Here is a 144,179-nt window from a genome sequence, read left to right on the forward strand (position 1 = left end):
GACAATGAGTCATTTGACTATAGACTCTCCTACAATCTGTACTGGCTGACTGTTTCCTCATGGAGTCATTTGATTTGTTCTGCAAACTCGTGTATTTCCTGTACATGAACTTAGGTTCAATTTTACGGTCAAGAATCCTTTATTCAAGGTGCTGTGTACTTCTTTTGGCATCACATTATGTGGTACATAATGGCTTATTGTTCCACTTTTAGAAAGGCCAAGACTGATCATTATGGGCCAGATTGTCAGACTGATCCCTCCATTATGAAGTTTCCCACCAACATTTCATCTAATGGTTTTGGCCTCTGTCAACAAAGAACCATTTTGTACTCAGATTACAAGGATAAGCAGGGCCAGCGTTTTCAGCACAGAGCTGTGTCAGGTAGTGTACAGATGGCTGTAGGAATACTCTTTGCTTGGGTGTAGGAAAAATCTCTTTCTCCATGGCCTCTCTGTTCCCTCACCCCTTTGCCTGCCTCTGGATGGGTATACTTGTCAAAAAAGGCACCTGCCTGTTAGAGTAGCAACAGCATTATTCTAACGTAAATCCTCACCAGGGGTTTCGTAGGAATCCATATGGGAAACTAGGATTTTAGTGCTGGAAATTAAGGACAGTAGGGTGGTGTGTGTGTGTGTGTGCGTGTGTGTGTGTGTGCAGGTAAAATTGGAAAGACTATCTTTTAGCCTGCAATATTTCTTCTACTGTTTTGAGGGTTAAATTGTCCTTTACTTGATGAAATTATGTTTACTGTATTTGATAATTGGCCAAATACAAAGTTGGCAAATTTGTTTTCCTGATCTTTGAAATCAGAAAGTCTCAGATATCAGATTAAGATGATCCTCAACCTAGGAGGTATATGAGAACCTTGGGGTGTCATGAGCTTTTATATTTTTCCAACGGGCCATAGGTTAGGAAAAAAAAAAAAGATTGAGAAATGCTAGTCTAAAAGACGATGGAATCAGCACAGAGAACATAAACTCTACCAGATGACAAAGGTGATCATAATCGGCAAAGTCTCTTTTCTTTTTACTTGCTTTGGTCTGCTTATTTTTAACAACCCATTAAAAATAGTCACAATGTCGCACCCACTAGGATGGCTACAATGAAAAAGAAATAATAACAAGTGGTGGCAATGATGTGGAGAAATGGGAACACTCAACCACTGGTGGTAAGAATGTAAAATGGTACAGACTTTGGAAAATAGTCTTGCAGTTCCTTAAAGGTTATAAACATAGAATTGCCATATCACCCAGTATTCCATTCTTAAGTATATACCTAAGAAAACTGAAAACATATGTGAACACAAAAACTTGTACACAAATGTTCACAGCAGCGTTATAATAATAGCCCAAAAGATTTAACAACCCAGTGTCCATCAACTGATGAATGAATTAATAAGATGAGATATAGCCATACAATGGAATATTATTCAATAGTAAAAAGTAATGAAGTACTGACACATGCTACAACATGGATGAACCTTAAAAACATTATGCTCAGTGAAAGAAGCCAGTCACAAAGGATCACATATAGTATGGCTTCATTTATATGAAATGCCCAGAATAGGTAAATCCATAGCTGTATAAAGTAAGTTGGTAGTTGTCTAGAGCTGGGCAGGGGGCCAGTGGGACGGTTCTGGGAGACGAGGCCAGGAGATGGGAACTGACTGTTAATATACATGGGGATTCTTTTGTGGTGAGGAAAAGTTCTTAACGTATTTAGAGATGGTTGTACAACTCTGTGCATATATTAAAAACCACTACATTATACACTTTAAGTGGGTGAATTATGTGGTATGTGAAATACATCTTGATAACGCTATTGTAAAAAACAAATAACAACCAGCTTTTGAATAAGCATTGCTTTAAAGACACGAAACGTTCCACTCGTCCACTCTACAGAATCTTAGGGATTAGAGAATTTCAAGGTTAGACTGGATTTTTTAGTCAACTGGTCTTTTTATCTCTTTATTGTCCTTCACATCTTCTTTCTCCACTTTCTAAAGTTTAATTAAATTAACAAGACTCCCCATGTATTAACTAACAGTGAAACATAAGTCTAATGTGATGGTGTGAATAAACCCACTCAGAAGATCAAATTAGATTAGAAGTTTGTTTAATAAATAAAGGTTTGGAGTAAATGGTGTTTAATCAACCCATTTCCTGAATTAAGAATAGGGAACACAAAATCTCCTAGGGCATATATAAAATAGTGAGCAATATTTTAAATTTTATGACCAGTTTTTAAAAAGGAGGCAGAGGAAGAGAATGAGAGCTGTACACATAGGAGATAGGGAGATAGAGGGAAGAGGAGGGTTGTCGGAATCTTGGAATCCCAGTGTTCATCAGACCTGAAAACACCCCTTAATATACAATCAAGTCAGGGCAGAAGGAACATGAATCTGTGAAAAGCAGCTCTCAAATTTCTTGTCAGAGATAGTATATAAAGAAAGCAGACTGTCCTACTAAGTAACTCAACCTAGTGATTGATAGCGTAAGACCATAAACTAGTTTAAACTACAGAAAGTGAGAATTTGAAGTGCAGGATAGCAAATCCCAAGACCTATGTCATGAATTCAGGATGCAGAAGGACTGCATGAACAAAAATAGATCTGAGGTCATTATTCAAAATACCAGAAGATTCAGAGGCAGAAGGCAGAAGGTTCCATGGAGACCCTTTCTGATTTAAGCGGAGCTGTTGCTCATATGACTCTTGACTATCATGAGGGGAGGCCGGGCGTCACCAAGAGACACAAAGGCACTCTATGGACAGAATGGAAGTCCCCCCAAAAGTGAGCCAGAAGCAAACACCAGAGGATGTGGGCTCTTAGCCTGTTTTGAATGGCTCATCACAGAGAGAGTTCATGCCCTCTTGACCTAGGATTAGGAGACAAAATTTGCTCAGAAAATGGGGATTCCTGAAAGATGGTTGGAACTCCAGCTATTTCAAGAAGCAATTTCAAACGCTGTGATTTCCATTAGAGAAACAGAAGGGGAAAAAAAGAGTGATAGAGAAAGACATTCATGATTCCTAATTTGTTCAACCGTCCTAATTTGTGATCCTTTCGCATAGTGTTCAAAAGATTTTAAAGCCAAGTTGTGCTTTCATAAGTAAAGGCATAGGGTGCCTTTACACTTGTCCTAAAGGGTTAAATGAAGTTAAATTTAAGGCCAAAAATTCCCATCGCTTTTTTATGGACTCCATGAATTAATTTTTTCAAATCCCTTCTCCTGTTTTGGCTGAAGGCATGTGTTGCAGGCTCTGTCCATCTCTTCTGCAAGCTGGTCGGAGATCATTTTGAGCTGCGTCTGAAAGGCTCAGTCAAGTCGCCAGAGACTACATTTCCATTGAACATGCTGCAATAAATTCTCCCAAAGACCGCCTGACAGTTTAAGCGGTGTTATGTAAGAAGATGGAGCCCAGTTTGGTGTGGTATCAATTTGCAGTTGAGTTAGCATATTTTCACATGAGCTATAAATCTTGTGGATTCACCAGCTTTCAGCTTGATTTATAAGCTTCAGTTGCCAGGCACACGCCACACTACACCAGTCCCCCTTCTCCAGTGTCCCAACAGCTTTCATGAGATCCTCAGGTCAGAACTTGACAAGATGTCAGGGAAGAACGGTAGTAAAGTTCCGGAGAGGGAGGAGCCTGAGAACCAGCCTATTTATAACTTTGCCCTTTTTATTTGTCATGTTCTGTACTATGAACATGGCCTTAACCTAAGTTATTGATCTAGATAACCCAGTTCTGAAGTGAGAGTCTTCTAATATTTAGAGTTATACAAGCAGACCTTGGAGATACGGCAGGTTTAGTTCCAGACCATCACAATAAAGCCAATATGGCAATAAAGTGAGGCCCACAAATTTTTTGGCTTTCCAGTGCATATAAAAGTTATGTTTACACTATACTGTAGTCTATCAGGTGTGCAATAGCATTATGTCTAAAAAAACAATGTACAGGGGACTTCCCTGGTGGTCCAGTGGGTAAGGCTCCATTCTCCCAGTGCAGGGGGCCCGGGTTCTATCCCTGGTGGGGGAACTAGATCCTACATGCATGCCACAACTAAGACCCAGCACAGCCAAAATAAATTAATTAATTTTTTTAAAGTGTGCATATTTTAATTTAAAAATACTTTATTGCTTATAAACGCTCACCATCATCTGAGCCTTCAGCAAGTCGTAATTTTTTGCTGGTGGAGGGTCTTGCCTTGATGTTGATGGCTGCTGGCTGGTCAGGGTGGTGGTTGCTGAACGCTGGGGTAACTGTGACAATTTCTTAAAATAAGACAACAATGAAGTTTGTCCCATTGATTGACTCTTCCTTTCACTTGAACACTTAGAGGCTATAGTAGGGTTATTAATTGGCCTAATTTCAATAGTGTTGTGTCTCAGGGAATAGGGAGGCCCAAAGAGAGGGAGAAAAATGGGGGAACGGCCAGTTAGTGGAGCAGTCAGAACACACACAATATTTATCAATTAAGTTTGCTGTCTTATATGGGTTCGGTTCATAGGACCCCAAAACAATTATATAGTACCATCAAAGAGGACTGATCACAGATCACCATCACACCTATAACAATAATGAAAAAGTTTGAAATATTGGGAGAATTACCAAAATGTGAGACAGAGACACAAAGTGAGCAAATGCTGTTGGAAGAATGGCGCCCATAGGCTTGCTTAACAGAGGGTTGCCATGAAACTTCAAAAATGTAAAACTTGTAAAAAATGCAATATCTCCAAAGTGCAATCAAATGAGGTCTGCCTGTAATTTGTAATAAACCATTAATACTTTAAAACCCAAATACAAAAAGTTGTATAGCTTTATTGCGATATGATTCACATATCATACAATCCATCCATTTAAAGTCTACAATGCAATGTTTTTTTTTGTACCTTCACCAGATTGGGCAACCATCACCACCATCAGATTTTCGAATATTTTCGCCCCTTCTAAAAGGAACCTTGTACCGATTAGATGTCATTCTCCACTCCCTCCACTCCCCCATCTGCCGCCCCCATACTCAAGCCCCAAGCAACCATGAATCTACTTTCTGTCTGTACAGATTTGCCTATTCTGGACATTTCACAGAAATGGAACCATACAGTATGTGGTCTTTTGTGACTGGCTTCTTTCCCTGAGCATAATGTTTTCAAGGTTCATCCATGTTGTAGCCTGTGTCAGCATTTCATTTATTTTTATTGCCAAAATAATAACATTCTGTTTTGTGGGTACACACATTTTATTTCTACATTCATCAGCTAGTGGACAGTCAATAAAAAAATTCATATAAGAAAAATAGTGGCGCATATGTAATCATGAAATTTATCTTGGTTGTCTGTTGCACATGTTCTGCAAGAATTTCTAAATCCTAGTTGAAGTGTAACTTACCTGGAAGGCTGGTTATGAATTAGGATACAGAAAATGAGTTGTAGAATGTGTGGCATTCTATTCAGGCATTTCTGAATTAGTAGAGTCCTTCCTCTGACATTTGCACACCTCACTTTCAACAGTCTCTGGTTCTAGTTTACAAAACGGGGTGATCGTGTTCTAAAGAGTACTGACATGGGTTTGACAAGCCTGTCAGTAATGCTTCAGCTAAGTCCATGCAATTTTTACCTGGTGATGCTTCATCAGGGATGTTCTAAGTAGCCAGGAACTTCCAGACTCTCCAAAACTAAACCCATTCTCTAGATTCAAGCCTTTCAAATGGCTGCCCTGCTCTGACTCTGGTGAGGGAAGATTTGCGTGGAATCTAAGGCTGCAGAGAGATGCAGGGTCTGAATGGGGCCCTTCCAGAAGTGATGACTCACTGTCTATAAAGGGCACTTTGGGGCTCATTTGCAAACATAACCTCAAACAATTTTTGCAGAGAGGTGTAGCCTACCTGCCAATAATCATTTTCACAAATGATGCTACTTCATTGCCTGAAGATTAGTACTTATGGCACTGGCTGTAGCGACAACAGCAGCAGATGAATAGCCATCATTACAATCCCCAAGTGAATGGCATCACCTGCTGTATGAACGAAATGACACCCTCAAAGCAGTTAGAGGCTGCTTGGATTAATTTGAAAGGCTTATGAATAAAATATTGTAGCCCAGGCTATAGAGGCAAGCACAGGGGGCTGCCCAGCAGCTCTCAGGCAATGAATGCCCTAGACACTCGAGTGCTATGCTTTCATGCTTGTTCTGTTAATGACATGGTGACACCAAGCTGTCGTGTCTGTTTACTCCACTGTACGCTCAGATGGTGTACTGATTGTCAGAACGGTGAACTGAAATGATATACATAAAAGTGCCTGAAATCTGGCAAGCGCTCTATAACCCATTAAGTGAATCGGAGAAGAGCTACCTGATTCCAATTTGGCTCATGCAAAGACCAATATAGCAATCTCTGTTTTACAAAATAATTTCTAAGTCCTGATTATTGCAACAGTTTCCAGCAAAACAATTTCTACACAACACATCACATCATTTAGAGACACCCATGAATTTCACTAGAAGTTGATTAGTATAGAACATTCAGTTCAATCCAGTATGGAACCAAGGATACATAGTAAACAAAGCAGACAAAACCCCTATTCTCAAGAAGCTTATAGTCTCATAGAAAGTCAAGGTTATTCCTACTATGTGCACATTCTGGGCAAATACATTCCTCCAAGCTCCTTGTCTATATAAACAATTTGATTTTAAAAATGTATTAGAAAATTTATGGACCCATATGAGCTACAGTGATTTATTTTTTATTTCAGTGTACTATCTTTTTTTTTTTAACATCTTTATTGGAGTATAATTGCTTTACAATGGTGTGTTAGTTTCTGCTTTGTAACAAAGTAAATCAGTTATACATATACATATGTTCCCATATCTCTTCCCTCTTGCATCTCCCTCCCTCCCGCCCTCCCTATCCCACACCTCTAGGTGGTCACAAAGCACGGAGCTGATCTCCCTGTGCTATGCGGCTGCTTCCCACTAGCCATCTATTTTACATTTGGTAGTGTATGTATGTCCCTGCCACTCTCTCTCTTTGTCACATCTTACCCTTCCCCCTCCCCATATCCTCAAGTCCATTCTCTAGTAGGTCTGTGTCTTTATTCCCGTCTTGCCACTATACAGTGACTTATTAATGAAGATTTAGAATAACAGTTGGAGGAGAGATATTAAAGTATTTGCTTAATGTCCAATCAGAGCACATAAAAATTCTTCTTAGTATCCAAGCACCATCTCTTTCTGTTCACGTCCAGGAATCATCTTTTGTGTTCTTCATTGTCAGATGCCCCCTTCCTGACTACGTTCACGTCTCTCATCGTGAGAAAAAGGTAGCAGCACTGTTCGCATTCACAATGCACGGCTCTTCAGAACCCGGATGTACTGAAACAGCATAGATCTTCAGTCTCTGCCCTTCCGCACAGTGAACGCTGGTTACGTCCTTATTCATGAGGCTGCATAATCCACTGGGCTTCCAATGACAACCTTAAAGGTTGTCACTGTGCTTCATTGATGATGACCACAAATGCAAGTCTGATCCGGAATTTGCAGGAAAATGTAAACAGTGATGTGTTCTCTGGCCAGGTCGGCTTTTCTATTTGGAAAGTTACAGCTTAAACGTGGAGCAACTCATGATCCGAACAGGTCTTCTCTTTCACTCCTTACACTGTAATCCCTGCATTGTTAGAATGTGATCTCTTTGAATGTCGTCTGCACCCCTACCTTCCAGACACTGCCACCAGCAGGGAGGGGCCATGGGCAGGAAGAGAAGAGCGGACCAGTTCGTGCCGGGAATGTCAGTCCTTTATCTGGCAAAACCGGCAGGGCGTGGATTGCAGGCACGAGAGGACATTGATCGGAAGGGTCGTTGTGCTGGAGGGGCCCTTTGGCATCACGGAGTCGTAGTCTTGAAAGCCCGTGGAGAAGATTGGGCACAAGAACTCTGGAGGACTGCCTGACACGTGGAGCCTATGGAGGAGACAGGGTGACTGCCCTGGGTGACAGCAGAAGTTTACACAGGGTAAAGGATGCCTGCCACCAACCCCATGGCCCTCCGGTGCTATTGATGGGAGGTGGCACACATTGGGAAATGGGCAAGCAAAAGCCACTGCTGCCTTCCTGACTTCGTACCTTGGCTTCATATGATATGTGGTCTTTCACTTAGGGTGTGGGGTTTATGCTCCGCTGTTGCCACCTTGAAATTTTTGATAATTGCATCTTGGAACTTGTGTTTTGCGAGGAAGTCCTATGGGACAATGGAATACGCGTGTCAGCAGCAGAGATATGCCGGGGGCCAGGCACTGAGCAACTAGCCTCGTGGCCAAGCACACATATGTATGCCTTCTGGATAGTTGGGCTCCGTGGGGTCCTAAGGTGGCCAGGCCAAGACCTGGCCCTGATCGGTGGTGATTAACAGTTGTAGCAGAAGCAGTGGCGGCAGTGGTGGCAGCTGCAGCCATGGGGAAAAAATAGTGGCTCTGTATGCAGGCAGTGCCAGTACCATGGGGTGGGAAGCAGTAAGGTTTGTCAGCAAATTATTACAAAAGGAAATCATATACACGGGAACTGCAGCAAAGCATATCAGGAAGTTATTAGAATTCTCAGAGTTTAGGATCTCCAGTTTTTAAAACTGCTGGAACATTGCAAAGCAAAGCAAACATCCACAGGCTTGGAAATTAAATTTAAAGGTCATTGCATTCAACGGAAAAGAACACTGCTTTCATTAAGAAGCTTCAAGGAAACCAATGATCAATAAGGGAGAAATTCTTAAAATTAAATTTTCATTGTAATTGAAGATATAATTATAGAATGCATAAATAAGTGCTTTAAGTTATATAAGAATCATGAAGGCAATTTCAAAAACCTCCACAAGTTAGAGGAAATACCAGGGAAAACCTTAAAATGCCAGTGGGAAATTTAAAATTTAATAGAATTCAGACTTACACAAAATTGATTTTGTATTGAGTAAAATCTTTTTTAGAAAAATTATCCTGTGAAAATAATCTCTAGATGTGCTAAACTTTAAATTTCAAAATAATGTATCATAAATTTATCATGTTACAGACTGCAAATTCTCTTAACAGCTCCGGAAATAGTTTCTTCTTTCTCAAAATAAAAAATCATCAAAAATTATTAGTGATCTTGCATCTGGTAGTAGTGACTGATGTTGCTTTCAATTATATTGATTGAAAATGAAATTGCTAAAAGTATAGTTTTTGATGATCTAATCAATGAATTTACAGAAAAGCAAACCAGAAAAATCTTAAGTCAAGGTATCACATTTTTAAAGTATCATTATTTACCATACTATATAAAATTATGACAGACAATGGAATATTACTCAGTGCTAAAAAGAAATGAGCTATTAAGCCATGAGAAGACATGGAGGAAACTTAAATGTATATTTACCAAGTGAACGAAGCCAGTCTGAAAGGGCTACATACATACTGTGAATCTAAAACTGCTCTAAAAAATAAAGTCTATTTAAAAGGGGGGAAAGTGGGAAAAAGATCTGAACTCCTCACCAAAGAAGACGACATACAGATGGCAAATAAGCATATGAAAAGATACTCAACATCATATGGCATTAGGGAATTGCAAATTAAAACGGCATTAGAGACCACCACACATCTATTAGAATGGTAAAAATCCAAAACACTGATGACACCAACTATTTTTTTTTAATTTATGGCTGTGTTGGGTCTTAGTTCCTGTGCGAGGGCTTTCTCCAGTTGCGGCAAGCGGGGGCCACTCTTCATCGCGGTGCGCGGGCCTCTCACTATCGCGGCCTCTCTTGTTGCGGAGCACAGGCTCCAGACGCGCAGGCTCAGTAGTTGTGGCTCACGGGCCCAGTTGCTCCGCGGCGTGTGGGATCTTCCCAGACCAGGGCTCGAACCCGTGTCCCCTGCGTTAGCAGGCAGATTCTCAACCACTGCGCCACCAGGGAAGCCTCAACACCAACTATTGATGAAGGTGTGGAGCCACAGGATCTCTCATTCATTGCTGGTGGGAATGCAAAATGGTCCAGAAACTTTGGAAGACAGTTTGGCAGTTTCTTAGAAAGCTAAACATACTCTTAACATATGATACTCAACATACGATCATGTTCCTTGGTATTAACTCAAAGGATTTGAAAATTTATGTTCACGCACAAATCTGCATATGGATGTTTATGCAGTTTTATTCATAATTGCCCAAACTTGGAAGCAACCAAGATGTCCTTCAGTAAGTGAGTGGATAAATAAATTGTGGTACATCCAGACAATGGGATATTATTTAGTGCAAAAAAGAAATGAGCTATCAAGCCGTGAAAAGACATAAAGGAATCTTAAATGTATATTACTAAGTGAAAGAAGCTAATCTGAAATACTACATACAGCATGATTCTAACTATATGACATTCTGGAAAAAGCAAAACCATAAAAGTTTAACATAAAACAATAAAGGAATCAGTGGTTGCCAGGGGTTGTAGGGAGGGAGGGATTATTAGAGGATCTTCAGAGTAGGACGCTATAATGGTGGATACATATCATTATACATTTGGCAAAACCCATAGAATGTACAACACCAAGAGTGAACACTAATGCAAACCATGGGTTTTGGGTGATACTGGTGTGTCAGTGTAGGTTCCTCAGTTATAACAAATGCACCACTCCGGTGGGGCATGCTGATAGTGGGGAAAGCTGTGTATGTATCGGGGGGGCTGGGGGTATGTGGGAACTCTCTTTACTTCTGTAAATCTAAAACTTCTCTTTAAAAAAAATAGCCTATTTTGGGGACTTCCCTGGTGGCGCAGTGGATAAGACTCCGCGCTCCCAATGTAGGGGGCCCGGGTTCAATCCCTGGTCAGGGAACTAGATCCCATGTGCATGCCGCAACTAAGAGTTCTCATGCCACAACTAAGGAGCTGGCGAGCTGCAACTAAGATGCGGTGCAACCAAATAAGTAAAATTTTAAAAAATTTAAAAAATTTAAAAAAGCTGGTTAACAGCTACAAACTATGAGATACACAAAAAAGCAAGAAGAAGCAATCTGTTAAGAGGTAAAGTTATCAGAAAAACCAGATCCAGATATAGCCCTGAGGTTGGAATTGTCAAACAGGTCTTTAAAATAATTATGATTAATATGTTAAAGGAAAGGAACTAGAGGAAAATGTGGACAGCATGCATAAACAAATGGGAAATTTTTGCAGAGAGATAGAAACTATAGAAAAGAGTAAAATGGGGGACTTCCCTTGTGGTGCAGTGGTTAAGAATCCGCCTGCCAATGCAGTGGACTCGGGTTCGAGCCCTGGTCCAGGAAGATCCCACATGCCACAGAGCAACTAAGCCCATGCGCCACAACTACTGAGCCTGTGCTCTAGAGCCCGCGAGCCACGACTACTGAAGCCCACGCACCTAGAGCCCGTGCTCTGCAACAAGAGAAGCCACCTCAATGAGAAGCCCGCGCACCACAATGAAGAATAGCTCCTGCTCGCCTCAACTAGAGAAAGCCTGTATGCAGCAACGAAGACCCAACGCAGCCAAAAATAATTAAATAAAATGAATAAAATTTTAAAAAAGAGTAAGATGGAAATTCGAGAAATAAAAAAACCATGATATTAGAGATGAAGAATTCCTATAATGGACTTATCAGCAGATTGGGAAGAGCTGAGGAAAGGATCAAGAAAAGTGAAGAGAGTTTCACAAAAATTATCCAAACTGAAAATAAAGAGAAAACTATTTTTTTTAAGCCTAGAGCAACAAGAGCTGTTGGACAATATCAAACAACTTAATACAGGTGAGGTTGGAGTCCCAGAAGGAAAAGAAAGAGAATAACAACAACAACAAAAAACACACTTGAAGTAATAATTGTTGAGAATTTTTCAAAATTAAGGCAAGACAACAAATCTCAGATTCAAGAAACTCAGAGAACTCCAAGCTGGAGAAAGAAAAAAAGATCACCCAGGCACTTCCTGGTCAAAAACCAGGAGAAAGATAAAATCTTGAAGGTGGCTGGAGGAAAAAAAAACCCAAACCATTTTGTTATTGTTTTAATTTGCATTTCCCTGATGACACATGATGTGAAGCAATTTTTTTATATGCTTATTTGCCATCTGTATATCTTCTTTGGTGAGGTGTCTGTTAAGGTCTTTGGCCCATTTTAATCAGTGTTTTTGTATTCTTATTGTATTCTTATTGTTGATTTTTAAAAATATTTTGTGTATTTCAGAAACAGTCATTTATAAAATGTGTCTTTTGCAAATATTTTCTCCCAGAATGTGGCTTGTCTTCTCATTCTCTTGATACTATCTTACACATAGCAGAAGTTTTAAATTTTATTTTATTTTAATGAAAACCAGCTTATCATTTCTTTCATGGATGGTGCCTTTGATGTTGTATCTAAAAAGTCACAGCCATACCCAAGGTCATCTAGGTTTTCTCTTATGTTATCATCTAGAAGTTTATAGTTTTTCATTTTACATTTCGGTCTATGAACCATTTTCAGTTTTCGTGAAGGGTATGAAGTCTGTGTCTAGATTCATTTTTTTGCATGTGGATATCCAATTGTTCCAGCACCGTTTGTTGAAAAGACTGTATTCTGACAAATTTTTAACAGTTTTCTCATTGCTTTTATAGAGGAAATAATTTTCAGAGGTCTTACTTTATTTTTCTGATGTCAACCCCCAATAAGGAAGCACTGGTTTAGATATCAACACATTCACCCCCATCTCATGTTCATGTCAATAAATTTAACATTTTGCATTATGATAGCTCTGTTTTCCTGAAGGTTCTGATGAGACCTATACCATGTACCATGGGCAATGCAACCCAACACATTTGCCACATACATTTCTGAGCAAGCTGTTCGGATTTCTTATTTATTTATTTTGCCATGCCACGCAGCATGCGGGATCTTAGTTCCCCTACCAGGGATCGAACCTGTGCCCCCTGCAGTGGAAGCTCGGAGTCCTAATCACCGGACTGCCAGGGAAGTTCCTCAGATTTCTTTTTGCATTGTAGTTCTCACTGTTGTAAAGCATCTTGGGACAGTCTGTCCTCAGGGGACCAAAACAAGTAAATAAAAAAAAAAAAAGATCTCTTAGTAGCTTTAATTAATTTTGTTTCATTAGTTCTGCACTTTTCATGCTCCTGTCACATAATTATTTGTAAATTATATTCATAACAGTTTCTTAATTTGCAGTAATTTTATCACTCAGAGAATAATTGTTAATTATCTCCCTCTATGATTATCACAGAAGAAAAGCAAGAGTTTCAAAAACTGTGAAATTAAATTGGAAGGGAATTTCAAGCAGTCACATTCCCCCTTGTTCTGACATCCCAGATGGTGTCTACGGTTTGTATTCATAGTTATGCAAAATGACAGATGTCAGAAGCAAATATTTTCAGCATATTAATAAGAGCAATGCACTGGCCCTTTCTGTAATAGCAGGGATGGCACTGATAAAAAATGCTGAGAACTCTCTCAGATAGAGCAAGAGAAAAAAGGCTCATGCACTGCCTTCAGTTAGTTCAGTGTCTGGATCAGTAAATGGAAAATCAAAAAATTGAAGCAATACCCCCTACTCCACCAGAGACTTATGATGTGACCTCATAATCCTCAGCCATGTTCCTCCTGAAGTGAGATAGGGCTATGGACCAATACATAGACTAATAAGCAGGTACTAACAGCTCATGCAGTCAGCATCACAATCAGGCTATGATTTCCCGAATATTTGAAGCTTATTTCTGTAAGCTCTGAAACGTTAATTTTATCAGTTTGAAGGAAATTTCTCTAAAACATCACATAGGTAACTGCTTTTATTGATTTATTCTGAGGTATAGTTGATCTGTAATGTTGTGTTAGCTTCAGGTGCACAGCAGCAAAGTGATTCAGATATATAGATATAGATATATATAGACATATATTCTTATTCAGATTTTCCAGAGAAACAGAACCAAGAAGATGTGGATATATAGAGAAAGAGATAAGAGATTTATTATGAGGAGTTGGCTCGCAAGATTATGAAGACTGGCAGGTCCATATCTGGAGTGTGGACCAGTAGCCTGGAGACCCAGGTGAGCGACAGTGCAGATGAAATCCAAAGACAGTCTACCTGCTAATTCTCTCTCACTGGGAGAGGGTTGGTCCTTTGATCTCTCCAGCCCTTCAACTGGTTGGGTGAGGCCCATCCTACATTATGGAGGATGACCTGCTTTACTCTGTGGATTAAGATGTTAATCTCACCCAAAAGTACCCTCCCAGAAACCTTCCCAGAATAATATTTGATGAAATACCTGGGCACCCTGCAGCCCAGTCAAATTGGCACATAAAATTAACCATCACAAAAATATACGAATTGGTGGGACAGATAGAAAGGTAGATTTAAACCCAAATATGTCAGTCATTACATTATACTTAAATAAACTATATGTTATAGTTAAAGGACTTCTGTGGTCCGGAACTCTTTTCCCAACTTGACCACTATATCCTTTGGAGGTGACCTAGCCTGCTACAGAGGCCTCTGGGCCTAACTTCTCTCCCACGTGGGTGAGGTTTAGTGTGTGCATTCGCAGGTCTAGAGGTCAGAGTACTTCCCTCAGGTCCCCTCTGGAAGGTATTGCTGGATGAGTTAGGCTTTCTCAACACAGGAAAGCAATACTTCAACTCTAGCACCTTATTTTGACTACCACACCTCCCCTACTCCCTGTTCAAACCTCATTTCTAGTGGAATGGAAAACTGACATGACTGGTTTTGAAATATTCTGTGCTTGCAAGCATTGGATGATAGCAGCAATCTCAATTCGTTAATTTTAGCTCCCTCTGCTGTTTCAGCAACATAGATCATTTAGGGAAAAAACAAAAACAAAAACAAAACCCCCAAACCAAAAAAACCACACCATGCACACACAGACACACACACCAAGTAACACTTAAGGGGAGGAAAAAACCAGAAACTAATTGGAGATTGCCATGGTCTGAACACGTCCCCCCAAATTCATGTGTTTAAATCCTAACAAAGGTGATGGTATTGGAGGTGGGGCCTCTGGGCGTGATTAATTCGGAGGGCAGAGCCCTCATGAATGGGATTAGTGGTTATAAAAGAGACCTAGGGGCTTCCCTGGTAGCGCAGTGGTTGAGAATCCGCCTGCCAATGCAGGGGACACGGGTTCGAGCCCTGGTCTGGGAAGATCCCACATGCCGCGGAGCAACTAGGCCCGTGAGCCACAACTACTGAGCCTGCGCGTCTGGAGCCTGTGCTCCGCAACAAGAGAGGCCGCGATAGTGAGAGGCCCGCGCACCGCGATGAAGCGTGGCCCCCGCTTGCCGCAACTGGAGAAAGCCCTCGCACAGAAACGAAGACCCAACACAGCCATAAATAAATAAATAAATAAATAAATTTATTAAAAAAAAAAAAAAGAGACCTAAGCAAGACCCCTCACCTCTTCCACGTTAATACACAGTGAGAAGGTGCCACGGATGAGGAAGCGGGTTCTCACCAGACGCCAAATCTGCAGGCACCATGAGCTTGCACTTCCAGCCTGCAGAACTGCGAGGAATAAATTCCTGTTGTTTATAAGCCAGGCAGTCTACGGCGTCTGTTACAGCAGCCCGAACGGGCTAAGACAGGCTCGGTGAGGAATACCGCTTAGATTTAGATTTTTTAAAGAAGTAATCTTCGTATGAAAACCTAAACAAGAAGTTATGGAAGGTACTTTTGAAAAATGGCTACTTTTCTCTTTCACGACTTCTCCCTTCTCATCACGACTAAAAAGTATGTCAGCACCAATAAACATTACCAAGCAGATCATGATAATTTATGGCTTGGAGTTACTCATTTACTCTTCAGCAAGTATCTGTGGAATGCCCGCTTTGCACATGGTGCTGGGTGCTGAGGATACAGTGGTGAGGGAGAGAGTTAGTTTTAAATAATGCTCTTTTACCTTATAAACCTGCAAGGCTTTCTCCCTAACGCTTCTCTTGATCATACCGCTTTCCTGGGTAATAGATTAAATCATGAATGAAGATTAATGCAATTTACTGTGGATTTATTTTTTAAAATAAGACCTTCTAAAAGCCTTGTCTCTGTCTGATCTTCCAACTCATCATTACAGGCAGGAGTGTGTAGCTTAAGAGCACGGACTTGGGCAAGTATCGAAAGTCACCAATATCCCCAAAGTCCTATAAGAAGTTTTCACGGACCTTCTCCTTCTTGGAGACGTTTGTCCCCTGACCTGTTCCTTGCAGCCTCTCTGACACCGTGCTTCCGAGTTCCCTAATCTCTTTGACCTTTTATTCCTGTCTCCTTTGCCCTTTCTTTTGTCCCAAGAACAAAGGTCCTTCAAAGTTCTGTACTCACCTAATTTTCCTTCTTCCTTCTCTATGGCCTCCTTGGCAGATACCCATTTTCACGGGGTCAAGCATCACCCCTGGGAGAGGGGGCATAGCGTAGAAGCTGAGACACCAACAACCCATTCTCCAGACACCAACTGGATGTCCAGCAGTTCCATCCTGACACTACTTGGAGTTAGCATCAGATTCCGCGGATTTGAGGACTCAGCCCCACAAGACTACTCTCACTTCAGACGCTAGTCGGAAGTCCTACCCACCTGTACTTCTGACTGACCAGCTATAAGTCAGGGGTTCCTATGACCCTCTCTTCAGGTTTAAGAATTTGCTAGAACAGCAGAACCCAGGGGAACACTTTCCTTAGGTTTACTGGTTTATTATAAAGGATACAACTCAGAAACAGCCTGATGGAAGAGATACACAGGGCAAGGTGTTGAGATGGGGGGTCCAGAGCGCCCTTGCCCTCCCTGGTGTGTCACCCTTCCAGTGCCTCAGTATCTTTACCAACTGGAAAACTCACCAAATCTTGTTATTCCAGAGTTTGTATTGAGCTTGACCTCCAGCCACCATTCCCCTTCCCAGAGGTTGGTGGGTGGGATGAAAGTTCCAACCTTCTAATAACTTGGTCTTTCTGGTGACCAGCCCCATCCTGAGGCTATGTAGGGGCTCCACCCTATATCACCTCAGTAACATAAACTTAGATAAGGTGGCAGAGGGTTCATTATGAATAACAAAAGACATTCCTACCATTCAGGAAATTCCAAGGGACAGACACCAAATGTATTTCTTATTAGACCACAGTCTCCAAGCCAGCCTGCCTGAGTTTGAATCCAGGCACCACGATTTACGAACTGCGTGACTTCGGTGCATTAAGTCATTTCCATGTACCCAGGTTTCCAACATCTGTTAAATGGTGGTAATAATAATAGAACCAACCTAAAAGATTTGTTGTGAGGTTTAAATGAGTTAACAAAAGCACTTAGAACAGTGCCTGCTGCACAGGAAGCAATCTGAAAGTGCTGAATTGCTATTCACACTCCCTGGCTCACCCCAGGGTAAGATAAAATTCTAACCCCTCTGTTGCCTACAGATTAAATTCCAAAGGGCTTTTGTAAAAGCCTCAATTTCATATTATTCACAGCAAGTAGTTTAATAAGTGTTAGATAGAGGTGAGTTTGGTTAGCGTGTCCTTTCTTCTAAATGGGGAAATTGCATAGCGTAGGGTGTGTGTGTGTGTGTGCATGTGTGTGTGTGTTTGTGCAAGTGCGTGAGTGACATTTAGAGAACTGCACCCTCCATTATGCAAATATTTAGAAAGAGTATATCTAGGCTTTCAGTTATTACTATCAGTACAGTAATATGTACAGATAAGTTCCAAATCCTTGCTTTCGATAAGCATGAAGAAAAAATATCTTTCCAAATCAGAAATTGATGAATGATTTTTGGCCAAGATATTTAAGTGAATTATGTTCCTGGTTGCTGGCAGAATGTCAGTATTTCCATTAGAAGATGTTATCAAATCCAGATGACATAGGGTAGAGATCACTGTGTTCCATTAATGCCTTTGAATTCAAGGGTGCATGTACCTTGATTTCTCCCAGGGTGTGACACAATTCTCATTGAAACAGGGATAAAATCGGTTGATTCATTAAACTCATGATGATATTGTAACCGAAAGTGGGTTCTGGCTGCTCGCCACTCAAAAGCCAATAAAGAGGCCAGTTTGGTGGAAAGGAAAGTTTGCTTTATTTTGGATACCAGCTACGGGGTGGGGCGGGGGGTGATGGAGGGCAGACGCCTGTCCAAAGGCCAACTCTCTCCCCCCGACCCCTGACAATCAGGGGGCAGGAGCTTTTATACACAGAGGGAGGGGCTACATGCAGAAACAGCACAGTCAGCTCTGACAGTCATCTTGAAATTGGTCATTGGTGGTCCGACCAGCATCATCTCTATCGTTTTAGGTACAGTCAATCTTCAGTTCCAGGGTCGGTTTGTTTCCATTTCTTTGAGGCCGATTCTTGGAATTGTGGCAGCTGAGGTCATGGCTACAGCCTGGTCATCATGTAGTTAACTTCTTCCACCTGGTGTGGGTTTCAGTATCTACAAGACAGCTCACAGGACACGGCCCAGAATATGATCTATAGCCCTTGAGGAGGAACTAGAGGTCCTTGACTTTGCTTAATGACTAAACTATTATTATTTGGTTTCCTTTGACTGTGTTCCTCTGTTTCTGCATTTTCTCACTTCTCTGATTAAACTTTGGCTAAAGCTTTTCCACAGACAAAAGGCGGGCTGAGGACACGGAGAGGCAAGGACCACAGGGGTCCTGCGCCGTTTCAATATGACAGCACGCAATAAATTCAAAGACAAACCCATGCAGGAAAGTCAGGTTGTAAAAACGAAGATGTCTTGCACGCCCACGTGTCTTTCCTGTGAAGCTATTTTTGGGTCTGTACAGCAGTTTAATTTATGAGGACTCAGAGAAGCTTTTTAAGGATCTGCGTGGAATTCCATCCTTCAGGCATCCTATGCTTCCTCTAAGGAAGTTCAAGTCACACTTATCAAGAATCTTCTGGGACTTCCCTGTTGGCGCAGTGGTTAAGCATCCGCCTGCCAATGCAGGAGACACGGGTTCGAGCCCTGGTCCGGGAAGATCCCACATGCCACAGAGCAACTAAGCCCGTACGCCACAACTACTGAGCCTGTGCTCTAGAGCCCGCGAGCCACAACTACTGAAGCCCGCATGCCTAGTGCCTGTGCTCTGCAACAAGAGAAGCCACCGCAATGAGAAGCCCGCGCACCACAACGAAGAGTAGCCCCGCTCGCCGCAACTAGAGAAAGCCCGCGCGCAGCAACAAAGACCCAACACAGCCAAAAATAAATAAATAAATTTTTTTAAAAAAAAAATCTTCTTCAACAACCTAATTTAGCCCTAGCCCACTGTTCCCACAGGCTCATCATCATAATCACCAAATGAGTTTGGGAGGAAAAAAAATCCCAGGCCATACTTGTTGAGACTCCCATAAGGAGATTTTGGGGTGGAGCCCAGTCATTCATAATTTTTAAAGTTTCTTAGGGGATTATGATCAGGCAGAATTAGAAGTCACTGGTCTTTCTCCGTGATCTGTTACTTGACAGAAGTGTAGTAGGTGAGGCCTGGGAATATCCAGCCCTCCTGAGACCCCCTTTACTGAGGACTCTTCCCTTATCCACAAGGGGTGGGTCTTGACTAGTACAGTTTCAGTACTGTACTTTCTTCTAGGCCATGGTGATTTGACCAAGAGAAGGACTGTGGCATAACCTGGGCCAGATTTTCTTCTCTCATTTTATTTAAATCGAGTCACGGAGACTGAAAGAGCTGGAGAAGCAGACACAGAGGAGCACCATCCCGAAGGTCCACATGCCTGCTGCAGGGTCCCTGCTGAGGGGACCCTGGTTCCCACCTTTCCTGACGCCCGTTCTGTTCAACCTTTCCTTGCATTCTGCAAAACACTCTGCATTAGTTTCCTACCAACTGAGCAGCTTAAAACAATAGAAATGTATTGTCACACAGCTCTGGAGGCCAGAAGCCTGAAATCAGGGTGTTGGCAGGATTGGTTCTTTCCGGAGCTTCCGAGCAAGAAACCCTTCCCTGTGTCTCTCCCAGCTCCTGGTGGCTGCCAGCAATCCTTGGCGCTCCTTGGCATGTAGATGCAGCTTCCCGATCTTTGCTTCCATCTGTACATTACCTTCTTCTCTGTGCCTAACCTCTTCTTATTCGGACACCAGTCCCTGGATTTAGGGCCTCCCTAAATCTGGTGATGGTTAATTTTATGTGTCAACTTGGCTAGACCACGGTATCCAGATATTTGTTCAAACGTGAGTCTAAATATTGCTGTGAAGGTATTTTTTATATAAGATTAACATTTAACTCAGTAGATTTTGAGTAGAGAACATTAACCTCCATAACTTGGGTGGGCCTCATCCAATCAGTTGAAGGCTTTAAGAGTCAACAGAATGTGGTCCCCTGAAGAAGAAGGAATTCTGCCAGCAGACTGCCTCTGGACTTGAGCTGCAACATTAACTCTTCCCTGGGCCTTCAGTCTGCTGGCCTGCCCTGCAGACTTTGGACTTGCCAGGCTTCACAATGGTGTGAACCAATTCTTTGAAATAAATTTGTCCCTCTATACCCATCTGTATCTGGTTGGTTCTATTTCTCTGGAGAAACCGACTAATATGGGAGGGGTTGGGTGGCCCCGTTTCCTACAGCACATATGTGCACGCACTCTTCTGGCTGCCATGTGACACCTGCATGTCCCCCACCCTCCTCTCATGGGTGCCTTTGTTTCCCCGGCCACCACCGGTGTATGGGGTCTGCTATATCTTCTCCACCTCAGTGAGGGCTGGTCCTGTGCGTACACAGGTCATTCTCACGTGTGCTGTCACTCTCTCACGTCTCTCTGTCCCCTGCTCCCATACGTTCTGCCACCTGGACAATGCCCCTTGTCCTAAACACCATCCAGCAGTGCTGACCTGCGCTTTGTCTTTCAGGGCCGTTAGCATCAGTCTTATCTCCTCTCCCCGGGCTTTGGAACACATTTCTAAGGGAAGCCATTGTTTCTAATCACCTTCAGAGTTATCATAAAGACCACCTTTTGGAAAAAATCAGTACATTTTTATGTTCAAATAAATTCTCTTTCTAAGGCACAGATATAAAGACTTCATAGTGTGAATTTTCCTCCTCAAGTTATTTCCTGAACTCTTGTACAGACTTTCAGTCATGTGCGTTAGTTTTAATTTTTGATATTCTAATCTTGATGTCAAGTTGACCATCATTTGGAAATTTTAACATCGGACCCACTATTAGCATCCCAGGGATGTTCACATTTAATTAAAAACAACCGGAGAAGACATTTATTTAATAATGTATTAGTCTATTATTAACCATTTGAGCATATAGTAGCCTTTAGGATGAAATGACTTGTATCTTCCCTCTTTTCTGAAAAATCCACAAATTAGCTCTTCTTGGTATTTGAACTACTTTCCTTCTGGGGGTAACACTCCATTATTTTACTACACGACTTCAAAATGTGCTCTTGACCATGACCCAAGAGACTAGGGGGAAACGCAGAGTGACCTTCCTTTTTGAAGATGACACAGTCAGTATTTGTCTTTACCTCCTCTATCTCTTAAAATCCAGCCAAAATGGTAACACAATATATTTCTTAAATGAATATATCCATAACAGAGCTGGGAAAGATGAAAGGCTGTCATCCATGAAGCAGAATTTGGAGAGGGGTGGGTTCCTGGAATATTACAAGCAAATAGCATCAGATTTACAAAGGAACCAAGGCAGAGAGATAAACCCCTCAATACAAGCAGGTGGGAGGAACATTAGCGGCAGAAGCCATTCTCCCAAAGGGAGCCCCAGAGAAACTCCAAGCTCAGGATCTACAGTAGCAGACATGGACCCTAGGTAAAAGAGTGTTTGCAGAGTAGAAAGACTGTAGATTGCCCTGCTCCTCTGCCACTTAGCATATAAAAACCTCTTGCATATCAATAGGAAAAGGGTAAACAGTCAAAAGAAATATTTGTAACAGATACTAACAATCAAAAGAAATACACAAATGGCCTTAGGTACATGAAATTCACTAGAAGTCAGATAAATGCAAATGAGAATGACAACAACACACCCTATTTTACACTCTTCTGCTTATGGAAATACGGGGGTGGAAAGGCTCTGAACTCTCTTGGTAGGAACTTAATGGCACAATCCTGAGACAGCAACTTGTCAGCACCTAATAAAATGTTACATGTACATAGTCTTTGATACAGCAATTCTTCTAGGACTTGCCTGCAGAAATGCTGACACATGCAGGAAGTACAAGAATAACCCGTGCTGGACTTCCCTGGTGGCGCAGTGGTTAAGAATCCGCCTGCCAATGCAGGGGACACGGGTTTGAGACCTGGTCTGGGAAGATCCCACATGCCGCAGAGCAACTAAGCCCGTGTGCTACGACTACTGAGCTCTGTGCTGTAGAGCCCGCGAGCCACAACTACTGAGCCCGCGCGCCTACAGCCCGTGCTCCGCAGCAAGAGAAGCCACTGCAATGAGAAGCCCGCGCACCGCAACGAAGAGTAGCCCCCGCTCACCGCAACTAGAGAAAGCCCGCGCACAGCAATGAAGACCCAATGCAGCCACAAATAAATAAATTAAATACAAATAAATTAAAGAATAACCCATGCAACATTGTTTGCACTGGCTAATAATTAGAAACAATCAATGGGAAAATGGATAAATAAATTGTGGTTTATTCATACTCTGACATACTATGTTTAAAAGAACTGACATGGAAAGATCCTTAAGATATACTATTAAGCTAACACAACATTGTAAAGCAACTATACTCCAATAAAAATTAATTTAAAAAATTAAAAATAAATATATTAATTAAAAAATGATATACTATTAAGTAAAAAAATAGAAAGCAATACACAGAAGGATTGGCAGTTTGGGATTAACAGATGCAAACTATTATATATAGGATGGATAAACAACAAGGTCCTACTGTATAACACAGGGAGCTATATTGAATATTCTGTGATAAACCATAATGGAAAAGAGTATATATGTATAACTGAATCACTTTGCTGTACAGCAGAAATTAACACAACATTGTAAATCAACTATACTTCAATAAATTTTTTTTAAAAAGGAAGCAATATGCAGAACAATTTGGATAGTATGATCCATTTATATTTTTAAAATCCACTAGCCATACATACAACCATACATACAAACATACATGTATAGACATGTAAACGCAGGGAGGTGGTGTATTAGTTAGGAATGCTTCGGCTGCAAATAACTGGAAACTTGGCTACAGTGGCTTAAACAAAGAAGGGCTTATACTCCTCAGATGACAAGGAGCACAGAGGGGGACAGTCCAGAGCTGGCACAGCAGATGAGTGTGGCCAGCAGGCACCCAGGCTTTTCCTTCAGGGGCCCAGATTCTACTCTGCCATCCTAAGAGTGCTGGCTTTTATGACTCATCATCACGAGATAAGGGCTACACTGCCAACCTCATTTCCACCTTTTATGAAGGAAGAAAGGTAAGGGTAACAGTTCGAGGTGTCACCTGTATCAAGAAAACAAAAGCTTTTCCACAAAGCCTCAGGTTACATCTCATTGCCCAGAATTGAGGCCCAAGCCCAGGCCCTGCCGCAAAGGAACCCTGGCTGCACGCAGGTCTCCACTCTAAACTCAACCAGGGTTCTCTTGGAAAGGAAGAGAAGGAAACAAATATGGGGGTACACAAACATGCCTCCTGCGGAAAGGAAGTGGAAGTGTGTGACCAGGGAGAGGGCTTTCCCTGGGGAGGGGTGTAGATTTCCCTTTTATTTGACACACTTCTTTTGTTGCTGATTTTAAAATAATGTCAAACATACAGAAAAGTTTCAAGAATAGAAGAAACTTTCCTGAACCACTTGAGAGTAAGATGCTGATACGATACCCCATCACCCCTGAATTCTTTAGTTTGTAATTCCTACAAAGACATTCTCCTACCTAACCGAAATGACCACCATCAAAACCAGGAAATTAACAGTGAAATCTTCATACCATCTAATCCACGGATCTCATTCAAGTGCATTCTTTTCTCTATGATTCATATACTGAATTTTCATTGATGGTTTTCCTTGATGTCAGCTACTTGGGGGAAAATATAGATTATTTTTATTAAAAATGTGTCCTTCACGTTGTCCTTGAGCAAACAAGGTGAGAGTTTTTCGGAACAAGTGGGAATGTATGGGTAAATGTGGAGCAGATGCACGGTCTGTGATCTCAGCGCTCTGTGGAGGGATGCTTGGGCTGGGACCCCAGAAGAAGGACTCAAGTCTCCCACCCCCACTCAGTTGCGTTCCCTTTTTATAGAGCAAGCGTGGGAGTGGCCTTGCCAACTGGGATGCAGTGTCTGCCTGGGCATCGGGCAGTCTGAAGTTAGATGGCAGCTGTTCAGGAAGTTAGTTGTCTGTAGCGCCTGCTGCCAGCACCTGTTGACCTGTGGGAAGTTGCCTTTGGGCACAGCCCCTCCTGCTGGGGGATGGGGAGGCTCTGGACCCATTCAGACTGTTGCCAGGCAACCTGAGTCTTCAGGGTCAGACAATCCTGTTTGTCTTTCCGCAAAGTATATAGACAATTTGTAAAGAAAGCCTATCTTAAATAAAGTTTAGATTGTTGAGGGAACATTAAATAAGACTTTTTTTTGCCTCTCTCCCTTCCGTTACTGCTCCCAGAGGTTACAGATTTGAAAGAACTTTTAGATGATCTGCACACACAGTCACTTCAAGAGAGACCACAGCGGGTGGGGTGATGTGCATATAAGCTACACTGCTGACTGCCTCATATCATGGTCTTTGGCCCTTGTGTTATTTTTGATTCCTAATAGTTCATGTTTTAATTTTAGTGTGTTTATAGTTTTTGAAGCTATACTAGAACATGTAAAACTGTTATGGGAAACAGTCTTACCTAAATGCAAAAGGAGGAATTAAACCAGACCTTTATCATTGTTTGAAATTCCAAAAAAAAAAGGACCCCCCCCCCCCCCCGAGCTCATGCTGTGCTGATATGGTCCCAAATTAGGAGTAGCCTCAGTGGAGCACGGTGATTTTACTATCTACTATTTATAGGATGCATAAATAGAACTACTCAAGTGGTTTGACTTGAATAACTTTGCAAAATTAACTATTTAATCATTTAGGGCCGCGTTTCATCATTCTGTCTGGAACATGTTTAAATCCATCCTCTATCAATACCATAGGAAACCTTCCCTCTAGACCTGTGTGTCCAATATGGTAGCCACTAGCCACATACGGTTCTATACATTAAAGTTACAATGAACTAATTTAAATTAAGAATTTAGTTTCTCAGTCACACGAGCCACATTTCAAGTGCTCGATAGTCACATGTCTCTAGTGGCCACCTCACTGGGTAATGTGGCTATAGAACATTTCCATCATCAGAAAGTTACGTTAAATAGTGCTGCTGACCTTTGCCAGGAAACAAAATCTTGAATTGTCCAATGTCCAAATCTTATCGAAAGCCTGTTTAGAGAAGCAATATTTACAGAAGGTTGGTGAAAGAGGGTCCATTCCTATGGTTTCTTTGAGCTTTAGCCTTGAATCAAGCAAGACCAGCAGCAGCGTTTTTGGATCCCAGCGTCTTGGCTCTCTACAGAGCTGCTTGCATTGAGCCACGTTTTGGGATTTTGTCCAAGAACTCATTAAGCTATAACCGTGTGTATTGCTGTGCCAGAAAGTGAAGAATCACTCAAGTATGATGAGGACCTGTCAAAAGGGTACAAGTGCCAGTTTGATGGGGCATTCGCCAGTCAAATCCGGGAGAAACTGAGCAGTAAAATAAATAGGAGAAAATGGATTAGAGAATAAATCCAGCACGGAAATGAGTCCACACTGACGTGTGGAGGTAAATGCTGCACCATAAAACGCCAACAAATAAATGCAGAAGGAATGATGGAATTAGAACATCACCACTTGACACTCTCCATGGTCACAGCTGTTTCAAGCAAGAATCAGCAATAAAAACTAGAGGGGGAAAGTTGGAACAAAATATTTGCTTAATATCAAAGTATCTATTTACAAAATATTTCTCAATTATACAGGTAAGAAATAGTGACTTCAGGGACTTCCCTGGTGGTCCAGTGTTTAAGACTCTGTGCTTCCACTGCAGGGGGCACGGGTTCGATCCCTGGTCGGGGAACTAAGATCCCACAGGCCACACGGTGCGGCCAAAAAAAAAAAAAAAAAAGGAAAGAAAAGAAATAGTGACTTCACAGTGGGGAAACCTGGCAGATGCTACCTTAAGCAAGTGTTCAGATTTGCCATCATCCGGATGAGAAGAGTAGGTGTGCTGTGCCTCCTGACGGGTCACACTGAGAACGCGATACTACCAGGACACTCGTGCCGAAACATGACCTGAACATAATCATGAAGAAACACTGGACAAACCAAAATCGAGGGCCATTTTACAAATATCTGGCCCGTACTGTTCAAAAATGTCAAGGTCTTGCAAGATAAAGACAGACTACGGAAGTGTTCCAGATTAAATAGCAAAGAGACATGATAACGAAGTGCAAGTTTGATCCTAGATTGGTCCTGGAACAGAAAATTTTGTTCTTTTGCTATAAAGGACATTTGAGAAAAATGAGGAAATCTGAAACGATCTGTGTATTAGATGATAGTATTGTATCAATGTTCATTTCCTGATTTTGATCAGAGCACTGTGGTTATGTAAGAGAACATCCTTGTCCTTGAAAATAGACACTGAAGTATTTAGGAGTAAAGGGGCATAATGTCTCCAATGGTTTAGAAGTATGCATATTTGTATATATGTATGCATATATAGAGAGAAATAGAGATATTGGGGTGAGGAGGGAGGGAGGAGTGTGGAGAGAGAGAGAGAAAGAATGATAAAGTATATATGGTAAAATATAACAAATGCAACATTTGGAGAGTCTGGGTGAAAGTGTAAAGGACTTTGTACTGTTTTTGCCATTTCTCTCTAGGTCTGAAATTACGTCAAAGTGGAAATAAACAAAAAAATGATCTCATGAAATCCATTACTATATTTGTTGTGGGAGGTTTAAGCTTCTCTGCATCCCTGCTGTGAAACTTAATATGAGAAAATTCTTCTAGAGTTAAAAGCTAGAAAATCTTTGCGTCCCCCCAAAGTCTTTTTCGTTTCTCTTTTTGCCTATTAAAAGTGTACCTGTTTTCCTTTTCACTTTGAGTTGTAGAAAGCTCAGAGCTAAATTTCTGGCTAACTGTAGCCACCATATAGGACCCTATAGGAAATTCTCTGTGTTCTATTTATCCCCATTGGTGCTGTGCTTTTTATATTTCCCTCATCTTGATGTCTTTTTGGTTGTCTGTGTGTTTATTCATCTGCCACGAATCCTCTGTGGACCGAAGCAGCAGGTACATAACAACTCCAATTTCAGCATCACTAGATTCTAGGCCCTGCTCTCCGTACTGTCCACCCTCTGTCTTATTTAATGTACACACAACCCCACCAGGTGGTCGCTCATACTTCTCTCCCCATTTTGCAGATGGGGAGACTGAAGCCCGGAGGTATTAAGGAGGACACAGGTTCACGAGTTTAGGAAGCGGGGGGGATCGCGGGTTGAACCTAGGCAGTTGGTCCCCACGGTTGCAACTGTTAACAAAGTGGAACTGTACTGCTTCTTGAAAGGTGAGAATCAGACAGAGGGCGGGAAGTCATTTCACTTATGCACAAAGATCCTCTCCGCACAGAGTTTGTTCTCAGGCAAGAGTTAAACCATCTGGGAAATAAATATAAAATTAGCATGTGGAAATACATCATAAGAAAGAGGGAACTTTAGCAAAATAAAGAGTATTTTCCCTGAAATTTTTATATAAATAGTTCAAACCAATTACATTCATGGATTATGCACTCATGTATCATATTGGAGAAGAACTGGGTCAGGCTAGAAAAAATTTTTAGGGAGTCACAAATGCTGTAAAGATGTCAAAGTGGTAGAATGAGTGGTGATTTTTTTCCCCCCTCGTTGTCCTTTGGGGAAAAAAGACTGATACAAACTGCAAACTTAAAGCCAAGAGACTGAGTAGAGAAATGTGGTTTTGGGGTCAACCGTTGGAACCTACCATTGATAATCGAAACAGCCGATGCGTTTACTAGTTCATCAGCTCTGGATGTCTCACCCAGCACCCAGGCTGGCACATCTGGAGTCCCAGGGACCCACAGAAGAGGCTGCCTTCCCAGTGTAAAGATGGATAATCCAAGGGCTGGGAAAAGCACCTATTTCTCTCTTCCTGGAGTGCACTTACCCTGCCACCTCGCCATCGCCTAACAAGAGCAGGACCTTCCGGTCAATCTAGCTCATAAAACCCTGATTCTTCCTCTAAAATTTACTGTAAGTTATAATTATGAGCAAAAGCACGTCTATTCATTTCCAGCATAAAAGCTTGTGCAGATATAAACTAAGCTATGCTCAGCACCAAAGAAATTAACACCAGGAACAGAGGCTGGCCACAGCTGTACATAGGGTAACCAGTTTGTGAATTTTCCAGTTGTATCACTGAAAGTCCTGTGTCCCAAAGTAGCTTTACTATTCTGTTGTTTATCTTTGCTGCAGGATCACTGCTGGTACATACAGGCACCTTTGTGCAAATTAGGAAAAGAGGATCCCTCCTTTTGGCAGACCGACCAGAAAAGCGTTTTCCTTCTCCCGCGCTGGTGGAAGGCAGTCTCAAGCCTGGGCATGCAGCTTGGAGATTAGTGTGTGACATGGATTTTAACCCCACTTGAGGCCCTGTGAAAAGCACAAACACACATGATGGCTCTGCTTTGCTGGGATCACAAACTCATGGCCCAGGCCCTAACCCATGGCTAGGTTTATTTGGCCTGTTTTAAATATATTTTACTTATAACGTTCGAAATTCAGGAGACCCTATGTAAAAATACAGACTTTTGCTTTTCTTTAAAGATCTAGTAATACTCCACCTTCCTTCTCCTATGGCAAAAACAGGCTGGAGTCAAGCCGTGCTGCTAACGTGTTGCTCTGCAGACCTCCATGCTCCCCATCAGCCCAGTTGTCGAGGACTCAAAGGCCAAGTAGAAAGCGTCTTTCCTTAATGCTTTGTATTGTTTTCCCTAAACCCAACCAGCTTCATTCATACTGTGACTGCCTAGCCCCTGTAGGCTTTTAAGCATCCCGTCCGTGTTACAATCTGTCTCTCTGATCACAAGGTGACACACAGCAGCAAGTTCGAACCTTACAGGCTCTTGGTTTTAAGCTAAAAAGCAAGAGCATCTCTCTGAGTCCCGCCATATCTCGCTGCATGCTATTGGCTCTTAGTAGGGCCAGACCAAACCTTACAACAGCACGTGAATGTCTTGAATGTTGCATTTCTGTACTTCCATTTGTTTGCAATCTCACATTTTTCATATCTTTAAGGTATGGTGGCTTAAAGGAAGTATAATGGATTTACACTGTGTTTAGATTTCAGGGAGAGTAAAGTTTCTAGGAGGGCATTGTTCTTGAGCTATATTCAGGGGAAGGTGAAGGAACCTAGGAGCTGGATGACTATTTCAGACCGAGGGGCTGGGACAAGGAAGAACAAACTGTATTCAGGGTGAGGAAGGAGAACAAGCGCCCGGCACTCCTGAAGACTTTCCTGGCTATGTCTTTCTCCCTCCCTCTACAGAGACTGATGCTATTGGTGATGCACATCTTCTGTAAGCCTCAGCCAGAAATATTTGCCGAAATAAAGGCCATCTGTCCTGATGGCTGAATGCCAAGTTGTAGGGATCTCCCGAGGAATACGAAACAAGAAAATGAATTTATTCTAGAGAAGGAAGACCTGACTTTGATCCCCTATGGGCTTTAACACTCCCTGGCCTTCAGTGGATATCCAGAAGCCAGTGAGGTCAGGCTCCCCAGTATTCCAGCGCTCTCAGTAGAGCCACTGTGTATGCGAATGTGTCTCTTTTTGAATCAAAGAAGATGCTTGCTGGTCAGCATGGTGCAGTGGGCACCCAGTGAAATGGCCCAAGGGAAGGATCTGGTAGATAGCCACTGATGACGTAGCAAGAAAGGGGTGACAGCAAAGTCCTGGAGACTGTTAGAGGCAACAGGATTTAGAACCCAAGTGGGGAGGTGGGCCTTGGCTAGAACGGAGGTCTTTTACTCAGTGAACATAGGTGAACCTGAGTATACTCGCAGCCCAGGGGGTAGTGTGATGGTGGGAAGTTGAGTTACTTTAAGCAAGTGGTTTTCCCCCAAACTGAGGAGTGGCATTTAATCAGAGGCGTTAATGTGAGTTTTCATGGGGAATGTTGACACGGAACTTAGGATATGGGCAGGTATGAGGAGGGGGACGGGAAGTGGGAACTTTGGGGTTTCCCAGTAGCATGTGGGCGCTGTCTATGGAACAGAGGAGGGAGACAGGGAAGGGGGACCCCGGGGGGAAGTACAGTTCTCTCTCTGTGGTTTTACTCGGGCTGCCTACGCTAGTGCTGAGCTAATGAATATTCGCCAGAATCTTTGACCTAAGCGCCCACAGACTGCCTCTTCCTAATCTAAATTGTAAATCCTTGCAGAAACCAAATTCTACTGAGTTAATCAATGCAGGTCAAGAAAGTATAGTCCCCTGGGGGAGAGAAGTTAAGGCAAGTGCTGGGGAACATGCCTCAGCCCGATGGCCCAAGGAGGAGGGACCAGAGTCCATGTCACCAGGTATTGACACAGATTCAAGCGCTTCCTTTGCAGACAGGCCTGGGACAGCTGTCTGAGTGGAGATGCCCGACAGGCCTTTCCTCCTAAAACACTGTCACTCAGCATTCCTTTCACTAATCAATAAAACCAGCGAGTATGGAAAAAGCACACTGTTGAAGGGTGAGATTTAGGAAGACGGAGAAAGAAATGTTAAACTGCTTCTCAGATTGCTTCGGAACGACATTCTCCTTTTGCTTGCAGAATCACAATGCGGGTGGCAAAACGGAGTATATTTTTGTTTCTTAATCACTGACTCAACCCAGTAGTAAAGTAACGGTCCTGCCATAAAGCATGATGTGGTTAGAATGACTCAGAGGGACAGCTCAGGTGGGAAACAGTGGGACACTAGCTAATTCTGCAGCGTATTAAGGACACAGGAAGCTTAAATAAAATGCATGATTCTGCTATAAATTTGAAGGAAACTAAAAATTTAAAGCAAGGATCCATTTGCTGACAATGAAAGTGGTAGGATGTTTCTTGCGATCTCTTAACCTGAACTCTCAGGACTCTGTTAGATGGACCGGTGTCAGAATAAAGCACCCCGGCCACGCTCCGGGCAGCTGGTTTGTTAGAATTCACTCCGGCAGACTTTCTGCCATCTTTGGTCCCAACTAAGCAGCGTTCTGGTTAAACACAGGATTATCTGATCCAATTCCATTGAAATCCTCACAGGCGTTTAAGGCAAGCAGCAATTTAGGATTTAGAAAAGTGGTTTTCAATTTTTAGAAAATAGAACTCACAGTACATCTTCCACCGCAGCCCAGAATATAAACACACACTGGTTCTAAAACAAGCTGGAAATGTTTCACAGAACTTTATCTACTCTTAGAATGTATATTGTGTTCTGATCTATTCTATTCTACTCTATTCTGTTCATTTAAAAAAAACTTGCTGTTGGAAGCCCACAATTGAATTTATACCCACTCATGCGTTGGGTTGTGAACCAGTTAGGAAAACACAGGTTTGGAAAATGTATTTGTCAAACTAAACCAAACCAAACACACAGATATTGAGATCAGAGTAGTGATTACCAGAGGGGCAGGGGCCAGGGTGGGGAGGGCAAAATGGGTAAAGGGGGTCTACTGTACGGTGATGGATGGAAACTACATTTTTGGTGGTGAGCAGGCTGTAGGGTATACAGAAGTAGAAATTTAATGTTGGACGCATGAAACATAAACTAATGTCACCCCAATAAAAAATAAATTTAAAAAATGCATTTTTCTCTATTTCATTTATCTATATAGGGGAATGATAGATAGCCAAGATTATAAACTAGAAAACATTTGATATTGATCTTCAAGGACATCTGATTTGAAGAACCAAGTTGACAAAGTATTTGTTTTTAAAATAATAACTTCCATTTATTGCTTACTCTGTACCCATTACGATTTTAGGCTCTTTACAAATGTTTTCTCTAATCTTCATAACAACTTTTCAATTCAAGGTACTATTTATTATTCCTGTCAAGGGAAGAACCCCAGCCTCATAGAGGATGGCAAGAAGTAACGAGGCTCCAAAGGAGGTGACAAAGCAAGCAAGCCGATCGACTGGCCATAACGCCATAGTTTTGGGAAGTAAACAAGACTCCATGGACCAGAGTGAGGTAGTTTATTACTCTCAGCACAGCAAGTGACAGCAGCTCAGCGTGATGGAACCAGTGTCCCTGACCCTACATCCCATGGGATGGGCCCGACGGCAGCTGTGGGTTGTGCTGGAGCTGAGGTCCCGGGCCAAGGGCTCAGCACCCTTTACAGCAAGAGTGGACAAGCCAGTTCCACGACCAGCGGGGCGAGCAGGGTGCACTGCAGTCACAGTGGTTGCCCGTGTGACTCGGCTACACAAAGGGCTCGGGACGGAGGATGGGAAGGCCTTGTAGGTTGGCATCTCAGCAAAGACACGTGGGGTCCTCGGGCCTCATGGTGGTCTGCTTCCCCCAGTAAGTCCCCATCTTACAGTTGAAGTACTTGAGGCTGAGAGACATCATTTACTTAAATTCACACGAATAATGCGGAAGGGCATACCTTTAATACATCTGCTTGATTCTGATGCAAATGCCCTTTTCACTCTACCACTGAGTTTACCTTAAATTTATAGGATAATTTAAGGAGAATTAATATCTCTAACAATTGATTTTTTGCAGTTGCTAATGTCAAAAGCTTAAGAGTCACTCTACCACATTGGATCTGATCCCAAATCCAATCTGGTGCCTTTCATCCAGGATATACCTAAAGATACTGATACTGATTGTGGACGAGTAATAGTAAAGGATATTATCCATGCACACGGATCATTTCACACATAGACAAGCATAGAAGTGGGAACAATTCCTAGAAGTGGAATTTCTGGACCAACGGTATTTGTGATTTTGACAGGCATTGCTGAATTGTCTTTCATAAAGGTTGTATAATTTACACTAAAAAAACTTTGTAGGAGAAAGCCTGTTTCCTCACACCTTCCAAAATGGTATTACCAAACTTTTCAGTCTTTGCCAATCTCATAGGAGAAAAATGGAATCTCACTGCAGATTTCATTTCTCTTATTATGAGAGTGAACATCTTTTTCTTTAAGTCATTTACATTTCCTTTTCTAAAACTGTCACATTCTTTGCTCGTTTTTCTATCGATAATTTCTTCTCTTGATAATTTCTAAGAGCTTTTACTATGTATATATATTGAAAGTAATTTTTCTTTCAAAAATTAAATTTTTTTTCAAAAAGAAAAATAAAGTTTGTTGTTTGTCTTATTTATGGAAATTATTTCTATGCAGAACTTTTTCATTTTTACATCATCCAACTTAGCATTTTCTTTATGGTTTCAGGGTTTTGTGTCCAATATAAGGAAGGTCGTCTCATTCTGAAATTATATACTTAAGAATCATTTTTTTTTTCCTTGATCTATGGAAATTACTATGATGTAAATAGTGAGATAGGAATGCCGTTCCTTTCCTCTCCCCAGGTGGCTATCCAGTTGTTCTAATACCAGTTATTGAAGAAATTGTATTTTCTACAGAGATATCATGAATTACTGTATATATTTTGGTCCATTTCTGGATTCTATTTTATTTCATTGAACAGAGAAGGTGCCAGAACCTTATCACTTTAATTCCTGTTGCTTGAAGTATGTTTTACTAATGGGTAGAACTAATCTTGCTTTATTACTCTTCTTTTTCAATATTTTTTTTCTGGCTGTTTCAGTGTGCTTGATTTTCCTTAAGAACTTCAGAATAAGCTTTTTTTTTTTTCTTTTAAAAGTCAAGTTGCAAAAAAAAAAAAAAAAATCAAGTTGCGAGTTCACTGAGATTACCTTAAATTTGTAGGATAATTTAGGGAGAATTAATGTCTCTGACAAGACTGACTTTTATTTATTTATTTTTTTAAAAGATGTTTTCTGGCTTTATTTATTTATTTATTTTTGGCGTGTTGGGTCTTCATTTCTGTGCGAGGGCTTTCTCTAGTTGCGGCAAGCGGGGGCCACTCTTCATCGCGGTGCGCAGGCCTCTCACTGTCGCGGCCTCTCTTTTTGCGGAGCACAGGCTCCAGACATGCAGGCTCAGTAGTTGTGACTCACAGGCCCAGTTGCTCCGCGGCATGTGGGATCTTCCCAGACCAGGGCTCGAACCCGTGTCCCCTGCATTAGCAGGCAGATTCTCAACCACTGCGCCACCAGAGATGCCCAAGACTGACTTTTTGCAATTGCTCAGGTCAAAAGCTTAGGAGTCATTATTATATGATTTTTGGCTGGCACCACACGGCTTGTGGGATCTTAGTTCCCCGACCGGGCCCTCAGCAGTGAAAGCGCAGACTCCGAACCACTGGACCGCCAGGGAATTCCCTAGGAATCATTATTGATACGCGTCTATTTATTTCTCCCACATCCTTCATCTGATCTGTTAGCAAATCCTGTGAGCAGTTCTCTCAACACACATCCAGAAGCTGATCACCGCTCACCCACCTCCACCTCCCATCCTAGTTCAAGCTATCGTTATTTTCACCCGCATTTCTGCAACAGCTTCCCCACTGGTCTCTCCCTGCCTTCCCTTCTGCTTCAGTCCATCCCCAACACAGAAGCCACAATAAACTGTCGAAACAGATCGCCTCACTCCTGTGCTCAAAGCCCTCTATAGGATGGAATATTATTCAATCATGAGAAAGAGGAAATCCTGCCATTTGTGACAACATGGATGGAGCTTGAGGGCCTTGTGCTAAGTGAAATAAGCCAGACAGAGGAAGACAAACACTGTATGATCTGTATGTGGAATCCGAAAAAAGCTGAACGCGTAGAAACAAGGTAGATGGTGGCTGCCAGGGGCTGGAGGGTTGGGAGATGCTGGTCAAAGGGTACAAACTTCCAGCTATAACATGAATAAGTTCTGGGGATCTAACGTCCAGCATGGTGACCACAGTTAACAATACTGTATTTTATACTTAGCAAGGCAAATAGATCCTAATTGTTCTCACCACATGCAAAAATAATTATATGAACAGATGGAGGTGTTAAATAATCATAGTGTGATAAGTGTATCAAATCATCACGTTGTACTTACACAATGTTATATGTCAATTACAGCTCAATAAAGCTGGGGAAAAAACCCCTCTAGAGGCTGTCCACCTTACTCAGAGTAAAAAAAAAAGACTTGGAGAAAAAGAAACTAAGGGAAAAATTTAACAGATGGCATTTGTCAGCATGTAGTGGGAGTGAAGTTTTTCTTTTAGCAGATGGATGGCCATTCTTGTAACCACTCCATGATTTCTCCGTTATCATCAGAATTTTAAATAAATAGCATCCACCAATTAAAAATTTTATCTTTGAGCAGTCCCTGGAAGGCGAGGAATATTTAGTGTATTCCGCATTTATCGAATGAAATGGCCAACTGACAAATCCGAGATGTAGTAATCTTCAGAAAAATAGGACAGAAAAAGGAGGAAAAGTTTTCACTTTTAATTTTTCACATTTGTGTTAAAAAAAAATCATACTATTGGGTAGAATTTGAAAAAGGTGTGATTTTAAGAATTCAAAACAGACAGTGAAAAGAATGTAGGAATTAATAAAGTGTTTGCATCCACTGAAACCTCAGAGGGATTCAGATTTTCCGAGGATACAAGGGTCCAAGTCTCAGTCTGTTCCTTCACAAATGAGGTGGTAGTGATTCAGAACACCTACTGCCCTCTGTAAAAACACACATGCTGTGTCACCCTGCCGTAGCCGCAGAGTGAAGCTCTGGAGCACGTAAGGGCAAAGGATTCTTCAGTCTATACACAGTGAGGCTGCTGAGGCTCGTCCTCTGTAATTCCATACATGAAAGCCTTTCTTATCTCCTTCTGCATTCTAAACACTGTCATAGATTAAAACTTTCAAGGTTAATTTCTAACCACTTAATTATGAAGCAAAATGATTTCATCTGCATCCTCCTCCTGCCCCCTCCCCCCAACCCTGGGGACAGTTTCCTCCTTTTATAATTTGCATTCTCTTTTATGAATGAAATAAGAAAGAAGTGATCATAGAGATGGTTTGTTGTTTCAAGCATCAAGAAGAGTGTCCCAACAGGCCAAATCTTTGTGGGAGCCACAGAAAAAGACCTCTTATAGCACCAGAAGGCTGCGGAGAAACGTGCAAGGTCACTTCGAACTTCCCAGCTGCCAGCAGTAACACATACGGGAAAATGGGCAGGGATGGGAGTGCTTCCTGTCTATTTTATCACCACCATCAGCAGGTTATAATTTATTTTGGAAACTGGATTGATACAGGAAACCCAGGAAGAAAATGATCATACCTCTAGAAATGGTGGGAAAATTGAACGAATTTTCTTATTTTCGGTTCTTATCAGTATGAAATTAAAGCTATTAAAGTTATTTATTTATTTACTCAGGTATTAGCTCTTAGGTGTTCTCTTCAGTTCTTCATATAAGCAAAAACTGTAAATGTGTAATAATGAAGATTCTTGCAGGACAAAGTCATTAAAAAAATCCTACTCCAAATCAAACGTTCTGCTCCTTTCCCATTACACTATGCAATGTGGCTTTACTCAACTGGTCTTCAGTAATAATGCAACATTAACGACCAATGTTATTAGCACTCTGAAAGGCATATTTTGTCTTTTTTAAAATTAACGGTTTTCATATAAAATTTGTTCCATCTTCTGTACACTTTCATCAGCGTCTTTCAAACTTTTTTCACCATTACTCACTTTAAGAAATAAATTTTACATAACACTTACACATACACACCCCCAAATACCCTTACAACATGCAGTGTATACTGGTATTTTTTGTTTAATCCTATTCTAGTCCATTCCATTAGAAAAATTGCTGGTAAAGACACTCAATTTCTTCACTAATGGATCACAAACTGCAGTTTGAAAAAACTTTAGACCATATATCACTTCCTTATTTGTCAAATAATCAAAAACAGTGAAATTCTGAATCATAGATTACCAGGTAATTCCTACCAGATAACACCTCTTGTTCTGTTTTCATTCCGTGGGGCTTCTTTGGAGGTCTGGACTGAAGGTGGGTTCAACATTTCAGAGTGGATTTGTGCTCATTTCTATCAGTTGAACAGAGGTTCTACCCACCTGGTACCACCCTGGCTTGAGGGTTTTTTTGAGATTGCCCACATGGTGGAGGAATTTGGGCTGAAACCCAAGTATGAGATAACTTGTTGTGAGTGCAGGAGAGTACATGTATGTATACTGACATTTTCTACTACACCCAGAAGTTCAAGACAAGTTCAAGACAAGAACTCTTCCTCAGGGCCCCCATGGGGGACAGGTCTCAGCCTCATGCATGCTGTGTGTGTGTACATGTGTTACGTCTCCCTACCCTGGGTTGATCCTGGACTTCATCTCCTGTCTTCTGGGCCCCCTGAGGCTGTGAAAACTGAAGCTTCCAACTCTCATTTAATTTTTTAGACTCTGGGTATATCTTACCCTCTCATCAGTTCATTTAAAAAACCTTTTTTAGTCCAACATTTGGAACAGTTTCTAGCTGGATGGTACATCTTGTACCGTAGTCTGTGCAGTTATAGAACCAACAATTCTCTCTCAAGTGATGTGAAATAAAACATGTAGAAACATCACTGGGTGTAATTCAGATTTTATTGCTTATTATGTCATTCCATACAACTTTAGGTAAACACGTTGAGAAAATATACTGGGAGTATTAAACAGATGATGGCAATATTGATGAAAATGTTCAAGTGTTTTACATAAGGTAGTAAGAGGCACCGCTGCCACCATCACCCCCCCCCCCGAAATTTGTACATTTCGTATAAAAAGAGTAAAAATAGCTCATTGGCATTTAACTAGCATTATTCTTTGTAATCTATGAACCACGATATGCCTGAATAATTTCAGAATCTTCAGAGCAAAACAAAAGCATTTTCTTCCACTAGCAGACATAGCAGTTTCAGTTTCTTTAAAAAACAAGCAAACAAATCAGCACAACAAAAACTATACACACAACCCCAAAACAAAAAAGTTGGCATATTCCAGTGGTCCGGAATTTTGACGTTTCTATCGTATTAATTCAAGAAATAAAACGTGATTCAGCATTTAAAAATGAGACAAGCTTCTTCACCATAGTTATACTTACTTTATAATTGAAACGATTTAACTGAAGCCAATGTTAACCCAGCGAAAACCATGGATATAACTCAAACTGCTCTTTTGATAAAGAAACGTCTTTAAAAGTTAACTATTCTTTAAAAACTCAGACCCGAGCTGCACAGGTGTAACTGAGGAACCAACAACTGACTCTTCCAGAAACCACAGCAGTCAGTGTTTTTGAAGCTGGGGAGTATATACAGAATCACTGTAAATCGCACATACACATCAGTAACCTCTTGCTAAAACAGCATTTGAAAGACTTCTATGTCTATTTTTACAAAGATGAGTGGGCTGAGACATACATTTGGATACTTGAAAAGAAACAAAGCTTGAAATGTGGTTTTATGTGAAACCACTTAGAAGAACTCAGTTATCAAACAACTAAAAATACACAACAACAGATAAATAGCAATTTATGAAAACCATTGTCTCTAACAATATAAAAATTAAATATTAAGGCATCTTTTACTCCCATTTTGGTATATGCAGCAAAGAGAACGGTTTTAAATAGGAACCAGCACTTCTAGTCAAATGCTTTCTAATGTATTTGGCAGATTTGGTTTTTTTTTTTTTCTTTCTCCTATTCCACATACCATTGAAAGCTCTCATGATCAAACATCATAACCCACACCAGGAGGAAAGTATAAACATATTCATTTATTAAAAAGCAGTTCACCCTTGAAAAATAAAAAGGAACTACAAAGAATATTATGTATAAAGTTCAAATACTAGTATTTAAATTTCTCTGAAGGAATTTACGCTTCAGTAATTAAGAGAAGGAAGGGATGAGGACGTACAGACGAGAAGCCTATTCATATGGATGACGCTGTGAACGCGCTGTTCACTCAGTCTTCTGCTCCATTGGGATGAGAATTTGAAAAGGGCTTTCATGGTCCTTTAAAAAAATCACATCCACCAGAATAAGATCACATAACTTAACACTGATGATTTGTAATTCCCCATATTTGTCCATTTACAAAGGCCAATTGGCTTCATAAAGTATACTAAACAGTAACATTTTCACCTTTTATTAAGGCAAGTTTGTGAAAGTAATTTAATACAACCAGATCTCTTCATGAACTTTCAGCTTAAAACATTTTTTTTACGTAAGAAACATACAAAAAAATGGTTTTATAAAAAGCCACCTCAATACCAGAAAAGAGTAATGAAAGATTTTGAACCCAGTTTACTTTTTAAAGGATGCTCTTCCTCCCTCGTCTCCAATTCCAAGTGCTATTCATCATCTTTAGAGCCAGTTTTGCTTAACTATAAAGAAAGGTGAAAGAAATATTCAACAAATTTAAGCTATCATATTATTTGAGTTCACTATTTCCACATCATATCAGAAGTCAACATTTACAGTTAATAGAACAGGCAACAAGGTTCAAGTAACTTGCACCATCTACAGCTTCTACCATATGGAAATACTTTTCAACTTTAGCCTCAGCTACTTTAAACAGGATTCTTTGAAAACATAACCTCAACAGAAGAAGAGCGGTAAAAAAATCCCTTGAAGCTTTCCAAGAAATAAATTGGAACCAAGAGTATACAAAAGGTACCATTTATAAAATGAATGATATTCTTCTATTTTTGTTTTTTTACAAACAATAAATTCTAAAATTTTAAAATTATATAAAACACTTAAGATTTATCATCTTAACTAGATAATTCTTACAGTTTTGAAAATGTGATACAAGTCTTAAACTGCGCTTCTCAAACATTTTGGCTCCAGGACCTCTTCCCACTCTTAAAAACTGAGGATCCTAAAGAGGTTTTTTGTTTTTTAAAATGTACATTATACCCACCTGCATGTAAAAAACGAGAAATTTAATTCATGTAAAAATAACAGGGGCTTCCTGGTGGTGCAGTGGTTAAGAATCCGCCTGCCAATGTAGGGGACATGGGTTCAAGCCCTGGTCCTGGAAGATCCCACATGCCACAGAGCAACTAAGCCCATGCGCCACAACTACTGAGCCCATGTGCCACAACTACTGAAACCCGCATGCCTAGAGCCCGTGCTCCACAACAAGAGAAGCCACCGCAATGAGAAGCCCGCGCACCGCAACGAAGAGTAGCCCCCACTCGCCACAACTAGAGAAAGCCCGCGCGCAGCAACGAAGACCCAACGCAGGCAAAAAAAAAAAAAAGTAAATAAATAAAATAAATTTAAAATAAATAAAAATAACAATAACGACAACCCAGTCACATTTTAAAAATGAAAAACTGCATTTTCTAAAACAAAAAACCAAAACTTAAAGTGAAGAGTAGTGTTGTTTTACATTTTTGCAAATCTCTTTATTATCGAGCTCAACAGAAGATAGCTGGGTTCTCACAAATCTGCTCCTACAGTAAGACAGATATAATGGAAAATGGCCAACAAAAACATAGTCCAAGTACTAGGAACAAACGGAGTGAACACAGAAATGAACGTACTTAGATCCTAAACCTACTTACTATCTTAGAAAATTCTGGAAAACGCAAGAATATAAAAGCACACATTCCATTAGTGCTCTAATAGGAGAACGTAGTGATGGCATCATCACACTTCATGCAGCCTCTCGTAAATGCCACTGTACATGTGCGAGAGGAAGTGTAAAAAAGGCAAAAACATCTTACTATTTTGATGCAAATAGTTTGAACCTGACAGTCCCTCCGAGAGGGCCTCCAAAGACCACATGTGGAAACCACTGGCTTAGAGTAATGGATTCTGAGTCCAAACCGTGTCTAGGAGGTAAGCTCCTTCTTAAAAATCTCTCTCCCATCTCCCAAGATTACTGGATTATTTGAATTTTACTTTCTCTTTTGGCTTAAAATTCTAATTTATATTAAGAAGGTCTCTCTTAAAAACAAACTGGGGACTTCCCTGGCGGTCCAGTGGTTAAGACTTCGCCTTCCAACGCAGGGGGTGTGGGCTCGATCCCTGGTTGGGGAGCTAAAATCCCACATGCCTCATGGCCAAAAAACCAAAACATAAAAAACAAAAGCAATATTGTAACAAATTCAATAAGACTTTACAAAATGGTCCACATCAAAAACAAAAACAAAAAAACTGAAAACGACACTTCTGGCTCTCGGGAAAAAGGAGGATGATCACTTGAGATGACCCAGATTATTCTCCTTTTCATGCTTGGCTGGGATGGGCCACACCGAAAAGATGGATCCTTACTCTGATTTGGGAGACAGCTCCTTCTGGAGCAGGCAGCATTTTAAGGGGAGAGCAGACTTAGCTGGTGAGATAAATACAGGTACACCTGGGACAATGGTAAGTATCCATCAAAGATCAGTGGCGGGGGCCCAAGTCAATGAGAGAGCGCCAGAGAAGCTTCACCCACACAGATGGCTTGTATAGGGTCAGCCTCTTCCCAGGAAGGCAAGAAGTAGTAAAGGCCGACCTCAAAATTTTGCGGGTTGGGTTCCAGACGACCGCAATAAAGCAAACATCATAATAAAGCGAGACACACGAATTTTTTGGTTTCCCAGTGCACATAAATGTTTACACTATAGTGTACTTTATTAAGTGTGCAATAGCGTGATGCCTAAAAAAACGATGCACATACCTTAATCAAAAAATACTGTATTGCTAAAAAATGCAAACCACTGTCTGACAATGCAGGATTGCCACACACCTTCAATTTGTTCAAAACAGTATCTACGAAGCAAGATAAAGTGAACTGAAATAAAACAAGGTCTGCGTGTACTGTGTTTCTTTATTCCCGTTGTGGCTCATGGCTCCCTACTCTCAGGTAATATTTTTGTACTAGATTTTACAAGCACAAAAATTACTTCAAACAGGTTCTATAGAAAAGGCATCCTATGGCCCAAACAGCTGGCTTCAAAATAAACTTTAAGAATACACTGCTTTTAAATTACCCATACTTGTGGGTCCTCATTAATCCTAATCTTGGATCATATTAATTACTCCACACAGCAGTAGTGACACTAATTGGAATGAAAACTCATTTCAGGAAGTCCTAGACAGGGCATTAACTTACTGTATTAAGGATCAGTTGACGAGTAAGGCAAAAAAAAAAACAGAGAGAAGGGGACAAAAAGTTCCAAGTGGAAAGTAAACAATTTTCAACAACAAAAACAGAGAATCTTTCTTGATGATGGTGGGAAATTACATTTAGGGTCTGCCGTAAAAAAATACTTAACTTCTACTAAGAAATCAAAGCACTCCTTTTCATGACTTGTTTCAAATTCCATATTATCTATAATTTAGGGTCATATTTTAGTACGTCTATTCTTAAGAGGTACTTACATAAACAGGCACACTTTACTGTAGTTATAACTCATTTCTACAGATTTTCCATTATTAAAAAAAGAAAACCTAAAACTGAGGGTGTAAGGAAGAGAAAAATGTGAAAGATATTTCAAAAATACTTACATGCTGAACGTGAAAAAGGAAACAGACATCCCAGTAAAATCCAAAGGTTGAAGGGGAGAAAATGGAAGATATAAATTTCATTACTTGATGGCAATAACTGTAACAATTTTTTGAAGACTGGAATATAAATATTACATACCTTCACCACATCAACCCAGTTCCAACCTCGAGGAAGTTCTCCTTTGTGATCTAAAGGATGAACACACTAACTTCATATCTAAGACCAATCAGTAATATTTAAATTTAAATAAGATTTTATATACTACTCTACACAACAAATGTATTAACAATTTAAATAATAAAAGGTCCTTGCTTACTGAAGTGAGAAGTTGTGTCAGTTTGCTCTGTTGTGAGTGAGTGCTCATACCAGGAAGCAGGCTCAAGACAAGAGGCCTTCTCAACACGTCTGCCTGCAAACCTAAGAGGAGGCCGGGCCAACTTATTTACTAACTGCTGTGCTCTGATAAAATATCCATTATTTAATCTGACATTCTTTAATCAGGGCTTTAATCTGTTGGGAGCGCTTAAAAGCAAGCTCAACCCTTTTATAAGAATTTATAGTTTATGAAGTAATTTCACTCTTTTAATAGAATATTCAAATTTGAAAAATAGTTTAATAAATGCAGTCTAAAAATTTTCAATTTAAAATGTCTTGATTTCCTCTTTGCTTGATGTATCTATATATGCCTCATTTTATGAAACCTTCAAAATCTGCATTCAAATCAAGGACACTATTGTATAGTAAGAGAAACAGAAACTAACCCTGTGATTCTTATAGGAGAAAAGCTATAATATCACTGGAGCTCAATTTTAGATGCTAATGGCTCTTTTCTCCTTCATGCCAATAAGAATCTTATCTCACTGGTTACTGGTTATAAGGGGGCACGGGGACAGATCACCAATTCTGGTAACCAAAACTTACCCACAATGCCACGACTGTCCCATTAAAGTTTTATTTAGAATGCAAGTTTCAAGTCACAAGCTCCTGCACCATACTTATAGGAAGATAAGGACTTTTAGGTGGGCATCACCAAGGAGAGGGAGGTAGGGAGATAGTAATGAAAGGGAACAACTGTAGATCATTATGTGTGAAAGCAACAGTAACAAACTAACTGACATACATGCTAAAACATTCTGAAAAGAGATGAACCAAAATTCTAAAAAACAGATTGTAATGTCTAACAATTTACTGCTTCAGTTGTTTATACTTTAATGCTGCTTTGACAGTAGGTATAATGGAGTCCCAGATTTTCTATTTCATAAACCAATACGATCTCAAAAAATGTATTTTGAGGGCCAACACGGTTGCTTTCTTTTTATTTTGCCACAAATGACATTAAACAAAACATAAACAACCAAAAACTACCATCACTTTATAAAAGAAAGGGTATTATTTTAAACCTCTTCACCAAAGTAAAAGGGTCACTTCTTTTAATAAAGGGCAGCTTGTAACCATACAGCAATAACACACACATACAGACCTAAGTATACGTACACACTTGTGTATGTGGATAGAAATATCTATACGCACACATGGTAATGTCCTCATTTTCCTTAACTGGGAAAAAAGTTTACAGATTGATGTCAATTTGCAAAGTTTTAGGTTAAATAAAGAAAAAGGACCAAATATATATTCTTAAATCTTGTTGTATAAGTAAGTCAACTACAGACGAAAACATTAAATTATTTACTGTGTTAAGATCTGATGGTATACCAGACTTCATTTCAAATAAAAGCTATATTTCAAAAAAATTTCAAAAATACACTTATCTGTCATACAGGTAAACAAACAGGAAAATTCCAAACATGTCAGAGAGGGTACCAGTAGGACACACATCTGTACACTATTCTAATGGTCTACAATCTTCAGACTCATTTATAGTTACTTTGCCACTTTACCTTCTTCTCAAATGTTTATCTCTTGTGGTAAAGTAGTAGTAAATATTTTCAATATACGTCTGTGACCTAAAACAGTCTCTGATCCAAATGTTCCAAGAATGAAGAGTATAGAGAACTAATCTTGTAAATCTAAATATACTTATTAAGCATCCATATCATACCAAAAAGCAACCCAGTTATGTGTGTTATAAAAGAGAAAAAAATAACACAAACCTGTTTTATCTGCCAGCTTACGTTTCTGGGCTTTTGAAAGTTGTTCTTTTTTGTCTTTTTTCTTACTTGATGGGGCTGTGTTAGGAGTTTCAACTGAGATGATATTGCTTATGGACGTCTAGAAAAAAAGAACAAATTCTTAGACTCAAGCCTTAAAACTTACGGAATTACACTAAATATGGCTACATCCTGAAATGAGTTGACAATTTTTAGGTTTGTGAAGTAAAAGAATCCTTTATTATTATATTCATTTATTAGATCAGGAACCTTAGCACATTATTGGTTTCACTCTCCTAAAAGTTCACATTGAAGGCCATAGTATTAGTTATACTGTTATAACCAGGTCCCTGAGAAACAAGATCTGATACCAGGATTATGCTGAAGCTCTGAAGTGCCAAGGTAATTTTACAATTCAGTTAATGTGCCGTTATTTGAAAGTTAAATATGTCCTTAGAAAAATCACATATGCCTATTTAGAACCTCCTGGTTCCCAGAGGAAATGAAGGAAATTTTTTAAATATCTGGGGTCATGTAGACAGATAGACAAAACTTAAAATGCTTACTACCTGCCAAGCATTGTCATAAATGTTGTACAGCTATCACTCATTTGATCCTTAGTACAATCTCACGAGGTAGATACTATTATAATCCCCATTTTAAAAATGAAAAAACTGAGCACAGAGAGATTAAGAAACTGCCCAAAGTCACACAGCAAAGGAGTGCATGCTCAGGGCCATGCGGTCTGGCCCCCGGTCCAGGAGCTACCGCCCTCCGCTGCTTCTCCAGCTGCCTCTCAGTGTCCACTTGTGTTCATGGGGAACACGGAAGCCAGAACTGCTCGTGGCCTTTGGTTTACAAGACAAAACTCAACTGATACTGACCACTGAAAGTCTTGGAGTGCATGACTTCGTGCAAAGGGGTCTAACACATACTTGCTTAAGGTCATAAAAGATGATTATTCCCTAAAACAATTCTAGAAATAAAATAATTTTTTCCTATTTAATGAAGTCTCCTTAAGCTGCAACACTTTCCAATTGAACTGTGGCAGGACTACTTACAACTAAATAAGCCTCATGGAGAAAGTACATAATTTCATATGTATTTCAGCACTATGTAAGAAATCTTCTATCTGAGCTTTAGGAAGATGTTAAATAAACTTGAAAAAGTATTTGGTTCTACACGGCTCAGTTTTGGCACACCCATGAAGTATTCTAGGCTTATGTGAAGGGTAAAATCTAGAGAATATAATTTCATTTTTAAAGATAAGTAGACACTAAGAAATCTAAAATTCATTGTTCTTATTTAACTCAGATGTAACTATCATTTTAAATCTAACACAAAGTTTCCCTCCAATTTTTAAAAAATAATAAAATAGTAAAAATGAATTACTAGCAGAGTAAAACCAGAACAAACAAAATATGGTGAAAGTGAATCCCCTGCTCACAGTAGAACAGACAGGACGGTGGTTCTCCATGAGCCGCTCTTTATTGTCCTTGGCATATTCAAACAACGTGTAGGTCATGGCCGTCCCGAGATTCACTTCCACCGCCTCCTGTAACTTGGCTAATATGCTCTGCTTTACAGCTGACGATCTGCAATGCACAAGAAATACATTGCTAAGAGAAAAGTAAAAGAGACAGTTACCCTGCCCCCGCCCCCCAACAAAAAAAACCTCACGAGAACGGAACACTACTCACATGGTGTTGTTAAAAAAGGCGTTCATAGATATGATTGGAGGTGTCTGCGGATAGGTCTCTGTCCAGGAAATCTCTATTAGGAAGGCTTTGGGATCACCGTTTTCACCTATCTGAAGAAAAGGGAAATCTTAGGCTTGTAAAAAGTGCTACAAAGGCAGAATATTAAATGATGATCTTTAAAATGATGACTTCTTTCCAATGCTCGTGATCAGATCAGTCATGTCATATTTTGAAAAGCTCCGGGGTATGGCCTGAGACCCAGCAGAGGGTGAGGGCTCGGTCTTTTATTAGCCTGTCTTTTAACTCACTCCTAGGCTGTTTTAACAGCTTTAGCTGATGTCCATGGCCTGTCTCTCTCATCAGCCCTCCAATCTTTTCCAGCCCCAAGATTATGTCTGATACATGTATTTTTTTGTTTCATCAAAGCTTTCTGAGGACAAAGATAAGACATCAACTATGGGAACAAGAAGAGAATGGACAAAAATGAAAATCCACAAACTTGAAACACCTCATTTTTGTCTTAAGTTTTCCAATTGCTAAATCATAAGAGGCTTTAAGAACAGGTAAATTGATATGCATTAGCACAATCCCAAGAAAGTAGAAAATGAAATGTAAAATTTATAGAAAAAAGGAAAGGGTAGAGAGATAAGGGAAAGGAGTGCCTTAGGCTGGACAGCAACTCCTGAAAAAGTTTTAAAAATTTTTAGGGACTTCCCTGGTGGTGCAGTGGTTAAGAATCCGCCTGCTAATGCAGGGGACACGGGTTCGATCCCTGGTCCCGGAAGATCCCACATTCCTCAGAGCAACTAAGACCATGTGCCACAACTACTGAGCCTGCGCTCTAGAGCCCGCGAGCCACAACTACTGGAGCCCACAGGCCTAGAGCCCGTGCTCCGCAACAAGAGAAGCCACCGCAGTGAGAAGCCTGCGCACTGCAACGAAGAGTAGCCCCTGCTCGCCGCAACTAGAGAAAGTCGGCGTGCAGCAACAAAGACCCAATGCAGCCAAAAATAAATAAATAAATTTATTAAAAAAAAATTTTTTTTTAATTGAGGTATAACTGACATACATTATATTACTTTCAGGTATACAACATGATTCAATATTTGCATATATTGCAAAATGGTCACCACAGTGAATCTAGTTAACATCCATGACCACACACGGTTACAATTTTCTTTTTCTTGTGATGAGAACTTTTAAGATCTACTCTCTTAGCAACTTTCAAAGTACACAATAGGGTATTATCAACTGCAGTCGCCATGCTGTACATTACATCCCCACGCCTTATTTACTTTATAGTTGGAAGTTTGTATCTTTTGATCACCTATTTGACCTGAATTTAAGATGTCTTTTCTATTTCTTTTGCTCTTTCCAGCTTTTTATTTTGAAAACTTTTACAGAAAAACTAGAATAGAACAATGAACACTCACTGACACGTATCTTATTCACCACATACCTATTATTCCACCTGCCTTCTCTTTCTTCCACTACAGGACCAACTCCCTTTCCCCAATGTATGTGATTTTTTTCCTTTGGCATTTGTTGAACCATTTGAAAGTGAACTGCAGACATCATGAAATGTCCTTAAACTAAAGTATCCTAAGAATAAGAACCTTCTCCTTTATAACCACAAAACCATTATCACACCCAAGAAATTCAACATGGATACAAAAATATTATCTAATTATAACTTATATTAAAAGTCACCAATCATATCTAAAGTGTCCTTTAACAAAGCACTCCCTCAACACCCAAATCCATAATCCGTCGAGGATCGTGGATTACATCTGGTTGTCAGATCTCTTTATTCTGGTTTAATTTAGAACAGTCCCCAGTACCCAACCCACCTCCTAAATGTCTTTCATGACAAAAAGAACCTAGGCCAGTTTTCTTGTATAAGTCCCCAGATCAGGACTGACTGTTTCCTCTGTTCAGATTCAGACTAAACGGCTTTGGTAAATGGCTTTGATAAAGATACTGGGTAGGCGATGTGGTGTACTCCCCCAGCACCAAATAATGAGGCACATTAAGATCTTCCGGAATCATTAGTGGTGATACCAAGTTTGATCACTTGGTTAGGGTGATATTCTCCAGACCTCTTCAATGGAAAGGTATCTTTTTCATTTTGTAATTACGAAGCAATCTGTGGGTGATACTACAAAACCATGTGCATAGCTTGTTTCTCAACAACTTTTCACCCAAAGGTTTCAGTATCCATTAAGGATCCTTGCCTGAAACAATCATCACATTGGTTGTTGCAGAATGATGATTTTCAAATAAAACTATGGAATGATTCATGAATCAGCATCTCATTCTTGCACAGGGCAATGCTAGTCTCTTCTGCAGTATTTTTAGTACATGTGCTGCTTTGTGGGTTTTTAAATACTTAATATTAAACATCAGTCAAAAGACTTAAAAAATTTTCACCCCAAATTGTTACTTGACTCACTTTTATTTTCTGACCACTAATGTTTTTATTCACATCTCCTTACCCTCAACCATACCCCACATCAATATAAGGTGAGGCTTAGAAATTATGTCAACTAAACTTCGGGATCTGTTGCTATACTTACCTAAGTTGATTACCTGCATAATGGACGTCATCGGTTTATGCTTGTGTTTTAAGTAGAGATAATTAAAAAGTAATAAAAGTGGGGGGTGTGATGAATTGGGAGATTGGGATTGACATATACACACTAACAGGTATAAAACAGATAACTAATAAGAAGCTGCTGTATAGCACAGGGAACTCCACTGTACAGTAGGAAAAAAAAAAGTAATAAAAGTTACTTGCTTTATGCAATCACTAAATCCTTACTCAAAGTGTATGTAGAAACAAACTGCCACACGCCTCACACTGTGCGTTACCCAAGAGACAAGACCACTGCTGTCTTCAAGGGAGACAGACCTTCAGACAACTCACTAAACTGCAGCACTATGAAAAGTTCCAAAGGCACAGAACATAGCATGAGGAAATGGGGACTATCGATTCTACTCTGAAATCAGGGGACAGAGAGGAGACACGGCCCACGTACGTCACAGAGGAGGCTTGGGGCAAGCATTAACGGAGGAGCGGGATGGATGATGGATGCGAGGTGAGGGCAAGAGCAAACAATGTGTCCCAAGACAGAGTATCAACGACAATGCAGGGAAACATTTAACAAGGTATCACGTCTAACAGATGCCAGCGCTAGGAAAGTCTGGAGACACAGTCGGAAGCAAACAGAAGGCACTGGGTGTCAAGCTGAGGAGTTTCGTCCTCATTCTACAGGAATGGAGAAACCTTTTTAAACAAAGGAGTGGGATAACTCATTCTGTATTTCAGAGAGCCAGCTAGTAGTAGTGGGAGGCCTAGCGGTGAAGCGGCACCAGGGAAGCTGCAGTAAGAACAGAAAGGGGAGAGTCACTGAGAAGGCTGCTAACCTTGTCTGTGCAGGAACCCAGGGTGTGACCAGCACTCAGCCAGAACCGAACCCCAGGTCCTGTGACTCAGCTCACTGTGCCCAAACGTCACACTCCATCGCCCATAAATCCATCCTACAGGCCGCATCAGTGTGTCCACCCGACAGGACACACACACGCCCTACGGCATCCTGGAGGCTGTGTGCTCAGTGAGTAGCGGCTGGTGTCAGCACGGACATCTGGGGAAGCACAGGGGACTCTCCCATTTGCTCGGGGACAGGGGCCGTGGCTGGGGAAGCCTGCGGGGACGGCTGGATTCAAACAGAAGGGCCCAAGACTTAACTCCACTGTTACCTCCGGCCATTAAAAGGCTCTGCCGTATATACGCGGAGTGGTGTAAGGACTGTGGAGCTTGAAAGGGAACTGAGCAGCACTGAGCAGAGAGGGGAGTTTCTAAAAAAAAATAACTATAAGGGATTTACTTCCTATGAAGTCGATAACAATCATGTATAAGGACCATTTCTCAAACAATTTATTTTAAATGGTGACAATGTTAACAACCATAAATCCTGCATAAGTCTTTTATAAAAAAAGTTTTCCATACCACCCACTACTACTTAAAATCATTCAGATAAACGGTTTATGTTATTTATTTATAAAATAAAGTACTGGTACTGTTGCACATTGAAAAAGAGTTATAAGCAAACTTTATTTTAAAGAAAAATTGACATTTCACATACTCATAAAATATTCACGCACATTGCTAATACAGAATTAAGAAAATATCAACTTTTCTTGACTAAATTATAGGGTAGTAAAAAGAATGCTAGACTTGGACTAGAGACCTGGATTTTAACCCTAACATTTATCAATATAAGCTGTGGGAGCTTGGGAAGTTAGGACTGAGAAGTTATCTTTAAGATTAGAAGGTAAAACCACATAATTTCTAATGTTTCTTCTGTTTCTAACATTTTAAAATTCCCTTACAATAAAAACGTTTATCTTAGTTTTTAAAAGTTTCTGAATTAAGTTTTCAAAAGTTGAAAATAACTCATGTCATGGTGATGTGTTTTCATTTAAATTCTTCAACAAATCCAAAGACATAATAAATGTAAACCACTAAATTAAAAAAAACAAAAAAAAAAGCCCCCCAGCATTTTAAAAAGCAACTTTCGTCTTTTCCAACAAAGTAGTAAGTGCTTCTATTCATGCCAGGTCTTACCCTATATTGAAATGAAACCGGACTTAATTCCCGGAAACTTTCATCTCCTTCATAAATAGAACGCAATGCCTCCAGTTCCATCTGAAAGAAATAAATCACATGAGCGTTGTTTACTCATATAAACGGATTAGAAATAGAGGATCTTTTGTTTCTGGTTCAAGTCCACTCAACAGCGTAAAACTTGGCTGACTTACATGGCCTTCGACGTTTATGACCCAGGTGCGTATACTAACACATCACAATCCTAACCCTTTCTTTAACGCTATGCGCCAGGCACCGCTAAGCATTTTGCGGTGGATTATCTCACTTAATTCTCACATCAATCCTATGAAGATCTTACTGTTTTCTCCTTCCTACTAGGGAGGAAAATAAGATTCAGTTTAAAGCAACTCCAGAGCCTGTGCTTTCTCACTCTGCTAAAGGCTAGCCTGGGGTAGAAACAGCATTAAAGTTGCGGACGAGAAGTATGAAACACACTCATTCCCCATGATTTACACATACTATTTATATTTGTAATCCCTACCACAGAAGGATACAAAACTTGAAAAAACGCTTACGGACAATAAAAAGAACTTTTAAAAAATGGTAGTTAGAAAGAGGTTGACAAGTATCTATCCAAGATGGGGAAAAGAACTGCAAGAGAAAATGTAACTAGCAATCCTTGGCTGGAAATACTTTTTTTTTTTTTTTTAATTTATTTATTAATTTATTTTTGGCTGTGTCGGGTCTTCGTTTCTGTGCGAGGGCTTTCTCTAGTTGTGGCAAGCGGGGGCCACTCTTCATCGCGGTGCGCGGACCTCTCACTATCGCAGCCTCTCTTGTTGCGGAGCACAGGCTCCAGACGCGCAGGCTCAGTAGTTGTGGCTCACAGGCCTAGTTGCTCCGCGGCATGTGGGATCTTCCCAGACCAGGGCTCGAACCCGTGTCCCTTGCATTGGCAGGCAGATTCTCAACCACTGCTCCACCAGGGAAGCCCTGGAAATACTGCTTATAACGCTGTGGGCTTACAAATGAGAAGACCCCATCACTGTTGTGATTACTGACAAAGACCTCAGAAGAGGTAAAGAAAAGAAAGACTGCACTTCCGCAGATATTTTAGTTTTCAAAAAGATGCATGTTGAGAATTCTACAAACTACAGGATGGTGAGTTTGACCTCCATGGACAACATTTTAAGACAGATCATTAAAGAAAGAGTTTGCGAGGACCCAGCAGAGTTAAGGAGTAGCCCCTACGACTTGGCAAGAATATGAAAAACAAGATATATGTTCACAACCCTTCTTAGGGAGGGTGACTGGACTGGTACATTAGGGAAAGAGACAAAACAGTCTACCTGGACTTCAGCAAGGCCCCATGGGTTTCTCTTGCTGCCTTCACAGAAAAAAAAAGGTAAGAATTCAAACTGGATCAAGGAATAACTGAGATGAGATTAGAAAAACAACATTACTCAAAATGTAGTGCTACTCCTTCTGTCCTTAATTCTTTCCCATATTTCAATTAAATGACTTGGACAGGAACAAAAATTGGAGGCAGGCTTATCAAATTTGTGGATGACAATTTGATGGGATAGCGAATCATGCTGGCAGCAGAAGAAGAAATTTAAAAGCCCTTTAAAAACAATCTAACAAGATGAAACTTTACAGGGTAAGTAGAAGAACTTGTCCTTAGGTACCTAAACATACAGAGCAGAAGATGAAAGACAAACTGCTCTGCATAAAAGCACTTTCAGGGTTTTTGTTAACAGTAAATCTAACTGCAGAAAACTGCAATGCCCCAATTTTAAAAAAAGAACATAAATAAACTTATAATGTGTCCACAGATACACAATTCCAGAAGAGTGAAGGAACTAAAAAGAATGAACAAATGGAGAAGAGCTAAAAGGAACCAGTTGGTATGAGAGGAGGAGGTCTGAAAAACTGGACAGGAAAATGGTCTTCAAACATCTGGAGAACAGTCCTGTGGAAGAAGATGCTGTCTTACTGTTAAATGGAGATGGCTGGTTCTCACCGCAGGAATTTCAATTCAGTAAATCTGAGCTAGAGTGCAGGTAACTGTTTTTCTAACAACCACCCAAACGGTTCTAGGCGGTGGTCCATGGGCCAAACTTTGAGAAACCTTACACTATATGCTCCATGCTACACAGTAAGAACTATTCACGCCTTCTTAGAAACTCACCTGGCAAGAATATTTTAGGGGCTTCCCTGGTGGCGCAGTGGTTGCGAATCCGCCTGCCAATGCAGGGGACACGGGTTCGAGCCCTGGTCTGGGAAGATCCCACATGCCGCGGAGCGGCTGGGCCCCATAAGCCGTAACTACTGAGCCTGCGCATATGGAGCCTGTGCTCCGCAACAAGAGAGGCCGCGATAGTGAGAGGCCCGCGCACCGCGATGAAGACTGGCCCCCACTTGCCGCAACTAGAGAAAGCCCTCACACAGAAACGAAGACCCAACACAGCCATAAATAAATAAATAAATAAATAAAAATTAAAAAAAAAAAAGAATATTTTATAAGGATTCAGACATCATAGCTTGTTGAATTTTGGGTCTTCTTTAAAGATAACTTCCAATCCCGAGATTCCATGACATGTGTCATGTAAAAGTACTATCAAGCAGTATACACTAAATGAAAAGTGAACTCCTACTTACAACTCTAATATCATATGATTCAATGTTAAAGTGGCATTTCACGAGAAAATATCGGAGTGTAAACCATACAATTCCGGTAGTACATGGATGGTCAAAACAGACTTCGTATCCACTGGACAACTGTCAGATGGATACATTAAATGATTCCTTCCATCAAGCAACATGGCCAGAAGACACTAGTGCCATTATTTCCCTGCACAAGAAATTTAACTAACTCAATTAACTTTCTCTACCAGCCAACAGATTTTAAAATGTAAAGGTGATTAGATTCCCAAAGAGCCTAACTCAGAACACAGGCGCTGAACAACACACGGGATTTAAGGCGAGCCAAGTGCACCGGGTCGCCGGCCAAGGACACTCGCCCTCGTTATCAGGAGACCTGGGGGGAACCCCAGGGTTTGCAAAACTCAAAACTGCAGTGCGGGGGAGGAAGGGCAGAGGTGGTCCCCTACCCAGGTAGGCGCGCCGGGCCTCCCCGCGCAAGACACCCGCAAACTTAGGGCACCTCAGCCAGGCTGTCGCCGTAGAGGCGAGGGCACGTGCGGGGCCGGGGAGGGGCATCGCGCCTGCGCGGGAAAGGAGCGTCCACCCGGACTCACCTCCTGGTCCTCGTTGGCACTCATCGCGCCGGTCACGGGGCGTCTCCCGGGCGGACGGCGTTCGCGACAACGAAAATAAAGGGAGGGCAGTGGCCCCAAGGCCGGGGCGTCCCTCTTCCGCGCCTTGGGCTGCTGAGGCACACCCTTAGCACCGCAGACGAGAGTCTCGCGGGTTCCCGGTCCCCGGGCCGCGCGAAGCCGTCTGCGGAGGGCTGCAAGCGGGGAGCCAACTACCTCCGCAACAGGCGAGCCAGGGAGTCGCAGAAAAGGCAGAAAGGCGGTAACGGCAGAGACCCCGCCCCCTCCTTCTCGCTTCTCCTATTGGCTCCTTCTCTCCCCGCCCCCAGCTCCTGCTCCTCTAGGAAGCGGAGCGTCTTCCTTACGTTTCGTGGATCAGCGTAGAGTTCCGGGACGGCGATTGGCGTAGAGCGCTGTCAGTCAAGCCCAGAAAGTGCTTCCTGTGCCTGCGCGGGTGGGCACTGGGAAGTCTCGCTTGTGGTCACCGGCTCAGGGGCGGTGGCGGTAGGGACGGCCCCCGGCGTTTTGTGACCGCCCCGCTCCACCCTGCCTGCTTCCCCTAGTTCTCTCCCGGCTGGCGGCGACCGGCCACAGCTGCAGCGGGCTCGTGGCGTGCGGCCTGGGTGAGTCCGGGTCGGGAGACCAGTGGGGCCGGGCGAGACCGCCGAGGGAGATTGCTACCGCTTAACGATGCTGGTTTGGGGGGCCTGTGATTTCGTACAGCATCAGCGAGTGCATTTCTCTTTTAGCTTCTAAAGAAAAGACGCACCTATTTCTAGGACTCCAGGTTTAGGGGGGGTAGGGGAGGAGAGGAGGAAGATAGCGTCTGCCTTTAGAAGCTGCAGCGTTTCTTCATTGGAGCTACCGGAGCAGGATTCTGCGACCCTGGGGCGGTATCCTTTCCTAAGTTGGGCTGTTGCTTTACATCCTCAACATCAGCTTTTGTTTCACCATCCCGGCCCCAAACTGTTCTTCCTCTTTTGATTGTTTTGTAGTTGGACATCTTTGAATCCCATCCTTACTGGCCTTGTGTCCTGCATCCCGAACCTCCGTTAATTAAAAAATAGTGACTGCATTATTTTTTTTAACCTGCCACTTTGATTAGGTCACCTTTCTTTGCAGTCCGTCATTCTTTCTAAGAGTCTTCCTTATAATTTTATGACCACGCCAGCTTCCAGACGACTTCCATTGCACTACACGATCTCCCATCCAGAGTGTTTGCTTCCTACTTCTGCACCTCCTTCCAGGTCATAGTTTGGTTAGTTGCTTCGTTGGTTTCTTCCAGGAGATCTGGAAATTTCTCCTATAGGCTGTCATCGAGATCCATACAACCTCTGCACTTGTCCTTTGCTGATATTCTTCCCATTTTTTGCCACCGAATAGGCACAGCCATTTCAAATGCCAAAGCTTTTAAGGTACAATGTGGCAAGAATTTCTGATACAATCTTCGTACAGTTATTTTGGGACAGAGTTACCGTAATTTAGAGCTGTACTGTTTGGTATAGTAGCCAGTCGCCATAGGTAGCTATTGAGCATTTGAAATAGGCTAGATGTGCTCCGAGTGTACAATACACACCAGACTTTGGAGACATAGTATTAAAAAACGTAAAACATCTCACTAATAACTTTTATAGTAACGTTGAATTGATAATATTTTGGACATTGGTTAAGTAGAATATTATTAAAGTTAATTTCATCCCTTTCTTTACTTTTTTAATGTGACTACTAGAAAATTTTAAATTACTTATGTAGTTTATATTATATTTCTCTTGGACAGGATTGTGATTTTAAGTGATTTAAATGTCATTTCTGTTTCCCCTTATTTCCACTCCATATTCAAAGGACACAGCTAATTCTCTTGAGCCTCTGGGGTTATTAAAGGAAGTGGGTATTTAGGGCTCTAATCTAGACTCTTTGGGATCAAGCGGTGGTACCTAAATTGTGTTTTGACCATCTCTTTTTTATTTTCACCCCAAATTCACTAGAACTAGAATCTGTTTCTGAACATGCAGTCCTTTGCCCTCGTACCTTAATCCTGTCCTCAGAATATCTGTTTAAGCAATTCTAAAACTTGTCTATTGTGGACATTTGTCGTTTCTGATAGGCTTTCCAAACCAATTATCTAGTACCCATTGTTCCTTCAGTACTTAAGTGTGCGAAGCCTAATAGTCTTTCCTAAATTAACTTTTCAGTTAAAAATACTGTTTTGCTGCTCAAGTGGTGGCCTAAGTGCTCGTAACTTCTCACAGAAATTGTATTTGAGTCCTGTATGATATACTGGTGGAGATCACCTTTTAAACCAACCATATGATACATGTTTTTGAAAATGAGAAATTATTCTTAAAATATAATAATTTTGTTCACAATGAACACTTTTATATAATTGCTTTTCAAAATGTAGTGCATCTTGTATTGATATAGACTGCTTCTCAGCTAAAGGGCACAGTAGAAACATGTCCTCCTGGAGGTTTCCATTCATTATTAGCTTTTTCCCTTGTAGATTTTCCTTTAAGTAGTGCATTTGTATTAATTGTGGAGAAATGAGAAAACATAGCTATTTAGATAATTAGCATATTATTTTAATGATATCTCAGGAAATCAGAAATTAGATGTTAGCAATTACAGAGATATTAGAGATAGTGCACTTTATTGTATACGTAAGTCAATCATTGTTTTTCTTTATAACTGAAATCAGTACTTTGATCACCCTCCTGCTTTCCTGATCTGCTTATTCCAAAGTTTTGTGTGGTTTTGAGATGTTACTGGAAATAGTGATTTGTCTTAAAGTTGACTGCAACCCTTGTATATGAAAGATTTTTAAAAATATTATACCAATAGTTATTAAATTTTAATAGGTCCAATTCAAGAATTAAAGTTTGCCCTTTTGCTCTCTTCTTTTGGATTTGCTTGACAGTTTGTAGACACTCAAAGACTTTCGCCTTTTTGTAATGTTTTTCAAATGGTGGAGGTTCATATGTTAGATGTGGATGTGGGCTTTTAAGAAATTAATTATTAATATATTAACATTTGTATTTCAGAATTTTCCTGACTCCTTGAACATGAGCCCCACACAATGGGACTTCCCTGTGGAATTATGTTGTCGGCCTATGGCTTTTGTTACTCTCACGGGCCTGGATGTGGTTTATAATGCTGTCCATCGAGCTGTCTGGGATGCTTTCTGTGCCAATCGGAGGGCTGATCGGGTACCGATTTCTTTCAAGGTGCTCCCAGGTGACCATGAGTATCCCAAATGTAGACCCAAGGTAATGACATTATGATTGCAAGGGGACTCTCCTTCTCCCTCTGTCTCTTTCTTTGTGTGTGTGTATCTTTTTTGTTTGTATATCTGTGCAGGAAAACCCCTGAGTTTATCAAGGATATGGTTACAGTGGTGCATGAAGAAAACTCCAGATGTTTTCTTGTATGTAATATACTACAGGTGTATCTAATAATCCCTTTTTTGTTTATCCCAGAAGAATAATTACTTTATAATTATTAAGCTTTCTATTCTATGAGCCTAGGTTTTCCATTTTTTATTTGTTGTTAAAAAGAGACCCCAAGGCTCCATAATTTTAACAAAGGCCTCTCTAAAAGGAAGGTCTCACATTCCCCACTCACCATTGCCAGTATCATTATAAAATCCATAGTCTCTGCAGTTTGGTTTGATTTCACAAACATATTTTGAGCACTTGCTTTGGTTTAGAGTACCTGGAACTATGCAACAGGCTGGTGATAGAAATTTAAATAATACATGCTCTCTGTCCTTGATGAGTTCTACATAAACTAAAACAGTTTATTCAGTGTGGAATAGGAGGGGTATTAAGTTCAAAACTGACTTCTAGAATGAACATCATGGTAGAGACTCTGATTTACTTAGAAAAAAAATACTTAGAATGGTGATAGTATGAATTAATAATAGCAACTCATACACGTATATTGTTTATTATGTCAGTTTGCTTTTTTTTTTTTAATTTTTTATGTTATGTGTATTTTTTTCACAATTTTTATTTATTTATTTATTTTTATTTATGGTTGTGTTGGGTCTTCGCTTCTGTGCGAGGGCTTTCTCTAGTTGTGGCAAGTGGGGGCCACTCTTCATCGCGGTGCACGGGCCTCTCACTATCGCGGCCTCTCTTGTTGCGGAGCACAGGCTCCAGACGCGCAGGCTCAGTAATTGTGGCTCACGGGCCCAGCTGCTCCGCGGCATGTGGGATCTTCCCAGACCAGGGCGCGAACCCGTGTCCCCTGCATTGGCAGGCAAATTCTCAACCACTGCGCCACCAGGGAAGCCCCAAGTTTGCTTTTTAAGAAAGTATGTACATTGACTGATTTGTCATTTATTGTAATCTTTTCAGGTTGGTCTGAAAGTCAGTTAATAAGACACATTGATCAAAATAAACTGCCTACTTTTTTTCCCCCCTAGAGCAATGTTTCTGACAGACTGGTCTTTGGACCAAGTATATCATCACCTGGGGTGTTTATTAAGCATGTAATACTGGCTGTCCTCAGTTAAACTCGGGGGAGGGTAGGACCTGTAGATTTGGTCACCTGCTGATTCTTTTGCATGTGTTTGAGACTCACACAGCAGAGACACAGTTTCATATATCCAGCCCTAGGAACTGTGAGCTTTCTCTGAAACTGTGGGAGCAATAGCACCCCTGGGTCTTACACACTGTTTTTAATGTGGTGTTTGTGTCAAGGAAGACCAGTGGCCCGGCACGACTCACCCCTTTCCTCCTGGATTCATTCTTCAGAATTCTCATTTTCCTCCTCCTGGTTCTTTCTTGAGTTCCCAAGGTGTTTTGTGTCAGATTTCCTTCCTGTCCTCTCTTTCCTCACGTGGAATAACCATTGGACCAGAGTGAACTGGAGTAGTCTGGCCAGTGCAGGTGCTTTGGGTGTAATTTGAGATTTCACCCGGGTTCTTCAGGGCATCCCCTCCCCACGACGTGGCACTTAGCGCTGACCCCCAGTGACTGCCCTTATGCTTCTGTATTTAAGAATTGTCCTTCATTTTTTTCTTTCACCCGCAAGTGAGGTGTAATGCCATCCTGGTGACATGACTTTGAAGCAGATGAAGCCATATTGGGTTTTAGAGAATATTTGAGCAGTTTTTACAAGAACAGAACCTGGGATGGTGAGGAATATAAATAAGTAGAATTTATTGGGAAAAGGGCTGTTTATTTCCAGGGTATTTGAAAGCCTTGACATCATTAGAAATGCTTTGACTTTGGTCAGTCTTTGAATGGAAATGGTACTGGCTTCAGGGTTGAGATTCCACCTCCAGTACTTGCTAGCTCTTACCTGATCTCTGTAAGCCTGAATGTCCTCATCTTAAAAATGCGGCGTGTGTATATTGAATGAGATAAATACAGAGGAAGTGCCTGCACTCCATAACAGGTGATTGCTGCTGCTCTTGTTGTCAAAATACCTCTTTTCAACTTTGGCTAATGTTTGCAGAGAACTTCGTATGAATGGTACATTCCCAAAGGGATCCTGAAGACAGGCTGGATGAATAAGCATCTGAATCTGGTGCCAGCCCTGGTGGTCGTGTTCTACGAACTGGACTGGGATGAGCCCCAGTGGAAAGAAAAGCAGTCTGAGTGCGCGACCAGAGTGGAAATAGTTAGGTATGGTCCCGTTGGTCAGGCTGACTGTGTTGCGTCAAACTCACATCTGGGGTTTACTGACATTTATCGAAGGCAGCTGAGTGCCGTTAAGACTGCAGTAGTCATTTGGGGATCACTGGCCTCCAGTGAAACCTGTTCACTTCCAACAGGTAACCTTAATATTAACTTAAGGAATGGTAAGCAATGTGAAGAAATTTCTAAGACAAATTGACCTGAATTTCCAGATGCTTTTTCTTGCATTTATAATTTTTTTGGGGGGGAGATACAGTGATTTGCTATTTAGTCTCATAAAACACTTTTTGCTTTATCACCATTTATTTCAAAGTAAGTCTTTTGGATGACTACTCTAATATATCACTATAAAGAAATAAGTTGTAGTGTAACTTTTACATTGAAGTATATGTTAAACTTTTGCCTTTAAAGCAGATTTTTGTAAGGAACAGAAGCTTGATCTGAGATTATACTTTTAGAATTTAAATCATTGTGGCATGTATGTTTCTTTGTATGTAGCAAAAGAGTTCCCCCAATCTTGGGGTTTTTAAGTTGCAATTTGTCTTTCTTTGAATTGTCAAGCTTGTATTTTATGTAGTCTTGAATACATGTTTTAAGTTAAAACAGTTTAATTACTTAACTAATTTTATTGTTATTTTTCCACTGCAGGCAGAGTTTACAAGGGAGAAACACAAAAGTTGCAGTGGTTCTGATTCAGAAGAAAACCCCTTTGCCCCCAGGTAGCAAAAGGTTAATTAATAACTAATGGATTGGTTTATCCCTCCAATTCTTATTACCAGGAGGCATAGTTGTTTTTTTTTTTTTTTTGTATTTAATATATCTTATTATATTTAATGGTGGCATTTTTAAAGGAGACGTAGTTTTGTGAACTTGCTGGAAATATTTTTATATAATATGATACGAAAATTCATAACAGATTTTTTTCTACCAATTGTTTCAGTGACCAAGAATCTATTTGTGTCTCTCTTTATTTACTGTGATATATTTCCTACAGGGAAAGTGAAATTCAATGTAATGAGATTACCTTGGACTTCTTAGTTACTCAACATTTTTTGAGTCCTTCCACACTTCCAGGCATCTTTGTTTGAATATCAGTGAAGTCTGGGTCTCATTTGCCTATCTTCCTTAGAAATTGTCTTTTTGTCACAGTCTTAAAATATAATTATTAATCACTTTATTTCATGCTAATGGGATAGAAACTCTTGGTGTAACAAAGGTGGTACCTTCTAATAAATCTTTAATAAAACTGATAGAAACTAATCTGTTAGCAAAGGTAGATTTAAAGTACAGCCAGACACTTTTCTGGTATCGTCCTGGATAAATATCTTACCAAGCTTTTCTCTTTCCAATCTTTGTCCCTTTTTCTAATCTAAACATATAATTTTAAAAAAGCCTTTATAGTCAGTGAAGGCAGACACATTAGCTATCCCTTTTGTCCAGCAAATAATCTGTGTCTTTTAACAACTTTCTTGCAGGTCAATACCTTTCCCTAGAATTTGCTTAGTCCAGCAATAAATCTAACTGAATATTTCCCCACAGAAGCATATTAAATTAATATTTTAACACTGTATAAACTTATAAAATAATGTAAACCATATAAATGAATAAGTGCAATTTTGACATTATTTTCTGACACATGTTTAAGTAATCAAGTTGATCAAAAGAAAATGTAAGATGAAACGTACATAAAAATGTCTATAAATATCAATAAAATATACACTTTCTGATTGTGAGGTTATGACATTCAACAACAGATTATGGTCTAAGCCAAACATAACGGAAAAAAAAGACTATTTTCAGGGAAAATGTACATATACATTATTAAATGCTAAAACTTTATAAATCCTCCCGATCCAGAATTGCTAGCAGATGCTGGGTTTTGAATTCAGAATGATAAAAGTCTCATCCAGATTGATCATGATTGTAGTCTTAATTTAAAATTTTAACATGTAAGATTATACTTGAATTATTATTGCCTCTTTTCTTTTTTTTTTTTAACATCCAAATCTGATTTATTTGATCAAAAATTTGTCCAAATGGAAGATTCCAGATTATCCTAAATACTGCTTAGTATTATTACTGCCATACATGTTCTTATTACCAGGAGGCAGTTTTTAATGTTGAAATCTTTCATGCATTCAGTTATGGGAAATATGGTGTGTTAACTTTAAAAAATACCAATAATGCATGAGTAAATGCTTATCGTAAAAATTAAAAACATTAAAGAGTGCAAATCTTCTCAGGTCCTGCTCCCTAGTTCCCCTTACCTCCAGGGAGGCACGTGTCAATTGACAAAAGAGTTATTCACTTGATTTTTAAAAAAGAAGGTTTTTTGCTTATCTGAGATCTATTTGAAATTATATTCCTTATGTAATATTTTTTTCTTAATTTGCAATAGAGCAAAGAAAAATGCTGTAGGATTTCTAGTTTCCTGTAAGAAAATGTCCTGGTTTCAAGTGCGTATTTATTCTACCGTCTCAGACTTTAGAAGCCAAAATACTTTTTTTGTTTCTATCTTGAAACTTGAAGCATCTTAAATAGTTTTGGAAACAACTTTCATGAACTATTGCTTCCATTTTTAGTTACGGTTTTGAAACAATTAAGCGGTATATCTGTTGGCATTACTTGGCCTATCTTGGCCTAGTAGAAAATTCCACAGTGTTCTCCTAACAGATACGTACTGTGTAACTTCTAAGCACCCCACAGAGCTCTCAAGGATTCCAGGGGTCTTATAGACGTGGTGAAAAGTGGTTTGGGTTTTTTTTCTTAATTATATTGTACTGATTTGGGGAAATATCCATTTAGAAAAAATGCATTAATTATTTTCTCTCTTTATGGCACTTGTTGTCAACAGGAGAAGATGTCATTGCTTCAGAAAGGGCTGCAGCCTTGTGCAATGCGTGTGAACTCTCGGGGAAGTCTTTGTTTGTACTGCCCCATACGGACCACCTTGTGGGTTATATTATAAGGTAAATAACCTAGAATATATACTGAATTTTTAAAGTTTTGACTATTCCATTTTATTTCATTTTTTTACATATTTTTCTTAGATGTATTTCAACCCTTTGCAGCTTCAGAACTCTGTTCTATTCTGAGGAGGAAGAACCTTGAAGTTCAATCCTTATCTGACTTTGAATTCAGCTTTCTTTCATGCCCTAAGAAGATACTTCTGATATGTACTTATTTTCACAAACAGAACTTTGAGTTGTTTATCCATCTCTGGGCAAATTTGCTTGGTTCCCCTGTAATCTCATAGTTATAGAATGAAGCAGGATTTAATTTATACAAATGTTATTTCCACCTCATTTGCCAGTTCTCATTTTTGGTCCTTTTCCCATTATTTTCCTTAATCTTTAAACCCTAAATGTCACAGTCACAAAAGATAATCGAATCTAATTGAGTATTAGATATCTGTTTTTTTCGTACTTATAAAATTGTAAAATAATAGGAGATTATTAGTGATTACCTAATTTTTACAAATTACAAGAAAGTTATTTTTATCAGTTATTTCTTAGATTGTAAAATTTTAAATGGCTTTTGGTGGGTCTTCTTTTTAGATTTTTTTATCTAAAAATTTAGCTTATATTTTGCTTTACTTTTTATCTTAATCATGAAGTAAAGCAGACATTATCTCTGTCAGGATTTTACTTTCAGGTCTTATGATTCTTGAAAACACTTTGGTTTAAAATAACGTCAGTGTTTGAATGTTGGTCTTTTTTAACAGATTAGAAAACGCCTTTTATGAACATGCACAGACTTATTACTACACTGAAATTAGAAGAGTGAAATCTCATAAAGAATTTTTGAATAAAACAACACACCAGGTATGTGTCTTTTCCTAAAGAAGGAAATAATAGCAGCATTCTAGAGTAGATTATTCATCATTGATTATTTCTGAGGAGATGATTTAATGTCTTTAATACTTCGATGTTTTTTAAATGGCTTCTGTGATTTTGAAGGTTTTTTTTAAAGCTTTTAAAAGCTATTTTGTCTTTTGTCATCTTTGCCTTTAAAGCTCTTGAAGATAGATTTTGGTAGCCTTCTTAACTACACTTGTTTACTGGAATAATTCTTGAACTTTAATTTTGGATATTTTCCTTCATACTTTTAGGTCTCCTCTTAAACATTATTGTAATTTTTACATTTTTAAGAGAATATGTGTAATAATGATATTTTTTTTCCATTCTTCTTTTCAGCTTTTATTTGTTAGACATCAGTTCAAAATAGCTTTCTTCAGTGAGTTGAAACAAGATACACAAAATGCTCTGAAGTAAGTTTCTAACAGTTGTCAAATTTAATTTTTCTTTACGTTAACAATAACATAGTAGTGGCAATTTCTGAATCTCAACCAAACTTTAATTTTAAAATGTTTATGTTGGTTAGAGTCAGGTCTGTAATATTCACTTTAATTTTTCTAGTTAAATGGAATATATTTGAGTTTTTTAAAAAATATATCCATTTTATTATCAGAAGTAAATTTTATAGTGTCAGAAAGCTTTCTGGTGTAATTTAATTAAATTTCATGATCTAAAGAAACATATTAAAATTTTTCCCATTGTGTTACCTACTTCTTATTTGTATACTCAGTAAAATCCTTGTGTTAAGACTGATTTTCAAAGTTTAATGTGTATTAAACATTATCTGAATCAGACTGAATTTCTTAAGGTGTATAGTACATTTTTTCAATTCAACTATGATTTTATTTTAATTAATTTTTTTTTAGTTTATAATACCTGCCAGTTGCATCATTTTTCATTCTTTTTAAATTTTATTTATTTATTTATTTTTTGGCTGCATTGGGTCTTCGTTGCTGCACACAGACTTTTCTCTAGTCGCGGTGAGCGGGGGCTGCTCTTCGTTGCAGTGCGCGGGCTTCTCATTGCAGTGGCTCCTCTTGTTGCGGAGCACGGGCTCTAGGCATGCAGGCTTCAGTAGTTGCGGCACGCGGGCTCAATAGTTGTGGTGCACGGGCTTAGTTGCTCCGCAGCATGTGGGATCTTCCCTGACCAGGGCTCAAACCTGTGTCCCCTGCATTGGCAGGCAGATTCTTAACCACTGCGCCACCAGGGAAGTCCCATTTTTCATTCTAAGGCTCTGCTTAGAGCTTTGAAGAGTAGTTGCAGATGTGTTGGCAGTGGTTAGGCATTTTATCCCTTTGCTTTTATTTTACTAAACACAATTTAATAAAACATCTCTTTCTAGCTTTAACTCAGTTTTTTAAGATTAACAGTGCCAGTGTAGCAAAAGGATAAAAACCAGCTATATATCCTAAAATTGGGGAGAGGCTAAATATACATGGGAGGGTGGAACAGAGAAATAAATAAGTCTGTCATTCAGAGGAACATTGCAGAAAACTTCTCTCTTTTGTTGCTAATGAGGTGCTAAGCACCAAATTGTGTTCTGTAAATCTCAACAACTTCATATAGTTTTAGTTGGTTTTAATGTAGTTCATTTTCTATCCGTGGTATTAGTGAAACACCCTCAATTCCAATTCTGTTCAAACACAGTTCTGGAAAGAAAAATGTTACATGGAGAAGTTAGGAGCAAACACTTTTCTTTGGAGAAGACTGAGATTTTCTCATTACCTTCCATCTTCTATCAGACTTTCCTTTCTCACACTATTCTCTCCTTCAGCGCTAGCTGCCCTGAGGGCATCCCCACTGCAGCCCATACCCGAGACCAGTGATACCCATTTCAGTTGTGGAGATACTTGGGTTTAAAGCTGTTGACCCATCTCTGTCTTGATAGCACCTTCTTTGCTAATACAATTTCTGTTTGTTTGAGAAGCTCAACATGGTACTTTTAAAAAATACTAATTTTTTTTAACAGAATGTTAATTTTGTCATGTAACTCTGGACACTTTTCCACTTTACTTTCATTTTGCAACTGAATTCCTATCAGTTATAGGCAGATGTTAATGACAGCAGTGTACAGTGGTTCTGTTCTTGGTGAAAAGTCATTGATTCCTCCCACACATAATGAACCAATATATCATTTTACAGGACATCAGAGATTGTTATGTATATGTTATTATTGAGCTGTTGAGTGCTAAGAAATGTTGAGTAAATATTGTTTCTGTTATTTCTAATAATTTTGCTCTTAGGAATCTTTACTTAAAATTAATTTATATCATAATTAACTACCTTCCCCATGTTTATATTAGGAATTACAGGACCGCCTATAATCTTGTACATGAATTGAGAGCCCATGAAACTAATATTCTGGAAATTAAGACCATGGCAGGATTTATAAACTACAAGGTAATAATTCTACTTCCAAATAAACAAAATTTGGCTTTAAATATTGGAGTATCTTTTTAAAGTTTGGAAATCCAGATGACTCACTTGCTCTGAAAAGTGAGTATTTGATGAATTATGCTATGCTGTTTTATGTCCTTTATCTCAAGGAGCACCCTGGTTCTTAGCAGCCTAATTGTAATGCTTGGTTTTGAGCTATGGTCCCAGAGTTCTCATTTAGAGGAGTTTTATCTTTGTAAAACTCCTTGAGGAGGGTCTTTTGTTTGTTTTTAAGTGGGTGCAGGAGGGAGTGAGAAGAAAGCTGCCTACAGTATTGAATTTTAGAAGCTGCAACTTAATTAGAACTGGGTAAGCCTTCCTTGGTTTAATGGCCAGCCATAGAAAAGGTGTACCTATTCCTCTTAGAGAAAACTTTTATATCTGTTATGTGAGCATTTTAAGGTTGTATATGGTAGAAATAGACACCCGCAGAAGGTAGATGAGGCTTTTTGTTTTGCTTTTAATCTTTCCACACTCATCTTTTAAAGAGGCTGGCACTGGGTTAGTGATGTAAGGGCAGAGGGACACTTTGTTCACTGCTTGTGTAAGTGTAAATTAGTACAACTTCTATAGAGGCTATTTTTGCAATGACAGTGCAGATTTAAAGTAGATATTCCTTTTGACCTAGCAATTCCATTTTGGGAAATTTATCCCACGTATGTGCTAAGACTTGCAAATCACATATGTAAGGATATTTATTGCCTCTTGTAATAGGAAAAGGTTGGAAACAACCCCACAATAACTGACTGGTCAATATAAATTATAACTCCAAACAACGAAATATTATACAACTATCAAGAATGAAGCAGCTCCATGCATTGAAATGGAATGATATCCAAGATATATTGTTAGGTGAAAAAAGTAAGGCACAAAGCAGCATATTTAGTGTGATGCTATTTGTATAAAAATAATAGTTTATTTGTAAATGCACATACACACTTGTCTGTGCACAGAATGTATCACCAAATGTATGCTGGGAGCTGGTTGCCTCTAGAGAGGGAAATTGGATGGCTGAGGGACAGGGATGGATGAGAGATTTAACTTTTCATGTATTCCCTTATACCTAAAAAAATAAAATTAAAAGTGGTAATAAGCATGTGGAAATAAATTTAGGCTTTGTTTCTTCTTTCTTTTTCATTTACCCTACATACATATAGATTATTACTTTGAAATAACATCCCAGATAATTTTTCAAGAATTTCTGTAATCCTTGTTTGATATGGAAGCTACTGTGCTCTAATTGTTCTACAAAAAATCTTTAGCTTTCTGACAGTTCTAAAACTGAAAGTTAATCTGTCCTTTCTCAGTTACCTGTTGGAAATATTTCATTTTTGCCCGTCTTTATGCTCTTCATTGGGTTTAATATTTCTTTATTCTATACTTTAAAAAACTTTGTAACGTATAGAATAGATTCATTACAAATAGTGAACAATTTTATTTCATTAATCAAAGGGACATAACCTCTGTTTTTAGCATAACCTTTCTAATAGAGAAAATCAGTTCTGTTGCACTTCAATTCTATTGAACTTCAGAGAAGGAAATTCCATACTCTTTAAAGTTAGTCTCAATTTTTATATATTTTTAAATGAATACGCCTTTTGACTTTGGTTTTCTTCTTTACTTTGGGGTTGATTTTACACCTTCCAGATCTGTAGGCTGTGTTTTCAGCACAACACCCCACTGGATGCAATTGCTCAGTTCCGAAAGCACATCGACTTGTGTAAGAAAAAAATCGGAAGTGCAGAGTTGTCTTTTGAGCATGCTGCATGGATGTCTAAACAGTATGTTTTAAGTTGTATTTTCAGAATGTTTTTTAAACAAATACTTGGGGTTTGGAGGAATGGAGTTAGCATGGACTTTGGTTCTAAATCGAACTAAGATTTTTGTCAGTAAGTAGGTTTTTAATGATCCACCATAAGTATGTTCCCAGTAATGGTAGATACTGATTCATACAGTTTCTTAATGGAAATTAGCTAGTTCCTGGGACCGTCTCTTTCATTCAATATATATATATCAAGTTTCCACCATGTGTCTAGATACCGAGAATATAGCAGTGAATATACAGTATCCCTACTGACATGGAACTTGCTCTCTGAGACTGATGACTAAGAATTGCTAAAATGAAAATTTTCCCAGAAACATGGATGTATTTGAGTGGTGGGAACTATGTTGACATCTGGCCTGATGGTATATTTGTAAAGACCTGCTAACACAGAAGAGTTGACTTAAAGAATTTTTCTGTAACCTACGATTAGTGTGTGTTAGTGTTTACAAAGAAATCCCCACAATTAATAGTTCAGCAGTAGCATTATTTTGATACAGTCTGCTGAGGTTATGGTTCCAGGATGAATAACTACTAGAAGTAAGCTGCTTTTTCTTTCCTTTTTCTTTTTAATTCCATTTTTTTATTTCTTGATTTTTTTTTTTTTCTTTAAGATTCCAGGCCTTTGGAGATTTATTTGATGAAGCTATCAAGTTGGGGTTGACAGCTATTCAAACTCAGAATCCTGGTTTCTATTACCAGCAGGCAGCATACTATGCCCAGGAGCGGAAACAGCTTACGAAAACCCTCTGTAACCACGAAGTAAGTCACTGACTCCTGTATTATCTGGCATTTAGGAAATCTATTAACCTTCTCTTGAAAGAAGATAATACTGATTGGTGTTGATAATTTTTTCCAAGCCTTTGCATGTAACAAGTTTTTATCTTTTATATTTTCAGGAATTACGATTATTTTCAGTTTTAGCCTGAGTACTCTATTTTCACCTGTGAATTAAGCAGAAGTTTTTCTTTGAAGAACTGATTTATGATTAGCAATAAGTCAGTGATTTAGAGGAGAGAAAGTTACTTTAAAATAAAAGCCACAGTTTAGTCCATGCCATACTGTAAATCCATTGTTTTGTTTCTGTGATCACTGCTAGAGTTTGAAGGACACTGAGAAATGTGCTTTATTTTGACCCACTGGAGAGCATAACGTTGGCCTTCTTTCTCTTCCTGGGGTTCTCCTCTATGGAAAACTCTAAAGAATCTATTTGAGGATGTTAACTGCATATTTTCTTAAACCTGACATTTCATTTTGCCTTTCTCTTGGATGATTATATTTAAATACGAGTTTCCCGTAAGCACCTTTAAAATAAGAACATAGTGTGTGTATATAGATAGAGATATTTACATTCACATAGTTATATCAGTTTATTTTCACTTGAAACCTCAGATTTCTTCTCTGAAGATAGGTGAATTTTAGGAGCCGGTAAGGGAATCCTGGAAACAGGAAGTCACGGCTGCCGTTGCTTCCCGCCTCGTGGTGTCTCAGAGTTCTCTGTGAAGAGTGTGGCTCACGTCACCTATCAAGCAAACCCCAAACCTCCTCAGTGCGACACCGTTCCCCCCACCTTCCTTGCTCAGAGTCACAGTGAAGCGGCGCCTGGCTCCAGAGGCCTGGCCAGGTTGGGGAATGGAGCTCTGGCCCAAAGGCTGTGCAGGGGTGCGATGTCTTGAACCTTAAGGTAGTTTATTCTGATTTCTGCCTGAAGGCTCTTTCATCGGCCACCTGCCAAAGGAGTAGTGCACAAAGGAGACTGTCTCAGAGCCCCATGGAAAAGGCTATACCAGGCTCTGCTTCAAATAGGACACACCTACTGCTTCATAGGGAATATGAGGATGTTTCCCTAGCAATACCTGAAGATTCTTCTGTGTAGAAACAAGAGACCTGAAGTGATCTCAAAATACATGAGAAATACATCTACACGTGGAACTGCTCCTACAGAACACCCACTGAACGCTGGCAGAAGACGTCAGACCTCCCAAAAGGGAACAGACGCCCTCAGGGGACCTACATGCAGAGGCGGGTCCAAATCCAAAGCTGAACCCCGGGAGCTGTAGGAACAAAGAAGAGAAAGGGAAATCTCTCCCAGCAGCCTCAGAAGCAGCGGATTAAAGCTCCACAAACAACTTGATGTGCCTGCATCTGTTGAATACCTGAATAGACAACGAATCATCCCAAATTTAGGAGATGGACTTTGGGAGCAGGATATATTAACTTTTCCCCTTTTCCTTTTTTTTGTGAGTGTAGATGTGTATGCTTCTGGGTGAGATTTTGTCTGTATAGCTTTGCTCTCACCGTTAGTCCTAGGGTTAGGTCCGTCCGTTTTTTTTGTTTGTTTGTTTTTTTTTTTTTTTTTTGGCTTAAAAATTTTTTTTTTCCCTAATAAATGTTTTCTTAATAATTTTTTCCTTATTTTCTATTTTTAAAAAAAATTTTTAATAAGTTTTTTCATATTTTTTATTTTAAAAAATTAAAAAATTTTTTTTCTTAATAAATTTCTTCTAAATAATTTTTTTCTTATTTTTAGTATAAAAAATTAATAAATCTATTTTTAAAAATTAAAAAAAATTTTTTTTCTTAATAAATTTACTCTTAATAATTTTTTTCTTATTTTTTATTATAATTGCTTTATTTTATTTTATTTTATCCTCTTTTTTTCTTTCTTTCCATTTTTTCTCCCTTTTATTCTGAGCCGTGTGGATGAAAGGCTCTTGGTGCTCCAGCCAGGCATCAGGGCTGTGCCTCTGAGGTGGGAGAGCCAACTTCAGGACACTGGTCCACAAGAGACCTCCCAGCTCCACGTAATACCAAACGGCGAAAATCTCTCACAGATCTCCATCTCAACATCAAGACCCAGCTTCACTCAACGACCAGCAAGCTACAGTGCTGGACACCCTATGCCAAACAACTAGCAAGAGAGGAACACAGCCCCATCCATTAACAGAGAGGCTGCCTAAAATCATAATAAGGCCACAGACACCCCAAAACACACCACCAGACGTGGACGAACCCACCAGAAAGACAACATCCAGCCTCATCCACCAGAACACAGGCACTAGTTCCCTCCACCAGGAAACCTACACAACCCACTGAACCAACCTTAGCCACTGGGGACAGATACCAAAAACAACGGGAACTACGAACCTGCAGCCTGTGAAAAGGAGACCCCAAGCACAGTAAGATAAGCAAAATGAGAAGACAGAAAAACACACAGCAGATGAAGGAGCAGGGTCAAAACACACCAGACCTAACAAATGAAGAGGAAATAGGTAGTCTACCTGAAAAAGAATTCAGAATAATGATAGTAAGGATGATCCAAAGTCTTGGAAATAGAATAGACAAAATGCAAGAAACATTTAACAAGGACGTAGAAGAACTAAAGAGGAACCAAGAAACGATGACAAGCACAATAAATGAAATTAAAAATACTCTAGAAGGGATCAATAGCAGAATAACTGAGGCAGAAGAACGGATAAGTGACCTGGAAGATAAAATGGTGGAAATAACTACTGCAGACCAGAATAAAGAAAAAAGAATGAAAAGAACTGAGGACAGTCTCAGAGACCTCTGGGACAACATTAAACGCACCAACATTCGAATTATAGGGGTCCCAGAAGAAGAAGAGAAAAAGAAAGGGACTGAGAAAATATTTGAAGAGATTATAGTTGAAAACTTCCCTAATATGGGAAAGGAAATAGTTAATCAAGTCCTGGAAGCACAGAGAGTCCCATACAGGATAAATCCAAGGAGAAACACACCAAGACACATATTAATCAAACTATCAAAAATTAAATATAAAGAAAACATATTAAAAGCAGCAAGGGAAAAACAACAGATAACACACAAGGGCATCCCCATAAGGTTAACAGCTGATCTTTCAGCAGAAACGCTGCAAGCCAGAAGGGAGTGGCAGGATATACTTAAAGTGATGAAGGAGAAAAACCTACAACCAAGATTACTCTACCCAGCAAGGATCTCATTCAGATTTGATGGAGAAATTAAAACCTTTACAGACAAGCAAAAGCTGAGAGAGTTCAGCACCACCAAACCAGCTTTACAACAAATGCTAAAGGAACTTCTCTAGGCAAGAAACACAAGAGAAGGAAAACACCTACAATAACAAACCCAAAACATTTAAGAAAATGGGAATAGGAACATACATATCGATAATTACCTTAAATGTAAATGGATTAAATGCTCCCACCAAAAGACACAGACTGGCTGAATGGATACAAAAACAAGACCCATATATATGCTGTCTACAAGAGACCCACTTCAGACCTAGAGACACATACAGACTGAAAGTGAGGGGATGGAAAAAGATATTCCATGCAAATGGAAATCAAAAGAAAGCTGGAGTAGCAATTCTCATATCAGACAAAATAGACTTTAAAATAAAGACAATTACAAGAGACAAAGACGGACACTATATAATGATCAAGGGATCGATCCAAGAGGAAGGTATAACAATTGTAAATATTTATGCACCCAACATAGGAGCACCTCAATACATAAGGCAAATACTAACAGCCATAAAAGGGGAAATCGACAGTAACACAATCATAGTAGGGGACTTTAACACCCCACTTTCACCAATGGACAGATCATCCAAAATGAAAATAAATAAGGAAACACAAGCTTTAAATGATACATTAAACAAGATGGACTTAATTGATATTTATAGGACATTCCACCCAAAAACAACAGAATACACATTTTTCTCAAGTGCTCATGGAACATTCTCCAGGATAGATCATATCTTGGGTCACAAATCAAGCCTTGGTAAATTTAAAAAAATTGAAATCGTATCAAGTATCATTTCCGACCACAACGCTATGAGACTAGATATCAATTACAGGAAAAGATCTGTAAAAAATACAAACACATGGAGGCTACACAATACACTACTTAATAACGAAGTGATCACTGAAGAAATCAAAGGGGAAATCAAAAAATACCTAGAAACAAATGACAATGGAGACACGACGATCCAAAACCTATGGGATGCAGCAAAAGCAGTTCTAAGAGGGAAGTTTATAGCAATACAAGCCTACATCAAGAAACAGGAAACATCTCGAATAAACAACCTAACCTTGCACCTAAAGCAATTAGAGAAAGAAGAACAAAAAAACCCCAAAGCTAGCAGAAGGAAAGAAATCATAAAGATCAGATCAGAAATAAATGAAAAAGAAATGAAGGAAACAATAGCAAAAATCAGTGAAACTAAAAGCTGGTTCTTTGAGAAGATAAACAAAATTGATAAACCATTAGCCAGACTCATCAAGAGAAAAAAGGAGAAGACTCAAATTAATAGAATTAGAAATGAAAAAGGAGAAGTAACCACTGACACTGCAGAAATACAAACGATCATAAGAGATTACTACAAGCAACTCTATGCTAATAAAATGGACAACCTGGAAGAAATGGACAGATTCTTAGAAATGCACAACCTGCCGAGACTGAACCAGGAAGAAATAGAAAATATGAACAGACCAATCACAAGCACTGAAATTGAAACTGTGATTAAAAATCTTCCAACACACAAAAGCCCAGGACCAGATGGCTTCACAGGCGAATTCTATCAAACATTTAGAGAAGAGCTAACACCTATCCTTCTCAAACTCTTCCAAAATATTGCAGAGGGAGGAACACTCCCCAACTCATTCTACGAGGCCACCATCACCCTGATACCAAAACCAGGCAAAGATGTCACAAAGAAAGAAAACTACAGGCCAATATCACTGATGAACATAGATGCAAAAATCCTCAACAAAATACTAGCAAACGGAATCCAACAGCACATTAAAAGGATCATACACCATGATCAAGTGGGGTTTATTCCAGGAATGCAAGGATTCTTCAATATACGCAAATCAATCAACGTGATACATCATATTAACAAATTGAAGGAGAAAAACCATATGATCATCTCAATAGATGCAGAGAAAGCTTTCGACAAAATTCAACACCCATTTATGATAAAAGTCCTGCAGAAAGTAGGCATAGAGGGAACTTTCCTCAACATAATAAAGGCCGTATATGACAAACCCACAGCCAACATTGTCCTCAATGGTGAAAAACTGAAACCATTTCCACTAAGATCAGGAACAAGACAAGGTTGCCCACTCTCACCACTATTATTCAACATAGTTTTGGAAGTGTTAGCCACAGCAATCAGAGACGAAAAAGAAATAAAAGGAATCCAAATCGGAAAAGAAGAAGTAAAGCTGTCACTGTTTGCAGATGACATGATACTATACATAGAGAATCCAAAAGATGCTACCAGAAAACTACTAGAGCTAATCAATGAATTTGGTAAAGTAGCAGGATACAAAATTAATGCACAGAAATCTCTTGCATTCCTGTATACTAATGATGAAAAATCTGAAAGTGAAATTAAGAAAACACTCCCGTTTACCATTGCAACAAAAAGAATAAAATACCTAGGAATAAACCTACCTAAGGAGACAAAAGACCTGTATGCAGAAAATTATAGGACACTGATGAAAGAAATTAAAGATGATACAAATAGATGGAGAGATATACCATGTTCTTGGATTGGAAGAATAAACATTGCGAAAATGACTCTGCTACCCAAAGCAATCTACAGATTCAATGCAATCCCTATCAAACTACCACTGGCATTTTTCACAGAACTAGAACAAAAAATTTCACAATTTGTATGGAAACACAAAAGACCCCGAATAGCCAAAGCAATCTTGAGAACGAAAAATGGAGCTGGAGGAATCAGGCTCCCTGACTTCAGACTATATTACAAAGCTACAGTAATCAAGACAGTTTGGTACTGGCACAAAAACAGAAATATAGATCAATGGAACAGGATAGAAAGCCCAGAGATAAGCCCACGCACATATGGTCACCTTATCTTTGATAAAGGAGGCAAGCATATACAGTGGAGAAAAGACAGCCTCTTCAATAAGTGGTGCTGGGAAAATTGGACAGGTACATGTAAAAGTATGAAATTAGAACACTCCCTAACACCATACACAAAAATAAACTCAAAATGGATTAAAGACCTAAGTGTAAGGCCAGACACTATCAAACTCTTAGAGGAAAACATAGGCAGAACACTGTATGACATAAGTCACAGCAAGATCCTTTTTGACCCAGGTCCTAGAAAAATGGAAATAAAAACACAAATAAACAAATGGGACCTAATGAAACTTAAAAGCTTTTGCACAGCAAAGGAAACCATAAACAAGACCAAAAGACAACCCTCAGAATGGGAGAAAATATTTGCAAATGAAGCAACGGACAAAGGATTAATCTCCAAGATTTACAAGCAGCTCATGCAGCTCAATAACAAAAAAACAAACAACCCAATCCAAAAATGGGCAGAAGACCTAAATAGACATTTCTCCAAAGAAGAGATACAGATTGCCAACAGACACATGAAAGAATGCTCAACATCATTAATCATTAGAGAAATGCAAATCAAAACTACAATGAGGTATCATCTCACACCGGTCAGAATGGCCATCATCAAAAAATCTAGAAACAATAAATGCTGGAGAGGGTGTGGAGAAAAGGGAACACTCTTGCACTGTTGGTGGGAATGTAAATTGATACAGCCACTATGGAGAACAGTATGGAGGTGCCTTAAAAAACTAAAAATAGAACTACCATATGACCCAGCAATCCCACTACTGGGCATATACCCTGAGAAAACCATAATTCAGAAAGAGTCATGTACCAAAATATTCATTGCAGCTCTGTTTACAATAGCCAGGACATGGAAGCAACCTAGGTGTCCATCATCGGATGAATGGATAAAGAAGATGTGGCACATATATACAATGGAATATTACTCAGCCATAAAAAGAAATGAAATGGAGGTGTTTGTAATGAGGTGGATGGAGTTAGAGTCTGTCATACAGAGTGAAGTAAGTCAGAAAGAGAAAAACAAATACAGTATGCTAACACATATATATGGAATCTAAGGGAAAAAAAAAAAAAAAAAAAGAGGTCATGAAGAACCTAGTGGCAAGATGGGAATAAAGACACAGACCTACTAGAGAATGGACTTGAGGATATGGGGAGGGGGAGGGGTGAGATGTGACAGGGTGAGAGAGTGTCATGGACATATATACACTACCAAATGTAAAATAGATAACTAGTGGGAAGCAGCCGCATAGCACAGGGAGATCAGCTCGGTGCTTTGTGACCACCTAGAGGGGTGGGATAGGGAGGGTGGGAGGGAGGGAGATGCAAGAGGGAAGAGATATGGCAACATATGTATATGTGTAACTGATTCACTTTGTTGTAAAGCAGAAGCTAGCACACCATTGTAAAGCAATTATACTTCAATAAAGATGTTTAAAAAAAAAAAAAAAAAGTGAATTTTAGCAACAGTGCTACTTAAAAAACTGTTCAAAAAAACAGAGTTTGCATATTAGTACTTTAAATGCTTGGATTTTTTCCCCTTAAATCATGATATACCTAGACTGGTTTCTACCATGTTATTTGTATATGATATATAATTTCATTGCATGTATTATATTTTAAAAGTTTGGCATATTTGAGCACAGTATTTTAAAAGGTGATTAAAACTTGGTCTTGTATGGATATGAGGAAATGGGCATTAGCAAATGTTGGCTGGAATGTAAAATAATATTTCTGTCGAGTAATAATTTAAGAAGCCTCAAAATCATGCCTGTCTTTTGACCCAGAATTTCATATTCGGAAAGCCTAAGGCAGATAAGAGATCCTAAGAGATAAGTATTAAAATTTATTTGTAGAGTTGTTCTGACAGATTTACTAATTGTAATGTAAAATAAAAATAACAATGTGAACAGCTATAGGGAATCTGTTACAATGTGGAACAGCAGGCAGCCATGAAAAATAACGTTTTGGAAGAATCTTTAATGATATGGTGAGATATACAGAATGTATTTAAAAGAAAAAAGCAGGTTGAAAAATTATTTCAGCTGATGACGAATAAACGTTTGCATACAAAATCTGGAAGAATAATGTATATACACTGTTAACAGTGGTAGTAGGTGTATAGGTAATTTAAATTTTTATCCTCTTCCTTTTGGACATTTTCTGCATTTTTTAACAATTATTTGTGTTACATTTTGGTTTTAGAGGGAAAAGTTATAAAAAAGAAAAGCGGTATAAATTTGTAAATTCTGCTGCCAAAAACATCCTTCCCCCATCAATACCAAGACTTAATACACATGCAATAAAAAAGGAAAATAGTGTTTTCTTTTCAAAACTCCTATAGCATTATTTTTATTTGCACAAAAAACACTTATACATGTGGAATAACCATCAAATTTAATTTGTAATGTATTTTTACTGGTTTATAAATTAAAAGAAAATGTAGAGCAGTTAGTTACTATGAAATAATTTGTCAGAATCAGGTTGATTTATTCCATTTAATTTTTATAAGACTACCTAATATTAAATGAAACATTTCTTGTTTAATTTTATGAAAATTTAATTTATGTTAAAATATTCACAACTTTGATATTTGAATGTGTTATTCGTATTTATGAAAGCTTTTTTATTCTAACAAAGATCGAGGAAGAGTTGGTTTTGATGGGTTGTGTTTTAACTTACAGGCTTCTATAACGTACCCCAGTCCTGATCCCTTAGAAACGCAAACAGGACTTCTTGACTTCTACGGACAACGATCCTGGCGACAAGGAATACTAAGTAAATAATTTTTCCTCTTTCCCCTTCTCTCAACCTCAAAAGCAGAAGGTTGCTATCTTAATTTTTCCATGGCTGCACTAGTATAACAAATTATGTTGAGGTAAAAATACGTGCTTTTTAAACACTTCTTAAGATTTACTTTAAGAATGTGTTGTTTTTATCACTACGTCTCAGAATGACTTATAATTAAAGATGTGGATGTGACTAAAACATTTGGACATCTGTTGTCTTAAATGACACAATTAATAAGCCACTCTGGTCTATTTAAATATTTTATTTTATTATTTTATTTATTTATTTATTTTTATTTATTTTTTTAATCAGTTTAAATTTAAATTTAAACAGTTTAAAATATTTAAATATTTTAATTCCAGTTAAGTTTAACGATTTTTTATGTTTGACATTTTAGAACATCATTACTTGAACCACCTTAAAAATAGTTTCTCTATCTTTTTTGTTTTATACACACTTAATTTGAGCAATTTCTGTGGCCATTAAACTTTTTCTTAAGAAATTATTTACTTTGATCTACAGGAAATGTATTTTGTCTAGAAAATGATATTGGTATTACTTTTGAGGTGGTTGATTCCACTGGGCAAAAGAGTACAGAGCTCAGTAACGTACCCTTCGGAACAGAGACCACAGAGAAGATTCCATGCTAATAAAGCTGTCTCTTAGAATCTTTAGTATTCTAGAATGTTTAAGAATCTTAAGTACATTGTATACGAAGGATTCAAGGAGTGTACACATCCAGTGTTCGTGTGAAGGATTTGTGTTAAATGAGCTATCTAAAATGGGTTGTGTCCTATCTTATACAGGTTTTGATCTTTCTGATCCCGAAAAAGAGAAGGTGGGGATTCTTGCCATTCAGCTGAAGGAGAGAAGTGTTGTTCACTCTGTAAGTCTTTTTTCCAGTATAAACTATTTTTTACAGTATTCCAGGAAAACATGAGACTATTTTTATTGGAATGTTTCACATTTTATCTTTTCTAACAGGAAATAATAATAACTCTTCTGAGCAATGCTGTTGCGCAATTTAAGAAATATAAGTGTCCAAGAATGAAAAGTCATCTGAGTAGGTATCCATAACATGCCACAACTTTGTGCAACTTTGAGTAATTTTAAATTATGTTCATACAGTCTTTTTTCCTTTATAGTGGTTCAAATGGGAGAGGAATATTATTATGCAAAGGATTATACCAAAGCTTTGAAGTGAGTTCTGTTCACTATTTATTTTTACAAGTATTCTGATTCCCTTGCAGCAGAATTAGCATGGAAATCTGTATTGAAGGATTTATTATTTCCATATTTATTCCTACTTCTATTAAACACCATTTCCGTGATATTTATTCAAGTGTTGTCTGCTGGTACAGTCATTATCAGAGTCTTAGGAAACCTCACATTTACCTAATGTGAAAATACCTGTTAAACTATTTCAGTAAGATTTTCTGAAGTTTATATAAAATGAGTAAAGCAGTTTATTTTAGTTGCTCCATGAACTCTTCAAACCCTTTCTCGTGAAGCTGTCTCAGCCTGTCTGACATTTTGTCCTCTGTTAGGTTGCTGGATTATGTGATGTGTGATTATCGGAGTGAAGGATGGTGGACCCTGCTCACGTCTATACTGACCACAGCTCTGAAGTGTTCCTACCTCATGGCCCAACTGAAAGATTACATCACTTATTCCCTAGAACTCCTTGGAAGAGGTAACTTGATGTTCTTTCAGTAAAATTCTGAATCTTTACAATTACATAGCATCTTTAGCTTCTTTAAATTGGAAGAATAATTCAGTATCGAATATCTGGTAGCACTGTTATCACATGCAAGTCACTTTGCGGAGTGAAGGGGTTTTATACTTTATTGGAACTTATTATAGTTGAAGGTCTTATTGTAGTTCAGAAAAATCTGCCTTTTTAAAATATGGCATAAAATAATTTTTCACATAGAGTTCAAACGCACATACATCAAGCATTGGGGCTGACTTTTAGAAAGCTGTGCTGTCAGTTTTCCGGAGTTGTGCTTAGCCATCTTAGAAGAGAGATTTATCTGCAGGGTTTTAATACCTGAAATGGGGGTAGTGGGCTTGTCTTGTAGTTATAATTTTCTTCCTTCCTCCTTCCTATTAGGTTCAACTCTGAAAGATGACCAGAAATCTCGGATAGAAAAAAACCTCATAAATGTCTTAATGGTAGGTTGGAATTCTTTATATAAAATCTGTATCTGGATATGTGTATTTTATATAACTAGCTGAACAGATGTTTAACTCCATGTTGGTGCAGAATGAAAGTCCTGATCCTGAACCTGACTGTGATATATTAGCTGTGAAAACTGCTCAGAAGCTGTGGGCGGACCGAATTTCTCTGGCCGGCAACAATCTTTTCACAATAGGTGTACAGGACTTTGTGCCATTTGGTGGGTAACCAACGTCTACAGTATTATTTTAGAGAAATCGTCCTTATTTCTATAAAATAAATAGACACAGAATAATAAAGTCAAAGAATTTTCCAAGTACAGTCATTTTGTAGATGAACTGTGTGATTTTTTTTTTTTTTTTTTTTTTTTTTTCTGCCCATCGACTTTAAAGATGGTCAAAATTTTAAATACTTAGTTGAGGTCTTAAAATTTACTCTGTTCATTTGTAGTTCAGATGTTATTTGAAATGCATTTGAAAAGACAGTTATTTTAAAAGTTTATGCTTTATTGTCTAGGCAGGTATTTTGAAATAAGTTGAAAATAACAAAGTGGTTCTTTTTTCTTTAAAATCCTATGTCAGTTACATTTTAGGAGGAACCATGTTTTTAAAATTAGAGAGGTTTTGGAGCTAGAGTTTATTTAAATTTGGTTTGATTTATGTCTTTTGAAATGCTTCAGGTGCAGAAGTCAGTAAGAATATCCAGTGTAGCTGTTTCCTTTCTGAAGAGTAGATGTGGATCAGAGAATAATGTGTGTGTTTAGCGTGTCTGGTGGTGTCTGACTCAGCCCTTTTTGTTTTATTCCTAGTGCAATGCAAAGCCAAGTTCCACGCCCCAAGTTTTCATGTCGATGTTCCCGTGCAGTTCGATATTTATCTGAAGGCTGATTGTCCACATCCCATTAGGTTTTCTAAGCTCTGTGTCAGCTTTAATAATCAGGTAATGGTACCTTTTAATGTGTTTTTACCATGTGTGTATCTTATTGTAGCTTGCATTAAATGAGGTAAAATATGCTTAGTGAATTTTATGTCTTAATGGTTTCATATTAACAAATGTATTTTGATAGAGTCTATTTAAAAATAAATGTATTTATAGTTCTCAACTTCTGTATCCACAATTCAAGTTTTACACTTTTCTATTCTAATTTTTGTTTTCACTCCCTGCTTAGGAAACCTAAGAACTTTGTCTACACATAGACAAAAAGTTTTGTAATATGTATCTTGAATTTCAAATAAGATATATTCAGAATGAATATAATTTTCAAAATCATTTGCTTTATTCTAACATTGGTATTAGCTTTATATTATAAAACTGTTATATGTTTGATGTTAAAGAAATGAAAGTGGAATAGATGGATATAAAGTAGAAAGTAAATGTGTGTTCCTCCAACTCCATTCCTTAGGAGGCATCACAATTAACTTCTTGAATAGTCTAGACATCTTATGTGCACGCATATATAAGCAACTTTTTTCTCCAGAATTGGGATCGTACTATATTTCCTACATATGAACATTTTTATAGTGCGATATAGTCAAGTGCTTGATTACATTCTGTTTCAGTTATAAGCTCACTTCTAATTTTCTGGTCACACAGAAAGTATATTGAGCCGTTAACCAGCAAGCATTTATTGAGAGTTACAATATTCTTAGCATCATGGTGAACCTGAAAAAGTTTAGCATATGTCAACCCCACTAAAATATAAGCATTTTGGGAGCAAGGCCAGGACTGGCTCACAGATTGCCTAAATGTGTATTGAGGACTAAATTATGTGTGTAGGCTAGAAACACTGTTATGGCAGGCATGCCGGAGAAAAGAGAGGAAGTTTCAAAATTGAAGGCGCAATTAAGATAGGTTTAAAAAGATGAGAGGGAAAGGATGTGTTTGGCAATGAGAAAACGCTGAATGGAAACAGGAGTGAATGTCCTGTGTTTTTGGGCAAGTGGAGGCAGCAGCCTCACGAGAGCGGAGGGGTTGTAGGCGGGGTGAGTGGGAGTCAGGCTGGGTGGCTTAGAGGAACCTGGAGAGTTAAGCAGAGGCAGTCTGGGAAGTATCAATAGAAGTCTTTTAAGATTGATTTATTCATTCATTTATTCGTTATCTAGCTGTTTATTTATTGGATGGTGGTAAAGAAAGAATGTTATCTGTTTAAATATGTTTTTTTTGACTCATAAGAACTGAGCAATGTCCCTGTAATACAATTGGTTAAATGAACCTGGGTCACTTGAAGATTAGTATGTTTTATTCAACTTCAAACCATTACCCAAGGATTCCTTCTAATTATTTTGAGAATTTTAAAGCAAGAGCATGAAATTTATGTTTAAGAAACTTTAGTCCAGTAGCAAAATAGAGGGAAAGAAATGATATTTTAGAAACCAGAGGCTCTTTGTATGAACCCAGGTACGAAAGTATGAGGATTTGGATTAGGATGCTAGTGATGGGAATGGAGATAAAGGGATAAGAGGCATTTAGAAATAGGTAAGTTTGGATTGCTGAGTGTATATAGAGGATACAGAATGGGGATAGGATGGATAAAGCATGGGCTATTTGGTTTTTGCAGGCCCAAAACAGTTTATTTTTCCAGCTTTATTGAGATATGGCATATAAAATTGTGTAAGTTTAAAGTGTCCATGAGGATTTGATACACATATATTGCAAAATGATTACCATAATAAGGTTAGTTAACACATGCATCACCTAACATAATCACCTTTTTGTTGTTGTCTTTGTGAGAACATTTAGGATCTACTCTTTTAGCAACGTGCAAGTAAATAATACAGTATTGCTAATTATAGTCCCCATGCCATACATTAGATCCCCAAAACTTATTTGTCTGATAACTGGAAGTTTATACCCTTTGACCGACATCTTCCCATTTCTGCCAACGCCCAGCATATGGCAGTCCTCATTCTACTCTCTGTTCTATAAGTTATAGATTCCACATATAAGTGAGATCATACAGTATTAGGACAAGAGCTTTGTATGTGCTGTTTCTTATGCTTGGATTGGTCTTCCCTCCTCTTTTATTTGCTTAATTCCTCCTCATGTTTTATCCCCTTAAAAGCCTCACTTCCTCAGGGACACCTCCCCTGACCTACATGACTGATTGACCTAGCCAGGCTCACATAACCCTTCGTGGTACTTGTCACAGCTGTGGTTTCACTCTTGTCATGTGATTATTTGGTAAATTACTTGTTTTTCTTACTAGAATGTAAGCTCCAAGAGGACAGACAATTTTTTTTTTACTCACTATGAAATATTGTAAATCTGGAATTTAGAGGGTCAAGGAAGGCACTCTCATTTTACTTTTCACATCATAGCCTACTATTCCATTTCTTTTCCTTCCTTTTTTTTCCCTTTTAGCAACAAAGACCACATCTATAATTAAACTAATAAAAATATTAAAATAAAATATAAAGCAATTTGTTTTTAAAGTTGTATTCTGAATATATGTTGTTTGAAATTCAGGATGCAAATCACAAGGAAAAAAGTAGCGGGTACGAGGCTTCGTAAGCCTGGAATAGAAATGAAAATTAGAAGGAAGGTATAAAACTTAACTGTATTAGAATCTTCTGTGAAGATAATTTACCTGCTGGGATAGAAGATGGCTCTTGGAAAGTTCTCAGTATTTATTGAAAGGATGAGAATGGTGATCCCTTAGATATGTATATGAAAGATATCTCTGTTTATTCATCTGTAAGGAGTGTGCTTTTCTGGGAAGGTAGCTAGACATTCAGTTCTGGACATGCTGAACTTGAAGTGATAGTGGAATTATCCCTGAGACAATTGTGGATATAAGCTTTTAGTTAAGGAATAGGTCAGAATTAGAAGTTTTTAATGTGGGAGATATTAGCACAGAGGTGCAGAATATGTAGACATGGGTAGACTTTGCAGTGAAATAAACATAAAGAGAAAAGCAGAACCAAAAGCCAAGGACTGAAACTTTTGGAACCTCTGAATGAGGGGAACAAGAGGGAAAAAAGACCTTTGAGGGAAAAACAGGAGGGTGAGAAACAGGAGGTATTATAGTGTCACAGAAGCCAGGTAAAAAGGAAGCTCTTTAAGAAAAGATGATAGACAGTAGCATCCGATGCAAAACAAAGAATAAATCTTTGTTTCTGTCTCCAGGAAAGGGATGGCTAAATAAATGTTTTCAGAGGTCAGCTTCTGTGTGAACCGTCTTTATCTTGTGGCAGCAGTGAGCGGTTAACTGCTACCATCTGGCATAAAAATACTTTTTCTTTTATTAATAACAAATTCATAATGCTTCAGTTTCAGTGCAGTTAACCTTAACAAGCTCCAAGTAATTCGGTGTTTAGTGTTAGCAAAACATACGACATTTGAGTTCATAAACCGTGACCTTTGCTGACCTCTTTTTCAGGAATACAACCAGTTCTGTGTAATCGAAGACGCATCCAAAGCAAGTGACGTTTTAGAAAATTTGACTCAGGGAAAGATGTGCTTAGTTCCTGGTAAAACAAGGAAGTTTTTATTTAAATTTGTGGCAAAAACTGAAGATGTGGGAAAGAAAATTGAGGTTAGTTATGAAATGTGTTTTAAAAATATTTTAAATGATAAAAGTAATATGTATGTCAGAAAAAATTGTAATAAAAATAATACAGAAGTTTATTAAGTAAAAAATGAAAATCTTCCACTTGGACTTCCCAAGGGAAACCATTCATTATGGTTTTTTGGTAGGTTTCCCCTCAGTGAGAATATGTTATACGTAATATTCAGTTGTTGGCTTTTTTCGCTTGATAGTGATATATTAGACATCATTTCCTGTTAGTACATGAGACCAACCTCATTTTTAATGGCTGCATAATCAGCTAAGGAATTTTAAACTATATATATATATATATATATATATATTCTATAATGTAGTAATTATATTTTGTAAAATATGACATAATTCACACTGAAGAGCCATATCATTTTGACGTTTAAACATTGCTGATTGCATATTTTTAAAGAAAAAATGAAGATATATACTTCAAAGGATTCATTTAATGTAGATAATTAAAATGCCTTTCAGAAATATGTGATGAAAGTCATATTTTTATTGAGCATAAACTCTGGAGCCAAGCTGCGTGGGTTTCAACGCCAGCTCTCTGGCTTACCTGCTTGTGGCCCTGGGCAGTTACTTTACCTCTCTGTGTCTCCGTTTCTTCATCTATAAAGTGGGGATAGTAACGTTACCTACTTCTCAATGTTTCATGAGAATTAAATCAGTTAGTTAATGTAAATTTCCTGGAATAGTGATTAGGACGAGGTGAGCTCTAATGAAGTGCTGCTTTCCCATGGCTGGAATGGGAATGGTTGGCTAACGTGAACTTGAGACCATTTCTAAGACAGAAACTTAAGACTGTACCCCCTATATTCTCATAACAATTTCTGTGAATCTGTTGATTTTATTATTAACCAATATCCAGAGTTTTTGCTTATTCATTAAAAAAAAAACTCTGCATGATTTTGGCTAAATCCCTCATGACATGTTTTAATTTTTTACGAGGTACCTAAGGAAGCCTACCAGATGTAAATCATAATTAATAATACTATTTTGAGTATATTTGTTAATGGATTTAGTGGAAGGGACATTTATTCAATTAATAAAGAATTTCATCGCGAATACTGTTGATGTCGTCAGGAAGAATATGTGTGGCACTAGGAGTTAGCGTGTGAGTATGTTAATGGTTAGCAGAACATTCATTTATTTCACTCAGCAGCCACTGCTTCAGTGTCTGCGCCTTCAGGCACCATGCCAAGCACTGAGACAGCGGCACCGCACGGTCGTGTCTGAGCTGGGGAGTCAGGTTATTATCCTTGTTTAAAGGTGAAGAGGTTGAGACCCCACACACGGCTGGTCAGTGTCACAGCTGAGAAGGGTCTGGGATCGGACTCCCACAGCAGGTGTTCTGACCCCTGTCACGTCATGCGTCCGAGGAACGCCACAGCCCAGCAGCCCACCCTGTAATTTGTTGGGAGGGGATGGTGACGAACTGGTATGAGATGGCGTTTCTGACGGACCTCCTCCTTCTAGATCACATCCTTGGATCTGGTTCTGGGCAACGAGGCAGGAAGATGCGTGGTCTTGAATTGGCAGGGAGGAGGAGGAGATGCTGCTTCCACCCAGGAAGCCTTACAGGCCTCCCGTTCTTTCAAAAGAAGGCCCCGGCTCCGCGACAGCGAGGTTCACTGGGACAGCATAGTGATCCAGGCGAGCACCATGTGAGTCGGCCTGGTGGGCGGATGGTAGAAGGGCACCTCACTTCTTTTGAATACTTTGAATGCTTTGTTTCTTTTAAAAAATCAGTGACTTAGCTAACGTTTTTTCCCAAAGGATCATTTCCAGAGTTCCAAACATTTCTGTCCATCTGCGACATGACCCTCCTGCCCTGACTAACGAAATGTACTGTTTGGTTGTGACTGTGCAGTCCCACGAGAAGACCCCCATCAGAGACGTGAAGCTCACTGCTGGTTTAAAACCCGGTAAACTTGCCTTTTTAAAATTTGAGCCGTGTTGATCCAACATAAAATAAATGTCAGTGATATCAACTGCAGGAAGTTTGTTTAAAAAATCGTTATGATCTAGTGCTCTCTATGCAGTATTGTCAAGATAACGTTTGAATTTCCTGTATTTTTAAAACGCCAACATTCATACTTTTAGGACAGGATGCCAATTTAACTCAGAAAACTCACGTGACTCTTCATGGAACAGAACTGTGTGATGAGTCCTACCCGGCTCTACTCACGGACATTCCTGTCGGAGACCTGCATCCCGGGGAGCAGGTGAACTTGGCCGCCTATGACTGGAGAGGAAATCGGTTCGGTTGTAGTGTTAAATATGTAGTGAGTTTTAGTTTTAGAGCATTTTAACAGCATATCCCGAGACTAAAAAAGTGATTTAACTAATGCACATTTTATACACATTTCACATATTTAATGTGTAAAATGTCTTCAGTTTTTGTACAAGGGATTTTAGAACAAATGATGCTAATATGGAGAATTCATTGCCTGATAAAATAACTAAATAACACGAACTTTGTAGCTTAGTTAAATAACCTTTCGGTCAACATTTATTTCCAAACCAAACACAAAGAATTCTTGGGAAGTTGAGAATGGTAATAAAAAAAAGATGGAGTAGTAATGATCCCACTCATGCTGCGACAGGAACAGCTATAAAACGTGTTCAAGAATTTAGCCAGTTGGTACAGTAAACTCTGAAAGGTGGGAGCATTATCCTAGAATATATATCAGGAGGCAATCTCTGTAATATTAAACTAAAATGCTTTTATTTTGTTGCAGCTGGAAAAAATGTTATATGTTCGCTGTGGAACAGTGGGCTCAAGAATGTTTCTTGTGTATGTTTCTTACCTGATCAATACAACTATTGAAGAAAAAGAAATTGTTTGCAAGTGTCACAAGGTATTGTTTTCATAGCTACTTCGAGAAATACCGTATTTGCAGTGTTTCCTATTTTGTATTATCTTAGTTAACCTGTAAAATAAGCAGCATAGGTGCTTATAGCCCATTACAAGTTTTAATGAAACATCTGTTGATTTTTTTTTTACCATTTATGTGTATTATAAATGATGTGATATGGTATTCATCGCTCAAACATTAGAAAATTGGCCTATATGGTTTTTTGTACAGAGAACCAAAGGTTTGAGATCTCATGCAAAAAAGTCTTGAGACTCTAAACCTATCTGCTTCTTTATAAAATCACACATTAGATAAAATCTGTAAGTTGGCTAATATGAAGAAGGTCTTGTGGGAGGGAGGTCTCCCTTTGTGGAATATTTCTTCTATTAGTAAAAAAGATTCTTATGAACATCGTTTTTTGGTGAGTGCACATTGATGAGGAAGAAATAAGAAAGCTCTCAGGTCCAACAGCTCAGAGGCAGCTGCTATTAACTCCTTGATGTATTTCTTATCGGTCTTTTTTGTTTCAAGAGATTGCAGGGGGACGTGTTTTTATATAGACTTAACCACATTGTATATAATGCTTGTATCCCCTTTTATTAATGGAAAATGATGATATTTGGTATCTTCTTAGTCCTGGCAGCCTTTTCTTAGGAACGGGGTCCTCAGTCCAGCAGAGGAGAAGACCTAGGAATTTGGGGGTTTGTAGTTTGGTCACTGCACAGAGCTGGGCCACAGGCTGTTTTATAAGTCACTGGGAAGCAAAACCATCCTAAGAGAGTTCAAGTTCAGGAGGATTTCCCAAGTGGGAGGGAGGAAGGCATATAATATACTGTCAAAAATTTCACCAGCCTGATGTAATTAAAAGACCCTGCTGGGACTTCCCTGGTGGCGCAGTTGTTAAGAATCCTCCTGCCAATGCAGGGGACACGGGTTCGAGCCCTGGTCCGGGAAGATCCCACATGCTGCTGAGCAACTAAGCCCGTGCGCCACAACTACTGAGCCTGCGCTCTAGAGCCCGCAAGCCACAACTACTGAGCTCATACGCTACAACTACTGAAGCCCGTGCACCTAGAGCCCGTGCTCCGCAATGAGAGAAGCCACCGCAATGAGAAGCCTGTGCATCGCAACGAAGAGTAGCCCCCGCTCGCTGGAACTAGAGAAAGCCTGCGCGCAGCAACGAAAACCCAACACTGCCAAAAATAAATAAATAATAAAATAAATTTAAAAAAAAAAAAAAAAATGAAGACCCTGCTGGTGAACTAGGAGATAAGGGTGCCAGTCTCAGCACTGCCTCCTAAATCCTGAACTCAGGTCAGCCAAGTAACTGCTTTTGACCTCCGTCTCCTCATCTATAAAATAAGAATGTTAAAGTTCTGTGCAGATTTAAAGTCCTAAGCCTTGGATGTTGTTTCTACTTCTGATAATGAAGCTGATGGTAGACTTGGAATGTACTTTGAAATAATTGTTTGCTACCCTGTAACTATCCTGAACTCGAGCAAAACCAGTGTGCTGCTACATCTTTAAGCAATGTTCTCAAGACATGAGATCATCGAGGTACATGCCACTTTTTTAGAGAAGAATGTCTTTATTCTTCTGTCAGCCAGTCCATTACCAAGATGTGCTTGTAAGGGACGCTAATTCTGAGGAATAGAAATAGATATTACACCAAAAAAGAATTAATTGGTCAAATATGTTTGGAAAATACTGGGTTAAAGGGTGTTACACAGGTATTTTTACTTCATGACTTAGCACAGCATTTAAATTTGCTAGTGTGTATTGTGAAGCTTCGCAAAAGGCTGTAATGATTATTTTTCAAAATTATTTTATCCGGGAGGGGGAAGGGTAAGCTGGGACGAAGTGAGAGAGTGGCATGGACTTATATATACTACCAAATGTAAAATAGATAGCTAGTGGGAAGCAACCGCATAGCACAGGGAGATCAGCTCAGTGCTTTGTGACCACCTAGAGGGGTGGGATAGCTTGATAATAATTGAGAGAGGAAATAATTTGAAGCATATAATAATAATAAAAATGATGTTGGCATTTCACTGAGTGTTTTGTGTGCATTATCTCATTTAATTATCATAACAACCTTGTGAGGACTATGCACTGAGACTTAAAGAGACCATATACCCTTCCCAAGGTCACATCACTGTGTCCAAGGTCTCCATGGCTAGTAAGTATGTATCCAGCCAGGAATAAAATCCAGATCTATTTGGCCTTACAGCCTGAGTTTTAACCCAACATGGTCTTTTTTAAAGGTTTCTCACCAACAGTGTGGGTTGTTTTTTTAAAAGATGTAGTAAGCCCACTGTTTGTTTTTTGTTGTTTTTTTTAACGTCTTTATTGGAGTATAATTGCTTACAATGGTGTGTTAGTTTCTGCTTTATAGGCCCGCTGTTTTTTGAACAGACCTGTACAGAGGGGATGGAGCAGGATGGTTGAGAGTCCAGGCTCCAGGGTCAGATTTGGTTCAGTTTCTGCCTTTGTCACCTACTAGCTGTGTGACCACTTCATCTTAAAATGGCAGTGATACTGGTGTCTGTTTCCTTGAGTTACTATGAGCATTTCATAATATGTGTGCAGTGATTATAATGCTATGTCATATTACATCATTATTATTATTATTATCATTATCATTGTTTTAGTTGTCTTGAGTCAAGGTGAGGTAAAGGACTTAGACAAAAAGAAGTCCCAGATTCTAGGCTTTGCACCACTAGCTTTGTGGCTTAAGGCCAATCACTTAATCTTCCTTAACTTCTGGTTCTTCTTCTGTAAAATGGTGACAATGCCTGCCCTGCCCACTGTTGCTAGATCCTGAGATAAATAATGTATGAGAAAGCACTTTGCAGTGTAAACTGTTACAAAACCATAGATAATTAGAACTATTAGTCTGCTCTCTACATAGATTCTTACAAATACTACCTAAGGGAAAGATCCTAGCTTCTTAATTTTTAAATTGGAATTATTTATTGATCAGTAATCGATTGTGTTTTGTATGCCTTCTGTTTTTAAAACTTCATTTGTTGTTAAGATTTAGAAAAGCCATTGATCATGCCCTTTACATTTCCTTGCAGGATGAAACTGTAACAATAGAAACCGTCTTTCCATTTGACGTTGCAGTTAAATTTGTTTCTACAAAGGTACGTTCCTGTGAAGCATACTGGAAATCATTTAGGTTGTAGAAATTAACAGAAAAAAAGAAAATGGATTAACTTACTTCCTGACAGACCTTTGTCTCCATCCGTGACAGTTTGAGCACCTGGAAAGGGTTTATGCCGACATCCCTTTCCTGCTGATGACGGACCTGTTGAGTGCCTCCCCCTGGGCCCTCACCATCGTCTGCAGTGAGCTGCAGCTTGCTCCTTGCATGACGCCCGTGGACCAGCTGGAGTCCCAGGTGGCCGGCGGTGAGAATGTGGATCATCCCCCTTGACTAGCAGAAGACAGTAGTGTGTGTGCGTGTGTAGGCTGGTGGGGTAAGAGTTAGCTTTTTGCGAAGGAAGGGAATCTGAGACTTACACCCACAAAAAGCAGGTACATTTAGAAGTAAGTTAGAATTAGCATCATTTACAATTTGCTTGAGTATACCTTATTTTTAAAAAAATCAGATTCTTGATACTATAAGAAAGTGACTGAAAAATGTACTTGAAGATACAGTGTTTTTTCATATTTGGATTTTTTATAGATTGTTTTTTATAATTTTTAATGGATGTTTACTGTTGTTTATAATTTGAAATGGGAAAAGATGTTTACCAAAGAAACTTTGGAAAATACAGAAAAGCAGACAATAAGTTTTCTAAATTATCCAACTAAAAACAGTTTATAGAGGTGATATTACCTTTCTGGTTCAGGGTACTTTGGGCTTTTGTATATTTCTCGAGCTGTTAGAGGGAATAAAAATTAGTTTGAATGTTAACCCAAGCAAAATTGTGCCCAACTAGATTATAAGGGCAAATATTGTGAGGGGAAAAAATCATGATGTATTCTTAAGACCAAATATAAGTGAGTCATTTTATTTGCCCTGTTTATCTGTCTCCTTGAAAAACTCATTTAACATCTCTGAGCCTTAGTTTGCAAGTCTCTATAAATAAAGTATAATTGATAAGGTATTCTTTTTTGTTATATTACTTGGATGTAAAGCTCTCTTTTTATAGATGAAATCACTACATGAGGATTATGAAGTCTCTTTCTTATAGTTGTCTTACAGACTACAGAGAGCGCCAGTGAATGCTTTTGCCTTCGTTGCCCATCTGTTGGAAATGTTGAAGGTGGAGTAGCAACTGGGCATTATATTATCTCCTGGAAGAGGTAAAATTGTATCAGCCCTACCTTTTCTTCATTATTTGTGTTATTCTAATACCTTTATTATTTGTCATTTATTTATTTATTTATTTATTTTTAATAAATTTATTTATTTATATTTAGTTTTGGCTGTGTTGGGTCTTCGTTGCTGCACATGGGCTGTCTCTAGTTGTAGTGAGCAAGGACTACTCTTCGTTGTGGCGCATGGGTTTCTCATTGCGGTGGCTTCCGTTGTTGCGGAGCACGGGCTCTAGGCACGCTGGCTTCAGTAGTTGCGGCACGCGGGGTCAGTAGTTGTGACTCGCGGGCTCTAGAGCACAGGCTCAGTAGTTGTGGCGCATGGGCTTAGTTGCTCCGCAGCATGTGGGACCTTCCTGGATCAGGGCTCGAACCCGTGTCCCCTGCATTGGCAGGTGGATTCTTAACCATTGCGCCACCAGGGAAGTCCTTGTCATTGTCATTTATAGTTGAGAGCTTCTGTCAGCCTGGAGAACAAACTGGAAGTCACATGCTGTCATTGACCTTTTGTCAAAAACACAAAGATTTAAAAGGATAAACTTTGGTTTTTGTTTGTTACAATTTGTGACCTATTACAGATGCAATTTTAGCCAAATTAATTCTGATGATAGAACCAACCACTAAAAACATTAGGAGAAACTGCCCTTATTTACAGTCAATAGGATTGTTCGCATAGAAAACCCGAGGGGATCAACAAATTATTGGAATTATAAAGAGTCTCAGCAAGGTTGCTGGATATAACATCAACATACAAAAATCAGTTGGATTTCTGTATATCAGTAATAAACCTCTAGGGAAAATATTTTTTAAATAGGTGTCATTTACATAACAACAAAATGGTAAGATACATAGGAATACATCTAGTAGAAGATGTGCATTACCTTTATGGAGAAAATTATAAAAATTTAAATCATTAAAGGAAGACCTAAATAAATGGGAGAGATACAAAATAATCTCTGATACGGTTTGGATAAGATTTAATATTGTAAATTGTTCTATAGATTCAATGCAGTGTCCTTCAGGATCGCAACAGCTTGTTTTGTTTTGTTTTTGTTTTTGTGGAACTTGACACTCTTGATTCTAAAATTTGTATGGAAAGGCAAAAAGGCAGTAATAGTCAAAATATTCCAGAAGAAGTACAACTAGGCAAGGGTACTTGCTCTTCCAGATTCTAAGACTTATTGTAAGTAGTCATCACTATGGTATTGGCTCGGGGAGATGTAAATAAACCAATGGAACAGAAGAGGGAGTCTAGAAATAGTTCAACAGATCCACACATGGAAATTACATTTCACAGAGGTAGCATTATAGATCAGTAGGGGAAGGAGGAACTGCTTTATAATTGGTGGTAAACAGTTGGGTATTGACTTGGGAAAAAATGGGATGTCTGCTGTACCACTGTATATAAAAATTCCAGGTTTATTAAAGTTTAATTGTAAAAAGCAAAACTTTATTACTTTTAGTAGAAAAATAAGAGAATCATTTTATGACTTTGGCATAGGAAAGAATGTCTTTAGATAAGACCCTAAAAGTACAAGCCACTAAAATGGATACATTTGATTTCTTAAAATTGTTTCTCAGTTCATTAGAAAACACCATGAAGAAAGTGAAAAGACAAAATACAAACTAGGGGAAGCTATTTGCGACGTCTAAAGCTGACAAAGGATTCGAATTCAGATCAAGAACTTCTTCAGATCATAAGAAAAATACAAGTCTCTTAACTGAGAGTTGAGAAAAATACTTGAGTAGGTAGTACAGTGAACAGAAGAAGCTGGATGGCCAGTAAACATAGGGGGAGAGAAGGTCAGCCTTATAAGTTATCTGAGATTCAACTGTACTCCCACTACTTTGGAAAAATAAAAAGGTTAAACAGTGCAGAGTTTGTCAAGAGGAGGAGTATAAATTAGAACAATTGCTCTGGAAATATATTTGGCAGTACCAGGTAAAGCTGATGGCTGTACCCTGCAGTCCTAGAAAAGATGCAAACATACACGAAGGGGACATGTCTGGGAATGTTCATAGCAGCACTATTTATGATAGTAAAAAGTTAGAAAATAAATGTCCGCCAACAGGAAATTGGATAAATTGTGACACATTCGTACAATGGAGTATTATGTACCAGTGAAAATGAGGGAACCAGAGCTACACCTATCAGCCTATTAATACTAAATGAAACAAAGCAACTGCAGAATATGAGCAAATTGCATATATATAGTATTAGAAAACATGTAAAACATTTGTTTCTTAGGGCTCTACATATAATTTGGAAAAGCATAAAGAAATACATAGGAATGATAGAAGCCAAATTCAGGCGAGTAGTTACTTCTAGAGTGGAGGTTGGGGGAATGCAAGTGGGAAGGGGTACACGGGAAGATTCAGCTATGTTCTTATGTTCTCTTAGGCCAGGAGGTAGATGCATGGTATTTCATGTGTTATTTTCTTGGCATGGCTCAATTCTTTTGTAAGTCTTGAAACAGTAATTAAGATACTAAAAATGAGAAAGGAAAAATAGGTAATTTTATTTAAAAAAAACTAACTTGTCTTTCTTTCCCCCCCCCCTTGAATTTACCATGTTGATGTTTAGTTTAATTCACATGTTTATAGGAATTAAAACAGCATTTTGAAGGCACTGCTTAATTACTCTGCTGTGTTACTATAAAGACATGTATTTCTTAATGGTGAGAGGTTGGGTGTTTTTGCCTGTCAGTGGTTTGCACTATTGTAATAGTGTCAGCTGTTCCACCGCTACATACATGCTCTTCCCACGATTGTCCTCGGCAGTCAGATAGATGCCAGCTGCCCCTGTAGTTCCCACCCTGACTGTACTACAGGGGAAAATATCTGACAGTCTCATAATGTAACTCACTTTATCTCAGTAATGTTGGAATGCCACTGTGTCTACTGATAGTAAAATATTTTTAGTCTTCAGTTTCTCCTGTGCGCCCACAGTGCAGTTTCAGCAGGGCATGTCCAGTGGTCTGGTGCTCATCTGGAGATGGTCCTTGGTGTGAGAAGGTGTTTGTGGCATAATGTAAAGCACCGCACTGCTGCCGACATTGAGAACATTTTGCTACCAAAACACTATGTTAAATGGTGTGCTCGTGGTGCAGTTGACTTACATTCTGACGCGACTCCTTACTTCATCACTGGGACCAAACAGCAGCCTTGAATTATAACATTTGTTAATCGGAAATCCTCCAAACAAAAATGGGATTGTAAAAGCTCTTCACAAAACTCCTTCCGTTAATAAACTTTTAGAAAAGGGATAATTTATATTTCCTTCGTAATTAGTTGGTGACTATACGTGTTCCCTGGTTTTGATTTATTAACTTCTCACGTGAAATGTGGATTTAAAAGGTACCTTTTTCTGCTCTAGGACTTCAGCCATGGACAACATCCCTGTCGTCAGCACTGTCATCACTCTGCCACACGTGATTGTAGAAAATATCCCTCTCCATGTGAATGCAGGTAACGGCACTCACGTTTTATTTGATCAAAAAAATCCAATAAGAATATTTATTTTAGCTTCTAAGATTTTTTTAACTTTCTATTATGAAAAATGCCCACCATTTATAAAAGTAGATTGTGACCAGTCTTGTTTTATCTATACCTTTACACACTCCTATCCTCATTATTTTGAAGCAAATCCCAGATATTATATCATCTATAAAGATTTCAGTATGCATCTTTAACATTACTGGCTATTTTTCTAAACATGATCACAATACCATTATCATAACTTTAAAACTTAGCAATAATTTTGTAATATGATCAAATTCCAGTATTGAAATTTCCCTAGTTGACTCTGAATGTTCTTTAGTGTGTTTTAAGGTCTCTGCATTGCCGTTCATGGATGTCTAGACTTTTGAAACCTATAGGCAGGCAGACTCCCTCTCCCGCCACTCCACCGCCACCTCTTCATCACCTCCTCTACCTCCACCTCCTCTCTCGCTTCCTTGATGTTCATTTGTTAACGAAACTCAGTGCCTACAGTCTGGATTTGCTGATTGCATTGTATCATTTTTTTTAAGTGTTTCTCTGTCCCTATAAATTGGTAGTTAGATCTGTTGGCTTGATCAGATTCAGGTTAAAGTTTTTGGCAAGAATACATCACAGTTCCCATCAAGGGGCACATAATGTCTGTCATTCCATCTTGAGCCATTATTGATATTTAGGGAAATCTTTTGTAGATTTAAAAAATTATTCCTAAAATATAATTCAGCTCTTGGTAGCCAAGACCCCTATCTAAGTCAAATCAATTGTAGAAGGAGACTGATTCTTCTTAGTCTGTTTTATCGTCACCCTGTGGCTATTGTGCAATCAGAGAATTTTCTTATTTAGCAAGAGTGCAGTGCTATCATTAATTTAAATAATCCCATGTCTATAGAATGAGATTTATTTACAAAAAGGACCCATAAATGGTGAGTTTTGTTTTGTTTTGTTTTTAAACCAAGAGTAATGTGTCATCTTTCTCTGCAGATCTGCCATCATTCGGGCGTGTCAGAGAGTCGTTACCAGTCAAGTATCACCTCCAGAATAAGACTGACTTAGTTCAAGATGTGGAGATTTCTGTGGAGCCCAGTGATGCCTTCATGTTCTCAGGTCTTAAACAGGTACAGGTCATATCTCTTTGGGTTGTTTATGAAGACACAAAAGTGTGGCCAGGAAGTGGAAAGCTGTACATTTCGTGTTTACGAATGAATTGATAAGGCTGACTGTGGTCCCTGTTGTTTTGATAGTGGTGAATCTTCAGTCACTTTTGAAGGTTAATTACAACTTGCTATAGAACTGGGTTAAATGGGCAACCCTTTTTGCTTTGAGATCACACATATAGGTTCTTTCTCCGTATAAAACAAGAGTTCACAAATTCTTGGACTACAATAGAATTCCTGAAAATTTAAAAATATCCCTTTTATTACTAATAAGTTTGTGTGTGTGTGTGTGTGTGTGTGTGTGTGTCTTTTAATTTGAGGCCTTGAGGCATGCCTACACAGATCAAAGCTTAATTCTCTTCTGAACTATCAGTACAGTTTTTAAGAGATTTTGATCTTGCATAGAATTTACTTATCTTTGTTTCGTGTAGGCACAATTTTGTATCTATACATAAAAATAAGTGATTCAGATGTTTTGATTCATCTATTCAAATCAGGGGTAGAAAAGTTCATCAGATATTGGGGTGGGACATACACTCTCAGGCAAAACCATGTTGCAGTGAGAATACTGTCCTCCTCTTCAAAGTGGCAACAGAGGGGAGCTCCCTGATGGCCTAGTGGTTAGGATTCTGGGCTTTCTGCCAGGGCCTGGACTCAATCCCTGCTCAGGGAACTGAGGTCCCGCAAGCTGTGCGGTGCGGCCAAAACAAAAACAAAAACAAAACAAAACAAAACAAAGAGTGGCAACAGGGACACACCTCAGTGGTCAGTAAGTGCTTTTTATTAACAAGGATGTAATTAGAGCACAAACGCGGCATAACACCTAGTAGCATCCACCCTGACTCACCAGCCATGCCATGGCTGGGCATGTCCTGAGTGGTGCGATTGCTGTTAAATGAAAGTAGAATTACACATGAAGTATACTGTAAATCTGTACAGTAATTTAAATGTATAGTATATACCAAATGTAATATTAGCTGTAATATGTTGGTTACACACACACATGTATTATCTCTGACGCAACACGTACCTGTATGTACTCATTTGCAAACGAGTAAGCTTTTCTTGATTGTTTTGATCTCTTTCACATATTGACTTAAAAATAATTAGATAATGTAAGATACCAAAAATCTTACCTGTTGGTGTTCTTTCCTAAAGTACAAACATCTTTTCTTCCCCTGAAGTTACTTACCTTACCTCAAAGGTAGAGTCCCTAACACAAAACACAGGAAACAATGTGTTTGTCTCATGTTGACATAATGTTTACAAAGGTGCTTTTCTGCACATTATCCCATAGCGCCCTGTGCCTGTAAGGCCTGCCTGGTCTAAGACACAGGAAATACTCATCCACCCTGTGGTCCCATTGTTAAGCAGGTACAGGTTGCCTTTTAGATGTTGGTAGAAACTGAGAAATCATGCACATGTTTTTATTATGTTTGTTACCTGCATGATCCTGACCTCATTAATTCAGCTGTATATTTTGGTATCTGTCTGGAAGAAGAGATAGGAGAGGGTGTGAATATTTCACCAGAAGGATTTAGGTGTCCTATCATTTGCTAGTAATCTACGGGTAACATCATATAGATGTTGCAAGTGTATTTGATATCTATATTTGATCACCTTTCTCTCTAACTTTTGTGATTTAGATTCGATTACGTATCCTCCCTGGCACCGAACAGGAAATGTTATATAATTGCTACCCTCTGATGGCCGGGTACCAGCAGCTGCCGTCTCTCAACATCAACTTGCTCAGGTTTCCCAGCTTCACGAATCAACTGCTCAGGCGTTTTATACCCACCAGTATTTTTGTAAAGGTGAGGCTTAAACATTTTCTGCTTTTTAAATTCACTGTCTCGAAAACAAACAAAAGAAGATGTTTTTTCATGTAAACTTCACTAAGTATTTTGAGACTAACAGGATAGGGCTTTGACTGTTACTATATAAATTTGGAAATATTGCTATTCATTTCTATGAAGTTATTATTTTATAGATTTTTTTTAGATTTCTATTTTATAGATTTTTTTAGATCTAATTTCAAAGATTTTTATTCCCTTGGGTAAAGATTTATCTTTATGGCATCCTTAAACATGGTTTTTCTTTGGCGTTTAGTAAAGTATATTTCTATTTTTGTTTTTCTTTTTTTTATTTCTTTATTTTAATTTTTTGTTTACTTTTTAAAAGTATGTTTTAAAATTGTAGTTAATTTGTAACTATTTTTTAATCAAAATGGATTAACTTTCTGAATACAGTCCCTGAACTTTTCTGATTCTAACTGTGTAATACTACTGGATTTGGGTATTTTCTGAAAATGATCACCAGTCAGAAACTATACTCTGGTTTAATGTTTTGATTTTTTAACAGTGGTACGATTTCCAGGTTCCTGCAGTAAAGGACTCTGTAGGATTGTCGTCACTTTGCCTTGGGTTAAGCCACTCTTGATGCCTAAATTAAGGCTGTTTCTCCAGATAGTTCTGGTTTCCCTTGGTAACCAGAGATACATGAACATATATGAATCCTGTGTGTTCTCTTTTTTATTGTTGTTGTGGTGGTGGTTTTTTTAAATAATTGACAGAGGATCACACTCTTTTTTTTTTTTTTTTAATTTATTTATTTATTTAATTTTGGCTGCATTGGGTCTTTGCCGCTGTGCGCGGGCTTTCTCTAGTTGTGGCCAGCGGGGGCTACTCTTCATTGCAGTGCGCGGGCTTCTCATTGCGGTGGCTTCTCTTGTTGTGGAGCATGGGCTCTAGGAGTGTGGGCTTCAGTAGTTGTGGCATGCGGGCTCAGTAGTTGTGGCTCGCAGGCTCTGGAGCGTAGGCTCAGTAGTTGTGGCGTAAGGGCTTAGTTGCTCTGCACATGTGGGATCTTCCCGGACCAGGGCTCAAACCCGTGTCCCCCTGCATTGGCAGGTGGGTTCTTAACCACAGTGCCACCAGGGAAGTCCCTTGTGTGTTCTCTTTTTATTTTAAGTTTATACCCCCTTTTTGGATGACAAGTTACAATTTCCTTTTTTGTATCTGTCAGGCTTTGGGGAAGCCTTGTTTATATAATCTGGGATTTGGTAAATTATAAGTTAGCCTGTGTTCATGTATCCGTCATAATCTTCCCACCTGTTACCTTTCCAGACTTACACAGTTTTGTTTTGTTTTTTTTTTTTTTGCATCTGCAAAAAAATCATTTTTATTAACCCTCTAAGCTTCTATTCTATACCATACTTTTATTTTTTTTATTTTTATTTTTTTAACATCTTTATTGGAGTATAATTGCTTTACAATGGTGTGTTAGTTTCTGCTTTACAACAAAGTGAATCAGCTATACATATACATATATCCCCATATCCCCTCCCTCTTGCGTCTCCCTCCCACCCTGCCTATCCCACCCCTCTAGGTGGTCACAAAGCACTGAGCTGAGCTCCCTGTGCTATGTGGCTGCTTCCCACTAGCTATCTATTTTACATTTGGTAGTGTATATATGTCTATGCCACTCTCTCACTTCATCCCAGCTTACCCTTCCCCTTCCCCGTGTCCTCAAGTCCATTCTCTACGTCTGCGTCTTTATTCCTGTCCTGCTCCTAGGTTCTTCAGAACCTTTTTTTTTAGATTCCATATATATGTGTTAGCATACGGTATTTGTTTTTCTCTTTCTGAATTACTTCACTCTGTATGACAGACTCTAGGTCCATCCACCTCACTACAAATAACTCAATTTCGTTTCTGTTTATGGCTGAGTAATATTCCATTGTATATATGTGCCACATCTTCTTTATCTATTCATCTGTTGATGGACACTTAGGTTGCTTCTATGTCCTGGCTATTGTAAACAGAGCTGCAATGAACATTGTGGTACATGACTCTTTTTGAATGATGGTTTTCTCAGGGTATATGCCCAGGAGTGGGATTGCTGGGTCGTATGGTAGTTCTATTTTTAGTTTTTTAAGGAACCTCCGTACTGTTCTCCATAGTGGCTGTATCAATTTACATTCCCACCAAGAGTGCAAAAGGGTTCCCTTTTATACCATACTTCTAAATTATTGTTTTTTAAATCTCATAATTTTGGATCTCCTGTGTTTAAACAGTGGCCTTTTTGTTCTTTTAAGACTTTATTTTTTTTTAGAGCAGTTTCAGGTTCACAGCAAAATTGAGAGGAAGGTACAGAGATTTCCCATATACCGCCCGCCTGCACACAACAGTGGCTTTCTTAACATTTCCACCTCGTCACACTCTAAAGCCATTTCCCTTGCTGTTCCTCACTGTCACATCTGAGGTTACCCTGCAGGGGAAAAGTCATGACTGGGTTGGGGAGCAGCGGTGGGATGGGTGGTCTCTGACGTCCTTTTAGCTGTTTGACCCTCCGAAGTTTGCTCTTCCTAAACTCAGAAGTATGGCTTTCATCAGCGTGAAAGTATTTATTGATGTACAGACCTGATCCTATTCTAGCCGAACAAACAGAGCTTGTTTGAGATGTGAGAGTTGATCATGTTGAGGAACCAGCATTTTGTTCCCATCAATTAATCTCTGAAGTGCTCAGAACACCCAAACTAATCCCAGATAAGTGTAGTTCCGTCTTCTGATTTTCTTTCACAGTAAACCTCTTCAAGGTGGTGTTTAAGTCCATAAGGAAAGGTTCGAGAAAAATAAACATTCATAAGTTGTAACCTAATCAGCACACCCTTTTCTAATTGCCATGCTCTTTTCTCTAAATTTAAGAACCATCTTCTAGTAACTTGACTGCTGCTAAAAACATTGACTGGATTATTCAGAGCCAGCTCCTTTATCATCTGGGAAAACTCAATAATTAAAATTGTTTTACCTGTCGCTCTAAGGGCAGTGAATGAGGATTACCCTTTTTCCACTTCATGAACAATCACTGACTAAAATTTTACATCCCGTCATACCTTTATTAAACTTTAGACCTGTGCTATTCCAATATGGTAGCCACGAGCACATGTGCCTATTGAGATTAAAATTAATTAAAACTTAATTTAAAGTTTAGTTACCAGTTGCACTAGCCACATCTCAAGTGCTCGGTAGGCATGCAACTAGCAGCACTGATGTGGAGCGTTTCCATCCTCACGGAGAGTTTTGTTGGGCAGTGCTGCCCTAGAACAAGCTTGGATCCATATTTTTCTTCCTTTGCAAAATAGATTTGTTTTCTTATTGCACGATAAGAAAACAAATTTATTGTTCTCTGTCCCTGTTTGTAAAGCTGTGTTTGGTAAGGATTTGACCTGGTGGAGCCATTTATTCTGTTTCTAAAACTAAATGTCCTCCACGAGTCCTAAAAATTACATGAAGTATGAAAGACCAGCAACCTATTCCTTCGTTCATCCCATTCAGATGCCTAACTCACACACACATGCACACGTGCGTGCGTACGTACATAAAGCTGCCCAGCAACAGATCAGAGCGGGAGCACCCCCGTCACTGCTCCAGGGCACCCACAGGAATCAGCTGCTTGAAACACAGCAGTGGGCTTGTGGTGCTGAGGTTGTAATGCTAATCTAGTTCATGTCCCAAACACCGTCTCTCATGCTTTTCCCACAAAGGTCTGCTAACGTACATCAGTAAAGTAGTCATTTGCGAGAATTTCATTCTTTTAGCTACTCGATGACTCTCTGGGGTGTTGCTGACCTGTCAGAAATTTTCCACCTAAAAACAGTCATGACACCTTTTAATCACTCTTAGCTTTTCTTCTTCTGATGTGATGTTTTGAATTTTTTCAATCAGTGAACTTCGAGAAAGGGAAATTTTGTTTTTATCTGCTGCTTCAATCCTTGTAACCTTCGTTGTTAATACCCTAGAGTTCATTGTGAATCACTTTTTCTCAAACAGGAGATTGGGAAACCCTGAATCCCAAAGAGCTTGCTGTTCGCTCAGGTTTGTGGCCTGCTTAAAGCTCGGGACACAGGCCGAGCAAGGGAGAGAGAGGATAAAGCTTTACCGCTTGAGCAGGAATGGTGGCCAGGTTCCCTTTCACACGCGGCACCTTGATAGATTGGTGGTAGCTGCTAGAACACCAGGTTAAGAGGAAAGTAGTGACGAGGTAGACTCCGCGGGCGGGTGTGATCGGCTGGTGGCGTCTGCCACTGGGGACGGAGGGAGTGGGCAGCATGGAGCCTGTGCGGTCACCGTCCCCAGGCTCACGTGAAGAACGAGGGTGCGGGGAGAGGAGGAAAGCGACACATTTTGTTTGGATACTTGCACACGTCTCTTCTGTTTTCGTGAAACAGTTCCAAGAACTTCAAAATCTCTTCAATTAATAGCACTACTGTTGTCATTATCATTCTGTAAACCCGTTTTGTTTTCCACTCGGCAGCCCCAGGGCCGACTCATGGACGACGCCTCCATCGCTGCCGCGTGATGTTCAGGACGGGCCTCGGCTGTTCTTACGGAGACGCTGCACAGAACTGTATAAGTTTTTCATGGTGAACTGTAGCTTGATCATGGTACAAGTTAATCTTTGCTGGTTTTTAATGGATGTTATACCAACTCTTCAGAGGAACTCATGCTTAAAATATTAGGAAAATCTATCCTCTCTTATAGTTTCACTAATAAATATTTGAAATCTGTCAGTGTGACGTGAAAGGATGTCAGTCCTTTGTTACTGTTGAAAGTCATTTTATGGATAGTAACGTCTTTTCAAAGTAAGGGATTTGCACATGCAGTGGCCGAGGAAAGTTAGCATCTGAAATATGACTGGACAAGGGGAACACGCGCCAGTGTCTGCCCGAGGAAAGTTCTGAATCCCCGGGTGTCTCTTTCAGAGTTGGCTAAACCGGAGGTAAATCCATCCTCGTGAATCTAGTGTGTGCTCAGAATACATACACAGGAAGCGGAAAGCAGTCACGTGGCTGATGCAGAAAACTTCCAGAAAGTTTTAAAGCAATTTAAGATGTCTAAAAAATATCTTTGCTTACCATCAAAACATGTCAACTAGGTTCAGCTTGCAGCCAAAACATGGATCATTTATGAAGCAGGTTTGTATTTTTAAGTATGTTAACAAGATCCTTACCTGTCAGTATCTGAACTGCGAGATTCTGATTCTAAGCATAATTCCCTAAACTAAAAGTTTTTGAGAAAGGTGCAAGGTCTCAATAAGAGCTTTCAGTTATGTTGTGCAATTTGAAAAGAACTATTTAAAACTTTTGAAAATTCATGTAAATAAAAATCATATTGTGAAAATCCTCTGTTAAAATATCTTAATTTAAAACTACCCCATTTCCCAGAGATTTTTATTATTTAAAAGTGTAGGAGTTTCAAAAAGGAAAAGAATAATGTAAATAAATATGTTCTCTTTCAGATATGCTTGTAGGTATCTTTTATTTATTTTGCGCTTGTTTGATTTCAGCTTCGTGGAACAGCTTTTACTCAGAACACGGTTGCAGAGGTTTGGTGGCGTGTGTAGGACTGGAAATAGGTCCGTGTTCTAGAGCCGGCGCTGCCCATCTTCGGGGAGACTGGGGCGGTGGGGGGCCGGGAGGACGTGAATTCCCTGTTATCACAGCTTTACAGGTGGAGGCCACAGGAGTTTGTCGGATTGTCTAGGGCCAAATCCCAGCTCTGCTGACTTTGTTCATGTTGCCCTTTGTTTGTCTCTGTTCTTACCTGTAAGATGTAGATGATGATAATACTATCTCATAGACTTGGTATGAGAATGATAAAAATTAAATACTCAAGAGGAACTGTAAACAAAAATTTCATGAAATAATACTTTCTATATGCTCTTATATTTTATATCCTACTCTGTTTTGTTAAAAATATTCCTGGTTTAACCTGCTGAATTGATTTCATGGCTCACTACGGGGATGTAACCTGATGTTTGAAAAATTCAAAGGTCCATCTCATGCCATGCTTATGTAATAAAGGTCTCATGGTGGTTAACACCACCGTCGTCAAACACGAAGTATTAAGTGCGCGTTAGAACAGATGGATCATTGGCATCCACTTTAAAATTGTTAGCCTCGATGCCAGTGTGATTTGTGTGAGTGTAAATACACCACGTGAACAGGTCTGTGCTTTCCCTCAACAGCGTAATCCTTTCTCAACCAGGAATTCTCCCATGCCGTTCATTTTACTGTGAATGTATTCTATTCACTTATTTTTAAATTGCAAGTCTTAATTCAGAAATACATGAAATCATGATCTTCCTGGGTCCCAAAAACAAAACTGTCACAGTATTGCAGGAGCTGTTGACTCACTCAGGTTACAAGTGTCCAGAAGGACCTCAGAGTCTTTCCCTTCCTGCCTCTCTGCACCAGCCACAATCATCTGTCCCCCATGAGAGGACCCTGTCTTCTGTCTTAGTACCGTGTTGCCATTTGATGCTCACTATTACTCCTTACCAGTATTATGCACCACTCAGGGGGATAAATTTTTATATAAAGCGTTTAAAATTTGGAATTTGGGGGAGCTATGTATTAAAGTTTGACTCCTGATTCTTGAAGGTCAGAGCTGGTGGATAATCAGTGTTGCGTGTTACCAAGAGGATGAGGATGGTATTGTCTTTGGCATAAAAATAATTTGCAATTTGCTTAAGTTTATGTATCTATGATCCTAAAAGTGCAACTTCAACTCAGTTTTCCTCAGAAAGTCTTAGATTCTTTATCCTTGAATTCTTCTTTTTATTAAGAGGCTTTCCAGAGCATGGCTCTTACATTGAATTTTTTTAAATGTCTTCACATTACTTGAAAAAAAAAGATTCTTTACGTTCATTTTCATTCAGTCATTTCTTTCATGGCCCATGAATAACTCCACCCAGAATATTAAAAGCCTGCCTCTTGATACTGTTCTTAACAATAGGTGTTAAGAAATCTGAGCTGTAGGGCTTCCCAGGTGGCGCAGTGGTTAAGAATCCACCTGGCAGTTGGAGCCTTTGGTGTGCGACCAAGCTTTGCTCCTTTCCAGTTGCCGGGGCCGCGGGAGGGACGTCATGACCCGTTACCCCTGCTCTCTCCTTTGTGCCGGCACAAATGCCATGCCACGGCCTTGGCACCGGGGCTGCAAGGGATTGGGTTTGGTGCCCTAATGGGGCCCATGGCTTCAGGACGGGGGTCCCCACCCTCAGAAGAGGGATTGAGACAGGTGGGCTATAAAATGTTGGTAGAGGCAGTAACACACGGTGGTTAAGGCTGATCTTCCAGACCCCAGACTTTCTGGTTTTTCATCTTGCCTCTTACTCGCTCCGTGAACGCAGACTGTTTATTTAACCTTCCCTCTGTAAAGCAAGGATGCAGATATCCACACCACTGTATTAGTTATCTATTGCTGAAGAGCGATGCTACTACATGCACAGTGGCTTGAAACAACACATATTTATTGTCTGCAGTTTCCGTGGGTCAGGAATCCAGGCACAGCTCAGCCAGGTCCTCAGCAAGACTGAAGTCAAAGGGTCTGGCAGGGCTGAGGTCTCATCTGAGACTTGACTGGGGGAGGATCCACTCCCAAGCTCATCGATGGTGTTAGCAAAATGTGTGCCCTTGTGGTCGTAGGACCAAGGGACTCATTTTCTTCTTGGCTGGTGACCAAAGGCCACTTGCTTTCTCAAAACCAGCCAGGGGGAGAGAGGCTCCAGCAAGCCAGGCACTATAATCACACACATGTTATCATGTCCCCTCTGCTGTATTCTAGTGAGTAAAAGCAAGTCCCAGGTCCCACCCACCACTCACTCAAAGGTATCGGTGGGGTGATTACACAAAGGTATGAACACGGAAGATGGGGATCCTGGGGTCACCTTTAGAGTCTGTCCACCACAATGCCTCATAGGGTTATCGTGAGGAGGCAGTGAGTTAATACACATCAGGCTCCTAGAAGAGGACCCTTTCTCAGGAAGCACAGTGAGTTGGTTGTGGTGGAGGTGGTGTTACCACCATCAGAAAAAGATGCCTCTAACTTGTACTTGCTCTTGGAAAGTCTTTGAACAGTCTTTAGGGAATCTGGGATGACAGGATTCAATTTAAACAAACACCTGCAATAGTTAATAAATGAAATAATTCCAATAACCGCTCTCGTTTAATTTCATTTTCTTAGTTGGAGATTGCATGGCGAGTGGGAAATATGCAAGGTTTGGAGTTTGAAAAGGAGTGAATTCATAGGCAGCTTTCTCTGGACTACACAAATGTTGGCTGTCATCTTCACTTCTTAAACCGGATTTTACAAATTATTGGTTTTTTTGTAATTACAAGGTTTAAATATTAAAAAAGTATGTAAGGTAGTATAATTGCCACTGTTTTATTTTTTTATTGAGGTATAATTGACATACAACATTATATTAGTTTTCAGTTGTACAACATAATGATACAATATTTGTATGTATTGCAAAATGATCACCACAATAAATCTAGTTAACATCCATCACTAAAAAAAAAAAGAAAAAAAAAAAGAATCTGCCTGCCAATGCAGGGGACACGGGTTCGAGCCCTGGTCCGGGAAGATCCCACATACCACGGAGGAACTTACCCTTGCACCACAACTACTGACCCTGCGCTCTAGAGCTCGCGAGCCACAACTACTGAAGCCCATGCGCCTAGAGCCCATGCTCCGCAACAAGAGAAGCCACCGCAATGAGAAGCCCGCACACCACAACGAAGAGTAGCCCCTGCTCGCCACAACTAGAGAAAGCCCACGCGCAGAAACAAAGACCAAACGCAGCCAAAAAAAAAAAAAATTCTAAGCTGTGATTTCCACATTGGCATTGCAGTGAAAGAGGGGGTGCTTTCAAGGACAAAACAAGTGGAAAAGCTAAGCTTACTCTTTTAATGGGGAGGGTCTATGTAGTCCCAGCACACAACTTTCCTCTTGACCTAAAACCCCAGAAAAGGCACTAAAAGTGTCCCAACTCCTAGTGTAAAAAAATAGTTGAGATGGGTTGTGTTTTTTAATGGTTGAGTGAATAAATAGTAATGACTATAATTGTCAAGAAGCAGTTAGGTGCAGCATTAGTGATTAGAGATTGTTGAATGAATACATGATACCAAATAGAAATGTGCACTTTCTCTTGCTTGTGGATTTGTTCTGAAACATTTCTACCAAGGGCTCCTCAAGCCATCCTGTGGTGAGCCCCATCACCATCTTCCTTTTATTTTAGCCAAAGATGCCATTCTCAGACACAGCTACTAAAGAACTGCATACAATTCACCAAATGAGTATGAAATCCCATGTTTTCATGCATGAGAAAAGAAATTTGTAGTTTAAGTATATTCAGGTTCTCTTCAAAGGTCAAATTTATGAGAAACTTTCCCTTCCACTCAATTTACTCGTGCCTGAGAACAAAAGAGAAAGTGATCACCGGGCCTTTTGTGTCTGCTTTCTGAAGCGTGTTTTACCAGAGGGGAACGTGTAACCAAAGTCAACCCTGCCAGGCACACCTGCATTTCAGGTGACATATACCATGCAAGTGACAGGTCGAGCCATGTTTTAAATTCTATTTTCTCCCCAGTCGTTGAGAGAATGCAAAATTCACAGCCATCTTGAAGTAGTTTTTCATTTATAGAATATACCCTTACCCAGAATGTACCAGCCTGCCTGGCATATGAGAACTGGCAAATAATATCTTTATTAGGTTGGTCAGGATTTCTAAACTATGTATATTTCACAAATGATAATTACTGATATTATTGAGGGCTACAGTGTGCCGGGCAACTTTGTTCTTACTAAAAGCCCACCATGGTGTAGGTACTGTTATTATCCCTATTTTAAAGATGTGGAAACTGAGGCACAGAGAAGTTAAGTAACTTGCCCAATGTTCTGGTTATCACTGCAAAACAAATCATCCCAGTACTTGATGGCTTAACACAACAATTATTTTTTATGGTTTCAGTGGGTCAGGAATTCAGGAAGGGCTTGGCCGGGTAGTTCTGGTTTGCCGTCACTCAGGCAGTTGCTCATCTGACAGTAGCTGGAGTTAGGATAGTGGGGATTGTGAGAATGAGGGAGCTGAAGCAGCATGGGGCTAGCCAGGCATCTCTCCATTTAGTCTCAGGACCTTCCCATGTGGTCTTTGGGCTTCCTCACAGCATGGCGGTCTCAGGGTAGTTGGATGCTTACATGGCAGCACAGAGCTCCAGTGTGGGTGATCTGGCCAGCAAGGTGGAAGATGCATTGCCTTCTATGACCTGGCCTTGTATATCACATAACATCACTTCAACTATGGTCACAGGCCCATTCACATTTAAGAGGAGGGAATATAAACCCTACCTCCTGATGGGGAAATGGCCACATCCTAGAAGAACAGGGGGGGACAGGAGAGATCATCGCAGCCGTCTTTGGAAAATACAGTCTGTCCTACCCAATGACACGGCAACTGGTGGAAGAGCTGGGATTCAAATCAAGGCACTCTGCCTGCAGAGCCCACGTGCTTAACCACTATGCTACACAGCCACCACTCTAATGCTGCCAGTGTTTGCTCCTAAATAAATGAGTTTGGGCTAAATATGGATTTGATGACTGAGGCATTATGCATTCTGTGAATTAAGACCTGTTCTTGGGACTTCCCTGGTGGTCCAGTGGTTAAGACTTCATGCTTCCAGTGCAGGGGACGTGGGTTCGATCCCTGGTCAGGGAACTAAGATCCCGCAAGCTGCACGGCGCGGCAAAAAAATAAAGAGGAAAAAAGACCTTAAGTCTATGGCAATAAAGCTGTTGACCTTAATTACACGTTGAATTCCAAATGTTTATCGAGCGCCTGCCATGGGCCAGTTTCTGTGCTGGTTGCTAAAGCATAAAGGAATCCTCTTCCTGAAGATCAGTGGTCCAGCAGGAGACACTGGCATGCAAACACATTCCACTGCCATGTGATTGCTGCAGTAGAAGTGGGTACAAGACTGGTGAACTGATGGGATGTGTGGGAATTGCTTTAAAATGCTCCAGAAGACAAAAAACCAGGTTGGGGAGAAGTGGATGAAACAAGATTTTTAAAATGTTAATAATTGTTAAAAGTGGGTAAAGGGTGCTTGGGGGCTCTACTTTTGGATACGTCTGTAACTTTCCATGATAAAAATAAATAAATAAAAGATACAAGGTAGAAAGGAACCCCAGTGGAGGTGATTATAGGGTTCGAGTGATGAAGCAGCAGAGAGGCATGGCTTCCTCCAGAAGTGACCCTGGAGTTGTTTTCATGATCCTCATGAAATTACTCTGTGTTTTTCTTGTATGGGAATGTGTTTCCATCATCCTTGAACAGATCCTGTTATGCGAGCTGGGTTTTGAGGGCACATAAAAGTTTGTAAAGTAAACATATCAGGGAAGAGCTTTGCAGGTGATGAAGGGGTGCTGGCTGGCGTCCACACCAGACGGCCCCCAGGCTCACCAAGCGTTCATAGTGTAGACAGACCTGTCCAGCGCTGAGTAAAGCTGGCTTTGCTTTTCCTACCCGATAGGTTCCTAGTCAGTGATAAGAGAATTAGGGGAGGCCTGAAACTCACTTACAACTGAAACAATGCTTGCTGCTGTCAGCACCGCTGCTTCTGGAGGACAGGGCTTTTTCTGTTGGAATTCGAGGATTTTTGAACGAAGCATGTCTTCTTGTTAGTTGTATAATGCTCATTAGAGTATTGAAGAATTGTAGCTTGCGAAATCTTTGACCCTGGGTGATAATCAAAAACCACTGTCTCAGCAAAGGACTGAATGCCAAATGCCAAATTTAACAGGAAACAATAAGAAGCCCTACGTTCAAGGTGTGTTTAAATATTGAATCGCTTAAACACAGGGTGGGAGGAGCTCTGTGATAGTTCACGCGTGTATCAGAGGCGTTAGTGCTTACCAGTTGCTCAGACTACATTTGCAATATTTTCTCTACTTCTAATCGCTACCCTTAATTTTATTTCATTTTTATAGTGAAAATTTTCAAACATACACAAAAGTAGAGACAATAACACACTTCCATGCTTGTACTCAGCTCTGTAACCATTCATACTTTGCCATCTACCATCTACATGATATTGCACCCACATCTATTCCCCTCTTAATGTAATTTCACCCATAAATAAAAGGACTTTTTAAAAACATAACCACAATACCTTATTACATCTCATAATTACCAGTAATTCCTTAAAGGTTGCCTGATACACAATATATGTTCAATTTTCCCTGATTGACGAAGCAGTCTTTTTACAGTTGGTTTGTTTGAATCAGCATCCAAACAAGGTCCATCATTATATTTAATTATGTCTCAAGTCTTTTTTGAGTTTCATTGAATGTAGAACAGTCCCTTCCTCCTTTCGCTCCCTTATCATTGACCTGTTGAAGACATGCAGTCAAGGTCTTGTAAAATATTCCACATCCTGGTGTTGGTTGGCTGCTTCCCCAGGGTGTCATTTGGCTTGTTTCTCTGTCCCCTGGATTTCCTGTGGACGGGGAGTTACACTTCAAAGCTTGTCTGAGTCCCTTTCTGCCTGCCTCCCCCCTGCTTTTCTTCTGTAATAATATCTCATAGATGACATGCTACACATCCTATTGCCACACAGGTCTGATTGCCTCACTTTTAGTCATGCTAAGATGGATCAATGAGTTTAGAGAATGACAGCCTAATCCCTTTATTATAAGGTTCAGCTGAACATCCATCACTGGCAATTGTCTGAATCAGTTACTTAATTAGAAGTTGCAAAATGTAATTTTAATATACTGTCCTGCATTTATTGGCTGGAATTATACTATATAGAAGCTTTTTCCCCCCTCATCTACTAGGTCTATTTAATTACCCTAAAATATAGTTCCTATAGGAAAGAGAGAATTTTTGATAACTTGATTCTTTCTCTTTATAATTTTCAGGATAATGAGTGGTAACTTCACTAACTCTCGTGTTATTCAAGAGCTTTGGTTTTCGTTTTGGTTTGTTGGTCCTCTCCTTTTCTTCCCTCTTCTTATGAAATAATCATGTAAATGAAAGGCTGGAGAACAGGGAGGTTGGTGTGATGGCCTTCTGACATTTTGGTGGCAGCTGTCACCTTCTCTAAAGGACACCCAGCACCCTCCATCTGGCTTCTTCCGAACAGAGGGGTCCTATGCCTGTACTCACCTGCTTAGAGCTTCTGCTTTGAAGAGTAAAGTTGACAAGGAATCTTCAGCTGTAAGGATAAGACCAACAAGAAAACTTCTACAAACTGGTGTCAGACATCCACTCCTGCAGACCTCTGCCAACCACACACTTCAAATCAATATTATAGATGGTCCAAGTGATTCCCTTGGGGAATTAGTGCAAGAGCCTGATGTGAAGGAGTGATTAAATGATGTTTAATAAATGGATTTTATACGAATTCTTTGAAAACCGGTAATCACTGCATGATGGATCTTTCAACACAGACACAGATACTGTTAAAAAAATTATTCAGGACACCTGTTAAAGACAGTTAGCCAGACTTATTCAAGAGGGGCCATTGCAATGCGGTTTTGTAGGGGAGAGAGATTGATTCAACTCCAACTTCGACAGGGACAAATGTGGATTTGTAGGCAAGGAGCAGGCGGGGGTCAGCGGATGGGAAATTACTGAGATGGGAATGGGATGGGAAAACCTAAGGGGTAAGGGGGCTCTTGCTAGACCAACTCAACAGAATTCTGGCTGAAGGCAGCCCAGGGTGGTCGGGTACCAAGGTAGGGATTTCCATGAAACTGATTTAGCAGGATTCTTGCCCAAACAGGATGCTCCAAGGACTGGGAGAGAAGCCCAATTCGGGCCTGATTGAGCAGAGGTGCTCAGAGGAGCCTGATTAAAGTCTGGTCAAAGGAGAGAGTCTGTGTCCATACCCACCTACAACCATTAACCACAATGTTTATTTTGCAGGTTAATCATTCCTCCTCCTCTATCAGGTAGTAGAATGTTTACTGTTCTCAAAGTCAAGTGTGTCTGAGCGCGCTGGGCAAGCTGAACCTTTCAAGTGTTGCTTCGCCCTCCCTCACAGAAAACGAAAACCAGGGCTGCTCCTTCCGAGGCTCGAGGCTCGGTGCATGAATAACTCCGGCTCACTACCCAGGACGACTTCGGATGACTGACTCTGGGTTCTGCGAAGCAGAAAGAAATTTCCAAAGTGGTTAGACAGGCTGGGTGACTTCAGGACAAGGAGCCTTTATGTTTTAAAATCGGAACCCAGCTGTGACGAGCAAGCGAAAAGGTTTTCTTGCACCTGCTGGAATGACCTGCAGAAACCCTGGCTGGGCGGGTGAGCACGGACTCTGCACGCACGCTCCCTGCCATGCATCCCCGCATCCCCGCATCCCCGCATCCCCGCATCCCCGCATCCCCCGGGCTCGCGCTGCATTCATGCAGGGACCCGGCTCCCGTCTGGAGCTGCAGCGGGCTGAGCCTGAAGGAGTTCACAGGCCCCCAGCGCCTCTGAGATGGACGTTCACCCCGCTGGGATCACCCCTGGCTTAAACGTGGTGCAGCCACTTCCAGAAAGCGGGCAGGATGCCATGCTCAGAGAGGCCTCCACAGTGAGTTTCTAAAGCTAATGCAAAACGCCTTCTAAGGATTTTGCAAAGCCCACCTAGGAGATGAAGCGGTATCAGTTCTACCTTTTCTTTGCAGGAGGAATCATAGTCCGGAAAGACAGAGGATGTGTCTAGCTCAGAACCTCCAGGCCACTTGCAGGTGTCTGGGGTCTGCGGGGGCCGTTCCACCCGGGCTCCTAACACCCTGGCATCCCCAAGCCCCCCTCACCCCCACCCGCCTCGGATGCTGAAGAGAAGAGTGGAGAAGCTCTGTGTCCAGAAGAAGGTGGCTGGTATCTGAAGGGGAGGCCAGGGGATGAGAGCATCAGACTCAGGTGCCTCTGGAATGTCCTCGCCCGGAAGGGAGAGTGGCCTGCACTGCAGATGCCGGCGCTGCCAGACCCAGGTCCCTCCTTCATTCTTTCTTTTCTGTTTGGTTTGGCAGAGCTTAGAGCTCTCAAGTGGGGCCCGAACCCCAACAGACAAATCTTTCTTTGTAAGAAGGGCCCTCCTCCCTGGTGAAATCACCTTTAAAAATGGTCGCTCTGTATTGTTGCAGAAAAAAGCAAGTTACAAAACAGTGTGTGTGATACGATCTTGTTTTGTAAGACAAAACAAAACAAACACTACATAAACACAAATACATACTCAAAGAAAAAAGACCAGAAGTATATGCACCAAATTCTATTTTTGGATTATTGGATTATAGATGATTTTAATTTTCTTCATTTTACTTATCTGTTCTAAAGTGTTTTCAACAGTAAATGGGTTTTTTTTTTCTTACAAGAAAAAATGACAAATGTTATTAAAAAAAAAAAAAAAAGAAAACACAGTATCACAGCACCAGTGGGAAGAGAGTCCGTGGATGGGCACACCTGGTGATACGATACCAATATACCCACCGGAAGCACACGTGTGGATGCCTGGAGAGATTCTGAAGATAAAGATGTGCTCCTGTTTTGCGGCCACTCAAGGAAGCAGCAGATGAGCCACCACTGTAGTTACAACCAGGATGCTTTTCTCTTACCCAGGACGTTCCTCAGGATGTTGCTGACCGATCTGTTGCTTGACAACATGTTCGTTGAGCTGGTTCGCTTCCAATTGCCAGTCCTCTATGGCTGTGGGAGTTCTCTGTCGTGTCTCAGCTTTTAGATTGTAGGAAGCAGATCTCGATTTAGATCTCTGACTAGGGGATGATGTCAAAGGGACCCAAAGAGCTTCAAAGTCTTAACTAAACAAGACCTAATAGCTTCCTTCTTGCCACAGAATCCTAAATGGGCCTTCCCGTGGAACCACGAGATTGTAAGTGCTCCAAAGACATGTTTTCTTCGCTGATGTGTCTCTAGCTCCTGGAACCATTCCTGACACATTAGAAGGGACTGGTAAATATTTATGGCATATATTGATAAACTACAGACTTACTCTTTGGAAATCTCCCAGTTTTTGAGATTTCTCTTTCCTGTTCTTTCTTACTTCTTGCCCTCTCTCCCTCTTCTTCTTCTTCTTTTTGGTTTTTTTTTCTCACTTTCACATCTAAACAGGAGAATGCCTTCCTCACCCACCCCATGCCCATTTGTCATTTGCCCACTACGGATCCAGTCATTCACTAAAAAAATGGGCCCATCTGAATGACAACGAAACCCACAGGCCACAGCCATGCCTGATCCCTAGAAGCTTCCAAGTCCCATCCCAACAAAGTCTTGAGGCATGGAAGAGCCGACACCAAAACCCAGATGATTCCAACTGTGCCCATTATTCTCATTTCCAGCTCCCTGTAAACGTGAGAGTGACTGGAACGTCGGCAACCTACACTAAGGATGCCAACGATCCTTGTCAAAAAGTGAGAAAGAGAAGATTTATCAGACACTGCAGGCCAAGGGACCAATGTAATTTGTGTAATTCAGACACCAGAGGCACCGGCCTCTGTTTCCCTTTGCAAAATCCTCTTGTCTTTCCACAAGCTTTGTTTCTGTGTCCTGTGCCCCAGTGAAAGCTCTGGACAGTAGAAAATGCTATCTTTGGGGAAGGGGGGACTCTTCTAGAAAGGTAAAATATGATGCAGGTTGTAATGATATTTTGTTTTTTGGATGTTTCTTCCAAAACTCTGTATGGCATTTTCATCATCACAAAATTAAGAACGGAGTCACCAGCCCAAGGCCTCAGTAAAGCAGGACAGTCCTAGGAGGAGCTGGACAGAGACCCTTGCAGACGTCACTCTCCCTCCCGCTTCCTGTTTTTCTTTTTCTTGTGTCTTTGGGACCTCAATTTGTAAGAAAATTGTATTTCCTGAATTTGGAGTCCCGGTCGCCTCCCTATGGATATAAGGAAGGGGAAGAGACGCGGTCGGACTGCCGTGTTGCCCAGCTCCATCCACGTTGAATTTTGTGACTGGTGATCCCTAGAGCCGTATGCTGCGAATTCCCCTAGAAGGAGAGATGCTGGGACCAGTGAATCTGAGCATTATCCTGAGACATCCAGCTGGGCAGTGTCATTTCCGTATCTCAGTGAAAGTTCCCTGCAAGATTTTGCTATTTTATTTTCTCTGCAGTAAAAAAGAGGGTGATTTAAAATTTTTTCTCATCAAAATCAAGGCATCAGGATGTGAGTCACGGATACATAGAACCTAGAACTTTTCCCTCTCTGATGTTTCCCCCTTGAAGGCCCAAAGAGGCACCGTTGTTGACAGCACATATTGACAGCCTGTTCTGGGTGCCCTGTGTGAGACACTGGCCTGTGCTCTCTGACTCCTAATCAGCCTGCCTTCCCAGAGAGGAAGCGCCATCTTTCCTGGAGGCAGCTTGTCTAGCTCGGCCACCATGTCGTGCTGACAGCAATGGCAAGTGGGCGTCTACCTGCTCACTGGGCCAGGGCACCATGGTGGTGCTCTGGGGGTTCTTGTTGCTCCCCGGCCTCCTGCCGCAGATCCAGGGGACCCCTGGGAACCTCATGGAGCCCACACTCACTGTCCCCCTGAGACAGGCCCCTGAGGCTGATGGCTGCAGATGGCGGGGGATGGGCTTGGTAGGAAGAGTCCGCCACAGCTGTCTTGGGGTCTGCTTTCCCACTGGCTGCTTGGAGATACCGCCCCCCGCTCCCCCAGGAGATGAGGAGTTAACATCCTGCAGGGTAAACTTCGGCAGGTGAGAGATGGCAGTTGATGAATAAATTCTTCTCTCTTCCTCCCCCCATGGACTGTTTCAGGACATCTATTAGTTTATTCAGCCCCTCTGAAGACCTCCCGTAAGATGGAGAATCAGCTGCGCTTCTGAACAGCTCAGTACTGTTCTTATAATATTTGTTCTCTCTCCTTCCCGGGGTCGCTCTCCCCGATGAAGTGTTAGCACAAATGCATTGTCCTTCATTCTGATTTCTAGACAGCCTGGGCTAAGATAGGTTTATACCAGAATATCTTTTTTTTAATTAAAAAATGTGTAATACTTTTACCTAGACTACTCATTTTCTTATTTTTACTGTATTATTTTTAAGAGTAATATAGGGCTTCCCTGGTGGCACAGTGGTTAAGAATTCGCCTGCCAATGCAGGGGACACGGGTTCGAGCCCTGGTCCAGGAGGACCCCGCATGCTGCGGAGCAACTAGACCCGTGCGTCACAACTGCTGAGCCTGCGCTCTAGAGCCCGCGAGCCACAACTACTGAGCCCGCGCACCTAGAGCCCGTGCTCCGCAACAGGAGAGGCCACCGCAATGAGAAGCCCACGCACCGCAACGAAGAGTAGCCCCCGCTCACCGCAACTAGAGAAAGCCCACACACAGCAATGAAGACCCAATGCAGCCAAAAATAAATAAATAAAATAAATTTTTAAAAAAAAAGAGTAATACATATGCAGAGCAGAAAACTTGAAAAATGCAGAAAAACAGAAAGAACTCATAATCTCATTACCTAATGATAAAGACTTTGCACATCTTGGAGAATTTACTTCCAGTGTTTATTCTTTACATCAGGGGAGTTTGTTTCCTAAATAGTCTTTCCCCGAAGCAGCCAGACCTATTATTTTCAAACTATTTCTCATGCCTGACAGCGGATCCATTCGCAGATTTTTATGTGGGCAGCTTAAATTGGAATAAGATAAATTCATATGGTGATTCCTAAGTGTATTCTCAGAAATTAGTGGAAATTCCTAAAGTATCTAACATGCTTTAAAAAAATGCTCTAGTCATCAGTAGATTTTCTGAACACACGTAAACTAGTCTCCTTTTCCCTTCACACGCAGTGGCACTAATAATAATCTCTCACAAGGATGCTCAGAGAACAAGAAGACAGGGGGGAGGGCTGAGGATGCATCACTATAAATAAGAATAGTCATGAGATTCAGCAGAGAGATGCCAGGTAGTTAAAGTGGTGATACCAAAATGAAGAGCATTCATGTTGGTTTATTGGAAGTTACCCTAGCGTTTTGCGAGACTGACGTCGTTATTAATAGCGGACTTTGTGATCAGCCGATCCTAACTTTTCTCTCTATAAGTTGTGTGACGTTTGGGTATTACTTAACCTTTTCAAGTCCCAGCTTTCTTATCTGAAGCATGAGAATAATAATAGGTATCTTGCAGAATTGTTCATTTATTCAACCAGTATTTGCTCAATACCAGCTATTCAACAAATATTTATTCAATACTGTGCTAGTCTTCGGGGTGCAGTGGCGACTAAGAGGAAGCCTCAGTTCTCTTGGAACCTGCAGTGACAGCTCAGTAAATGGTAATTAGTATCATAATCACCACTATCACCATGACTACCATCATCCTCGTCACCGAAATTTCCTCTATGTTGACTGATTTTGAAACATTGGTTAGCTCAGAGCAGTGCACTTTTTAAATTAAACTTTTTATTTTGAGATCATTATAGATTCACATGCATTTGTAAGAAATAATACAGAAAGATCTTGTGTACCCTTTACCAGTGTCCCCAGAAGTTACATCTTATAAAGCTAGAGTACAATGTCACACCAGGATTTTGACATTGGTTCAATCTACCCATCTCATTCAGATTTCCCCAGTTTTAACTGTGTTTTGCATATATATGTGTGTGTGTATTCAGTTCTATGCAATTTTCTCGTATTTTCACCGCCACACTCAAGACACATCTCCACAAGGATTCCTCATGTTGACTTTTTATAACCTTGTCTACCTCCTACCCACCATGTGGTTCCTAAACTCTGGCAACAACTAATCTGTTCTCCATTTCTATAATTTCGTCATTTCAAGAATGTTATATAAATGAAGCCATAGAATTTGTAACCACTGGGGACTGGCATTTCTCACTCACAATAATTCCCCGGAAATTCTCTGGAAACTCATCCAAGCTATTGCCTGTATCAATAGTTCATATCTTTTTATCCTTGAGTAGATTTCCATGGTACAGATGTACCAGGTTGTTTAACCACTCACTGTTGAAGGGCATTTAGTTGTTTCCAGTTTTGACTACTGTGAATGAAGTCTTCATGAACATTCTTGTGCAGGTTTTTGTATGAACAGAGTTTCATTTCAAATTTGTCCTTTTTTCCATCAAAAAATTGATATTTGGTGGTGGTGGGTTGTGTCTGGAGATCGAAATGAATTTATCTTTCCATTCCAGTAGTTTAATTAGAATGTGTCTCACTGTTGATGATTCTGGTTGAGTTTCCCAGGTACATACTGACCCCATTCAATATATAGACTCAAGTGTCTTTTTATCTCATCACAGACTTCTTAAGTCAGTATTTGCCTGATCTATTGATTTGGTTTCCTTCTTCAGGAACTCCAGTTGTACACTGTTGGATTTTTCTTTGCCTATTGTCTACATCTACCTTTATAAACAATCTTTTTCTTTATAACTTCAATCTCCCTTGTTATGCTTTCTGTGACATCTAATTTTTCTTGTGTAACTTCTAGCTTAGGCTTAGTTCATAAAATATTATTTTTAAATTTTTTCCTGAGCTCGCTCGACTCTTATTTGACACATCCCTCTTGTGGAACTGTCTTATTTTTGAACTTTCATATGTCATATTTATGTCATGTTTCTGTAACTTATTACAGTTTTAAAAATTATTGTTAGTTCATTTTCTATTAGGAAACATTTCTCAATCTGCTTTGTGGACATGTTTTTCTGGTATGCCTCTTTACCTGCCAATGCAGTATTTAGTTCATTTTTCTCATTTTCCTTAAAATATCTTCATATTTGGTTTACATTTCTTTTCTAATGTTTATACTTGTATAAGATGGGTTTTCCTATAATTTAACAGCAATATTGCCATGCAGGGAGTAGGGGCTAGACCAAGGTGCTTTCTGTCTTGAAGGCTCCCCATTGTCACTTCAAAGTATTTCATTCCATGGATTCACCTCCACAGTTTTAAGATCTTATTCCTTTGTACCTTCTTTATATCCAGTGCTCTGACCTGATCAATTTATTCTACTACTAGAAGATTTTTACTCAGGGTAGGAGAGAGTTTTTCCTCCTAGGATAGAGTTTTTGTTTTTTTTTGTTTTCTGGGGTTTTAAAAATTAATTAATTTATTTATATTTGGCTGCATTGGGTCTTTGTTGTTGCACGCAGGCTTTCTCTAGTTGAAGTAGCCGCGAGCGGCGGCTACTCTTCGTTGTGGTGCACGGGCTTCTCATTGTGATGGCTTCTCCTGTTTTGGAGCATGGGCTCTAGGCATGCGGGCTTCAGTAGTTGTGGCTCGTGGGCTCTAGAGCGCAGGCTCAGTAGTTGTGGCGCATGGGCTTAGTTGCTCTGCGGCATGTGGGATCTTCCCGGACCAGGGCTCGAACCCGTGTCCCCTGTATTGGCAGGCAGATTCTTAACCACTGCGCCACCAGGGAGGTCCCTAGGAGAGAGTTTTTATGGAGTATTTCTGGGGTCCTTGAAGGGTCCTCTCTCGGGAGGGTAGGCTTTTGTTGCAAGGTCTGTGTCCTAAGGCTCTCAACAGTGGCTTTAAGGGTCATTCTAAAGCTGAGATTCTTGCAAGACTTGACTGTGTCAGCTCTTCCCAGATCTGCAGCCAGTGACATTAACTATGGTGGAGTCTTTATACCCTGAAGATCAGCAAACACTACAGGTCAAGTTGGTTTCTGAGTTTTGTTTGTTTATTTGTTTTGGTGGTTTTTAAATGTTTTTGAGAGCTAACTTACGAGCACACCACCGGCTCCTATACCATCAGAACGCCCTCTCCTCTTCCCTTAGATCCTCACACATTTCCTAACCTGTAAAGATTGTGAGTAGGTTTCGTGGATAGTGGTGGTTTGGTCCTACCCAAACCACCAGAGCAGAGTAAACCGTGTCACCTAATTTTATTGAAAATTTTGTCAGAGGGTTGTTTAAATGTTGCTCTCCTATTGCGATGGGGATTTGAAAATATTTATAATGGTCTTGCCCTGATAAGCTTATTTACTCTGAGAGTAAATATTAAATAAGACAGAGACAATACAGTGCTAGGCCAACATAAATATTAGCCTAGAGTAGTAGATTTTAGAGTTAACCCACCTCGGGCTCAGTTATAATCTCTTCTATTTACTTGCTTTGTGACCCTGAAAAAATTACTTAACTTCTCTGAGCCCCAGTTCCTTCTTTTATAAAAGAGTGCAATGCGTAAGATTGATGCAGAGAATAAGTAAGAATGTACCTGGCACATAGTCAGCTCTAGAAAAGAAGAAATTTATGTCCCTTCCCTTCTCCTGGCTTTAAGCCAAAGCAATAAGTTATGGAATTTCAGGCACCATTGAACCAGGAGTAATTTGTATGGAGGGCATGAGGAAAAGAGAATACAATGTTCTGGCATTCCTGAATTACGCGTGGAGGGAACATCTCTTTTGCCCCACTTCCCCTTTTAATGAGTGTTAAAGTCTCCAATGAAAATTACGCATCTGTTCAAGTAGACTTTAAGTTCTATCAGTTTTTGCTTTGTGTATTTTGAAGCTCTGTTGCTAGATGCATATTCATTTATTGTTGCGTGTGAGCTATGGCTTGAAATATAAGATGCGATTTAAAATATGCCAAAGCCAGGAAGAACATTCCAGGAAATAGGACTAACTGTTGCAAAGGCACCAGTGCATAGCATGACATGGTCAGTGAATAAATGGCAAGCACCATATTGATAGAGTAGAAGATGGGTGGCAGAGATCACCAATGAGCCAGAAAATTCACTATATTTTATTTTGCCAACTTTTGACCTGAATTGACCACAGTGAAGCTAAGTGAATTATCTGGATCATTTACTCTATGAAAACAATTGATTTGGATGGTTTAGCCTCCGAAGTGTGTCATATGGGCGGTAGAGCATGATTTTGGAGCCAGTCTGCCTGAGTGCAATTTCTTATTTCAACATTCACTAGCTGAGTGGACTTGAGCAAGTCCTCTGATGTTTCTTCTACCTCATTTTCTCATCTGTAACAACAGAGCGTCAAAATACACAAAATTTTCTTATCTTATAATAACAATATCCACTTTAGAGGTTTATTGTAAAGATCAAGTGCAAGATGCTTAGAATGGTGTCTGGAAAATGGTAATCACTCAACAAATGACATTTATGTATTTCAAAAGCAACTGTCTCAATTAATGGAATGAACCAGGGAGAATAGGATCCTGTTTTAGTTTCCTGGGGCTGCCAAAACTAAGTGCCACAAACTGGGTGGCTTTAAACAACAGAAATTTATTCTCCCACGGCTCTGGAAGCTACAGCTGTGTGATCAAGTTGTTGGCAGGGTCATGCCCTCTCTGAAGGCTCTAAGGGAGAATCCTGCCTTGCCGCCCAAGCTTCCGCTGGTTGCTGGCAATTCTTGGGGCTCCTTGGCTTGTGATAGCATAACTCCAATCTCAGCCTTTGTCTTCATGTGGTTTTCTCTCCTCCATGCCTTTGTTTCCAAATGCCCCCCTTCTTATAAGGATGGCAGTCATTGAGCCACCCTAATCCAGCAGGATCTCATCTTAACCTGGGTACATCTGTGAATACCCTATTTCAAAATAAGGTCATGTTTACAGATTCTGGGTGATACACATTTCAGGGAGACATTATTTAACCCAGTGTAGATCTCAACTTGTCCACATCTCTTGACAACTTGCTCTAGGTAGCCAAGTTTCTGTTTTTCTATAACCCCTTTGGACAAAATATTTCCAAACTTCCTTGCTTACTTTTCAACATTTAAAAATCAAATATACTAATTCCAATTGTACTGTTTTGGTAGACTTAGGCCGTTAACCGTCTGTCACAAAGATGTGTTTGAAGTGTTGCTGCACTCTGATACTTGGGTTGGCAGTTTAGAGTTTATCTGTTTTCTTTCTCTTTATTGTTATTACCTGTCACTTCTCGCTGATGTTAGCGTTTATGTTTGTGTAAACCCTCTTTCACTTCTATTTCTGTGACTTGGAAAGCCCGAACTCCAAGTTTGCTATAATTGTAAAATTTAGCCTTACAGTCTTAATAACAGACCAAGGGGCTTCTCTTGAAATTATGTTGCATACAGGGCACACAGAAGTAAGCCAATATTCTAAAAGTTTACTGACTTTGAACTTGTTGAGAAAGCTTGAACATAATGAGACAATATCATAGCTTATTTGGATAGGGATATAAACAATTCTAGGTATTGACATTGGTTTCCTATTCCTTGTAATTAGGGATCAGCTAATAGCAATTCAGCCCTAGCTCAGGGCATGGTCCATGTCCCAGCCATCCAGAGCGCCGGACATTTATTGCGTTGTCCCTGTGTTGCTGGCTCTTCTTTTCTGCAGCAAATTCTTCCTTTTTCTTTAAGGCTCGTATCACTAATCACAGCTCTGTGTACTTGTTCAAATCAAGGCCTTGAAGCATACAAGTTTTATTAATTGATTTCTTTAGAGGACTTTGCTTCCCTCCAATATACTCTACAAAATGTGGGCTGCCTGCTTTGCAGGTTAACAGGAATGGCTACACAATGCTCTGTCTGTCCGTCTTTCTCTCTGTCCTTCTCTCTTTAACCCAAGCACTGTCTTTCCAATGCCTGAAATCTCCACCCCATCACGAGGCCCCTCTTCTGCTTTCCCAATTCCCACTTATGCATTTGCCATATAGTTGGATGGTAGATGAGTGAGGTTTTGTTGCTTTTATTTAGTCTGATCATGTGTAGAAGCTTAAGTGACAATGGAATGTACAGTTCTTATATTACTGAGCCTTGGATTCTCAAGTCCATTAACCTCCGGCCCCTTTTTTGCCAGGATTCAACAAAGGAGAAGTCAAAATTTTCACTCCGGAGTAGGAGGAAATTGACTGTGTAAATGCAGATTTTCTAGGCATTAAAACGAAGGCTCATCATCAAAAAATCTACAAACAATAAATGCTGGAGAGGGTGTGGTGAAAAGGGAACCCTCTTGCACTGTTGGTGGGAATGTAAATTGATACAGTCACTATGGAGAGCCGTATGGAGGTGCCTTAAAAAACTAAAAATAGAACTACCATACGACCCAGCAATCCCACTCCTGGGCATACACCCTGAGAAAACCATCATTCAAGAAGAGTCATGTACCACAATGTTCATTGCAGCTCTATTTACAATAGCCAGGACATGGAAGCAACCTAAGTGTCCATCGACAGATGAATGGATAAAGAAGATGTGGCACATATATACAATGGAATACTACTCAGCCATAAACAGAAACGAAATTGAGTTATTTGTAGTGAGGTGGATAGACTTAGAGTCTGTCAAACAGAGTGAAGTAAGTCAGAAAGAGAAAAACAAATACTGTATGCTAACATATATGTATGGAATCTAAAAAAAAAAAAGAAAAAGGTTCTGAAAAACCTAGGGGCAGGACAGGAATAAAGATACAGATGTAGAGAATGGACTTGAGGACACGGGGAGGGGGAAGGGTAAGCTGAGATGAAGTGAGAGAGTGGCATATATACACTACCAAATGTAAAACAGATAGCTAGTGGGAAGCAGCCACATAGCCCAGGGAGATCAGCTCGGTGCTTTGTGACCACCTAGAGGGGTGGGATAGGGAGGGTGGGAGGGAGATGCAAGAGGAAGGAGATATGGGAATGTATGTTTATGTATAGCTGATTCACTTTGTTGTAAAGCAGAAACTAACACACCATTGTAAAGCAATCATACTCCAATAAAGATGTTAAAAAAACTCCAAACAAACAAAGGCTCAGATGCTGACTGACCCCATTGTGTCCTGCAGTCATTTCTTCTGAGAAGAGGGTCAGTAGACTGTTTTCGTTGAGCTTATTTTTAGGCACTTTGCCATTAAATCCAGTTTTGCAGGTGTAGATCTAGCTCTGGGTAAAACTATGATCACGGCCAAGTTTTACTTTGCTGCCAGCACAGCTCGCATCTGATTCCTCCACCTATTTGACGGTCTGTTCTCTGCCCTGGGACCCCCACTGGCTCTCGCTCCCTTAGCCAGCACTTCCTGCTCCATATCCCCCCATTTCTCAAAGCATAGGGTTGGCCTGGGTTCTGTTCCCTCAGGTCTGAGCTAGACGCTGACACAACACAGAATCCAGGAAATTTCAAGCTGAAAGAACTCTAGAGATAAATTAGATGGATTAATTTTAGTTAAGCATAGGATAGGGGATAGACAAGTGTATCTCATTTTATTGTGTTTCACTTTATTGTGTTTTGCAGATATTGGTTTTTTTCCTTTTTTTACAATTGAAGGCTTGTGGCAACCGCTCACTAGGCAAGTCTATCGGCACCATTTTCCCAACAGCATTTGCTCACGTCATGTCCCTGTGTCACGTTTTGGTAATTCTCAAAATATTTCAAATGTTTCATTATTAATATTTGTTATTGTAATCTGTGATCAGTGATCTTTGATGTTGCTACTGCAAAAAGATTATGCCTTGCTAAAGGCTCAGATGATGGTTAGCACTTCTTAGCTATACAGTATTCTTTAGTTAAGGGAGTGCATTGTTTTTTTTAGACATAATGCTATTGCACAATTAATAGACTGGAACGTAGTGTAAACATAACTTTTATATGTACTTGGAAACCAAAAGAATTTGTGTGACTTGCTTTATTGCAATATTCACTTTACTGCAGTGGTCTGGAATCGAACCCACAATATCTCTGAAGTATGCCTGTGTGTGTGTATAATACACACACACACACACACACACACAGATACAATATAGGTATAAAGTAGTACAGGGGTGCTATGGGAGGAGTCCTCCCAATTACTCCTTATCAAAGGTTTACTCCCTCAAAAGACCTGTCCAGTAAATGATGCACAGCTGAAATTATCTCTTTGGTTCAATGAGCCAAACCCAAGATATTATGCCAGCCAGGAGGGATTAGTGAACCATTATCTTCCTAAGGAATTTTTGCTGTGAGTGTTCACTCATTGTTTACAAGGCCACAGTTTCTATAAAATCTTGGAATTCAGAATTTTTTTGTAATTAGAATTTTTATTCTGAAATAATGAGATAATCCCATGCATTTGAAAGAAATGCATTTAGTACTTTAAATTCAGGTAATCATTTCATAGTGCCTTACACACTGTGGGGTATGTTCAATGTATAATACTTGATGGATAGATTGATAAAATAACTATCATTCGTGCCTTACAAATGGTCTCTTGAGGGAAGTAGGTTTGAAAATTACTAGGCCCAGGGATAGGATGTCCATTTCCTGGGTTATTCAGTGGCTTTGTGAGTGTTTGTTTCTTACGCATTTCTCATTTTTAGGGTATTCTTATTTAGTTTTTACACATACAATATGCACTTGGTCGCATTATGTCTTGCTGTTGTTAATTAGTGAACGTGAGGAAATCTGATTTGGGAAATGCTAGTACTTTCCTCGCTGACCTGGTCAGGAGTGAGGGGTGAGCACAGGGGCGCAGGGGCTGCACTTTCCTGAGGTTTTGAGGCATCTCTGGTCCTGGATGCCCTGTGGCTCCCAGATACCGTTCCCACAGCATGGAAGGAACGGCAGGGAAAAATGCTGCCTCGGGTTTGCAGTGCTGCAAAGTACAGTGGCCCACTCTCAGGGAACCATAAATATTTGGAATTTGAAGTGGATTGGGAAATTAAAAAAAAAAAAACTTAAAACACGGACTAAAGTTTGGGAACAAGTTAGCCAAGCCCTGGATTCCTTGAAATGCAGCTGATATGCATTGCATTAAAGCTGACTTTTTGTAAGAGTTTCTCTAGAACCGAGAAATCGAATGTGAAATCAAGATCTTCTGACTTGTACAGCAAAATTGTTTTTGTTTCTTTAAATCACATCCTCTACCTGAGGACCACTGTCACAGACAAGGCTAGCCCAAACTTTAGGTCATGGGTTAACCCCACTGTGTGATTTCTAACATTTCATAGAGGGAAAATCTGGTGACAACCAACATCATCAAGAGGAGATCTCAAGGGAAAGAGAAAAGCCCCGGGGGGGTGTGGAATGCAGACATCCAGCTCTGACCACCCCCGCCTTGTATTTGTGTGTTTTGTGTATTTCAGGTTATTTCAGGTCCTTTTTACTACCAACTGGGGCACCAGCTCTTTCTCCATCCTTCACCTCTGACTCCGGGCAACTTCTCCACTAACTGCCCCAATCCTGTTGCCTTGAGGATAGTTCTGATCCCAGGTCTCCAAATGCAGAAGGACAAATTCTGAGAGTACATACAAAGGAATTTGAAAGAATATCTCCAGGGATAAGTTCGGATCTGAGTCTGGTAGTAAAGGACAGTTGTTGGCCTTACACCAGGCAAAGTGGTTTTATTTTATGTTGCCGTATGATTAGGGTTGCCCGATTTAGCAAACAAAAACACATTCACTGATACACACAACATGGATAAACCTTGAAACCATGCTAACTGAAAGAAACCAGTCACAAAAGACCACATATTATATGAATCCTTACATGTGAAATGTCCAAAATGGGCAAATCTATAAAGACAGGAAGTAAATCAGTGGTTGCCTAGGGCTGTGGAGTAAGGGGGTAGGGAGGGAAGTGACTGAAAATGGCTACAGCGTTTCTTTTTAGGTGATAAAATGTTTTAAAAGTAGATTATGATTGTGGTTGTACAACTCTGTGAAAAACTAAAAACCATTGAATTGTACACAAAATAGTGGAATTTTATGATACATGAATATCTTAATAAAGCTGTTTGAAAAAATATAGGATGCCAAGTTAAATTTGAATTTCCGATAAACCGTGAAAAACTTTAGTATATCCTACACAATATTTGCGAAGTATAATAAAAATATCTTCACTGTTTAAAATTTAACTGTATGTCTTGTATTTTATTTGGCAACCCTACTTACATTTTAATTCAATGTCTCAGAAACCACTAATCCACAGCAAAAGTAAGAAGAAATAGTTCATGTGATGTCATTTAAATGAGATTTAAGGGGACCCCTACATACTTTGGGCATCAAAATGTTTAGCAATTAACTAAGATCAAGAACTTCTTGATTTAATGATAATCATTTTTTTTAAAAAAATCTAACTGTAGCTGCCAAAGCAGAGAGATCCAGGAAGAGAAGAAATAACTTTAAATTGTATTATTAAAAATTTCCCCAAATTATAGAAAATGTTTAGAAGAGAGAAGAATTGGATATTTTATAAGAGCCTTCTAATCTTTACATTTTATAAATCTTGCCATTTGAATTAGAAACATTCTGGGGGAAGTTCATGAGTGTGGAGCTTAAAAATTTTGACTTGTTCAAGTAGATGAGAAATTATTATAAAATATTTACTGCATAACGATTGTTACACAATGAGATTTACCATAAAGCAAAGATTGTAAGATTGTTATACAATTGTCATGCTTTATGGAAGAAAATGAAGGCTGCTTCAAGTAAAGGTCTCGTATTTGTTTGTTTGTTTTTTTTGTCACTTTTTTTTGTTGTTGTTTTTAAAGGTTTCACTTTATTTATTTATTTATGGCTGTGTTGGGTCTTTGTTTCTGTGCGAGGGCTTTCTCTAGTTGCGGCAAGCCGGGGCCACTCTTCATCGCGGTGCGCGGGCCTCTCACTGTCGCGGCCTCTCTTGCTGCGGAGCACAGGCTCCAGATGCGCAGGCTCAGTAATTGTGGCTCACAGGCCCAGTTGCTCCGCGGCATGTGGGATCTTCCCAGACCAGGGCTCGAACCCGTGTCCCCTGCATTAGCAGGCAGATTCTCAACCGCTGCGCCACCAGGGAAGCCCCTCGTATTTGTTTTAAGGCGATGTCTCAGTTTGCAAATTCTGTTGAGCAGAATTCTTTTTTTTTTCTTTTTTTTTTTTTCACACACACACACTGTATTTTATTTTTACAAGAGATAAATAGACTGACACCAAGCATTGTACATGGATGACCACAACAAAAGCAACAATGATTGCAATTACCAAACATGAAACACACTCATACTATGTCATAATATTGACATTCAGTCCAGTAATCCTCCACGAGCAGAATTCTTTGTTTGCTCTTGCATAATGCTCATCTTTACAGAGCGACCACACCCCTGTTTTGATACTGGAAAATCCAGCATGAAACTGCTACAGTGGCATAAATCAGTGCAGGATTATTAAGCAATTTTTAGCAAGTGGTGCCTGCAAATCTCTGTTCATGCTCTCTTAGTACAGTGTTAACAGCAGTCAATATTTTTCTTATCTTACAATTGGGAAAACATAAAACTGCAATAAGTTGTTCTGAATTTAATAATTTGATAAATTGGAATTAGAATATGTTAGGGGTTACATGACACAGCACTTAACCAAACCATAGATTTTTTTTTAACTAACTATTTCTAATAAATAATAGATGTTGAATTAATCTCTCACACTGTGATGGCTCAACTTTTCCATTATGATATTGGTATGATAAAGGATAAAATTTCCTAAATAAAAATAAAAATAATAGATGAAAAGAAGTTAAAATGAAATTAAATCGGCAAGTTCCATATAAATTCGGAGAAAGAGACCAAATATTGCCCCTTGAATAATTTCAAGGAACATAAGTGAGGTTAACGTAAGTGATGGATGCTATGCATGATTTCAACATTGGGCAATGAGTTTCAGAACACTTTCTTCTTTCTGTTTACTCCTAGAGTTTTTTTTTTTTAAATATTCACCTAGGTCACACATTAAGATTTCTATTCTTAAAAGGCCATTGCAAAATTGCCCTCCATTTAAAAAGACTTTTATTTTAAGGGCTAAGTAAGATCTTTATAGAAGAAAGAGTTGTCAAAAACATGAAGTATGTAACTTTTTTCAAACTAAGAAACAGAATTTAAGAGTACAAAGAGGGAACTGAATCTGCTTAAAAGACAAATTCAGGCAGCTAACTTTATTCCTTAGACCTATGAGGGCTTTTTCTGCTGAAACTCATGAGGACTGGGGTGTTTCTGGGGACAGGAGCCGGGAGAGTGCTGAAGCCCCCAGAGCTGGCACTGAATTCAAGCTCCTCTATTTTCCTCCTTGGTTAGAGATGGCTCATACGGTCTGTTGGATTCTGACCCAGACATATTAATTAAAGCCAACAAAGACATGAAGAAGTTCACATTTCCCTAACACACAGAGAGGAAATTTGGGGTCATAACTGAAAGTCACAAAACTGGTGGAATCCGTAGCTCTTAGGGCTGGGAGAATGCTTACTGGACTCAACAAAAGGACTAATTCCATGGGAGAAAGAACAACAGAAAAGAGGGGAAGGGTTTTGTGCTTGAATGGCTAAATGGTTTAGTTAGAACCTCTCATTAAAATTAACCACATCTCCCAGACTTTAGCTTGCAAGAATATTTGCAAATTGCAAATGGTACACCAGGCTGGGCAAAAATGACCCAAGATGTTCAGACTTGGAATTAGTGTAAAAAGCAGAGACTAACTTCACAAGGGTTGAATCTCTTAGACATGGTGAAGATGATACCCGTTTCTTTTCATTCATTCTTAAAGACTAAATGTGTCTGAAACTGGTATTACTTTTTCCCCTCTTCCATTCATTCTGTACCAGAAGCTTCTGTTTGCTATTTCTTTAAAGTCTTAGTGTCATTACCTTTGGGTCCAGGCATTAGTCAATCAGATAAGGGAACTGTCAGGGTCACTCCCAGCCACTTGAGCTAACACACTGAATCAAGAACACTTGGATCTCTGTTTTAATTTATGTAACATAACACACATTTTAATGTATTGTTATTAAAAAATTCCATCCAGTTCAATACTGTACTCCTTCCGCTATGATCCAACACCCTTATTGGATTCCCACACATGTCCCCCAAATTTTTATTGATATAAATTGGTAAAATCTTGCAGTTTGTCTGGTGTGCATTGCAACCTCATAGGTCATATTTTGTATCTGTTGGGACTTGCTGGAATTTGAGTCTGGTCTAGAATCAATGAGTTCACCCTGCAGAGGGTCACCAGTCTTTTGTAAGGTCTTGGAAGAGACCATTGCATGATCTTCTGGCATAAGGACAATCACTTCCTTAGACATGGGAGAAAGAATTTCTTCTACTGGCATGGAAGACTTGACAGAATCTGGGAACTCAAGGTCCCCAGCCATATTGACTATGCCTGTATGTCTCCTTCTCAAATTTTAGGGTCCCACTCCTTTCCAATCATTGCCTTAACTTTAGCAAAAGAGATAAGATTGGGAATTCAATTGAATTGGACTTTGGGTTTGGTTTCCAGAAATCTTGGCCCTGTAACTACAGAAAAAAGTTGTTTGTTTTTAGGGCAATCACAGAATATTTCTCATCCTTTACCCAGACCTTCAGCTGGGGATTTAAAGCCCTGAGCTCATCATTTTCTTTCCCCAACTTCTTCATTGTCTATAAAGTGTTTTTTTATTGAAAAAACTACTTAGTCACCCAAAGTCTTGCTTTCTATGGACATTTGATTGCAGGTAATAATTAAAGTAATTTTTGCCACTGCATCTCATGGACTACCATTATTTGTTATTATTAATAATTCTGGATCATTAATACCTTTAAATTGAATCAGATCAGAGGACTAATTTCAGATAGCCTAGGACTGGATCTGAGAACACATTCTCTGGAACCATTTCTGGTACTAATTTCCATATAATCTGGGTTCGGTTAGAGAAGCAGGATCACTTTAAGTGATGCAGAATAACGGATTCGTTTTAGGAATTAGAGCTTCCCCAAGCTGCTGGAGAGTCCACGCAAGGCTGTTGCCCCTGCATCTAGTGATGAGCCTGAAGTCTTTACAGGTTACCTAGGTAACCTAGGTTACCAACAGTGGGTCAGGAAAGCTAGACAGGAAATGGGATCAGCACAGGCGGATTGTGACCCACGGGAACAAACCAGAATCTGTGTATCTCTACTGCCCCCAACCCTGCTAGCACAGGTAACCTGCTGGAGAAGCGGGTGGTCTTCACCACGGAGCCGCGCACGTGCCTGGCCCGGGACTCAGAGAAGCTGAGCAGAGAGGTCTGTGGGGAAATGGACAAGCACGAGGCTGGCTACTGCCCCCGGCACCAGGCGTGCCAGTGACAACACGTGTGAGCTGACTTGATGCCTGGGCCCTGCACCTGACCTTCAGAGCCTGAAAATATGGCAGAGGATTCATTTTTGACTCCCAAATATCATGCAAATTTCTCTTGTGGTCAAACCCACCCCAGAAACATGCAGGGAAGAGAATGCTGGGAAAGCCATTCCAGCCTAGCTAAGCTGACACGGTACAGTCACCCAAGCAACAAATGATCAGTATTCCCTGTTGTCATGGAGCTTACATTCTAGTAAGAAAATAGATTTAAAAATAAATATATATACATAGATAGTATAAATACATGTGTGCATTATTTATTACAACCTTCTGAGAAAAGTACTTTATTATCTCCATTTTACAGATGAAGAAACTAAGGTAGAAAGAGGTGAAGTATTTTTCCCTGGGTCTCACAGCTAGTAAGTACCAAACCCAAGCTCCTGAGAAGCCCACAGCATTGCTCCTCTGCTTTGTTTATTTTGCATAAAGCCTTCCCCAAACACTCACCTCAAACCGAACACCCCTTTTGGGTGATATCACAGATTTTAGCAGTTCATGGCATTCACACTCTTTTAACTGTGTCATTCTTATTGATAATTATCTCCTCCAGTTGAATATAAAACTCTCTGATAGCTGATATGCATTTTCTTTTGGCAGGCTTGCCTCCACTGTTAATAGTGCCCACTCAGCTGGCCCCTTGGAACCTCTCGTTGTACTGACTTAACGCCTCTGTCAGAGCAAGGTGTGTGGACCAGGGGCCCAAGCAGCACTCAGTCGGAAAGAAAGCTTTTCTAAATTGCTTGTGTCCTTTCTTGGAAATGTGCTGAAGCAAAGAGAAAGCAGGCAGGGTGCCTTCAAAGATTCCCCGGGGGGTTGGTCTCATGATAATCACATAATCCAGACAAGTCAGGGCAGGGGAACAGTCAGGGAAGAAAGAGGGGTCAGAGCTGGAGCTGGTCGGATGGTGCCCAGCGTTTACATCTGCTCTGAAGAAGGATCATTGCAAAGGATTATTACACGGACTCCTGTAGTTCATTCAGCCGATGGAAGAGACAAAAACTCCAGGTCTAAATCCTGCATTTTCCTTTGTCCCCAGAATGAAAAAGACCTTTGTTGTCTCTCATTTAGATTTATTTAACATTCAACCCAAAGAAAACGGAAGGTGGGGGTGGTTTGACCTGGAGGGGAAAGAGGCCGTCACCCATCTCCCATCATTTTGGCTTTAACTGTCATAGGCTCCCATGAAAATGCTGGAAAGGGATTTGTTTTGTGGTTGGGTTTCCTTTTTTTTAAAAAAAAAAAAAAAAAAACATCATGACTAGATCTGCAGTATTTCCTCAAATATGTGAGGGGAAGGGAGCGGTGACTTCCTAAAGGAAAGTATTTATATTTTTAGACTGAAATGTGCTTTGACAAAGCTTTTCTCAAAAAATACATAAAAAAGAGAGTTCTGAACAAAGGAAAATACCTCTTAAACCATAGTTAAGGCAGTTTGGCTTGTAAAGTATATTTTAATGTCATGAGAGAGAGAGATCAGCAATTTTGTTTTATTTTCAAGGATGACCAAAAAAAAAAAAAAAAAAAGCTTCTGGATTTTAGACTCTCTGCCTTGATTCCACTTTTCTTCTGAACTTTCTTGCTCTAGGCTCACACATCAGCGGGGTCCAGGAAAGCCATCCCTGTGGGATGATAGGACCAGGATTGCGTCCACACTGTGAATAATGAACTGGGGATGAGGCAGTGGGGTGGGGGGAGAAGGGGGAGCAGGCCTGGGAAAGATGCTCCTACGAGGACACAACCCACTCTGCTTTGTCATGAACTTACGGTGTATCACGGGTCAAGGGAGTGCTGGAGGTCACCCAGTCCGGTGTTTCTGACCTCGCAGACCATGTGCATCAGGGCGTGGGGCGCAGGAATCCACATGCTTAATATGAAGCCCCGGAGGGTCAGCCCCGTCCCCAGCTGGTGCAATGGCCTTACTTCCCAAAGGAGCAGTGGGTGGTGCAGAGAGGTGACGGGGCTCAGAACAGCAACCAATTTAAAGCAGAACCCACTTTGAGACACGTGGCTTAAGCAGGGACACTGCTGTGCCAACCTGGGTGTAGACAGGTGGACCTGGCCTCTGTGATATGCTTTCTGGGCTCCGGGAAGACACCCCCCTTCCTCTCTCACGTGCTCATCCTGAAATCCATGAAGGAAGTCACAAAACCTTTCCGTCACAGTGGGAGATAAAACGTGAATGCTCTTTGAAAAGGTAAGAAGGTAGCATAAACATGTCAACAGTGAAGGCAACATGGAAATGGGAGGCTGTCCATTTCTGAGCAGATGGTCACATGGGAGGAAGAGGTGGTGTGAAAATACACAGGACCCGAAAGGGAGGCTTGAACAAAGGTAAGGCCACAGATCACAGATTAAAGGCCAGCTAGAAGATTCAATGTTTTCAAATTTTGCATTATCAAAGTTTGCAAACATTCAGGAAAATTAAAAGGATAGTATACTGATTACCTAGACAATGACCATTTATATCAAAAAAGTTTTTTAACATATCTCCACATTTGCATCAGCTATCTGTATATATCTCTGTGTGTGTGTGTGTGTGTGTGTGTGTGTAGTCAGGGATGAACGTTTCCTCAAGAATACAGAGTGCAAGACAGGGAAAAATGACAAGGTGCACTGCAGAGAGGTTGTCGGATTTACTTCAGGTCACAGAAGTCAGAGGAGAAGGACTACACCCAAGATTTCAGGCTCTGCTCCTTCCACTGGGCAACGTATCCTATTATTAATTGTGACTATTCATCCTTCACCCTCGGATCATACTTCTGAGTGTTCAAGTTACTTTCACATAATGCATATTATTTTCAGTGTCGTTCTACCCAGTGTGAAGGAAAGAAGAAAATCACAGGGAAAGGGAGAAACATCCGGTATCAGTGTCCTGAAAGCAGAGTATCTTCCAGGAGTTAAGCTCAAAAGATGAGGTGTGGTCTTTCTCATGCTGATATTTAAGGTTCTTTTGAAATTTTGAACAGGGAAAGCTGGAAAAATTAATTTGGGGCTGTCAACTCCTAAGGAAGGGCCATACCACTTCATAGGGAAGCCAAAGAAGCAGTTCTATCCAGAACCTGCATTTCCTATTCTGCACACCGATGCTAGAATCTTGAGGAATACTTACCTGCTGACACTCCCTGTTTTAGCCGCCTCCTGCCGCTCTAGGCTACTCACATGCTGCTCCCTCTTTCCAGAATACCTTTCTTCCCATCTTTTCAGCTGGGTTGTGTGCCCCTCACCCCACCCAGTGCTTACCCCTCTGGTTGCATTTTTACTCTGGTTGTAATTTCCTGTTCATTTATTTGTTTCCTCCGCTGGACCACAGACTTCACAAGGACTGAAATCGTGTCTTAATTGCTTTTACAGTCTCAGTGCTAAACTCAATCCCTGCCACTAGCAGACATGCAGTAAGATTTGTTGAATGAAACCATGAACTCACAAAGATTTGAACTTTAACCTGGTGTGGTAAGGTTTCAACGCAAGTGGAATAAAGTGTAGCAGGGTTTGTTTTTATTTTATTTTGTGGTTTGTTTTCAAGGGCGAGACTCAAGTGAGGGATTTGGCAAGTGTCTGAGGAAGGGAGGAAACAGACTTCAATGCAATTAAGACAGAGGCTTAAGCAGGTTGGACGGTAGGTCCAAGAGAATACTTGCAGAGCTAATGACCCAGTCTTGGGGGCAGAAAATATGGAGGTTTTCAAACAAAGAGTTTCTTGAGCTCTGTGCTATAGTCAGCTTGGATGGAGGGTATAAGAGAGTAGGTGGACGAAAGCACCAGGGGCAAGAGGAGAATCTGGGCGTGGCCACAGCACTTCCCGGGGAGCCACTGCCTTGCTGGGTTTTAACAAAGGGCAAATGGGATTCGTTCAAAATAAGCTAAAACTCTATGGATAGCCTGAGCAGGACCTTTCCAGTTTCCAAAGGAAGAGACTTAAGTTTCCAAAAATTTTTTTTAATGTATATTTTAATTAAAAATGTACATAACATAAAATTCACCATTTTAAGCAATTTAAAAGTATATAGCTTAGTGGCTTTAGTACATTCACATTGTTGTACAACCACCATTGCCATCTGTCTTCAGAACTTTTTCATCTTCCCAAACTCTGTACCCATTGAACAATCACCACCATTCTGTTCTCTGTCTCTGTGAATAAGTTCTATATTAGGTTAGCAGTATTATAATGGTCACATTAAAGGAACTGATGTATAACTATATTGTGGTCAACAAGGTCAGCACCAAAATGATTAGAAAAATGTAGGTATGTTTGTAATAAATAAGGATTTTTTTTAAGTCAAAAGAATCAGTTCTTTTCTCCAAAAGAAGATTCATATTAGGTGAATGTTTTGGTAACTCTGAACATTGGCAGCAACTCATTTCTGCTCAGTCCAGTAGGAGAATATTGATTTGAGGATTTTACAACACTAACGTGCAAGTGTGTGACAATTTTTGTTTTGGCTCTTCTGGCCACTGTCTAGACTGGACTTCTTGCTCCTTCCTTTATATGATCCAAGGAAGGTCTTTCCAGAACCAGTTTCTTTTGTAATGACACGTACTTGAGACTCTCCTGGTCCCTTGTCGGTCTTGTGGTTGTGTGTTATGGACTGACTTTCCCCAAAGAGCATTTTGTACTTACAGAACACCATCTGTCCCCAGTTAAGACATTTATTTAGTCATTTCCTTTAGAATCAGGTCCAAATTCCACTACCAGGTTTTCAAGAAGGTCTGTAGTATAGCACCCAGTGCAATTCCCGGTCTTGAGTTACATTTTGGAAAACATTAGCCAAGACCCATAAACTGCCAGGTGCTGGTGGATGGTGGGTGGGTGGATATATAGGTCGTAGAGATGCAGAGAAGATGCACTACTCTCCAAGATCACCTGGGCTCACCTCCTCACCGATCCAGCTGCAAGCTGTGTTCTTATCACGTTTCTTTCACCAGAAATATCTTGCCCTGTCCACGCAAGGCTACCCATGTTCCTTAGGACCTAGCAAACATTCCTTTTCGTCACAAAACTTTCTCTGACCATTTCGGTCCTCACTGATCTCTTGTTCTAAAATTTCAAAGCAACCATACTCTCTTCCATACAATTAGGCAAGGTAATATCATCATCTTTAATGTTTGCTTTTTTTCAGATATATTGGTCTTCTATCTCCAATATAGTGTAAAGCCCTTTTTCCAACAGTGCTGCAACCTCATTAAACATTTGTTTGGTGAGTGATAATGAAAGACTCCTCCCTAAAATGAACAAATAAACAAACAAGAACAATGTTTTCTCCCCTGTGTAAAAAGAGTATTGATTCTTCTTCTTTACTGAAGTTTAGTGGGATTTGGGGAAGATGTGTTCAGTCAGCTATCTTTGTCCCTAAGTCCAGGTAACTTTTCCAACATCACCAGCTCTTAAGTGGTGGAGCCAGGACCCAGCCTTAGATATTCTGACTCCAAGTTCAGTGTTCTTTCCAACACAGCAGAGCCCTTTGGTAAGAGAACAGAAATCCAGTTGCCCACAGCCAGTGGTAGTTACTGAGGACATAAATGGGAATCCAGAAAGGATGACATTATTTTTTCCAGAGGGTAGGAGTTTGCCAACTGTCCAGTATTCTTCCCAAAGGCATGGAGACATTCAAATATCTATCCTAGAAGATCTGTGACTGGACAAAGGAGGAGAGTAACCAATGGCTTGTCTAGAGATAGAGACAGAGCTGTGAGCTAAGCAGGGCAGCATCTTTTTCAGCATTTCCTAATCCTGGGGCCAACATCTGGCTTCTTCAGAGTCACAGGAGGCCGTGACATTAGGAGCAGAGACTATGGTGTCTAACCACCTTGATTTGGATCCCAGTGTCTTCTACAAGCTTTGTGACCTTGTGCAAGTAACTCAACCTCTCTGGGCCTCAATTTCCTCATTTGTAGGAAATCTGTAATCGTAGAGCCTCCCTGGTAGGGCTGCTCTGAAAAACAAATGAGTAAATATTTGTCAGGTGCTTAACAGTGCCTGGCTCACAATAAATAATAAATAGGTGTTTTCTGAAAAACAAACAAAGTACACAGTGTTGTTTGCGGATTTTGTTTTTCAGAAATGGCACAATAAGCCATTATGGAATTTGCTTTTTTCATTCAACATGTGTTTTGAGATGCGTTCACTATGATACACATAGATCTAGTTTTCTATTTATTATGAGTGAGAAAGAACATTAACTGGGAAAGTGTTGCTATATCACTTTCAAAATATAGACATATTTTATAGCACGGGGAGTTCAGCTCAGTGCTTTGTGACCACCTAGAGGGGTGGGATAGGGAGGGTGGGAGGGAGACGCAAGAGGAAGGAGATATGGGGATATATGTATATGTATAGCTGATTCACTTTGTTATAAAGCAGAAACTAACACACCATTGTAAAGCAATTATACTCCAATAAATATGTTAAAAAAAAAAAAAGAAATCGTTGTGGGGAGAATATCTCATTTAGCTGCACCTGAATATGAATGCTTCACTAATACCCTAGCAAATGCATCTTTCTGGATTTTTTTCAATTTTTCAAGGTAAATTTTTTAAGAGTAAATAGTATGATATTACATCATTTAAATGCAGTGTTGTGATTCTTTGTTCCTCAACAGCTATTTTAAAGTTTTCCTTTTGCTCATGAGTCCATACTTGGTGATGAATTCCATTTTTTAGAGACTTAAAAAAACAGATTTTTATCAATATAACACAACGACACACACGTATAGGCAAATCTTGACATCATTTAGAACAAACCTACTGTATATATCTTTGAACTTCTTCCCATAGTGACAAGAAATAGGTACAAATCCTACATGTTTTCTGTTATGAATAATATTATTTATTTAATTTTAGCTTAGTTTTCCTTTTTTTTTTGAGAGTGTGTGTTTAATTATCAAAGTAACACCTACTCATTTTTTTGCACCCCTTTCCCATCAGTCCCCTCATTTTTAATTATAAAAAACAAATACAGGGCTTCCCTACAAATACAGGGCTTCCCTACAAATACAGGGCTTCCCTGGTGGCGCAGTGGTTGAGAATCTGCCTGCCAATGCAGGGGACACGGGTTCGAGCCCTGGTCTGGGAAGATCCCACATGCCGCGGAGCAACTAAGCCCGTGAGCCACAACTACTGAGCCTGCGCGTCTGGAGCTTGTGCCCCGCAAAAAGAGAGGCCGCAACAGTGAGAGGCCCGCGCACCGCGATGAAGAGTGTCCCCCGCTTGCCGCAACTAGAAAACGCCCTAGCACAGAAACGAAGACCCAACACAGCCAAAAATAAATAAATAAATAAATAAATAAATTTATTTTAAAAAAAAACAAATACAGAGCAGGATAAAATAAAATGTTAAACCCTTTATCAATTCTTCCCAGTTCCACTCACCAATGGTAACTCCTTGGATCTTGGAAAGAAATGGATGGCATTCTCAAAAGGGGTAAGTGAAGAAAGTTTTATGCAGGAGTATTTGCAAAGGAGGGGGCAGGGTTAAGAGAATCTAACAAGGGGTAGTAAAGCATCCCAGGGGTAGCAGCTGCAGAGAGTCCTGTACTACCCTCTGAAGCATCAAGGAGCAAGGGAAGGGAGTAGTCACCAACCCAGCAAGACCTGCCATTGTAGAAAAGGGCCCTGGAGGGGGGCCGTGGCCTTGCGGAGAGGAACACACTCCTGCCCACCCCGAAGCCTGACTGGGAATTGTTGGGGGAATAAATACCCCACTCTCTCTCTCCTCCTGGCCTCCCCTGTCTTGCCAGTTTCTGGGCCACATCTAACTGGAAGTAAGAGGGCAAGTCAGCTGTTGGTGCAGCCCATGGCAGTCAGGCTCCTGGGTGGAGAGCAGGATAGAGGAGGATGGAGAAGGAGTTTGGGGGAGAAATGGAGACAATCCATCAGGTCGCCTACCCACAGCCTCAGTGATCCCCAGTCTCTGAGAATCTCTCCATGGCCTGTGTATTTGCAGGTTTCCCTGCGTGTCCTTTTAGGGCAGAGGCAACCTCTGTGAAGGATAATCCCTTAAAGAGGAGGGCTGACAGGGTGGATAGGAGCCTGGGGATCTGAGTGTCCCAAATGGTTCAACTCTCTAGCCACAGAAGGGCAGATCTGAGAAACAGATGTTGCCTGCGGGGACATTTTTAATATTTAGAGTCTGACTCATCACATCCAGGTGGTAATCACTTAGATCCCTGGGCCACCAAGCAAAACTTTGAAAGAGCACTTAGCTTTTAATTAATGCATGATAAAGCATAGAAGCATTTTCCCTTTCTGGGACTACAATGCTTGGACTGGTCTGACCACATTCAGAACCACGGCATTGTTTTGTTTAGCTGCAATACTTTCCCCAACTCGAACCATGTAGTAATATTAGTATAGGTATTAGGTGATTTGCAAAGATGCTGAATTATACCAAAATCATGACCAAGTAAGTTTATTTTTATTTTCAATATATTGTTCTTTAATTTTACCCATGGAATTGATTAGGACAGACTTAAGGGGGTTAGTGATTTAGAAAATGGACGACAAATCTCTGTTGTTGAGTTCTCCGAGCTAGGAGGAAAACAGAGCACCAACAGAGAAATCAGATTTTCGTAGAAAGCATTAATTCTAGCTATGGCTGGAGTAACACTTGTCTGTGATCTTCACTGAAAAAGTAAGTCAAAGCCTGGGGTATGAGAGGATTAGGGATAGTGATGGGAATATTCTGGAGGAAATGTGGAAGTAGATTAATTGTAATTTGTTCTGAGCTTGGAGTCTGTACACTCAGCTGTGCAGAACTCCTAAGGAAAAGGCAACCCTAAGCCCTTCGTGGTAGTAGGTGTAACACAGCTTCCATCAGTATGATTAGAACTTTCCAATCCCTGTGCATTTTCCTCTCTTTCCTTGTCACGGTTCTCAAGCCAATCACCCACTTCTCGGTGCTTGGCTCCTAATGTGAACCTAGTCATCTGTGTGTGGTCCCACCAGCCCAGCGACAATGACAGACACGCTGTCCCTAATGCAAATGGAGATCCACATACCACATGTTTACATATTCCACAGTTGCAAATCAAGCGAACAAACTATTAAAATATACTCTGAGAACATACTTTACTGGATTATTTGATCATTTTTATTTGGTTTTATCTTTATTTTTAACTGCATTATTGAGATATAATTTATACAGCGTAACATTCACCTCTGTTAAGTATACAATTCAAAGAATTTTAGTGTGTCTACAGAGTTGTGCAATCATAACCACAGTCTAATTTTAGAACATTTCCATCATTCTGAAAAGAAACCTCTTCTCCGTTAGCAATCACCCCCATTTCCACCCCAGCCCTCGGCAACCACTAATCCTCCTTTTTGTCTCTATAAATTTGCCTTTTCTGGACATTTCATACAATCAAAAACATTGTTGATCTGTGGTTGGTTGAATCCACAAATGTGGAATCAGCAAATACGGAGGATCCACTATACTACAGAATCTGGAACCCATCCCCCATGGGTATTGAGGGTTGACTTCATTCCATGGCATGGATATTCAACATTTTGTGTTCCATTCATCAGTTCATGGACAGTTTAGTTGTTTCCGCTTTTTGGCTATTGTGAATAATGCTGCTATGACTATTGTGGACAAGTCTTTGTGGGGATATACATTTTCATTTCATTTTTGTCTGGTAGATTACTAGAAGTGGAACTGCTGGGTTTTATGTGGGTCTGTTTCGTTTTCTGAGAACTGCTAAACTGTCTTCCAAAGTGGCCACGCCATTTGAGAGTCCCACCAGCACTGTATGAGGGCTCCAGTTTTTTCCATCCTCAACAACCCTTGTTATCGTCTGTCTTTTTTATTATAACCACGCTAGTAGGTAAAAAATGGTATATTGTCTGGGCATAGGCTCATGTACTGAGTTCTAATTTTAAAGATTTTACTTTCCTTTTTTAAAGATTTCTGTTTTTTAAAAATATTTCCATTCTCTGCTAAAATTCTCTATTGTTTTTCTGCATCTTTTCCTCTATTTTCTTTAACATATTATAATTACGTTGAAATTCTTGTCTGCTATGGGTTTGTTTATAGTATATTTTTTTCCTCCAGGACTCAACAGACTCAATATAGTCCTTTTCCTTGGCATGCCTTGGAATTTTTTAACTGAATGCTGGACATTGTATATAAAATATTGTAGAGGCTCCAGGTACTACTATCTTCTCCAGAGAAAATTCACTCTTTTCCTTGTTAAGCAGATAGAGTGGGAGCTGATCATTTTCGTTCAATAAGGGACTGAGCAGACTCTATTTTGGACTGCAGTTTACCTTTGTCTCATCCATCTTCATGCTGATGCTTTCAACTGAGAACCTGATGTACATCCTGGAACTCCTCCACCTGGCATATCGTGAGCTCCAATCCTTGTCTCATCATTACTGAAGCCAACAAAAGCTTTGTTCTAGTTTTCTGAGGGTTTCAGCTCGGCTTTTTATCCTCCCGTCCTCTGCAGCTATTTTGAACAGAAAACTGCCGTGTTTGAGGCCTTGCAATTATATCACTCCAACTGTATAAAACTGCCAGAAAGTCTACTGGTTTCTCTGTCTATCAGAAGCAGCTCTCTACTACTCAGAAGTCTACTCAGGGAAAGGGGATTTGAGGGACTTCCCTGGTGGTCCAGTGGTTAAGGCTCTGCGCTTCCACTGCAGCAGGCACGGGTTCGATTCCTGGTCAAGGGACTAAAATAAATAAATAAAAGACTGGATTTCTGGCCTCTTGTTCATAGCCAGGAATTGGATTAACCCATTTCCTTAGGGAAAATTGTCTGCAGAAGGTCAGATCACCGCTTCACGGGCCTCCCTCAGAAATTTTATTACTGTTTTTTTCCTTGCTGCTTCAGCAAACATGTGATGCCTTTAAGCAGACAACGTTTATATGTTATCCAGCTTTTCTAGCTGTTCCCGGCAGAATCACTGGTCTGACATAAGCGACTCCATCCTACCTGAAAGCATAAGGTGAGTGCAAGAGGTGGTATTATATATATATGTATCATTTTTAAGTGCTTGTACTGAGAAATTTTTAGGCTATCTAGTGGGCTCTATTGCCAGAAATAGAAGACGTAAATGTACTTTTTTCTTGATAATATGTTTTCTAACAAAATATGTTGTCTTTACTGTATGTATATATTTAATTCTAATATGAAATATAATTTTTAGACATGGAGTGCTTATCTAATTACTTGTTCAATTTACATTTACACCCTTTAAAATATTTAAGTAGGATAAATAGAACAAATTAAAAGTGGTGCGCTGAAAAGATACTAAGATTCACAATAACTGTCACAGATGGTAGACAAGTCTTGTTGATTTGCCACTTATTTTGCATTTCTAAATTATCAGGACAATCCCCATTAATAGTATAAAGGAAATATGAACAAATTACAAATAAAACTACTTCAACTTTTTTTTTGGAAAAAGAGTACATTTATTCATCTAGAATAAATGGGATAAATCCTTAGAAGTTAATGACTTTATCTTGAATCACCAAGAATGACTAACTATATATAATATGTTTTCTAAACTCTGGTGAGTCATATTGCTAAAGTAACTAAGTGGAAAACACCATAGGAATCGAATTCCATTTATAACTGAATGCCCAATATAGATGATTTTGAAGTTCCACTTTAACAAATACAACATGAATAAGATCATTAAGCTTTCTCTTGTGAATGACTGTGTTTCTGTCTTTTAAAATGCCTTGGTATCTGCTTGTTTCAGATAGCAGTTATCTGATTAACCAGAGCATTTTCCTAAAACCGTCTATTTTTAGTTGGCCCTTCTCTTGCCTTTGGAGATCTGCCATCTGCAGTGATCTCAGAGAAGGGAGGGTCTGTTTACTGGAGAATGCGTACTTTGGGCAAGATGGCAGGGTCCTGGCAGGTTATAATTTCCACTGTTGGAGATCTCAGACTCTGAGCATTCACTTCCTTATTTGGAGGAGACAAAATCAGGGGTAGAACTTGGCAATTAGATTTTTTTAAAAAAATCAACAGATAACGAACTGATTCTATTCCAGTTAGTAGGAGAAAATATATAAAAATTGTGTGTATCATGTTGCTTTGTTTTTAATATCGACGATTGTTATTTCACATGAAATAGTAACAAGGTGTTATATATGCTCATCCACATACTTACGAAATTAATGACAGTACAGTATACATTATGGCAGCAGTTTGCCATGTCTTTTTTCCCCACCACAGCCTACATGGAAGATGCCATTTACATGAGGGACCCAATCTCATGGGAACACTAGTGAAATGCACAAACCCTGGCAGGGTAGTTGTAACTCCAGCCCTTTTCTTTCGTATCTAAGAAAGCCTAGCAGTATGCAAAGGATTGAGTAAACTTATTACTAGAGGAACTTTGAATCTACCTTAATTTAAAAATAAATCAAAAGTAATCAATCCCAAATGGGTACTCTATTGCTAATAACCGTTTTCTTGGACACACTGCCCAGTGACAGAGACTCGCCAGTGGATCACGTCCCTTAGGTTGGAAAGATCTGCATGTAATACGTCAACCTCGTATAATAAGTACTTATCTTTCAAGTCTTAGTTCAATATTACCCAGCGTATGAAGTCTTACCTCATTCTCAATGTCACGTATTTAATGAACCTCTCCTTCCTTTTATCTCCCTCCCCCTTTTGTACTCCCATATAGTATGTACATGCTTCATTACTGCACCAAGAAGGCTTAATTCCATTTTGGGGGGATTATTTGTCTGTCTCCTCTTGCAAACTGTAAGCCCCCCCCAAATAAGGATTATGTCTTATTTATTTCTCTATGTGTCATACTCAGAACACTGCCTAGAGTACAACAGTTGTTTGATATATGATTCTTAATGAATGGGAGCAAGATTTAGTAACTTCCAATCATTCGGAGTTAAAGCCTGAGGCATGCATTCTAAGGACATGGACATCCAATATTTAAAACATTTCATTAAAAAACGCACGATAGGGCTTCCCTGGT

General features: G+C 39.8%; 2 protein-coding genes across 2 annotated transcripts; one reads left to right on the plus strand and one right to left on the minus strand.

The window, feature by feature from the left end:
• Positions 1-37,713: 37,713 nt before the first annotated feature.
• On the minus strand, positions 37,714-54,572 carry RWDD4 (RWD domain containing 4). The gene is made up of 8 exons (XM_061177275.1): positions 54,303-54,572; positions 51,061-51,141; positions 46,434-46,543; positions 46,181-46,328; positions 44,737-44,854; positions 42,764-42,813; positions 39,428-39,503; positions 37,714-39,132 (listed from the first exon to the last, which is right to left on the minus strand). The coding sequence occupies exons 1-7, from the start codon at positions 54,324-54,326 to the stop codon at positions 39,471-39,473; spliced, it is 564 nt and encodes a 187-aa protein (XP_061033258.1). The 5' UTR covers positions 54,327-54,572; the 3' UTR covers positions 37,714-39,132; positions 39,428-39,470.
• Positions 54,573-54,782: 210 nt separating this feature from the next.
• TRAPPC11 (trafficking protein particle complex subunit 11) lies at positions 54,783-102,923 on the plus strand. Its single transcript, XM_061177560.1, has 30 exons — positions 54,783-54,943; positions 57,359-57,583; positions 59,781-59,950; positions 60,611-60,681; positions 62,817-62,931; positions 63,687-63,786; positions 64,159-64,232; positions 66,126-66,222; positions 67,906-68,039; positions 68,695-68,842; positions 77,671-77,764; positions 78,583-78,662; positions 78,761-78,839; positions 78,922-78,976; positions 79,324-79,469; positions 79,890-79,951; positions 80,043-80,175; positions 80,764-80,894; positions 84,334-84,489; positions 85,993-86,180; positions 86,293-86,441; positions 86,620-86,741; positions 87,258-87,377; positions 90,455-90,520; positions 90,631-90,787; positions 91,577-91,688; positions 95,077-95,168; positions 96,180-96,313; positions 97,999-98,166; positions 102,668-102,923. The coding sequence occupies exons 2-30, from the start codon at positions 57,380-57,382 to the stop codon at positions 102,710-102,712; spliced, it is 3,402 nt and encodes a 1,133-aa protein (XP_061033543.1). The 5' UTR covers positions 54,783-54,943; positions 57,359-57,379; the 3' UTR covers positions 102,713-102,923.
• Positions 102,924-144,179: the final 41,256 nt, after the last annotated feature.

Source organism: Eubalaena glacialis, chromosome 20, assembly GCF_028564815.1.
Source record: "Eubalaena glacialis isolate mEubGla1 chromosome 20, mEubGla1.1.hap2.+ XY, whole genome shotgun sequence".
In the NCBI taxonomy this organism is placed as follows: Eukaryota; Metazoa; Chordata; class Mammalia; order Artiodactyla; family Balaenidae; genus Eubalaena; species Eubalaena glacialis.

What these genes read in the sequence shown, in the direction of transcription:
- RWDD4 (XM_061177275.1), bottom strand. Translation starts at nt 54,326, where the DNA reads ATGAGTGCCAACGAGGACCAGGAG. An exon ending in GTGCCAACGAGGACCAGGAG is followed by an intron (nt 51,142 to 54,302) that starts GTGAGTCCGGGT and finishes TATTTCTTTCAG; the next exon opens with ATGGAACTGGAGGCATTGCG. An exon ending in ACCGTCCTGTCTGTTCTACT is followed by an intron (nt 44,855 to 46,180) that starts GTGAGCAGGGGA and finishes CTTTTTTTCTAG; the next exon opens with ACGTCCATAAGCAATATCAT.
- TRAPPC11 (XM_061177560.1), top strand. Translation starts at nt 57,380, where the DNA reads ATGAGCCCCACACAATGGGACTTCCCTGTGGAATTATGTTGTCGGCCT. An exon ending in ACCAGAGTGGAAATAGTTAG is followed by an intron (nt 59,951 to 60,610) that starts GTATGGTCCCGT and finishes TTTCCACTGCAG; the next exon opens with GCAGAGTTTACAAGGGAGAA. An exon ending in AAGAATGAAAAGTCATCTGA is followed by an intron (nt 78,840 to 78,921) that starts GTAGGTATCCAT and finishes TTTCCTTTATAG; the next exon opens with TGGTTCAAATGGGAGAGGAA.